The sequence below is a fragment of the Microtus pennsylvanicus genome, chromosome 15, assembly GCF_037038515.1.
Source record: "Microtus pennsylvanicus isolate mMicPen1 chromosome 15, mMicPen1.hap1, whole genome shotgun sequence".
Lineage (NCBI taxonomy): Eukaryota > Metazoa > Chordata > Mammalia > Rodentia > Cricetidae > Microtus > Microtus pennsylvanicus.
Window position 1 is genome coordinate 23,617,241 of NC_134593.1, and position 117,793 is coordinate 23,735,033.

The following is a 117,793-nucleotide window of genomic DNA, read 5'->3' on the forward strand; positions in this document are numbered from 1 at the left end:
GAAGACCATGGAAGGGTTACCATTACTCCATCGTTGAGCACAAAAAAAAAAAAAAAAAACACCATGGTGTTTCATTTGCCTTTGCCAGCTAGATGTCTGTTTCTGCCTTCGCTCCCTCCCTCCTCTCTTGGCATTCCCAATGGGCAGGGGTAGAGTGTGAGGAACATAGGCCACCCTCCACAGTGCCAATACCTTCCTCTTCAGCCGCTTCTCCAGCTCTTTAAAGGTCCCCATGGTAGAAACTGCGAACAGCTCTAAGGCTGCTTGCACACCCACTTTCAGAGTTAAACTGTGACGTGCCTGAGTCCCACGAGGTCTGGCCAAGCGCTGGAACGAATCCGCTTCTCTCAATCCTGCAAGGCGGCCCCGCCCCTCAGCTTCACGTGGTTGGTAGTGAGTCGCTCACAGCTGACGTCAGTAGTACGCGCCCCAGTGCAGCCTTCTACCCGGCGTGCGCGCCCAGGAGGCTTCTATCTCATCCTCTCTTCAGACTCCTCATAACCTCTGGGCTTCCGACCAGAGGCAGCTCTCGGCCAACTTGCAACAATGTCGATGCTGGCGGAGCGTGAGTGTCGGCCGAGCTGGGCAACCGAGTGATGGGTTGACGGGCACGGGCCACCAGGGTGACCGGGGCCCCGGGGTGTCTAAGTTCCGGGTGGGGACCGCAGTGACTGCCGGGCCCGCGCGGGACAGATGTCCCCGAGACTCTGTTCCTGGTACTAAAGGCTCGGGTCGCACGTTCACGTGTGCGTTCGGAGACTCAGGACACTAAGTTTCGGACTGTCCCGTGCGCTGGCCCTCGTGGTCACCTGGGAGGATTCTTTCACTTCTCTGGGCTCAAGTGACCTGGGGTTCCGAAAAGACGGGTCCCGTAGCATCGCTTTAGGCTCTGAAATTAAACTGTCCAAGATGTGTTGGTCCCAGAGAAGAAAAGTAGGATTACAAGTGTCAGGCACTGTTTAGCCCTTGGCGGGAGTGCAGGCTTGTGAACGGTTCTGAGCGAGACCGAGAGGGTATCCGCGGTTAGAGGCGACTTGGCCTCTTTGTCTTTGACACTTAGCAGCACTCTGAAGTCCACTAATTCTCCTCCTCAGAGGCGACTTTCACTTTGAAATGATACGTGTAGCTACAGATTCTTGCCACCAGAAGGCAGTCGAGTGATGGTCGCTAAGAACTGGCTTTTGACTTTCCCTGGAAGTTGTGTAGCTATCAAGGAATGTAAAGAGATACTTTCATGGCACTTTAGAACAAAGCGTGTTTTAGTGAATCTTCTTCCCTATCTCTCACTACCCTACTGCCACTCCTGGCCCCCTCTCTAGTTTACCCCCACTCTCTTCATGTAGCATACTGCACATCCTGCAGGCAGCCCAGTAGTTGGATTGGAGAGTGTCCTTTCTAGGTAGGTCAATCGATGCCACCCTCTTCCAGGCAGTTCATCTGGTCTCTACTTCCATGAAATTGGGCTAGTTTCTGCCTCAGCCAAGGCTTACAAATCTTAAGTGAGGTGACTACGTCAATACAGTTTGGAGTGTTGGCAGTGGGACACAGGGAAGGACAACTGACCTGGCAGCCAGTTCCTTAGGTAGCATGGCAATGCATCTTGTGTAAGTATGTAGCAGGGATGTATTTCTGATGGGAAGGGAAGGAACCTTACAAGCCTTGGTCAGTGACCCCTGGCAGGCGTTCTCCAGACATGGATCGGGCACAGACATGCAGAACACCAGCTAATACGGCTGGTTTTACTGTGTTCATTCACGAGATAGTGTTGTGCTGAGTATATACTAGTTTTTTTTTTTTTAACTAAGTGGGACAAGTTTTTGGATCACCCTTTTTCCCCAAGGCATAACACTGCAAATTGGCTTGTGGTGTTTGTTTGTTTGTTTGTTTTCCTGCCTGCATGCTTGGGAACGGTTTCTTGTTTGCTGGGGATGTATAGGTAAGGATCCCTATTGGTTTTACCTGCAACACGGTGAGCCCTTTGACTAGAGGTCATGTCATTTTCAGTTGGGTTATGAGGCCGTTGATGATGATGTGCTTGCATGCATGCAGTGGGCGAGCAGGAATGACATTCAACCTCCAGATTCCTTACCTGGCCACAGGTGACTTTGGGGGTTCAGATTCTTGTTCTGTTTGCCTGGTGGGTTCTTTTTCTGTTGTAGTTTTTCCTCAAAATTGTCACAGTGAAGCCAAATGTGGTGGCTCCTGCTTGTGATTCCCCAGCATTTATGGAGCTAAGACTAGAGGATTGCCGCCAGAGCTAGGCTGTCTCAGACAAACAAACAATACAACTCGAGTTCTTTTTTTTTTAAAGATTTATTAAGATTTTTTTAAAGATTTATTTATTATGTATACCGTGTTCTGCCTGCATGTATGCCAGCAGGCCAGAAGAGGGCACCAGATCTCATTGTAGACTGTTGTGAGCCACCATGTGGTGCCTAGGAATTTAACTTGGGACTCTGGAAGAGCAGCCAGGGCTCTTAACCTCTGAGCCATCTCTCCAGCCTGAAATTGAGTTCTTATGGTCAGTTATTGATTTATATTCATTTCAGAGAAAAGTTTCCATGACACCCAAAGCAGTTCCCTTATTTCAGCTGTTCTTTCTTTCCTTTCTTGTTTTTTTCCTTTTTCTTCTTTTACTTTTTCTCCTTCTTTCTCATTCATTTGTATATTCACACATTTCTAATCAGCTATAGGCAAAGTGCTTTATTTTCCTCTGCAGTGAAACATAAGGATGAATAACTGAATGTGACATGGAAGGGATAGAGAGTAAAAGGGCACATGAAAGATGGAAATAAATACCACAGTGCAACAGAATGTGAAGTCACGGATTATTCTGGAGGCTCAGTGGTATTTAATAAGAAGGGAGGTATCATATTATCTGTTAATCATGATACACTATTAACTCTCCCTAAGGTCATAATGACTTGTGTATTGTGTATTAAGAATATAAATTGATCTGGGCATGGGAGGTAGAGGCAGGAGGGTCAGGAGTTCAAAGTCATCCTTAGTTACATAGCAAATTTAAGGTTAGCCTGGGCACTACATGAATCTCCATCTCACTCCAGCCCCAAATAAATTTTGAAATCTATAGGACCTTGGTTTGTATAAAAGGTTTGGGTTTTACTTGGGGACATTAGGCAGATATTGTTCTCCTAGACTCGGGCTTTCTCATCTGAAGGGTAGAAAGGTAGGAAGATCTCCCTTCATTGAGGTAATGTGGAAAGAGTGTCTGCTGTATGTGTGGCATTTAGCCTATAACCTGAAGCTGTGAGCGTTGGGGTGACTGCACCTGCTGCTGTGGCCGCTGCAGCTGCCAGTGAGTATGAAGGCGGTGACGAGAGGGCCTTTGGTTGCTGCCAGTGACTGGAAGTGGAAGGCTAAAATAGTAGTCTGTCAGGTATTTAGTTTGCATTCTCTTGGAGGGAATGTTTTACTTTGAATTTTACAAGGTCAGTTTATATGCCAGGAATGTATAGTTACAGGGAAAGCCAGGGGGAAGATTCTCTTAGCCCTTTGGACCCTGAACATATCCTGTTAACACGCAAGCATGTGCTGATTTGCGTGTGCTCTTCCAGGTAAAGACGGAGTGCTGATGAAATGCCTTTTCAATTGCAGGTCGGCGGAAGCAGAAATGGACTGTGGATCCCAGAAACACTGCGTGGAGTAACGATGATTCCAAGTTTGGCCAGAGGATGCTTGAGAAGATGGGGTGGTCTAAAGGAAAGGTATTGCATCGGAAGTCTAAAGTATCCATGCCATGCCAGAAGGCAGCGAATCAGAAAACAGCCTTCTTAGAGTCTGGGAGAACTTTGTGCTTTAGACCAGTAATTGATTTTGGAGAACTAAATGTGACCAGGTGGTAAAATTAGACTGGAACTGAATGCCAGGTCTTCTGATTACTGCTGTATTCGTGGCCTTCTTAGATATCTTTTAATTCATTACACATGGAATCTTGCTTAGGTTTCAGTTTTGTGTTTCCAGGAATGGTACTTAATTTTCCTTCATAGTAGATATTTGCTTTCTCAAATATCTCACTTACTCCTGACTGCAATGGAGCTTCGAATGTGAAACTGTGCATTCTGCTTCTGTCAGAGTTGGCAGATCCAGTGGGCGTGCGGTACCCTTAAACTGCCTCACCCTTAGCAGTGCTCCTCATGTTGGCTGCTCTGTTGAACTTTGCCGTGGTAGCATCACTTCCCTTTCTCTCACCTCGTGCATCACCTCAGCAACCTCTGCATCATGGCCAACTTCTTCCTCTAGTCTTGTGAGCTGAGGAGCCACTTTGCATACTCCACGCAGGCAATCTCAGTAATTACCGTGTATTGGATTATGCCTCCTGGCTGAGATGCTTGAGGGACCATCTCAAGATTATTTTTTATTATAAACCTCTTGTCCCCTCAAGTGTTGTCCTTCCCAGGTTTTCCTGATTTTTAAAAATGGTGCTGACTACCCAAGCATCCAAACAATCCCACCTCCCATTTCCCTTCTTTCCTCCTCTGTCCATTTCTCCATATAACAACTAGAAGGGTCTTGAAACTGAACTTTAGATCATGTTGCTCCCTTGCTGAAGATGTTTCCAAGGATTAAAATCTGCATCTCTGCTCCAACTTTCAAGGTCCTGTGATGTTCAGTCTCTGTTTTCTATTCCTTTCCCATTCATCTAGCTGAAGCCTCCTTGGAGGACTTTCTCATCTACAGTCCCTGCACTTGGCATACAACCTTCGGAGTGAGAGCTAAGTGAGACCAGGAACCTGGAATGCTCCTCCACCTTCTTAATTGATGTCATGTTGTAGTGTTAAGTCACAGAATGCCATGTGCTCCACGTGCTTCCTAATGCTATGACTGTTTTATACAGTTCTCCCTGTTGTGATGACCCCAATCATAAGATTCTTTCATTGCTACTTCATAATTATAATTTTGCTACTGTTATAAATAGCTGACCCCTGTGAAGGGCCGTTTGACTCATAGGTTGAGAACCGTCGTTCTGGGTTGTCTCTTGAATAGATAGTAAAGAAAGAAAGAGGCAATTTCTCTTTGTAGCTGATAGGGTTATATTTGATTTCTTTCTTTTTAATCTCCACAGGGTTTGGGAGCTCAGGAGCAAGGAGCCACAGAACATATTAAAGTTAAAGTTAAGAACAATAACCTGGGACTCGGAGCTACAAACAATAACGAAGTGAGCAGCTTCTGTGTGTTTTCTCTGCAGAGTTGACTTGTGTCAACATAAACATTGAAATTCGTGCAAGTAGATGGAATGGCTTTTATCAAGAGTATGGTACATGCTTTGGGTGAAGAAAGATGTAAGAGCACTTGACTTAGCTTGTCCTCATCCTGTGGCATGCATCCACCGCCTTGCCTGTCCTCCTGAAGCCTTTACTTAATGGCCTAGAAAGGCTCTCCTGTTTTATGGCTGAATTTTGTAAAAAGTCTTTTCAAAAAAATACTCATTTCAGAACAGAACCAAATTTTATCTTTACTTCTACCCTAATATTAGTATAATAAAACCCTAGTATTGTCTTCTTAATGTAGGTGGCTTTGAGAGCGGGAAGTGACGTAGGAAAGCTGTCTTGTCTGTTTGTGTTCCCCTTAGTCTCATAGCCTCTTGAACACAGACTCTGTGCTTGAAAGTCAGCAGCTGACAGACTCATCATGTTTAGTACCGACGGCTCCTTTGCATTCAGAGTCAGGCTGGGAGCTTTGTCCTAAACTCCTGTAGCTAACAGAATCCAGTAAAAAAGAAAAGAAAAGAAAAGAAACTGAGAGAATGACTTTATGTAAACTGAATTGCTTAGAATAGTTTAGTATTTCTGACTAGAACAGCTAAGATTTTTCTGAAGTAACAGCTAAAATTTTAGCCACTAAAGAAAGGGTTTCTATAAGGTATAAGTGCTGATTTGAGAAACACAAAACATGCTATACTTATGTTCTTAGGAGAAACATTGTGTTCTGTAAACCTATTTGTACACCTTAACTTTTAAGCTTTCTTAATAAGAAATGCTTATGTAAAGTTATATGGGCAAATTCTGCTCAAAAACCCTGTTGCCCCCTGGTTCATATTGTTTAGAGATCATTATTAGTGAACCCTTTACAAGTGGGAACTTGTTGATTCAGAGACTTAGGGCGTCCTTCCACAGAATTCTGCCAAGTTGCTGCTGACACAAGTAGTTAGAATTCAGCAGAATAGTCCAGGTTGTGTTGCACATAGAGGAGGCCATGCTCTCGCTGCCCTTGTCTTTATCATGTCCATGGTGTGTGCCACGCCCCCACCCCGAATTTATTTATTTTCTTTTATGTATATGGGTATTTTTTTCTGTGCATATGTGTTTGTACCACATGCTTACAGTACCCATGGATGTCAGAAGAAGGCGTGGGTTCATCTGGAACTGGAGTTAAAGACAGACGTGAGCCACCATGTGGGTGCTAGAAATTGAATCTGTGTCCTCTGCAAGAGCAGTCAGTGCTCTTAACTGCCGGGTCATATCTCCAGTCCCCAATAGTCTCTCTGTGTGAGAAAATACTAATTTTATATTGCTTAAGTGTAATTTTTAGCAAACAAACTGCCTGTTGATTTGTTTTGCTCCAACTTAACTATGGATGAGCCATATGCCTTTGGAATACAGGTTTGAGCTTCCAAGCAGGTTCCTCTAAATATATATTGTCTACTTTGTGTTGCTGGAGACCAAACCTGGAACTTTATACACGCTAGGCAAGGACTCCACTACTGAGCTTTGACCTAGATTCTCCAGCTTTATTTGGCTCTGCTTACACCTTATTCCAAGTTTATAGCTTTCATATGGATCTGCTTAAATTTATTTCAAGTTTATACTATTTCTTGAATCCAGTTAAATTTATTAAATAATATTGCTTGATGTTGGTTGTAGGTGCCACAGTAGAGAAGCTCACCAAGATGCTAAGCCTTAATTTTCCAAAAGAGCAGAGTTACAGCCTTCTTGAAAAAAATTGATACCCAACTAGCTCACTCCACTTACTTTATTCAAACATAGATATACAGGTTAATTGGAGCTGGGAAAGGTTCTAACTACCAAAGTTATCTTGCTGTTGCTGCTCATGAGGGCAGATGACTCACACAAATTGTGGTTAGCCATAATCAAAAGTAAGAACTCTACATTTGCCAGGAGTGTCTTCGGACCAAGGTTGATGCAGGTGTATGTAGCACCAAGGGTCAATTCTCCAGAGAGACAACAATTCTTCAAGGTTTCAACAGTCTCAAAACAATTTCTCAGCCTCTGCTGACTAACCCAAACATAGCAATAACTTTGCTGAAAAGCCAGACACAAAGGCTTTACTATAGACTTAGCTGCAAAATAATACAATTTCATATTAATGGCCAGATTTCTGTTATATCTCTGTGTCAGCAGCATAGTAAGCTTTAGGCTTGCTGCTCATACTTTTTGGTGCTTCCAGGACAACTGGATTGCTCACCAGGATGACTTCAACCAGCTTTTGGCAGCACTCAACACTTGCCACAGTCAGGAAACAGCAGGTAAGGACACTAGCGCTGCTGCTCCCCCCATCAGAATCACTTTCGCTGTAGACCTTTCTGATCCGAGAGCTGGGTGATGGAAGCGTTACCAGGACTCAGTTCTGTTTATATCCTAACGGTACTGTCACTGAATGAGCTGTCCTCATTCCAGCTATGGGCATGTTACTGGCATCTGGTGATGCAGAACTGTGGCTGCACGTCCTGCAGCATGGACATCTGTGCCCCACAGCAAAGAATGCCTAGTTTTCTGGGAGGAAACGGCAGGGTCCGAACAGCCAAGGAAGGGCACATGAATGCTTCTAGATACTGGTAGTGCTGGTAGTCTAACCCTGGGAGTAGTGATGAAGGGGTTCACTTTATAATTCTTCAACTGTATAGGGGTTTTTTGTTTTGTTTTTTTGAGACAGGATTTCTCTATATAACAGCCCTGGCTATTCTTGAACTAGCTCTTGTAGACCAGGCTGGCTTTGAACTCACAGAGATCAGCCTGCTTATGCCTCCTGAGTGCTGGGATTAAATGTGTGCACCACCACCCTGGCTAACTGTATAGGTTTTTAATTATATCTGTATGCTATGCACATATTATGATAAAAGAATTGTGAACATTACTTGTCTTTCTGGCAGACTTAAAATACAGCATATATAATTAATGCTACATAAAGACTAAAATGAAAGTTAGCTATGAAGTGGCAGATTGGTCACCAGAGAGTTCACCTTAGTGAGTATCTGGTGATCTAAGGGTCATGACTATGGCATCACTCAAGTGTGAGGTGCCTTTACCACCAGTGCCCGCATGGACCTTTGAACCTGGGATCCTTTTCTCAGAGATGCCCACACCCTTGTTCTTAACCAGAGAAAACTATTTTGCATTAGGTTTGGCATTGTTACTCTTAGTGCTTGGTGCCTCAGAGAGTGCTTGTGATTTTCAGGCCACAGAATTCCAGAATTGATCTGCTCCAAGACCTCACAGAGATCTTGGATGGGCTGCATGGATAGAGGTTCTGTCTCCTGCAGTCTGATGGTATCATGATCACCATTTCCTAGGTGAGAGGTACTGTTTTAGTAGTACCGGGACCCTGTCTCACTCAGGACAGGCCTCCTTTGTCCCTCACTGATGGCCAAAGCTGAGCAGAGTCACTGCAACAACACCCCCATCCCCTGGACCGTTTAAGTGTTTAAGGCAGTGGGCTTTCCGAAGGTCCCAGAGGACTGAGAGTTTTTTTCAGGAAGGCTGTGACTGACTTCACAAATGACACTTGCCTTCTTCATCTTCCTCCAGGATTAATCTCCCTGGGCTTCCTTTTCCTTGGTGCCCACAGCTGGGAGTATTTTAAGTGATGTCAAAACTGCAGCTGCTCACCTGTAGATAACTCCAGTCCAGACCACTAGAGGGGGCCAGTAGCTTCTTGTCTGTGGCTCCACTGCCATCCAGAACTGAAAGGCGCTTTCAGAAGATTCCTTTTGGGGAAGGCCTCTTCCCAGGACAGACTTGGAAAGCTAGCAGGTTATTTTCCTACTGTGCCATCTTTTTTGAATGTGATGTCTTCATCCACATGAATTTTCACCACAGCCACACATTGCTTGCATCCAGTGGTAGATGGCATAAGAACCTAGTATTCTTTTCTGTTGTTAAGATTCCTTGGTAACTTCAAACTGTTTGTCTTCGAGCTAAGCAGACTGTGTTGTCCTGTTGTAGAACATAAAAATCAAAATGTTGTTTTAAATTTCATTTTTAAAAGTTCCCTTGTTTTACACATACGGGTGTAGTGGGTGTTTATAATCCCAGCGCTTGGGAGGAAGAGGAGAAGGATCAGAAGTTCAGTGTTAACCTCGTGTAAATTGCCAGCCCACATCACACCAACAGAAAAGAGAGCAGGCGCTGGGAAGATTGCTGTCCATAAAGCACCTGTTGCACGAGAGTGGAGTCCTGAGTTCAGATCCCCAGCAACCTCACCAAAAAGACCAGTGTGTAACTGTATCCCCAGTACTGGGAGAACGGAGACTAGAGAACCTCTGGTGCTCACTGGCCAGCCACCCTTGCCAGTCACTGAGTTCTAGGTTCAGTGATAGACCCTGTCTCAAAAAATGAAGTATATCAAGATGCAGAAAGACACCTAGCACTGTCCTCTGGCCTCCACATGCGTGTGCACAGTTACACATGCAGACATTCACGTGAATAAGTACCCATATACATACACGGGTGCATGTACACACAGGAAACTGTGTACACTTAGGCATGTCCTGACAGGTCTACATTAGCATTGTGATGGCACTTTCTCATAGAAACTGCATATTGCCCTTCTGATATTTTGCCACTCATTATTTTAAATATTTTGGGAGGGAAACTGGCATGCTGAGCACAGTGGTGTAGGGTGTGCACTCCCAGTAACCCATGCTGAACACTGAAAGCTGAAGCACCTGTCTTCACAGTTCACAGCCGGCTCTGCTTTACGTTCTGTTGAAATTCCTAGGAGCTCCTGGGGAGAGCATGGCTACCTGTTATGTGGTTCAGTGGTCATGTTGGGATTAACCCACCACTCTTTACTGCAGATGATCACATGATATTCCAGTATCAGGCTGTGTCAGTGTGAGCTCAGCCATATTGAAAGGCTTTGGGGTGACCTTGGTGGTGTACTGCTATGGATAAGTGCCGTGAATAGTCATATGTAAATTTTGGTTATGAAGACATATTTTCATTTCTCTTCTTTAAGAGTTTTATAGACTAGAGAGAGCCTTGCCTGATTTACACTTTAAAAGCCAATCCCAATCCTTTGATAACGGTTTGGTAATAAATAATGGCACGCCCATAAAATTGTATGTAAGAACTCGTCAGCCTTTCATGCAGAGAGTGAGTTACATGGTGGTTAATGTTTTTCTTCTTTTACAGATTCCTCAGACAATAAGGAAAAGAAATCTTTTAGCCTTGAAGAAAAATCTAAAACCTCCAAAAACCGGGTTCATTATATGAAATTCACGAAAGGTAAGAGCAGGCATCCACCTGGTGAAGTGTGTGTGTTGGCACTGGGTCTCCTGGGGCATTGTGACTCCTGCCCAGTGCTGCAGCACGGGCTGCTTGTTCGAAGTCCTGAATGGGGCAGTCTGGTCTGCCTGGTGGGTTGATCTGCGGCAGCCCTGGGTGGCAGGGGCTCAGTGCCCATGCTGACTTGTTAGACATCTTACTAAAGTGCAAATTGGGGTGCAGTGGTACCAAGAGGAGCCCAGGGGAGGCTTCAGACTGGGCAGGTCCTGTGTGGGCTGTGATGAAAGTCTGTCTGTTTAGAGAAAATGGGAATTCTGTGTAGCTAAATCAAAGATAATTTAAATTTTCTATTCTTTAATTTTACAGCTTGTGTACTTTCTTTCAGTTCTTAGTGGTTGTGGTGGATAGTCCCTGTTTTGACAGTTTGGCTCATTAATTATATCAAAATCTTCACTGTAGTGAGTCATAGTCCTAAGGTGATCCTTGGAATCATCTATGCAAGTTCTCCATCTCATGGAGTATCTCTATAGGCATCCCATGGCTGTGGCCAGGGTGGTGTTGAGGAATGGGGCAGTTGGAAGTTGGGCAGTAAGCCCTGCCTTGCTCATCACACCTTCCCCATGGAGCTCATTGTGAGTACAACTATTCTCTGTAGCCATTAGGTGGCAGTCGTGTACAGATGAGAAGCCTTTACCTTACTATAAACAAATCCCAGATTTTCTGCATATGGTCACACGCTATCTATTATATGCAGTACGTTATGGATGTTAGGTGTGATGGTTACTGTTCTGTGACATCCCGTCACTATTTGATTGTTCTTTGGCATATTGGATGTCTCTTTCTGTCTCTGTGCCAGGAAAGGCATATCTCTTCATCTTGGTCTTGGCATTTGGGGGTTTGCTTAACTCCCATAACCTGCCTGAGTAGCAGTGGGAGACAGAGTATGACTGGACATTGTTGACAGTAGCTGTCCTTTAGGGCCAGGACCCCAACAAGTAGAACTGTGCTTGGAAGACATGAAAGGTACGGCAGAGCCTGGGGTTCAGGAGCAGAGTGCTAAGCTCTGTGGGAGAACTGGAGTCTCCTTTCTTCTCAACTTGTGGTTTTAATTAAACTCCTTTGTGCTATCCCTTTCTTTTTGACAGGCAAATGCTCTTGTTGGAAGCCTCTGAGGCATCTAACCAGGGCTTATCTCTACCATACCATAACCTGCTGTAGGACAGAAAACTGCTTTACTGTCCCTGTAGTCCTTTGGAGGTGAGGAATGGTAGCCCCTTAAACAGCTTTTCTTTTTTCATTTGATGCTACAGGAAGACTAGAGACATTGCAGAAGGCTGTTGCAGATTTGGACGGCATACAGCCTTTTCTTTTCCCTCCAAATTAATGTAGTCTTCTGATTGTCCTTTAGTCCCTGACTGCATGCCTGCCTTCATCCGAAGCATTTGCTGAAGTTAGGAGAAACCTCTCTAAGGTGCTTTACTCTTCTGGATACTGGCTGTGTCTACTTGTTTTCTATTTCTAGTTCAGCCACTCCCTTGCTGGTGACCCTGTCACCTCTTGATGCATTATGCCTTCATTTCTCTCTCACAGGAAGTTTTGTACATTTAACAGCCTTGCTTGTGAAGAAAGGAGGTTTTGGTGTGCAGAGAAGACAGCTGGAGGTGTATTGTGCTAGAAGGAGAGGAGGTGTCAGGAAACAGAGGACCTAAAGGCTGGGAATAAGAAAGAAAGAGGAAAAGGAGTGAAAATCCAGGCAGGACAGGAAATAGCAGATCCCACCATCTGCACTGTCCAGTGGAAGGTGGTGTTCTTTCATTTCTTAAAAGCTGTTTCTTTTCACTTGGTCTTGTCTCTGGGTGTGAATGATAACCATGAACTGTCTTAAAAGAGCCTGTCTGGGTCAGAGGAAGCTGGCTTCTGGCTGCTGCTCTCCCAGACACATCCCCAACTATTTCCCTTCCTTCAAATTCTGTTTCCTTTTCTGTAACATGAGGAGATATTTGCAAGCTGCCATGAAGTCCAGCTAGACTCTGGTCTGTGGTTTGTGAGACATGACCCTCCGTATTGAACTCACACTTTTCCAGCCTTGTGAAAAGAGGACCTTAATGTTAACAATGAAAGTTTCTAGTTCCCTTTGTTAGTAAGAGTGAGTCACGTGGTAAGCCCCTGTGTGTTCCAGAAAACTAAAATGTAGCAAGGTGGCACTCTGTATAGCCTGCACATGACCTTCATAGAGCAAGGGCTGGCCATTGTAGTGTACGCCCTTAGTCCCAGCACTGGGGAGGCAGAGGCATCCAAGGCCAGCCTAGTGGTCTATACAGCGAGTTTCAGGATAGCCAGGGCAACATAGTGAGACCCTGTCTCAAAGAAACTGCAAAATACCTGGCCCGAGCAAGTGGTACTGTAGTATCTGCTACTGCCTAAATTCTGCCTATATCATTTTAGTCCTGATGCATAGTTACTTCTTTGTGTAGCTTCTACTTGATGGCTTTTGTTTGAAATAATTAATTATGTAATTTTAAGTTACTATCAACCATATTTGTTTAAAATCTAGCTCCTCCCACAGTAAGACTATGGTTGTAAGCGGCATTGCTTTTTTATTTAATTTAGTCTTACTGACTGAGTTATGTAAATAAAATTTGAAATAATTGAAGCTACCCAGATAAACCTGTTTTGTTTTGTTTTTATTTATTTTACATTCCAACCACAGTTCCCCTGCCACCCCTCTTCCTGCCCCCCGCCCCCCGCCTTATCCTTAGCCCACCCCCCATCCACCCCTCCCAAAGGGTAAGGCCTCCCATGAAGAGTCAACAAAACCTGTCACAGTAAGTTGAGGCAGGACCAAGCCCTTCCAGCATCAAGACTAAGGGAGGCATCCCACCATAGGGAATGGGCTCCAAAAAGCTAGCTTGTGCACCAGGGATAGATCTTGTTCCCACTGCCAGGGGCACCTCAAATGGACCAAGCTACACGACTGTTTCCCACATGCAGAGGGCCTAGTTTGGTCCCATGCAGGCTCGGATTCCCAGAGCTTGGCCTGGGGCTTGGCTGTGGATCTCTGAATCTGGTTCCATCAGTTTCTAGATGAAGGCTCTATGATGGCAGTTAGGGTGGTCACCTATCTGATTACAGGGGAAAGCCATTCAAGCACCTTCTCCACTATTGCTAGGGGTCTTAGCTGGGGTCATCCTTGGGGAGTGCTGGTAATTTCCCCAGCACCAGGTTTCTTCCTAACCCATATGACTCCCTCTATCAAGATACCTCTTTCATTGCTCTCCCACTCTGTCCCTCCTCCAACTCGACCATCCTGTTCCCTCATGTTCTCATCCCCCATCCCCTCCCCTCTGCCACCTCCCTTCACCCCCAGTTTACCCAGGAGATCTCATTTTTTTAAATTTGCAAATATACTTACAAAGACAGCATTTCTTTGGGCTTGGGCTGCAGCTATAGTTCATTAATTTTATATCTGTGTGTTATAGTCTATTTGCTTCCCAGATACCAGACTGGAGGATGGAGTTGGCCTTTGTCAACTCTGGGAGTTACACTTCTTTTGGAAAACCTGATGGGAAACCTGTGACTCCTCTGTGAAACCCCTACACCCTGCCCTGCATGGACTTCCTTATGTCTGTTTGACTCCTGGAAACCTTTTTTCCTGGTTCTCGAGATGCAGTTATGGCTGAGCTAACAGTCACAGCTAGACAGATAACATGTTTTCTGCCTTGTTCAATTTTTCTGCTTGTCATCTTGTCAAAGATCTATTTGTCCACAGTTTTCGTTCTGATTTTACCATAGTTCTGAAGTTACTATCCTTTTAAAGTTAATTTTTACTATGTGTATTTTATTCATAATTTCATAATGTATGTAAGTGATTCAACCAGGACCATTGTTGACTCTTAATTTCAGGATCCCACTGTCTTCCCATTTAGCCCAGTTACAGGTTTCTTCTTTAGTGGACTCCGACTCTCATTTCTCCTCTGTTTTCCAGATTAAATCCAGAGCAAGTCCTGCACAGCTCTGGTTTCTCCATTTACTTCAGTGAACTTTGCTAGAGGATAGAAATTTCTGGTCCAAGAGCCCACATCAGAACTCTAGAAACCCTAGCACCTCCATTGAACACTTCTACTGGCTTGGCAGCTTCCCTTTGAATCTGAGATTTGATTTGAATCTCGGTGTGTTTGGTTTTTCACATACTAGTTGTGAACTGTGGCCCTGCGTTCTCTCCTTTGACCTTTTACATTTAATGAAATTGTTATAAAAAATAGGCATGAATTTATGTTTCTTTTAGGATGCCACCTTTTTTTAGGGGCTGGGTTGAGGGGAATCGGTCAGTGGTTTGGAGGTTCTTGCTTGCTTTGGAATTGGGGTTTCTTTCATTGTATGGCACACTGACTTAGAATGTTTGACCCTCTTGCCTCTGCTTCCCGCGTCCTTGGATGACAGTGTGCACCATCATGCTTGGTTTTTTGGTTTCTAAATCAAGTTAAATTGACTCACTTTTCTGGGCTACACTTTCACCGTGAATGTGCTTTGCAAGTAGGAAATGGATTGCGCTGGTGACAGCTGAGGAGAGGTGTCTGCCTCCCAAGAAGCCGCCCACTTCTCACTGCTGCAGCTGCAAGTTGGCTGTGCTCCCTCTCTGGTTTTATTGCCTGTGCCACAGTTTGTGATAAGCATCACTCTGTTCTTAGGTGGATTCTCCTTGGCCTTTTTGAATGGGGTTCTGATGGGAGGAGAGCAACATTGGGAACCTTCCCATGCCTCAGGAACAGGTCGTGCCAACTGCACCATCTATTCCGGTACCACTGCCTCTGAAACTGGTTCTGGCACCTGGTTTTGCATCAAATTGAAGGGTGTTTTGTTTTTTCAATTTCATGGAGTCACTGAGCAGTGTCATATTTGAATGCCCCAGTGCTAATCGGTGAACCAGAACCTTCTAGGTCGTGACATTACTTTATCAAGTCAGTTTGCTGCAAAAAACCAAGAGCAAGGAACTGGTGACTGGAACTTGGCTTCCAGCTAGAAGCCCGGATTCCTGTATGTGACCTGACCTCTCTTTCCAAGCTTAGCAGGCTTCACACGGAGGGTTGAGTTTTCAGATGCACTTTCCTTGAAGTTGATGGATGGGAATGGATTTGGCTGACTGCTCATAGGCTCCTGTTTAAAATTCCAAAGGGAATTTTAAATTAGTGGTTTGTGGGTTTGGAGTTGAGCTAGTTTCGTTTTTAAAACAGGAATCAAAGATTCGTTGGATCCTGCTCTTACCAGAGCCATTTATTTCCTGTTGTCATCATGTAGCTTTCTGTTTAACTGGTAGAGCTATTACAAGTAAGAACATTTTAAAAGAAAAATTGAGCTTTGATTTGCTTTATTCTTTTAAATTTTTCTTAGTTATTATTGAACTCCTGTGACAAAAAGCAGTAAATGCGAGTGTTTAAAGGGTTTGAGGTATGAGCCTGTCAGAATGTTCAGTTCCGTGTTTTGTAACCATCAGTAAATTGCCGTTTCTCTTTGAAGGAAATGGGATTGTTTTGCATAGAACGAACCCAGCACCCATAAGGCCCAACTTAATGGCACAGCAAGCAGGAGGGTCACTTCTGAGTGGAGCTTTCTGGGCTGTCCATGTGCCAGGTTGTTTGCAGTCAGGAGGGGACTGGGCAGTTGTGGTCTTACGACGGTTACTGAAGTTTTGATCGTAGTCTGTATTGTGCTCAGCGTTGGAATGTGAGGGGGCCAGAGTCGGCAGCTGACCCTCTGCTACCAGAAGTGACATATTTCTACTTGGGCTTCTCATTTCGAAATGAATGGTCTTACAAGAAAGCTCTGTTGTTTCTAGGGAAGGATCTGTCCTCTCGGAGCGAAACAGACCTGGACTGCATTTTTGGGAAAAGGAAGAACAAGAAAACTGCTCAGGTACCCAGCCCTGGGTTGTAGTGCTCTTTGCATGTTCTCAGTCTGTCTCTCCCCAGTATAGACAACTACATGCCCCCACTCCCACCCTTAGCCCAGATCCTGGGGTAGGATGAGCAGCGGGTACACCTTCCTTTGTACATTATGGCTTGTTTCAAAACTGGGGAGTACAAATGAACCTATAATTCATAACCCTAATCATTCCATTGACCTATGTATTGCACAAAACATTTGCACTATTTCCAAATGTAAGTGACAGCCCTGTATGCCATTCTGATGTGTAAACACTAGAGATTTTAGCTGAATTTCTGGAGATAATGAAAATTTGTTTTATCTAACAAAATCTGGGCTATATAGTTAACTCAGTGAGTCTGGCGCGCCATGCTTATGTTCCTTTATTGGTTCCTGGGCAAGGTCCGCGGTGACCGTAGAACAGAAAGACAGCCTTTATTTATCTCTAGCATTTTTCCAGACCGGCGGGTGTCTTTTTTCCCTGGGTAGCAGTTATTTGTTACTCGGTATTATGTTTAGAAACTTGAGAATTACCTATGATGAGAGAGACTTTGTTAGGCAATTCCTAGGTTTCCCAGTCCCTCTCTGCCTAGCTCTTAGAGCAGGGTGAGCATGGAGGAAGCTGTTTTCTAGGACTCCCCGTGGCTGCTGAGTTATGTGGAAGGTGGCTGTCCTTGGTAGTGATGTGTTCTGACAGTGGAAGAAAAGAAGAGTTAATTTTTTTTTTTTAGATCAGAGGAAATGACACAATAGATGAAGTAGCATCAGGATCCCCAGAGCCCATACAAAAAGCCAGGTGGGTATGGTAGCCCACCTGTAATTACAGCTAGTAGGTAACATCGGGGTGGGGAAGGTGAACATGCCACAGGGAATCTCTGGGCTGTGCTGGATGGTCAGGCTGCCTGAGATAGCAAACTGAATGAGAGACTCCGCCTCAGAATATAAGGTGGAGAGCAATAGAGGAAGACACCCAAAGTCAGCCTCAGACTTCCATCCCTCTATGCATATGGGTGCACAGACAGGCAGACAGGCATGCACACACCACACACACACTGTTCATATGAGAAAGAATTTCTTTTAGTCTCTAGCTGACCCAGGTAAGGACTGCAGTGTGATAAGGAATGTGGCTTAAGAACACCAGGGCAGCCCTGAAAACACAGCTGCACCAAGAGAGCAGCTCCACTGTCACCATGTGGCGAGATGTCACAGACCTCCAGGTGCCACACAGCCACTAGTGGAGCTTACTGGTCTGTAGATTCTGAAATCTGCCGTCTCGTCCATGTCCACGCCAAGGAGATAGACCCATGTGTGCAGCCGCATGCGTGCAGAAAACAGTCTATCTAACTGTGCTTAGGACAGCAAGCCAAAGTTTCCCTATGCAGAGTCCTTTTGTCTTGGATATTGTTGGGTTTGCCTTTGAGTTCTGGGTGGTACAGCTGCACCGTCCTCAAAAAGTGTTGCTAAGAAACCTTACCATGTTACTTACAACAGTCTACACAGCCAAGGGCAAAAGGCCTTTGATCAGATTGGTTTGAAAATACTTCTTTTGGCTCCTCTTCTCACTTGGATTATTGTGTTTTCCTCCCTTGACCCTCATAGCAACACTGGCTTGAATTTATGTTTTGCCAAACATTGTGCCTAATGATTTCATTGTATCTACTGAAGAAATCTATCTACTGTATTGTACATGTGGACTTTTTCATCTGTCAAATACTTGTAGGCAGGACAGTGAACAACTTAAAAAACAAAAGACTTGTTTTGTATCCAGTTCTGGGTTCCCAGCAGGTGCTCCAATCAGTATGGCATATGGTAGGGGATAGAAATTTTATTGTACTTCCTCTTAAAAATCGGGCTTTAGTTGTTAAATCAATTTTAAATGACGCCTTGCATAAATTTGGGGCTGGTATTAGAAATATCTTTTCCTTTAGGAGGTATTCATCAGCCTGCCTTCTACCATCTACTCGTGTCCATAGCAGATTCCTGAAAGGGGATTAGTGAATGAACATTTGCTTGTGCTACTTTATGTTTTAAAAGATCAGTACAATTTGTCAAAGATCAGCTTTAAGGCAATTGTGTCCAGGCTGTCCCTGTTTCTCGTTGCCGTGGAAGTTAAAGCATCTGTTACTATCAGGCCTCTCCTAACTTTTCTGCTGGCTTTGCCGGTGCTCAGCATTTCTTCCAGCTGCAGAGGCTGTTGGGAGGAGCACAGTTCTGGCTGTGTCTGGCTATTCAGAGGAACTTGCTTGATGGGTGAAGGACCATCACACACTGCCAGTTACTCAAGAGAAATGGTAGTAAAATACATTATGCTGGGATGCACTGGCTGCATGGCTACACCGGTCTGGTTTTCAGGTTCTTCCTTTCCCCAGCTTGGTGCTGTATTAGTTGGAAAACAGTGAAGGTGAAACAGAGTGCTCCCTAAATTGGATCTACCTGCTTCCTCCATGGAAACAAAGAAATGGCCCGATACACTGAATTGAAATTACTTGGGCTTTAGGAGAAGCTTGTTACCAATAGGAATTATGTGTATATTCTCAATATGGGTGGGGGGTGTTGGAGGGTATTTTTCTCCGCGCGCGTGTGTGTGTGTGTGTGTGTGTGTGTGTGTGTGTGTGTGTGTCCATCCCACAGTTTGCAGATTGAAGTGGAGACACTAAAAAACAAATTCCATTAGTTCCTATCTGGTTGAACTTCCTGATACTCCCTAGTTTGTTCCCCCTCTCATTTTTTTCCCTCCCCCACCTTCCCAGTTTCCTTCCTCCATCCAGCTTACTTCCTGATTCAGCCTTATCACTAGAGAAAATACTCCAAACCCGTATCAAGGGTTGGAAATGTGTTGCTAACAGTCTCACTTTGTTTCTTTAAACAACAGGCCTCTGGCATGGGTTCTTGGCAAGTAATTATCCATGTCTTCACCATATGACCTGACTGAATTAGAACCCCACCTTTCTTGTGTACAACACTCACAATACCTAGTTAATGATGACTTTCTTTGCACAACTTCTATCAGGTCTGTTCACTTATTTCATGTTGCACATGCACTTTGCTGAGTCTTGCTGATCATTAGATCTGAAAACTGCTTCCAAGCAGACCCCTGTTCTGTTGTTTGATTGGATTCATGAGGCATTTTAGACCATTCTTTTTCTTTTTGGGTTGGATGCAGTACCTTAAATCTCTTATGTGAAAAATGATTACAAAAATAAAAATTCTTCAGAATGTTAAAATAGTTCTTACTTGAAATGTCTTTGGATTGGAGGCTTGTTTGTCTATTCGTTCTGGATTCCATGCTAATAATCTGTAGAAGTGAGCTAAGTTGATTTTGGTAAGTAATTTAAAGGATGTGTCTGTCCCTGCCCACCATGTCCTCACTGCAGAGATGGGTACCAGAGAGGCATATACTCCTGATCTGCTAAGAACCTTTCAGTTAGAACAAATCTGGCCTAAGTCCATAAACATGCAATATAATACACGAGTTCTACAATTGATTCATCTCCTCGGTAATGATTTCCATAATGTTTGTAACCATTTGGCCTCTGATAACAGTATCCAGATTCAGATAGTCTAAGTCTCATTAGAGGGTAGGCCATACAACCTGACCCCACATTAACCGCAGCTGAAATGTGTAGCGTGGCATCTGCCCGAATGTGGCCAGGTGCTTCTGTGGGAGGGTTGTGCCTTCTGCTTGTTTGTTGCCTACAGACTGGTTTGTTACCTTCAGGCCTGGGTGCCATGATTTAGAGGAGTGGTCAGAGACATAGTCGTGAAAAAGGTTTCTGGGATGTGTGTTGTGCACTGGAACAAGTAGCAGAAGTGGTTGTGGTTCACAAGTGAGCACAGAAGGGAGTTTGTGCGGATGATTAGGAGTCTGGAGATGATGGGGAATCTGTGGGGACAGTTGCTCAGGGATTGAAGCAACCCAGAGTGACCACTGACTAGCAGCTAAGAATATAGCGTGGTCTGTTTCCAGCAGGAGTATTGTACAGGTGAGAGTAACCAAAAGGCCTGTGAGCCCTCAGCCCCTAAGCTTTGATTTTGAAGGACAAGCACGTGGAATCACCTGTGTGACTTAGTGCTGATATCCAAGGTGTTTCGTGTATTCCTGAGCTGCCAGCAACCATTGCTTGATTTTTCTTGTTTCTTATAGTGGACACCTGGGCTTTGTCCACTTCTTTCTCTAAAGGGTGAATGTTAAAGATCTTGAAATGAATGTTCAAGACAGTGAGGTCGAGGATAAGGTAGTTATCTCGGATATTCCTATTTTATCTATTAGCTCAGTTTTCTTACCTCTGAACTAAGAGTGCTTGCTGCCAAAAGAGTGACTGTGTGGATGGGATGAGGCTTTGGAGGCTGTGTGAGCTTGTCTGGAGCCGTGAGGTCAGTAGTCATCCCCCGTGAACTGCTGCACCGAGAAACCCAACACCCACATGGAGACCCTGATCTCACTAACGGCAGGAAAGGCTACAAAGAACTAGGCAGGGTTTGAGGGCTTCGGTGCTTCTGGCATAGAAAAGACCTCTAACTCCAGTGCCAGAGGGGTCCTTGCTTGCCAGTGTGACTGAGTAATCTTTGAATCAAGGGAATGAAGGAAACGGTGAAGATTCATAAAACTGCATCTCCCATGCTGAGATGACAGCAGTAATATTCTCTGTACAGGCAGAGCACTTTTGTGTCTACTCTGATAGACAGCTAGTTGGGCCTTTGGCTGGTAGTGTTCTTCCAGTTTGTGTGTGGACTCACACAGCCTGCTGCTTCCTCCATCTCTCAGTGTGCTAAGTATGTCTTCTTCTGGCTGTGAACAGCTAAGTCCCCTCCTTTGCATTTGAACTTCTGCTTCCTTGTGCGTTAGTGCCTGTCAGAAGCCTCAGGATGGAGAAGCCCCTTAGATCCTGTGGTGTGGCTCGGGGTGGTATGGCAGGAGTAGGATGGGGGAGGGGGGACTGGCCAAGGGGGTCTTGCTAGCTCTGGATTCAGAGCGCAGTAGAAATCATTGCAGTGAGCAAGAAACATTGCAGAGCCGCTTTTTCCTATCGAGCCCAGACTTTGGTTAAAGGAAGAAGAGTAAGCTATTGACTTTTAGGTGTCCATTCTATCTGTTAATCGCAGAGGATAAATTACCGCTCCTCAGAAACAGGAAGGTCTACCTTGGCTTGAAGGCAGTTGTGCCTTTCTCTTATTTTCCCCTTTATTGGTAAAGGCTCACTTCTAGCCATTTGCTCCTTGGGGGTTTTGTTAAGGACTGAAGGGAAACTGAAGGGCACTCTTTTGATTTATCTCCTATCCTTTCCTTTTGGTCACTCCACGGGGCTAAAATAGCCGAGTTGGCTTTAATATGTCGCCATTAGAGACCAAACATTAGCTGCAATAAACCATCATGCCTCACAATGAAAAATGTCCCCTGATTGGCTAATTAATCAGTCAAAGGGGAATGACATGGCTCTCGGCTTGAGGGACTCTGCTAGAGAGAAACAGGCTGTTGATAAATGGTTTTCCAACAAATTCATATATCAAGGAAACTTAGTCATTTTTTAACTACAGTTTGTGTGACTGCAATTTTTTTTCTCAACTTTTTCTTTTCTGCTGCTCTTGCTGTTTAGGTAGCGTTTTTGTGTTGTTGATAGAAAAGTATAGGGTTTTAGAGATGAGAAAATAAATGCTCACTCTTTACTCATGTCTGTTAGACTGATTGGTTTTGACTATCTGGGTTTATTCATAGATGAATTCCCACAACTTTCCACATAATAATTTATGAGATTATTCTTTCCTGGCTTCTTTCAAAGGTAAACTCTAGACTGTGTGCTTCACACTGCCTGAGGCTAAGTCCTGCCCAAGTGGTGTTGGCAGTCACTTCTCCTCCCCTCATCTTGAAATGTGGGCCAGTAAGGGGCTCCCTGCTTGGATATGAAGGTGAAGGTCACCTGTAGAATATCTGCAGCAGTGACCAGCCCATGAGGTGGACTCTCAATGTCTGCTGCTATTTTTTTTTTTAAATCAATTAGTGTTATCCATAGGTGTGGAAACGGTAGGCTGCATGGATTAGCTCACAGTGCAGACCAGCATCCCTCTCATGCCCTGTGCTGCCCCAGCTTTCTGGCTGCTCCTACGGCATCTTCAGTTCTTTGACCTTTGTATTTTAATATAAAATCTTATATTGACATTTCTTCCCCCATTTTCAAATTATCTTATAAATCTTATTCTTGATGTGGAATAATTTCTTCCATTGCTGAAGTGCATCTCTTGGTACCCTGGAAAGTGACAGGAAATTCCCAGAACCTCCAGGGAGTGAGGGTGAGAGGATATGCTGGAGACTGTGGTGGCCTGCATTCCCAGCCTTCCTGTTCTTGTCTCTCAACAAGAGCATTGCTGCTCCTTGCTGTTACTCCTCTCACCCACTCAGTTCTATGATTTTATATATATATTCCTATTTAGAAGACCAAACTAGCCAGGATATGAGATTCTGGCCACGGTAGAGAAGGGAGGTAAGGGAGCAGGAGCCATCACTGCGTCCTCAGGGACTTCTTCCTTGCGGTACCCTACGGCCCCTGAGTATCTATCTCCTCCATCTGCTGGTGCCTACACAAAGCTGATCACCGAGCCTTGAGCACAGTGCCTCTTCACTGACAATATGTTTCTCAGGACCATACTGATTCACAAGATGGATGCTGGGGTCTTTCTGGGTTCTACACCCATATTATTGCCCACAAGGAAAAAGAGGTAGAGGTGCCTAGTGTGGTACTGGGTGGGGAGGGAAAGGTTGGGTGTTGTGCCGAGTGCAAGTCTACATATCTCCATGTTTTGACATCTGGATTTCTTTCTGTAGATTAGGAGTTGGGCCTTTTCATATCTCTAGTTACTGTTGTTGTTATTTGATGCTTACATTTTTACAGCTATGTACACTGTGCCCCCTGCTAAGTCAAATATCATTCTAGAATAATTCTGCAATTTTTGTTGTTTTCTGGTGGGAACGAGGCTTCTGTAGGTGTTGTAGCCCCTTGTTATTCTTTGTGGATTACTCTGTCAGAACATCTGTCTGCTAGATGTGATTGCTCAGAGGGTCTCCCCACTGCTTCCCACTGGGACTCCCTGCTGGCTGCTCACACCCAGCTTACCTGTACCTTGCTCCTTGTCATAGGTTCATTTTTTGTTGCCATGATATAATATCCTGACAGACAGCAACTTGGGGGAGAAAGGGCTTATTCAGTTTCAGTTCCAAAGTTATAAGCCTGGAGTCAGTGTAAGTCAAGGCAGAACTTGAAGACATTAGTAACACCCACAGTCAAGAACAGAGAGGAAATGTACTTGTTATAGTGCAGGACCCATTCCCCAAGGTTGAGTCTGGGCACCTCAGTGTATACAGACTCAGGCCAGCCTGACACCAACACTCTTCCCAGGTGACTCTAGATTGTCAAGCTGGCAAAACTAACCAGCTGTCCTCTTAGCCTGCCCACCCTAAACTTTTTGTCCAGCAGCTTCCTGAGGGCTGAAAGTAACTTAGCACAGGTGAGGATTAGAGTTGGGATTGGAAATGTCCGTCTCTGAGGTTTGAAGGTTTGACTCTTGTGCTGTGGTTCCAATTGGTGCTCACTTCTGTCCTTTACAAGGACCTATTGTCTTTGTCTCCCGCGCAGGAAGCTTTAGATGTTTCTTAACCTTGGAATCTTCAGTGTTTATATTCCTTAGACATTTCATCGCCTCCTGGCTATTCTGGAATTCACCTTCACCCATCCTTTTTCTCTGTAGTTACATGACCAGCTCCCGCACCCTCTTCGTAGTTACACAGGAATTCCTGCCCCCCCCCCCCATAGTTGCATGGGTGTCTTCCCCTCTTCTCTGTAGTTACATAAGCATCTCTCCCCTACTTCTTCGTAGTTTCATGGACACTCCTCCCCCTTCTCCAGGTCATGGACACTCCTCCCCCTTCTCTAGGTCATGGACACTCCTCCCCCTTCCCTAGGTCATGGACACTCCTCCTTCTTCTCTAGGTCATGGACACTCCTCCCCCTTCCCTAGGTCATGGACACTCCTCCCCCTTCCCTAGGACATGGACACTCTTCCCCCTTCTCTAGGTCATGGCATCATTGGTTAGGCTTTAGATTATTCTTTTGTCTCTGATTTTCCTGTGTCCTTACTTTGGAGAGGACTTGGATTTATGATCTACCTTTTCTGTTAAAAATCTTCAATTTAGGTCTTAAATTTTTATTCTTCTTCCTTATTTTCAAATACCATTTTGTTTTTGTTTCATGGATTCAGTACATTGCCTTGTCACCAAAGGCATCAGGTGCTGAGATTCAGAGTCTCTGTCTTTCCTCTGAATGCCTCTGTTCTTTTGGTTTCGTTGTTTTCTCACATTGGAGGATTCCCACATAGTCCAGGCATCCTTTCCCATCTGCTTTTATCTAAATCAGTTAATAAATTCCCTTAGGAGCCCCTTTGCAGGGTCGGGCAGTTCTTGCCTGGCTGCTCAGGGACCCTGGGTAACTGGCCTGTTCTCTAGGGAACCTTTAGGTGGCAGGGCCCTGTTTCTCTAGAACAACACTCTTAACAATGCACAGTTCTGGGATCCAAAGTTAGGAAGGTCCTGGCCCTCCAGCCACAGCTCAGTTCCTGTTAGCAGTATGGTCCAGGTTCCTTGTCCCCAGAGAGTATGCCTTCTGTCACCTCTGTTTTTATTTAAAGAGAAAAATGGATGACTGGTGGTCTCCATTCAGTAAATTAAATAGGGTGTAATTCTAGGGAAAGACACTGAACAAAGTTACTTCAGGAAAAAAAGTCAGATGCACTCTGAAAAAGCCTCTTCAAATCAAAAGAAGTAATTTTTAAAAGATCTGTTGCTTTTTCTTTTTCATCATTTCCAAAATGTAGAACTGTTTTATCATAATATTTAGGCAAGTGTCTTGTCACTGTTTGGTTTCCGTGAAGAGACACCCTGTTAACTCTTATAAAAGAAAACATTTCATTGAGGGCTTGCTTAGTTCCAGGTTTGGTACATGATGGCAAGAAGCGTGGCATGGCAGGGATGGTACGAGAGAAGTAGTTGAGAGCTACATCCTGAGCTTCAGGCAGAGGGACCTTGTGGGCTTTTGAAAACTCAAAGCCCACCTCAGTGACAAACATTCTCCAAAAAGGCCACACCTCCTAATTCCTTCAAATAGTGCCACTCCCTAGTGACTAAGCATTCAAATATAAGAGCTTATGGGAACTGTTCTTATTCAAACCACCATAGGGAGCTAGAGTTTCAAGTCCAAATGTACAAAATTGTTCTGCTGTGCCTCACTCCATTAGGCTAATTTTGCTTCTTCCTAGGAGACCCATTTGGACAGACATAATTGCCTGAACACCTTTGTGAGTGTAAAAATATAGTTTCAGGGCTGGAGAGATGGCTTAGTGGTTAAGAGCACTGGCTGCTCTTCCAGAGGACCTGGGTTTAATTCCCATCACCTACATGGCAGCTCACAACTGTCTGTAACTTTAGTTGCAGGAAATCTGACACTTATACATCAATACACATAAAATAAATTTAAATAGAAACATATATTTCCTAGCTTACTTCACAGAAGTATGGATACACTGAAGAACATGCTCTGAGCTTGTTTTGTATGGCTCCTGTCACCAACATACTGCCCCGCTTGTGTGTTTCCTCTAAGTCCACACTGGGGCAGTTCACAGGTCAGGTATGCTCTCCTTGGTCTTCCTCATCCACAGAAGAATATACAGTACTCCACCAGAGAGGCAGGTCCCTGTGCTGCACGCTTGCCCTCTTTGGGTAGGTACCATGTGAAGCGGGAGGAAGATTTTGCGTGGAAGCTCCAGCAAAATCTCCAGTTCAATCTCAAATCCAGTGGTGACTTCCTCCATGACCCCGAGGTACATCTTAACTTCTCTGGTACAGTCTTACACTAGAGGTCTGAAGTGGTCCCTGCACATAAAGATGGGAGTGGAGGACTAAGCCCTTAGAGTTCAGGGAAGGGTGAAAGCACTGACGTGTAGTGAATGCGAGTGTGGTCTTCAGCTTTCCCTTCTGACTCTATCCTCTTGATGGTTTCCAGCCTGCTGGTTTTTAGATTTTAATGCCCCAGGCAGTCAGCTTTTTTATTCCTACTGATAGAGCCATTCTTCTTCCTTGTTGCTCCTGAACTATGGTCCCTAGTGGGTTTTCTAAAGTCTTACTTGTTTTAAAAGCATCTGCCATCACATGTTTCCTCAGTGCTTCTTGTCCACGTGCTGTCCAGTATCGGTAGTCCCTGTGTGAAACCAGCCCAAAACACCGGGCCTCACCCACCTCCATGTTTCCCAAGCTTTTGCTTCACTTTGGGGCCTTGTACAGTCTGTCTCAGCAAGTGAACCCTCACTCTACAGGTCAAGTCCTGCTTCCACAGCCTCTGAGAAAGGAGTGTGTGTTTCTCCAGACACACAGACGTTGGTCACAAAGTCCTGACTCACCCATGTGTTAGGCAGATACTAGTTAACTGCTTTTGGGCTTGGCTCAGTTTTGGTCTTCAGAGAAAGATAATGGCAGGGAAAGAATAGATCAGAATCTCTACCCCTTGGGAACTTATACTATAACATCCTTCATCCTGACCCTTCTTTTCAGTCACTTGGGCATCTGTCTAATTTATTGATCATGGTGTTGCCTCTGCTGTCATCTGTTCAGTAGCTTTACTGTTCTTCCAATTTGGTGGAGGTCATTGGAGGTCCTGGCTCAGTGTCTGTAGTAGTGGCTCATTGAATAGCTAGGTAACTTTTAACTAGTTGAATAATAAAATAGATCGAAAGATTGAACTTTAATGCTAAGCTTTTTATATGGGTTTCTTTTCCCATTGCTGGCAAAAGTAACTTAAGGAAGGAAAGAAAGGTTTACTTTGGCTTGTAGCTCCAGGCTTCACAACAGCAAGAGTGTGGGGTAGCTAATCACATTGTATCCATAGTCAGCAAGAGATGAGGATAAGAAAATGGCTTGTGCGTCTTGGGGATTGAACCCCAGTCTTCAGGCCATCACGCTGGCCCTCCTTTCCCTCTTTTATTCAATTTGAACTACTGCCCATTGGATGGTGCTATCCACATTCAAGTCTTCCCTCCTCAGTTAAAGCTTTCTGGAGGCACCTACAGAGAGATAGAGAAATATGTCTCCATAGTGATTCTAATCCAGCCAAGTTGACAATGAAGATTAACATCATAGTTATGCATTATACTCAGAGCTACTCAAAGTTAGCTTAGATAGTAGATCTGGTTCCAACAGAAAGAAAGGTCCGTTCAGATGCTAACCAAGAGCTTTCTATCTCACAGGTCAGTGTTTGTTGGTGTGTTCCTGGAGTGACACAGCCTCAGTCCCTGCAGTATCCTCACTAGAAAACTGAACCTAAAGCCAATCCAGTCTGGAAGCAGTATATATTCCTAGAAAATATGGAGTATAGAGGAGTTACAGGCTCAATACCCCCATAAAGAAAAAAAGAAAAGTCCAAAATGTGGGGCATAGCTCAAGACAACTGGCACAGTTTCTACAATAAGCCTGTGTTGCTGGGGGGAATCAGGTAGTAGAGAAGACAGACAGGGTGCTATGTACAGAGAGACCCTACACAACATACTAGCCAGATGTCTGTGGGAGTCTTGTTCCAAATGTCATCTGGACTCACATGAGATGGCTGAAGTCCACTTCTTTTTTTTTTTTTTTTTTTTTTTTTTTGGATTTTCGAGACAGGGTTTCTCTGTAGCTTTTGGTTCCTGTCCTGGAACTAGCTCTTGTAGACCAGGCTGGCCTCGAACTCACAGGGATCCGCCTGCCTCTGCCTCCCAAGTGCTGGGATTAAAGGCGTGCGCCACCACAGCCCGGCGAAGTCCACTTCTTGATGTGTCTTAAGTATTAATATTTGGTTTTTGTTTTTTTATATGCTGATGGTGATGTAACTGTGTGAGGAGGTTTCTCTGCTTCTTACTGATGTTTATTTGCTTACTTTTGTGGTGCTGGGCATCAAACCTGGGGCCTCATGCATACTAATGAAGTGATCCACCCCTGAGCTATATATTCCACCCAGAATGCTGAAGGAACAGTGTTTTAAAACTTTGAGAATTACTGGAAGGAGTATGGGAATGTCTTAGGGTTCTATAGCTGTGAAGAGACACCATGACAACGGCAACTCTTACAAAGGCAAACATTTAGCTAAGACTGATTTATAGTTCAAAGGTTTAGTCCATTATTGCCATGACAGGAAGCACGGAGGTGTACAGGGAGACATGGTGCTGGAGAGGTAGCTGAGAGTTCTACACCCCAATTGGCAGGCAGTAGGAAGAGAGAGACACTGGGACTGGCTTGAGCATTTAAAACCTCAAAGCCTCCCCCCAGTGATATACTTCCTCCAGCACAGCCATACCTTCTAGTAACGCCACTCCCTATGAGTCTATGGGGCCATTTTCATTTAAGCCATCACAGGTTGCTTGTTCTTTTTTTTTTTTTTTTGCGTATTTTAACATTTTGCAGATTGTTTTTTTTTTTTTGCAGTTTTTTGTTTGTTTTTGTTGTTTTCAAACAAGGTTTCTCTAGCTGTCTTTTAATAACTAACTCTGTAGACCAGGTTGGCCACAATACCTGGCCTTTTTTTTTTTTTTTTACATATTTTAATGATGCATTCTTTAACATTTTTTTCACTCTACCAAAGACAGCTTAATTGTTTTGTGTGACAAATTTAAAATGTTGTGATCATCCTTAAGACAATTTTGGCCTTTCTCTTATATTTATTAATTATAATAGAAGCCGGAAAGTAATCAGAAGGTAAACGTTTGGATCTCACCTGTAATAAATGCCTAGTCCTCTTGAGTCCCTAGAGATCTAAGAATCCCTCCTTTAGTCATTATGTGACCACACAGGACAGAGTGAGGTGTGGAAGTGGGGTTTCTGGTTCCTCTAGGGCCTGTTATTGCTGGGAGGACAAGGCTAAGAAGAGCAGACAGACTTAAGACTATAGGGTAACTGAGAGGGTTTTGCTGTCATATGGGGTCTGGCAGGGGCAGAAGTTCCAAAATTGGAGCTAGGAGTACTTTCCTTATGTTGTGAAGGGTTGGTATACAAAATTTCTGTTGCCTGGGGTGACACACTGAGTATCTCTGGTGTCTGCATAGCACACTCTGTGCTGTGTGTGTGTGACAGATGGCGTCTCCTCTACCAGGGAACCATTGTATTTAGCCTGGGAAGCTTCACCTTGACTCATCCTTATGTGCCCCAAGAGAGCATTCCTTGAGATGTACAACCAGCTTGTGACTTGTCCCAGAAGTTATGGATTCAGCGCCTTCTTTTGCCTGCCTCTCGCCTTTTTATTTGCTCCTTTCTTTGGAATTATGGATCCTCTCCCATGAGCACTCGTTTAGCAGTATGGTGCAGTAGTACTAGGTATGTCTTCCCTTACCTCTCATGTTAGAGCAATACTGCCTGTTTGTCACACTAGTTCTAATGTATGTAGCCTTTTCTTTGTTGCTCTTTGGCCAGCAGAGTAATGGCTAATGCTGAGGTACCATGTCTTCTGGCAGATGTGTTCCTCTTGCTACCCTTCAAAGGTACAGTTCCCAGCAGGCAGAATTAAGGTATCAGGATCTCTTTCTCACCGTAGGGCCTCTCAGAGGCAGAGCTGTCCAGCTGACCTTTGACAGCATCCTTTGAGTAAAGAGTGTATAAAGTCAGGAACTCAGGCGCAGTCTCCTATACCACTTAGCACTCAGAGTGACTGGCAGTTTTATAACTGATCATGTCATTCAGAAAAGGAAGCGGAGGTCCAGAGAGACTAAGCTTGTTTAGCCACCCTAAAGCAGGACTGAGGGTTCCAGGCTGTGCTTCTGAATGAAGACCACACCGCTCACCTGCTCTGAGCTCTGTGTCTTACTTGGGGAGTCTAGGACCTAGAGCAGATGTGAAGAGTTGTCATAGCTTTTAGCTAGTCATCTGCTGCCTGGGTCATGACCAGTCTCCTCTAGTAGACCTAGGTGTGTTGCTGTTTGGGATTAGCAAGCCCTTGGTGAATCATCTGATTTCTTTGCTTCCTCTCTCCCCTCTTTTCCTCTGCAGGGTAAGCCGTGACTGCTCCAGGATGCCAGGAAGAAGTCACTGACTTTTGGTTGTTGCTGCTTTGGTCGTTTTTTGTTGTTGTTGTTGTTGTTGTTGTTGTTGTTGTTTTTTCTTTAGTTATTTGGTTTTTAGTGTTGTTCCGTTTTTGTTTTCTTTTCCCTGCCCATGGGAACTACATCCCAGCATAGTAGCTTTATTTGTTCAGTTTTGAGACTGAGTCTCCCTGTGTGGCTCATGATGGCTTTGAACTCACTGTGTAGCCTAGACTTGCTTCAAATTTGAACTCTCCTTGTTCCTGCCTCCTGAGTGCTAGATTATAAGTGTGTACCTCTGCCTATCCATGCTAAGGTTTTTAAATCCTAGGATTTTGTTTTTCAGGAGCAGTGTTTTCATAAATATCTTATCTCAGTCCTGCCAAGCATAGACAATAAATCTAGAGAGAAGAAACCTGTCCAGGGATTCTCTAAGGCACAAATGCCTTATTAAACTTAGGGTTGGCCAGGTTTCTGGTCCCTGTACTGAATGGTACAGTTCCTACTAAGCCAAGCACCTGGATCCATTTCCTTGACTGTGGAAAGGCTGGGAGGAGAGTGGTGCCCTTTGCTTTTGAGGCTAGCATAGCATTGAGAATTCCTACTTGTTCCCGGCCACATCATGTAGGCTAACTCCATCCTGTTTCAGTTAGCTATGTTCAAAAAAGCCCAACTTACTAAACTACACTCAGTAAGAGAGCCACGAAGTAGTGCTCCCTGGGATTGGGTGGCGCCCTGTGGTGACTTCTGGTCACACTGGAGTCTTCAGCTGCACAGGTTCGTTTCTGTGTTATGCAGTCTACAGTCACCAGACCGTAAGAATAGCACCAAATCCTGTATTTCAGGCTGTTAGGTTACGATCCTGCTTGAGATCTCACTTTGTGGAAGTGACAGCAGAGGTAGAAGAAAGTAAATCAAATCAAAGCTAGCTGGGGGTGGGGTGGGGGTGGATGAGTCTTACAGGCCAGAAATAACCAACAAATGAGATCACATAGCAAGAGCAGGGTGTTGTCATTTCACAGACCTGCACTGAGGCCCTCTGCTCTTCTAGTCATATGATCTTCAGCAGGAACTCAACCCTTCTAGACTTCATTGGTCAGCTGGAATCACTAGCCCAGCACTGGCTACCAGGGTCTTCATTCGAGTATCATTAGAAGTCACCCTAACCAGAAAAGCCCCTTTGGCCAATAATGTTTCTGTGGCCCATGTTCCCATCCATAGTCTTTGAAGATAATGTCTTCCCTTGATCTCCTGCTAAGAGTGACTCTTGGCTCTGTGCTGTGCCTGTCGATGCCAGGCCTCTGTGTGTGGTCACATTCAGGGTTACACTTTTGACTGGTACACCACAGTTGAGAGAGACTGATAGGATGGCAGAGCTGCAAAGCTGTCTACCTTGGATTTAGCCTCCCTGGCTTTGCCTTCTCTGTAGGCTTTCTCCTGACCTAGTCAAAGCCAAGTGGGTGCTGTAGGAACTGCACGGGTATCTCTTGTGGTACACATTGAAGGCAGAATAATCTGCATTGTAGAGCCAGGCTGGGGAAGGAGGAAATGGAGTGACTCTCTTCACTTAGCTGACAGCTCTTATGCCTCTGGGAAACCCTTTGCTTGTACCTGAAAGCCATAGCGCACACACACCCTTCCACAGTGCTGACACACCTGTGCACACACACCCTTCACAGCTCTGACACACCTGTGCACACACCCTTCCACAGCACTGACACACTTGTGCGCACACCCTTCCACAGCACTGACACACTCGCGCGCACACCCTTCCACAGCACTGACACACCTGTGCACACACCCTTCCACAGCACTGACACACTTGTGCACACACCCTTCCACAGCACTGACACACCTGTGCGCACACACCCTTTGGTCTCGTCAGTTTTACTAGTCATCATTACTAGAGACAGTTTTGCAGCTCTGCCATCCTATCAATCTCTCTCAAACTGTAGTGTATCAGTCAAAAGGATTTCAAGTTACTAGCATAAAAGTGTAGGCGTGTAATAAAGCATTTAACTTCATGAGTCACCCTGCCATTTTTGTGACTATTTCTTCTGTCTAAATATAATAGAATAGTATTTTTTTAATGACACTAGGAAACATTTCTCCAACTACTGTGTTTATTGAAATGGTTAAAAATGCTGTAGCTTATAAGTTTTCAAGAAAGGTCATCATTTCTTATTCCTTTCTATAAAAGTATATTTAGGTAAAAACTCAATTTTTAAAAAATTCATGTGATGGAAGGGCCATTTCTTACAAATAGCAGAACATGGTATGTGAACGGAACACGTGTCTGAGCATCACTGATCATAATTACTAGGTGGGAGTAAAACACTCTTCTCCTGGAGGTCCTGCTAGGAAGAGAGATGGCTGTGTTTCCTACAGAGCAGTCTGCCTTGTGCACAAATTTAGAAACTGAGGGTGTCTTCTGGAAAGCCAGCACCAGGTGGAGTTACTGAGTAGTGACATCCAGTGCTGATAGTTTATGGCAAAGAATTGTCTGGTGGGCTGATAGCCACTTAAATATTCAGTCTCTGCCTTAAGTGAACAGGTTGGCATTTTTAATCGACTTCTAGGAAATTACTGTGTGATTGTAGAAACACAAATTCAAAATAATTCCTTTTCCTCTGTTTAAAAATAAAAGATGTTTTTGCCTTTCGAGAGTTGCAGAAGCAACAGATGAGTTGAAAGGATAGCAGCTTTGTCCCGTTTCTCACCAGCATGCTGTTCCACACATCCATCGTGACGCAGCTTCTCGGTGCCTGCCTTACTGTTTGCACCCAGGACTCCTGGCTACTAGCTAAAAGAACTTAGGTATTTTTTTCCCTTCATTAATAATTTCCATTGCAGAGCTAGAGATGTAGCTCAGTTATTAGAGTACTTGCCTAGCGTGCATGACCCCTTGGGTGTAATCCCCACCACTCAAGGGGTAGAGGCAAGAGAACCCCACTGTAGATGAGCCTGTCTTTGGGGGTACAGGAAGACTAGGACTAGATCAGCTTCAGTTGTTACTTCTTCCTGTCAGCATTGCTATAGAACAAGGTCTCATCCCACCCCACCCCATGTGTCCCATGAGTGATAGATGATAGTAAGCATGCAGTCAATTAACAGAACTCTATTGCAGCCTTCTTAGTGCTTTTTATCTGTTAATGAGTACAGCCCTTCGCCACAACTTTATTTCTTCATTTAGTTATTTAACTGTAGAACCTCTTTTTTGTTTTCTTTCTTTTTTTTTTTTCTGTTTTCTTTCTTTTTTGGGGTAGGGGGGTGCTCCCTTTAGGATGGAATTGTGGAAGGATGTTCTGGGTGACAAAAGGAAGAAACCACTGTGTAAGCAGAGACTGCTTGTTTGTCCCATCTGTCCAGACCCGAATAATCACACAGAAATTATATTAATTACAACACTGTTTGGCCAGTAGCTTAGGCATATTTCTAGCTAGTTCTTACATCTTAAATTAACCCATTTCTATCAATCTGTGTATCGCCATGTGGTTGTGGCCTACTGGCAAGGTTCCAGTGTGTCCCCTGACTCTGCCTATTCTTTCTCTATATCCTTTCCAGCCTGGCTATATTTTGTCCTGCTATAGGCCAATTCATTAACCAATAAAAGCAACACATATACAGAAGGACTTCCCGCATCACCACTGATCAAGAATAAGGAATGTAGGCAGAACGACAGATGGTTAGTGACTGTCTGGAGTAAGCTGGTTTGTTTTGTTGCACTTCCCATGTCCTTGCATGGTCCAGCAAGGTCCATATATATTCTGAGACACCCGTGGACATGGGAAACCATAAATAGCACTGAGTTCTGTGAAATGTGTACTATGTCCTTCCTATATGTAGCATTGCCACATGGTTCTGGAGCTAGCCTGTCTGTCGCAGGTTCCATGCCCTGGAGTAACTTGCAACACCCTGCATGTACTTAGAAGCTATTATTAAGTAAAATAAGAGTTCTTTAAACACAAGAGCTGTTAAACTAGGAGTTGATCTGATAACAGAAACTATTACCTCTGACTAACAGGTGAGCAGCATATATACCACGAACACACTGCACAAAAAGACAATTCATGTCCCAGACAAGATTTTAAGAGATGTTATCACATTTATTAGAACTATGAAAGTTAAACTAGAGCTTTCTGCAATTTCTCATTTAATATTTAGGCAAAGGGGTTATTGTAGGTGGTTTGGGAAAATTTAGAACTAAACACATAGAACAGCAAACTGGAAAGCATGCCTAGTTAGCTGGGGTGTCCATAAAATCGTTTTTGTGAGTCTGTCCTCCAGAAGACAGACTGATGCCAAGAGAAGATTAGATAAAGGCTGAGATACAAGGTTAGCGGTCGGTGCAGTGCCCTGTCAGAGTTTCACACATGAATCTCCTCTCTGGTTAAAATTTCTCTGTGTTCTACACGGTCTGGGGGCCCTGTGTCTGCAGTCCTTGGCTCTTTGACTTTGTGGTGAAGCTCTTCTCCCCAAGCTGCCCACTGTTCAGGCTTCCCCAGGAGTGCTCAGAAGCCTCTCGCCCCAGCGATGAGTCATCTCCCTGCATCACTGTGTGCTTCTGTTCCATCCCATCTCCCAGTGCATGCCTGTGTGAACCTGCTGGTATTCCACACTCCGCCTTTGCCACCTCAGGGCTCCCAGCATCCCCAGCTACTTCCCTTTATAAAACAGCAGTGACTCTTCTGTGGCTGTAAGTGTTTGTCTTAAGCCTCCTTTAAGCACTTAGAGCAGTTGTTCTGCTTTTACTTTACTGTATAAATTCTCTGATGAATGGGGTGGAAGTTTGGATTCCACGAGGGGCACATGATGCTCATAAGTAAGAGCCATTGTGTGGTTGTTGGTTCATAGTAACTTTCATATTTGGAACTCTGTAGCATAGACTTTGTGTTAAAAATGAAGTCACTTTGATTTTAACGTTGACCAACTTCAGTGTCAGTGTGCTTTGAAAGTCTCAGGGATTCGCCGTGTTTTCCCATAAGCAGTGAGTATAAAGTAACTCGTGAAATTCCAAGGTAAAAGCATAGTTTTTCCATAAAATGACATTAATTGCTGGAGGTTTTGGCCAATATCTTCTGAAAGGCACCTTTTGCTCCTTTGAGTATAGGAGTGTTGGGATGGGAGCCGAGCCAAGCCTTTGTAGCTAAGCTAGAGAAATTTCTGTGCAGTTACTTGGCTGAGATGGAGGTTCAGTAACCTTTAGCCCTCGAGATTTAAAACAACAACCAAGTATCTCTGCACAGCCCTGGCTGTCCTGGAACTCCAGGGAGCTACCTGCCTCTGATGCCTGAGTGCAACCATGCTTGGCTAGAGGATTTTTTGTTTTGTTTTAAACCTGTAGATCCAACAGACTTTCATTTTGATATGGGCATTTCACCCAGCCCAAGTGACTTCTTGTAGCAAATTAATCTTAGAATTTTACATTTAGAAAATCAAGAAGACCTTGAATTTTATTTTGCTGATTCAGTGGGCATCGGTTTTCTCAGTGAGTTATCTGGACATATGTACATGTTTATTTCCCTCCTTTGTTACTGTCTCTCTTCAGTGGTGTCGAAGTCTGACTTGGACAGGAAGCTTCTCAGTAAATACATCAGACAACAGTCTCCCTGTTGCTGGGAAGAATTCGGAGCACCTTTCATGTGGTGTTATTAAAAACCTAATCTTTACAAAAGATTGGAGCTTATATTTAAAGGAACTGTGCCACTAATTAAAGTCATACCAACCTGAGTTCTTTGTATGTTCTGATTCTGCTTTAGCCTTAAGTCCACACAGAATCATGCTAACTTTATGAATAACTTAGCTTTTCTTTGTAGGCTAAAGGAGCTGTTTGTATGGATATTTATAGGAGCTGTATTTTATTTCATTTATCTGTATTTATTTATTTATTTGTGGGGAGGCCATGGTGTAATGTGGAGCTCAGGGATAACTGTAGGAGTTGGTTCTCTTCTTCCAGTCTGTGGGTCCTAGGGATTATACTCAGGTCCTCGGGTGCAACAGTTCCTTTATCCACACAACATCTTGCCAGCCCAGAATCTATGTATTTTGATATATTTGCAATTAAAATTCAAATTATTAGAAAAGGAACTAACAACGAGTTGTTATAAGTTCCCAAGAATTGAACATTAGCAGTTCTTAGGAGCCCACTGCTAAGAATAATCCTCCATTTGCCACTCGTGTGTGTGTGTGTGTGTGTGTGTGTGTGTGTGTGTATGTGTGTGTGTGTGTGAATTGGATTTTGTGTGTTTGTGCATGTTTGTGCCTGTGTGTAGAGAGGCCAGAGGCTGACACTGGAAAGTCTTCCTTGGTGACTTTGCACCATTGGAGTTCCAAACTCAGGTCTTCCTGCTTATGTGACAGGCAGGCATTTCACTGATCTCCCCAGCCCAGCTTTCTCATTTTGAAAGAGAAAAACCAATGAAGAACTATTTCGCTAATAAAAGTAATTGCTAAGCAACTATCAAGTCCATTTTTGCTTATATCTATTTGCTCAAATTTAAATTCATTCCTAAATCTTTGACTATAGTTATCATCTCACGTCAGACTTTACACACCCCAGGTGAATTATTTGCCTCTTGTTTGAATCTGTTACAGGTACTTACTGCAATAGTGTTTGTTTAAAGATTATCTGAAACTAAATCTGTCCAAGTAATAAGGAATATAGGGAAAGTGCCCATATGTGACTCATGTCATCATGATTTGTAGCAGCGTTAACTGTGCCCATGGCACTGCTTTGAGGGTGATGCCCTAGGCTAAGTAACTTGTCATACTCTTCCTTTCCCCTTTAAAAGTCAGCTCTTCTGGTATATCTGCTAAGCTAATGGTCTTTTATAATTCAAATGAAGATAAACACCTTTATTCCGAAGGACATATGTGTTCTTTCTCTTGCATCAGCTCGTTTGAAACAGTAATGATGTGGACAAAACTTTTGAGCAGACTGAGCTTAGAGCCCCAGCTTTTGCCTCTTGAACAATAATAATTTATCTGAAAATCTCTTGTAGACCAGCTGACAGAGGATCGTATAGATAATGTGCTTGTTAAAATGGTGCAGGCAGATGCTCTGACATACAGATTTGAGGCTAGAAACTGCTAAAGCTTGTACCTCTAAGAGGCTCCTGAAGGGCAAAGGCCTTGTTTCATTATTCTCAGGTTGTTTATTTATTTATTTATGGTTTTTTGAGACAGAGTTTCTCTGTAGCTTTGGAGCCTGTCCTGAAACTCTCTTATAGATCAGGCTGGCCTCAAACACACAAGAAATCCACCTCCCTCTGCCTCCTGATTTAATCTGCTGGGATTAAAGGAGTGTGCCACCACCGCCTGGCATTCATTATTCTCAGTTTTATCTTAACCCCAGCATAATGGCAGCATGCAGTGGGCACTCAGCCGATGCGGATGAGGGTGGAGCACGTGTGGAAAATGTATGGGGATGAAACTGCATGGATGGTCCAAGCTGGAATGTGCCATGGATTGTCAGCTTTCTGCAGTAATGTGAGATGCCTAGCAGGGAAAGGTGGACATGATGGTGTTTCCAGATGAGGGAGATGGTACCCCATTCTCATGTTGCCATACCACAGTGCTCGAGTGTGTGCATAGACAGTGGATGGGCACCTTCCTCACAGGAACCAGGGAGGGCTTTCTAGCAGAAGCAGACTGTGTGCATCAGGGAGTTGGGAGGTCCTTGTGGAGGCTACATTGGCCAGGTCTACCCAACTGAGGTGCAGAGCACTAGGAAAGGGCATGGAGGGCTGGTACGCCTCTACCAAATCTGATTTTCTAGATTTCCAAGTTAGTAGAGTGGTATCTTAGGGTTTGTGTTGCTGTGAAAAGTCACCATGACCACAACACTCTTATAAAAGAAAACATTTAATAGAGGCTGGCTTAGTTTCAGAAGTTTAGTCCATTATCATCATGGCAAGAAGCATGGTGGTGTGCAAACAGACATGGTATTGGGGAGATAACTGAGAGTTCTACATCTTGATCCTCAGGCAGCAGAAGGAGACTGTGTTCACACTGGGTGTAACTTGAGTATATGAGACCTCAAAGCTTGCCCCCACAGTGACACTTCTCCAACAAGGCTGCGGTTCAGACACTCCCTATTGGCCAAACATTCAAACACATGAGTGGGGGGGGGCGCTATTCCTAGTCACGTTACCAAAGGGGTTCAAGCATCTACAGGAATGGGAAGAGAAAATGCTAAAGGAAGTCAGTCTACTGTAGAGGCAGGAGATTCCGGAGAGGTATTGGAAGCTTGAGTCAGGTTGTAGCACTGAGTTAGAGAAAGAACAAACTAGGGAACCCTGGGGAGATGTGAGTGATAGCAGGCTGGTAACTTTGGCTGTATACAGGTAGGGGTTTCTCTCAGAGGTGACTTCCAGCCAGGACCCAAACCTCAGCTAGCTAACATGCTGCCAGGCACTTGCGACACCTTGGCTCATCTGTCATTTTATTGCATTTGCTGTTGACTTTGAGTTTTTATATTTAACTTGACCGAGAGGCCTTTCTTAATGTTTTCCATGTACAAGGCCATGTCTTCCAGAGCTCTTTCCTGTGGTGTTGTGTCTTCCGTAAGCTACCTCTGTCTCACTTGAGGACTTTTTCTGTCCTGAGCTAGAGTTCACTCTACCCTGTCTTGATCCCTGTAGAAACAGGCTTGGGCTGAATGGGGGAAGAACCCTGAGAGAGGCATCAGTATTGAAACTTGAAAGTGCAATACCAGCAGTATTGGTGTGGGGTGCAAAGGGAGTGGCTGTCTTTAACCCAGACTCAAGGGCCTGCCCCTGCCATTGCCCATGCCTAAAGGCAGTTGTCCAGTGGAGAGTGTTCTGTACTAGACTTTTAAGGTTTATGTTCTATCTACCTCTCTCTCTGTTTGTCTGTCTGTCTGTGTGTATGCACATGCATGTGTGCTAATTATTTTTATTTTATGTATGTGTGTCTGTGTGCATGAATGTCATATGCATGCAGGTATCCACAGAGTCCAGAAGGGGGCGTCAGATCCCCTGGAGCTGGAGTTAATTCCTGGCAGTTAAAAGCCACCCAACTGATTGCTAGTAACTTCAGGTGCTCTGAAAAAGTAACAAGTACTCTTAACTGCTAAGCCAACTCTCCAACCCTACTTAGCATTATTTTTGTTTATTTTGCATGGGGGTGTGAGCATATGTATGGGGGTGCTTGACACCATACACAGCATGGAAGTCAGACGACAACATGCAGGAGTTAATTCTTTCCTACTGTGTGGGTCCAGCAGTTGAGCTAGGTTGTCAGAGTTGGTGTCAGGTTCCTAAATACTTGCTGAGCCTTCTCTGTGCCTTAATATTCAATACTCTGGTATCACTAAAGCAGTAAATGGCCTCTCTAGGAAGGTTGTAAGCTGTACCAATTTGTGAGGAAGAAGAAGAAGAAAAATCCCATGATGCAGATGGCCAGAGACATGCTAAGAAGCCTGGTATCTAGCCAGGCGTGTGTAGTAGCACCTGTCTATCTAGAGTCAGCACTGACAAGCTGTTCAACTTCTGTCTCCAGGCACTTGAAGTGTTTGTCTGTCACAGCATGGGCAGAGTTATGAGATGAATAGGTTCTAGAAGCCTCTGTTCATCCAGTGCCTGTCTTCACTATAGAGTGTTGCAATGGTAATTTGTTGAGTAGATCTCCCATGCCCTCGCCACATACACTGCTGTGTAAGGCAATAGCTGTGCTAACCAGCTGAGTAATGGTGTCATTTCAGCATAAACGTAGTGCAGAATGCCCCATTCACCTAAAATGTGTAGCTTTGACAACCACAACTTGACAGATCTGGAGGGAAGAGCACACCTACCCCAGTGTCAGTCCTTTCTTCTCTGTGTCTGGTCCTTGCAGTCCCTCTCTAAGCTGTGGAGATGATGCCCCTTTCTTCCCCTCATGCTGACTGCCGGAGGGCACCTGGTCATCCCTGGAAAGAATCTCCAATGAGCTGGACAGGGCTGGGGGAGTACTGGGCCTGCCCCCACTCCTAAGGCTGCTCTGAATGGCTCTGCTTTTCCACCCCACCTCCACCTTCATCCTGTGATACTTCTCCCCCAACTCTTCTTTTCCCAATCTCCTGGTTCCCTGGAATTACATAATATTCCTGTTAGGATCAGTTCCTGTTTTGCTGGGGAGAGGAATTGTGACTCTTTCAGGGAAAACCCCAAGGCTGGCTTCAGTAGAGGCTGCTGTGGCCAGCGCATGATCTCATAAGGGAAATGCAGCCCTCCACCAGCCTCGCTGTTCCTGTCTGAGTCAGCGCGCAGATGGAGCTACCTTTGTGTGTGGTGGCTCCCAGACCTTCTTTCTTCTGAGTCTACTGGTCTGTGCCCCTCAGGGAGTTGTGGGCCCACCACGCTGTGACAGGACCAACAGCCAGGGATGACTTTCACTTGGGCTCCATGGATCTCTCTCCCCCGTCACATCCCACCAGACTCTGGTCACTGCTACAGAGGGGAGAGTGAGTCTCCATGCACACACCCCCCAACTTAACCAGGCACCTTCCAGCTAGTCTTGTACTCATCTCATTATGTGACGCTCCTGCTGCACACTATAGCACCTTGTTGATGTCTGTAAGATACAGACTCTTGGGAGGGGAGGTTGCTCAGTGGTTAAGGCGTTGCACAGGCAAGCACGAAGACTGGACTTTGAATTTCCAGAATCTGTGTAATACAGATGGGCATGGTCTGCCTGTAATTACAGCTTCAGAAGGGGACCCCAGAGTAAGCGGGTTGGTGAGGATGAGTTCATGTTCTACTCTCTTCGTTGGAATTTACTGTTGAAGGCCATTAAGGTTCTTTGTCTTCAAGAATTCCCCACGTTCTGGATTTTGTTGAGTTCATCTTCGTAATGTCCTTTAATATCATCACTTTTTTTTTTTTTTTACGTTTTTCGAGACAGGGTTTCTCTGTGATTTTGGAGCCTGTCCTGGAACTAGCTCTTGTAGACCAGGCTGGTCTCAAACTCACAGAGATCCACCTGCCTCTGCCTCCCGAGTGCTGGGATTAAAGGTGTGCGCCACCACCACCCGGCAATATCATCACTTTTTGAAAAAGCCCTGTAGCATAAGTTAGCATCCCTCCTGTATCCTGTTCATTTATTTCATGTGGCTCTTTGTAATTTTTAACTAAAAAAGTAATCAGAGATGGTGATAGTTAATAACTGGTATGATTTATCCCTGGGTGATAATGCCAGGTAGAAAGTGTAAATATGCTCAAAGGGTAAAAGGCACTTGTTGCTAAGCCTGATGACCTGAGTTTGGTTTCTAGAATCCATGTGGCGGGAGGAGAAAACCAGTTCCCTTCTTTTGACCTCTACATGCACACACGCACACACAATAATGTTTTTAGATTTTTTTTAAAAAAACAGTACTTAGGGAATGGTTAGTTAAGTATTGAGTTGAAATCTGTACACTTTTGTCACCAATATGCATGTGTGTTGCTTCCTTGATCTCCACAAATACATGCAAAATAATTGTTGCCTTGAGAGATAACTCACTCCCGCCAAAGTCTTAAAAATGATCAGACAGCAGAAAGGACTTACTGGCTCCTGGGTGCCAAATTCCTGGAGGTAGAATTGGGACACTGAACCAGAGAGGCCGGCATTATTAGGGAATTGGGATGAAGGTTCCATGTCTAGCTTCAAGCCTTGTGAACAGGTTGTTACAGCTGGCTCTTGCTCATAGGTGGTACAGTTCAAAGTGTAATGGGATGGAGGGCAGAGGCATAATTGGGCAGGGAGGGGAGGTGGCTCCATAGGAAGCTCTTAGAACTTGTCAGATACCTAGATGAGGCTGACCTTTGTGTCCCTGCAGTGGTTAGCCACTTCATCTGTCCCCAGGAATAGAAGTGGCCTGTGTCTATTCCCAGGAAGATCTACCAGCTGAGCAGTGTGAGCCCTGATGAGTAAACCACCACCAGAACAGGCTGGCGAGGCCTGCCCATGCTGCAGGCAAGCCCTCCTAAGGTTTAAGGTTTTCTCTCCCTAGCTCATACTAAATGACTCCTTCCTTACCGGGAGAGTACGTGTTATACGCATGCGTACACACTGCACAGGCATACCGCCCACAGTGGACAGCACATGCTCACACCAGGTACTCCAGATGGTCTTTCAACACTGTGTGGAAAGCTTTTGTATTCAAGCTTTTCTTTTAACCGAGTTTGGGGTTAAAGAACCTTTGCTCTAGAGGAAAAAACAGCTTCAACCCCAGCGTATTGTTTAAACTGTCCCAATGGGATTGCTATTCTAAGACCAGATTGTAATTAGTACAGCAAATGTTTGTACACAACCAGGCGTCAGTAATTTGCTCACAGCTACCTGGAAGGCTTTCTTTTAAGTGATTTAAATAAACATTTCCCTCTGTCTTAGGAATTCTGTGTGATTCAAACTCTAAGTCATTTAGCTGATTTATCACCTAGACACTGTTAGGTGGCGTCTAAGTGTCATCTTTATGTTTGGGGTCTAAAGTAAGGAATTTCAATAAAAGAGACTTGCTTGTTAATGTCCTACTACAGAATATTTTATGAGCCGTTTACATTAGTACAAACTCCCTGAGTGTGGCTTTGTGCTTCTTGGTTCATATCAATCTTTACATTGTAATCTTACACAATTTATGACAATGAAAAACTTTGTTTACACTTGGTCTTTAACCTAAAACATCTTGTTGTTAAGTTTTAGGTTGGAGGAAGCTCATAACTTGCTTCCTCAGAAAGATTTAAGTCCTGTTTTATTAGGAGCCAAAGGGCTGGTGGGTTTTCCGTTTGGTGCTTCTGCTCTTTCCTGTCTTGACAGACTGGGCGTCTGGGGAGTTCACTCCGAGTCAGGGTCTCCTGGAGCAACAGTCACCCACCCCTGCCAATACAGGGCTAAAGTGGTTTGGGCTGCTTTGAGCTGTCACCCGCTGCTCTTTGGCAGTTTTTCTTCACTGCATCAGAACATTTTTCTGTACAAATTAGCAGCAGTGGCGTCCAGCTGTGGTTATCTGTCCTGATTTGTCCAGGCCTTCTGTTGTGATTCTGGTCCTGACAGCATCATGAGGTTGAGCCTGGGTTTCTCATGCCTGGCTTTGAAGTAGTATGTGAACCTGAACTCGAAATCACTGTCACTTTGATGACAGGATCTTATTGTGTAGCCTGGAATTACTCCTGCCTCAGCCCTCCAAGTTTCAGTGCTAGGATTATGGACTTGAGCTCTGTCTCCTTCCCCCGGTAGCTTTCTAACAAGTGCACAAGCTTAGCTCACACCAAGTTCACTGCATTAGATGCTGTGGGATTCCTGTCCACAGCAGAAAAGCTGAACTCCCACTAACATGAGCCTGGGTACTAATGTCAGCAAGCTTTCCACAGGAAGGCTTGACAGGAAGTAACTGAGTGACGCTGGGAAGTAGTGGGTTAGTTTTCTCTCATGTCCATGGGTTGCTGAAACTTATAAACAGAGTATATACACTTTAGACCTGTGTACATTAATTTTGTTAAATTGTTAAAATGTTTTAGGATAAAAACTATGCCTGATTGTCTTAGGATACTTCCTTGTGATCTTTTCAACAATGAAACTTGCTACAGTTCAAGAGGTAATAGTCATTGAGTTACAACAGCGCTGTACGTTACATGAGCGCCGTCACTCCCAGATGTCAGCATGGGACAGAAGCATAGCCTCCTGACCGTTTGGTTCTGTGTAGACTTCACTTACTTGGAATAGGATTAATCATGGTGCAGGACACCTTAGCATCATCAGTCACCAATTATTTCAGACTTCATTTTAGCAGTCCTTATATGGGTTTAGAACTACTAGGGTGATATTTAGGGTACTTTCTTTAAATTAATGAATAAAATCAGCTTTATGAGTTGACGTTACAAGAGAGCTCAAACTGGGCTTACTGCCTAGTCTTTTACATTTCAAACCACAGTGTAAGGCTTTGGCTGTGGGCAGTTTTTGTGGTCTTAGCATTATCTCTTATTATTTCTTCATTCTCCTACTATTGCCTTAATTGTTTTGTTCTGAGCTTAGTTTTCTCTCTCCATCTAGTTCTTTCTCTGACCTGACTTCAGTGTTTTCCTTGTCTCACAGTAGCGCTGTTGATGATGGATTGTTAAATGAGTGAGACACAGTCCCCACTCACAAGCTGAACAGGAAGTCCAAGGCACACACTGTCAGCTGGAACAAAAGCCTGGAGTGTGATGTTGGAGGGCTTTGGGAGGTTTGTCACAGTGATGGACTTGGCTCACAAAAGCCAAGGAAGGCAGCAGCAGTATGGGGTCTTCATGGTACTGGCCAGCTGGAGAACCCTGTAGAGGAAAAGAATACCATACCAGCTCTGACACAGAACCTGAGAAAACAAGGGCAGAGAGGGGCAAGTACTGTGACACTTCTCACAAGTGAAAGCCAGCATTTTACCCATAAATCCTGTTGTGCTAAACTATCTTAAGAGATAGCAACTCACTGGAGTGGTGGCTACATTGATAAAGTACTTGTTTCATAAGTATGAGGACCCGAAACCATGTAAAAACTAGATGAATGCATAAGTACATAACTATAATCTCAGTGCCATGGGCAGTGGACAGAGGCAGGAGGCTCCTTGGGTTTACTGGCCAGCTAGCCTGGCTTTCTTGGCAAGTTCCAAGACCAGTGAGAGACCCTGTCTCAACAAAAAGAAAGATGGACTGTTTTCCTCTGGCCTACACGCATGCTCACAGACACATGAAAAGATTAAGGGACTTAAATCTGTAAGTTCCTTAGCATTATTACACTGGACAGAGTTGATAATAGTTGTATACGGACATCAGTCTCCAATCTGATGCCATCTCTTTCTGTGGCTCCTCCAAGCTTATAATCAACGCTTCTCATATTTCTACTGCTAGAGTGCCTGAGGCCTGGTTTCTATAGGAAAATAGGGGAAATCTTTTGTTCAGCCTTCTGATCTAGCGACTTTCAGAATGATAAGGAGGTTCTTCTGTGTTCCTCACAGAACAGATCCACAGATTTTCCATTTCTGGATCACTCGCACATTGGAATACATTTGATCTATAGCAGAACATTTAATTATTGTCTTTGCTGATGAGCAAACTTTCTGTCTTCACCTAATGGGAGCCTTCCAGGCTGGTTCCCAAGTGCTTCCTTGTATTATAAACAAGGTTTTATTAGAGGTATTGAAGAGTCCAGCTGTGATGTTATATAATACATATATGGAACAAATTGATTGTAATGGTGAAGAAATGACCGTATCATCATTGCCCATAGTTATGTACCTCCTTCATGGCAAGAGCAGCTATGAGTCATTTAGCAGAAATCCTAACTGCATAATTCTTAACCTCCTGGTCCTCACAGTTATCTTTAACATCTCACAGTCTATGCTTTGTATCTTTGGACCTTCATTTCCTCCACTATATCCCAAACCCATAATTTTATTCTCTGTTTCTGTGTATTTGTTATTTTAAGATGTTTTTATTTATATGTATAAATGTTTGCTTGTATATATGTATGTGCACCAGATGCATGTCTGATGCCCATAGAGGCCAGAAAATGACATCAGATCTCCCAGAACTGAAGTTACAGATGGTGTGAGCTGCCCTGTGGGTCCTGGGAACTGAACTTGGGTCTCCTGCAAGAACAGCTATCTTTTCAGCTCTGTATTAACTTTTTTTTTAGTCTACAAAATAAGTGAGGACATGTCTCTCTTACAGTATAATGTCCTTTGTGTCATGTTCTGTGAAAGACTGAGTACTACTTCCCTGTGTGTGCCATGTGCATGTATCCATCTTTCTCCACTGTGCATGAAGCAGTGGGCTGTTTTTGTGTCCCAGGCACTGTGAATAATGTCGCAGTGAGCATTGGCATGCAGGTGTCCTGAGAAGAGGACTTCATTTCCTTCATGGGTAGATTGCTGGTTCACGTGGTTGTGATTTTTTACTATTTCTTATCTCCTCTCTGATGTTATTGCCTACATTTTAAATAATCGCTGTCCTGATAGATACATGGTTTTGTAGCAGATTTGGGTTTACATTTCCCTGCTGATGAGTGATGCTAAATACCTTTTGTATGAGTGTTGCTCGTTGGTCTTCAGAGAAGCAACTGTTTCTATTTGCCCGTTTTAGTCAGGTGGTATTTTCTTTCCATCGAATCATATGAACTTTACATTACTACTGCATTGTTGGCAGTGGTTTTCCCTCTTTGGAAGTTGCCTTTTTCTGTTAAAGAGCCTTGTAGTTTGTTATAGTCCCATTTGCTTATGCTTTTATAACTTGAGTTTGGAATACAGTGTCCAATAAATCATTGACAAAGCCAAAGTCAAGGTACTTTTCTTATGTGCTTTTTCCTATATTTAATGGTTTCTAGTATGCCACTGAGATATTTTATTCATTTTGAATTGGTGCTTATGCATTGTAGAAGATAAGGGTCTTGTTTCATTTATTTGCATAGAGAAATCTAGCTTTCTGGATCCACTATTAAATATAGACTAAGTAATCAGTATGATATATCCCATTAACAGATGAGAAGGCAGAAATTGCATGATCATCTTGGTTGATTCAAACAAAAAAAGCATTTGAGAAAGTCTCACAAACTTTCTTGATGGAAAGTTTCAATCGTTTAGGAATAGGAGAAAAATTCCTTGATTATTATGAAAGACCATTTAGGAGCCTAGGCGATGGTGGTACAAACCTTTAATCCAAGCACTCAAGAGGGAAAGGCAGATGGATCTCTGTGAGTTCTAGGCCAGCCTGGTCTACAGAGCAAGTTCTAGCCAAAGCTGTTACGTAGAGAAACCCTGTCTCAAAACAAAGGACCACTTACAAAAAACAAAACAAAAAAAAACACAAAACAAAAAAACCTATGGCTAACAGGACAGTCAATAGGAGGCACAGGAAGCCTTGTCCCTAAACAGTGGCTCTCTGCCTTCCTAACCTGTGACCCTTTAATACAACTCCTCATGTTGTCGTGACCCCAACCATACCATTATTTCACTGCTACTTCATAATTGTAATTTTACTCTATTTCTATGAATTGTAATGTAAACATCTGTTTTCTGATGGCCTTAGTCAACCCCTATGAAAGGGTCGTTTGACTCCCAAAGGGGTCGCAAGCCACAGTCTGAGAGGCACTGCTCTGAGACCTGGTACAGGCACTGGTGCCCATTCTCCCTCTCCATACCTGTTCAGTATAGTACTGGAAATACTGTCAAGTGTAATCAGACAAGAAGAAAATGAAATTGAAATGAAATCTCCAGGCTGAAAGAGACTTAAAATGAACTCTTTGTAGATAATGTAGTCCTATATATAGAAAACACAAATTATTTCACACAAAAAAAATTACTAAAATAAAAGACTTAGTGAAGTTGCAAAATCAATGTGGAAATCTATGGTGTTTCCTTATGAAACGAGCAGCTTGATACTTTTGATAGTAAGTGGTATTTGTTAACTTCCTTCCACTCTGATCTAAGACTTTACAGGTTGGTCCTATGCATATGCCATCCCAGACTGAGCCATCTGTTTCTCCCAGGTTCCTTAAATGATGTTTGGAGACCACAGTTTAGGGATCAGAGTTGTTCATTTGTTCCTAGATCATTGTCTCTACTTCTTGTGATATGATTACAACTTTGTTTTATAATGAAATAAGAGTTTATCATCAGACTGCCTTTCAGATTTAGCATCAAGGACTTGTGCTTAGTCATCTTTTCTCTTTACTCACACACTGCAGCGCCATATAAGGAATGCTGTCCCAATCCCATGCACAGTGTCAGAGAATAGCACAGAAGTGAAAAGGCAGGTGATGGGTGCAGGGTTAGAGGGACAATCCTTGATCTTAGAGAATACCGTGTTAAGTGTGTACAAACCACTATGTTTTAAAGTCATTTAGAATCTTTCTGTGTAGCACTCAGTCAGCTGATTGCAGAAACAAGTTTGCTTCATTTTATTTTTAAGAATTATTTAGTCAGATTTGTTGTATATCTGTTGATTCCTGTTTCTATGCCCTACTACTTGGTTGTTCAGCCTCTTCCCTGATGTTCTGTAGTTTGGAGGTGCTGTAGACTGTGGGGGGAAGGCAATCCCTAGACCTCTCGTCTTTGCCGTAGCTGTTTGTCTGGTGGCATGGACAGCACCTGCTGCCTGCTCGTGGTTGGACTCTCGGCAGCCTGCTTGACATGCTGTCTCCTGCTGCATTCCATTCCAGGAAGAGTGCTGTTCCAGCTAGGCCAGGGGACAGATCTTCCCATCTTAGTGCTGGGGTGACTGGGGAAGGCATTCACCTTCCCCACAGCTTTCCAGCAGCTAGCTGTGTATTATTCTTGAGTAAGAACCTGCCCCCGTGAACAGAACAGGAAAATTTAAGATTTAGCAACAATTCACGGTCAGGAGAACCATTCAGTTTATGCTTATTTCCTGCTCAGTCCAGATTCTTCTCCGTCAGCTATGGTTGCCCCTTGGTCTCATCAAGGTCAGACAGGCCTAGATCCCAAGAGTGTAATCCTTGTTGTCACGGGCATGGCATATTATACATCAACTGCAACAGCCTCTGTGTTCGGTGTCCCATGACCTCACTTGTTCCTTTTCAACATGGAGCTGGAAGTGTCAGTCCTGTGTAAGTATGTGCTGGCCTAAGAAAGCAAGGCTGGGGGTGGGGAGACTGAGATGCATGTGGAAGGCATTGGCTCCACAGCCAGCACTTTACAGAGGACCCCAGTGGACTTGGCGCTGTGCTACGTGCCCAGGAGCTGGTAGCACAGGGCCGTGGCAGGGCTGTCAGCAGGGAAAGCAGTACTTCATTCCACCCGGAAAGGAAGTTATGAAAACCCATGTCTGTTGCTGTACTTTAACAAGCAGATGCAATATCTGTGTGTCTAAACAGAGAAAAGGGCAATTTTGTTTGAGCCAAACTATTTTAAGATAAAGGAAAAACTTTCTCTTAGCTCATTGCACACCACTCCCTACCTTGATCCTCATCACAAGCACTGGGAGCCCAGGCCTCCCCGCTAACTCTGCTCGGTGCCTGTCATGTTGCTGTCTGCTCTGGAAAGTCGCAGGAAGGGCTGATAAGGAGCTGAGGACAGAAATCTCAGCTCTTATCTCTCCCTCGCACACGGCTCAGTCCTTTTCCTGTCCTCAGACGGGACATAAACGGCCATCTCCTGGCAGCCAGGACTTCAAACAGGATTGGGCTGGCCTCACTCTAGAGGAGCCAAGGAGGAGAAAGTGGGCTGCAACTGTCTGCAGAGTTGTTGAGCACCACTGAAAAGTGAGCTGCCTTCCTGGGGGGCACAGGCAGCTTTTTCACAAGACCCACCCTCTAAAGAGGCAAGCAGAACCAGGGAGAGTGAGGAGGGCCTGCCAGGCCCCCTGGGCTGTAGGTCAAGGGCTGCTTTGTTTGGTTAGAGCTTTGCCAGGACATAGGTTGGGCCTGAAAGGATTAGATTGAGTTGGGGTTTGTTGACAAGCCAAGCAGCTGTTTTTAAGAGCTTTCGTGATAATAAGAAATTGACACCCAGATGGCCTGCTTGGGGGAACAGAAGAGTGATAGACCAGCTTGTGTGCCTTCTGTTCACCTCCTGCTGGGAAGTGGCAGTGACAGTCTCTCCTAGGTTTCAGCCCATGGCATCATAAAAATAGGGTAACAAGGAACCTTCCTTTGACTTAGAGCGTAGGAAAGGCTAGCAGAGAGGACATGCTCCTTGCATGGCCATCTGACGGGAGCAGGGGGGACTCGGCCATCACTGCCCTCCCTGCAGGCTACCCTTGAGTTTCTCCTCCCTTACTAGTCTCAGAGGGTGTCTTAAAGGATGGATTTACAACTTGAGACTTGGGTGTTGAGGGGTTAAGGATTGATATGTGCCAGCTACCTTTGGAAGAAGTGATTGTTTGCACAGTGTTGATGGACAACTGCATAAAGTTGAAAAGTTCAGACTGTATACACCTCAAAGCTGTATACATTATTTCATATTAAAGATCCAGATTTATCCTTGAATGCCTGTTAGATACTTGTTGTTGAAGACTGTATAATAGTCTAGGCTGTCAAGCTTAGCTGTTGTTTTCCAGTTGTGTTCCCCAGGGGATTGCAGGAAGGGAAGGGAGCTAGTCTTGGTTTGGTGTGAACCTACCTAAGAAACCAACTCTGAGACACAGCAGTCAGAATTTCAATTCATTTTCAGAAACTTCTAAATGATTTTTTTCTGACACATTTACTCCTAAGAATATATCTTTAAATGATTCTCTAGACTGGCTTCTATAGAGTTTAAAAGAGTCTATGAAGGTTATAACCTTAAATAATATACAAGAAGTGAGAACAAGCTTATGTCTTTTCAATTTTATTATCTTAAATTAACTTCCTTCTCCTGAATATAACCCTAATTGTTCTAATAAATAAAAATGTTACACTCTACAAAGATCTTCCCTTTCAAGATCCTGCCCTCTAAAGACTCTGACATCTTAGTGAGTGCTAATACTGCATGTCCTAATTTTAAAATATTTTAAAAACAACCTAACGTCTTTTTAAACTGCTTTGCTTTTCAGAAAAAGGTACCCAAATTGGAGTTGTCAAAATTCCTGAATGATTCCCCGCCCCGAATCTCCTGTAGAGGAGAAATCAGGAAGCTGGAAGCCTTAGCTGCTACACGGCTGTTAGGGGAAGCTGTGTGTCCTGCTTCTGGAGAGCAGGGGGAGAACCAGTTGACCCAGAATTTAAAAAGACAGTCAATTTGGATTATTTTTAGATTTCATTCAAAGAATTGGTGCCTATGTCGCATTGATCATTTCTGATCTGAGGAGCCTCGTTTATCTTATGGTGGCCAGTATGCAGTGGGATGATGCCATGTGAGCCACTGCAGCTTCCAAGCCTGAGGACCTTCCAGGGAAGCCGGAAGCTGCTCTGTTCCTTCCTCTCTTTTCCCCAGAGGTGGCATGACTTGTCAGTGTCTGACTGATGTCATCACTTGAAAAGTTGTTGCCATGGATAGGGGTCCTTCTAAAACATGTTTATGTTGGCTTTTCCTAATGAGAGGCAGCTGAAGCAGCTGCCAGGCAAATGGAAAAAGAAGGAAAGAAAGGAATGCACAGCTTTGTTAACATTGGCATCCATGTGAGGACTTGACCTGCAGAAAGTGAGTTGCTGTGTGCTTCCAGTCCTGCTACCTCACGGAAGGTCTTTTGTCTGCGTATGAAGTCCAAGCAAAAACCCAGTGCCTAATCAGAAGAAACCTCTGTGTGTTCCAGGATCATCTAGCATTCTCTTCCATGGAGGATCATGTCATTTTCCTGAAATACTATTGTCTGCTCTTTGAAAGCCAACAATGACTTCTCTCTCATTTTCAGGCCCAGTTTTACAAGGTTGGCCTTTGTCCTTAGCAAAAGACTGAGCCTAAGCTAAAGCCCTAGGTATACCGCAGTCCCCTGTTGCTCAAGGTGGATGTGTGCTGAGACCTTGGATGTCCCTGCATCCTTGGGTGGAAGGAGTCATTCCTATTGCCTGAAGTGCAGCAGAAAACTACCCAGAATTTTTTCTTCATAATCACAATTTTGGTAGAAGATCTGTTTTGACTAAAGACCTTAGCATGATTCACCTTTTTCCCCTGAGAACTTCTGCCTTTCACCTAAAGGGTGTCCTTCACAATTTGGGCCTATTCAAGTTGCCAGCATTGCTATTCTTACGCTTTAGAGTTTAAAGTTCAAAAATTATTAGAGAAGCAAGGAGGCTGGGGATGTAGCTCAGCTCAGTTGCTAGAGCGCTTCTCTAGCATGCAGCGCCCTGGGTTCCATCCCCACCACCACATAAGCCAGACATTGTGGTGCACACTTGTGATCCCAGCACTCAGAATGAGGAAGCGCGAGTGTCAGAAATTCACGGTTATCCTCTATTGCACAGGGAGTGAGGCCAACCTAGACTACATGAAATCTTATCCAAAAAGAAGAAAGTAAAGGAGGAAAGGGAAACAGGGATGCTTGAACATAGTACTGCAGTATCACAAAGTCCGATCCCATAGGCCACTGTTAAAATGTCTGAAGTGCAGGTAGCATATACAGTGTAGATTCACTGGACAAAGGATGATTCATGTGTTAGTCACATGGACAGCATTTCATTGCACTGACTCAGAATGGCAAGCAATTTACTAGAATTTTCCACTTAGTTTATATTCTGCCATTTTAGCAGAATGCCTAGATTAGGCATTATATTAAAAACAAAGATTTATTCTCCTACAACTACCTCCTGAAGACTCTGCCGGCAAATACTCTTAACCTATGAGTTTCAGGGTTTAGCTTCCAACATGTGAATTTTTGGAGAATACATTCAAACCTCAACACCAAGGAGAACCCAAGGATAAAGGGTTGTGTTTGTGCACATGTGCGTACGTGTATGTGTGCGTGCATGTCTGTGTTATTGAAAAGCATCTAGTATTCTCAAAAGCTGTTGGCACTATGGCCACAAAAACAGCACTTTAAAATATATCCATTAGGCAGGTATTTACTTAGTACCTCTGACAAGTACTTATGGAACTAAAGAAAACACATTTCCACATACATTTTACTGAGGCAATTCAAGCTCTATGGACACTTGAAATTCATGTAGTTTCACATGCTATGAAATATTTTTTATTTGATTCTCTCACCATACTTCTAAGAAATGTGAAAATAAACCTACTCAGGAGGTAAACATGTAGGCCCACAGTAATGATTCCTCAGTCCTGTTTTAGGGGGCCCCTTCTTGGAATCTCTGCACAGCAGGCATCTTACAGGTGGCTGGGTTCTGTATATCTTTGCACACATGCACACACATCATTCCTGTTGAGTTGCAACCCGAGTTCTCACTGCTTCACATCAACACTTGTCCTCCACCAGTGAGGCTTTCAGTTGTGTGATTTCCCTGTGTACTCACTAATGTTGAAAGTGACTGTGTGTCCTAGATCAATTCCTAAAGCTAGTCACAACTCAGACTTCGCATGTTTAGTCTAATCCCAAATGTAAGTGCTAGATGTCACCCCAAAAGTATAGGATTTTATGCTTGAACAAGCTCTGTGAGAACAAAAGTAACTCTTTGCTTGTGAGTCATTGCACGCACATTTTCCATTACATGGAAGCCACAAAGGGAATGGGGAAACCACAGAGGTGCCCCAGAAACTTGGTGCCTTCTTCTAGCTGAGGCTTCAAACTGCTGCCTCTCTGACCCTTTGATCGCAGGCCAGGGGCTGTGAAGAAACTTCATTTACTGTCCAACCAATCTCCAAAGAGCTGTCCTCCTTGTGGATTTCCTGGACTCTAGAAGCTCTTGCTGTCCACTCCATCAAGAACAGTTAAGTCCAGATAGGCCATTGTAGTGTCCAGCTAGCTAATCCTGTAGAAAGTGTGACAGTTCCCGTACCACTTTGCTTTTTCCCAGTTGACATTTCCCCTTAGAAAGTGACAGTGGTAATGTGGGATAATGGACCACTGGAGAAACTCAGGTTCCTTATCTTAGGTCTGTATATTGCTAAGGGTCATACTAGTGGGTAGACTGCATCAGACAGAATTTTTGTTCCTTGCAAGCAGTGCGTATCAGAAGGCTGGGTTTTGATTGAAAGAACGGCTATGTCTGGACGGGAAGACATGGCTCTGTGCTGCAAATGCTAGTCCCTTTTGCTTCCTGCTCTCCTACGCCCCTTGCTGACACCAACCTGTCCAACAGGCTTGTGGGTGGTGGCAGAAGCTCTTCCCCACCTCCGCATTCAGTTTACCTGATGCTTTATTGAACATTCTCTGTGTCTTTCTCATTAGAAAGTGCAGAATACAAGTAGAATAAAAATGATCCCTGCCCTCAGGAAGCTTAGAATTTCCTTAAGATGATGTTTGCAAAGCAAACAAAAAATACAAGCAACTAGTTGCTGATGTGGGTAGTTAACTAGGGGATAGTTCTGCAGGGTCAGGCTTGGGCGGGATTTTCAGAGAAGTCGTCATTACTTTTGTCTCATTGCTTGAACAAAATTGCAGAAGAGGGGGGCAGCTTAAGGGAAGGTTTGATTCACACGGGATACAATCCATGTAGCAGGGAAGATGCGTGATAGAACAGGAAGTGGCTGGTCACACTGCCTCCAGGGTCAGGAAGCAGAGTGATAAATGTTTGTGCTTGGCCATTTTCTCCTTTTTTATTAAATCTGGAATCACCACCCAAAGATTAGCACCACCCACTTATAAAGTGGCTCTTCCCACCTCTGTCATCCCTACTCTAGTCGACCCTTCAGATATCCTGTGGACATTTGTTTCTGTGGTGATTCTGGGTTCTCTCACTGAGGTGATACCTGTGGCTGTGATTGGGATCTAGAAGGAGGCCCTAAGTTCCTTGAGGGCTGAGATCATTTCTCAGGCCTTGAGTGTGTAATTGAGTTCGTTCTGTTCCTCCGATGGAAGGTGTGAAGCCTGTATGCCACGCACCAGGTCTCAGCATTGCCTTTATGCTGCCACGTCACAGTCATGTCAGACCTGGTTTATCTGTCTGTAAGGAACAGGTGCAGTTTCTGCCTCCCGGTGCTCCGCTACAACCTCATTTGGGTTCGTCAGAACTATTGTGCTGGCTTGTCTGGAAAACATACAAAGTGTTCTGAGTCTCCAGACTGCTCTCTTGCTGAGCTTCTTTAGCTTTCCACAGACTAATCCAGCAACGCTGGTGACAGACAGGCTGTGGTGGACAGTAGCAATGAAGCTGATAGCCTGCTTGCTAAGTCTGTTACCCTTGAGCTCTGGTGTCTCCATTTTCTTATAGTGAGAAATCTCATTGGAGGATTACTATTGTACATAACTTCTGTGTCTTAACGTGCAAGTCAGAAAGCTTCCATCTTCCTGTTGCTAAGATGAGCAGTGATGTGTGAAAAGTTTTTCCTCTGACACCCACCCATCCCTGCACAGCCGTGACTGGAGTACTCAGGCGATGTTTCTCTCTTACATCACCTCTAAACACCTCCCTAAGTCCTCTCTCAATCTGCTTGCTTTCCCTGCCCCCAAAGAAGCTGATGATTCTTCTGAGGGTGTGAATGAGAAACCTCTCTGGGGCATTTTCCTGGCACTCCATCTCAGTGCGCATGATTGAGTGGTATAAGAGCAGAGCTCTCTATAGTCCAGTAGAGATTTTTCAGAGGCTCCTGAGCCACCGAGGCTCTAGACAGGGTACCTGTTCTAGCAATGACAGCAGACTGGTGCGCATACTTTTCAGTCCAGGCTGCAGACGATGGTGGCATGCACTTCCCGCCGTAGGGGATGATGTCAGAGTCATCACTGTCCTTTCTTTGATGATTGTAAATGGGGTCTTCCCGCTGCATTTGTCACACTCTCCACGCACTTGAATTTACTGGTTGCTGATGAGGAAACCAAGTCGGAGAGCTGAAGCCTGCTAACATGGAGGGGGCAACACTGCAGAGGCTAAGGTCAGACTTCCACCCAACATGGTATTGCAGACCTGTCATTTCAGCACTCAAGAGGCTGAGGCAGGAGGATTGTGAGTTGAAGGCCAGCCTGGGCTATGAAGCAAGGTTGAGGCCAGCCTGAGCAAGATCCAGTCTAAAGGGGAAAAATAAAAACAGCTTTTGTAAAGGAAATTCACATGCTAATTTGACAAAAACTCTTAAGCCCCACTTCAGGGCATTAAAATATATATAATTTATGTGAACTATAAACTAGATAATACAGGTTTTCCTGGTTTCTTTAAAATTGAGTGGGTTCTTTTGTTTTGTGTTTGTTTTTCTACATTGATCTGCCACTTTGACTAACTTCTGCCCTCAGAACTGAACTTGACCTTTGTTGTAGACCCTTCAGCAGCAGACCTGCTTTAGTGTTGGGATCCTCTGGGGAGAAAAGGTGACACAGCAAGGGAGTCTATAATGCTGGTTAGAAGTCTGGGTGCTCTGTACCCACAGTGTGGCATCAGATCCCACCCCCAGCATACCAGTAGTCTCACCTTGGGCCCCTGTGATGGAGAGTTTCTGTCCTCGTCGTGCCGTGGAGCCACACTGATGGTGGCTGCCCTCTTCAGTACAGCTGAGTATGGGCCCTTTGGCTACAGTTTTCTCGTGTGGCTCAGTATAAGAATCCCACAGAGCTCTTCTGCCCTTAAATTCTCAACACAGTAAAGTGGGGAGCCTGTCCGCATGAGTTGTCTACTAATCTACAGCACATTATAGATTGGGTGGAAATGAGACCCTTGTTGGCCTTGGGGAAAGCCAGTCATTAGGGTTTTTTAAACACACACTGTGTACTCAGCACCTCTAAACAAAGTGAGAAAACCGGAGGCTTTCTAACAAGAAACCTGCTTCATGTAATATCCCTAAAACTTCAAAAATACAGAGAAAGTATCAGGCTTTTGCAGTGGCCTCTGTGCAAATGTTTCTTCTTAATAGCAAATGGAGTGGAAGGTGGGACAGTGTGGGGAGAGTGCTAATTCTGTTGTCATCCCCTCCCCTCTCCCCTGAGGACTTCCTTCACAAAGTCCTCATGTTATAGGAGCTGCAACTGGCATGGCCGTGCAGAAAGCTGGAGATAGACACAGACACACACACACACACACACACACACACACCTTTTTCCTCCCTGGGTCCAGGAGAAAGTCTGTATATCTCCCTGCATTTATCTTTACTGCTGGTGAAGCTCAGGGCGTTGGAGTGGGACCTTAGAAATCTGCATTGCAACTCAAGTGCCAATCACTAGTTCCAGAAAACCCACTTTCCCACCACAGCCTGCCCTTCGAGAACAAACCTTCAGGGATACAAAGAATTAGTATAATTTTCCAAGCTGTGGGTCCTCAAAAGGAACCTCAGAAGTAACCATGGGAATCTAGGCCCCCAGCTTCTTGCCTCTTTGTAGAAAGCAAAGCTTGGGGATTATTTTCACCGAATTTAAAATAGATTTGTAAGTGTCTACATAGTGCCATGTCTTCCAGGGCATTCTTACCTTCGCAGTAGTAGATAGCGTCTGGCTCTTCAGCCCTCCGAGGGCCCCTCAGGAGGAGAGCGGCTCTGAGGTGCACTAAGCTGCCGTTCCCTCTGCCTTGACCGGATCTGGTGGTTAACGTGAGTTTGCTGGTTCTGAACTCCCTGGTTTGGGGAAGACCGTCACCAGACCCCAGCTGCTCTGCAGAGCAGCTGCCAGCTCAGAGGGACCCTAGCACTCACCTTCTTCACCTCCCCACTGCATTAAAGTGGCTGAGATCTCCTTAAGAAAGATTTCCTGAACTCTTGAGCTTAAATCAAATGTTTGACAAAATTATTTGTTAGTCATTCCTCTGACTGTAGTATCTTATACAGAACCCGAAATTGTTGATTTATTTTCTTAGTTTTTAAAACACCACTATAAAACTAAGACATTCTCAAAGTTTACAATGTAATGAAAGTCACATTTGAGTATGGTGGATTTTCTCTGAGGTGGTATCATGTATTTAATGGAAATGTAAGAAGTTACAAATTGTTTCTTAATGCCTTTTTGAAAAGGTAACTGTTTGCCTTGAAATTAGACCAGATTTGAAAATGTTTATTTTCTTATAAAGGTATATACATACATACATACATACATACATACATACATATGTATAATATGTGTGTGTGTGTGTGTGTTTGATAGAACCAAGGGTATAGTCGGTAGTGAAACTGGTTTCTAGTTGCCAGTGTAGAATGGGAGTCCGCCAGCCTATTAAATTAAAAGATAAGTCTCCCGTAGTGAGGGTGGCTCTCCCCACAGCTCTCCTCACAGGGACTTTGTCACTCAGCACTTCCTTCTGCCCTGCTGGCTGAGTGGTGTGCCTGGCTTCTCAGCCTCCCCACCATAGGAATTGCTTAGGACCATGCTTCCTGGGGATTAGAGACCCAGGAGATTGAGTACGTGACTCAGAAATGGTCTGTGTTTCCTAGTAACTAAGGATGATTGATGCCGGCAGCCCCCTCCTGCTGTTAAAGTACTGAGAATAGGGATTCTGAAGTAGTAAGTAAAGGAGTGAGGAGCCATAGGCTGGCGACAGGGCCTGAACATTAGTCCCAGACCCACACAGGCGCAAAGGAGAGCAGCTCACGCCCGGCAGGCAGCCATCAATGAGACCTCTGTTACATTAGTGGGCCACCTTCCCAGTGCCCATGTCTATGCATGGCTATGGGTGTGTGCACTTACATGGGAGGCAAGATCTTTCTTGTCCATCAGCCTGGCACTGGCAAATACCAAGAGCCTTAAGAAGGTCTTTCATTCTGTCATGCAGAATTCCAGTCCTCACTCAGCATTTGAGGAACAAAAAGACTTAAGTGGCCTGGTTTTGGAGTCCTAAGACAGCCAATTTTTATTTCTTTCAATATGAGCTGTTAAGATTCCAACAAAATTTGCTGACTGGCAGGTGTGTGTGTGTGTGTGTGTGTGTGTGTGTGTGTGTGTGTGTGTGTGTGTGTGTATGTATGTACGCATATGCAGTCACAGATGTGTTTGCTCTGGTTTCCTTCAATAAGAGTCTGTGACAGTGGTTCTCAACCTGTGGGTCACGCCCCTTTTAGGGTCAAGTAACCCGTTTGTGGGTTGCCTAAGACACAGATATTTACATTACCACTCACAACAGTAGATAATTACAGTTATGAGGTAGCAACAAAAATAATTTTATGTTTTATCACTACATCATGAGGAACTATATTAAAGGGTCGCAGGAAGGTTGAGAACCGCTGTCTAAGAGAACAGAAGGTCAGTTCTTTTGTGTGTTTATCTTCCTCAATAACTCTCCACAATAGTTTTTTGAAGCAGGATCTCTCATTTGAACACAGGGCTCACTGACTCCATGATCTGCCTGTCTCGGCTGCCCAATTTGGAATACGGGTGCATTCGGTTGTGCCTGGATCTTTAAACTGGCTCTAGGGTCTGAACTAAGGTTCTCATGCTTGTGCAGCAAGCACTTAGCAACTGAGTTGTTTCCCAGCCACCTTGAGAGTATTTAAACTTCCCACTTATCTCACTCGTGGTACATTTTATTGTTTATATTTCAAGATTGACCGCATGATTTTGTTTTTGATCCAAGGGCTGGAGAACATGCAGCCACTGTTGATTTGATAAGTACTGATTTGATAAAGAAGTTGATGTCCTTTGAGGGCTACTGAGTCAAGGAAATTCAGAGATCACTATGTGCTACTAGGAATCAAGAGAGCTCACTAGCGGAGCTGACCAGCCACGTTTACCCTGTGCACACAATGTCAGTTTCTAGATCAGCACAGAAGAACCTGCAGAATCACGAAGCACTGGAACATGTATGTCCCTGGTGTCTGCAGGAAACTGTGGGCTTAATCTTCATTTGTAGTGGTGTTTCCTCAAAAGTCAGGCCACTTGCCAGATGAGGTCTGTCTGGCCTTCTCCCCACATGGTTCTCAATCAGTATCGCCCCCTTTTCTGGGCTCAACAACACAGGGCCAGCATGAGCGGCTCCACGTGGCTCTCAAATGAGCCATGCTAATCCCTTTTCACTCTTCTCCCCCAGGATGGCTGCAGCACCTCCACTGCAGACGAGCTGGACACCTCCATGACTACTACCACAACCAGTGCCTTCACCATCCAGGAATATTTTGCCAAGAGGATGGAGCAGTTAAAGAGCAAGCCACAGACCTTGACTCCAGAGCCTGACATTTCAGAGACTTCTGTTGAATGGAAAAAGGGGAAGAAAAAAACCAAAGAGGCAGCAGGCACAGATGTGGAGAACTCTCCCCAACACAAAACGAAGCAACATAAAAAGAAAAAGCGTGTGGAAGCAGAGATGGCGCCTGTGGCCAAGAAGAGAGACCGAGCTGAGCTGCAGCCTGGATGCCCCAGTGGGGACGAGTGTTCCGATGCCTCTGTCGAAATTGCAGAAGATTGTCTGCAACCCCCCGACAGCCAGGGTGATGCCCCAAAGTCCAAGAAGAGGAAAGCAAAGAAAAAGGTGCAAAAGCTAGAAGGGGTAGAAATAGACACCACACTAGACAAAGCACTCCTGAAAAAAAAGAAGAAGAAGAAGAAGGCTTCCAGATGACCTCTCGCTAGCCAGGGCCTCTGACCACTTGACTGTCAGCACCCTTCAGGGCAAACGCTCTAGCCTGACGTCAGAGCACAGTGAACCCCAGGCCGCTCAGCATCTTTTAACATGCCCACGGGTTGCCAGCTCTCACCCTCTCACCATGCTTCCCCCAAGCCACCTTCCTGAGAGACCTGACTTGAACGTTCTAGATCATGACTTTTCAATAAATAAAATAAATTTCAATAAACAAATAGATTCTTTCTTATACACTGAACCTTTCACATGAGTGTTAATTCACATCCGTACAAATACAGGGGTGTGTGTGTGTGTGTGTGTGTGTGTGTGTGTGTGTGTGTGTGTTCGCTCGCGTTCGCTCTGGTTTCCTTTAGTCACTGGTGCTTCCTTCTGAAGGACTTAGTCTAATTAAGGGATTAAGAGGCAGTGACTTGGATGCAGATGGCTCCTTTTGTTCTGCAGCCAGCCATACATTTCTGCCAAGTGGGAATTACATGACTGCATTCCCCACTGAGGGTTTGCTGTGCTGTGCTTCGGTGTTGGTGGGTGGGTGGTTCTCTCTTCTGCTGAGTGCCAGCCACCGGGGATCCCAGGCCCCTCTCAGTGACAGCACCAACTGGAAACAGTGAGTTCTAGCTTTCATAGGTCACCAGGGGTTCCTGCCCTGGGTGTAGAGTCAGACTTGTTTCTGTCTCGTGTTCCTTGAATGAGTCCCATGTGGTGGGCTTGTTTGTGTATAATGACCAAGAGGTCCCCAGAAAGTTCAAAGAATAGAGAATAAGGCATGAAAGTGATTCTCCTCTTGAGGGCAGGCTCCTCATTAGAGCTGCCTGTGGAAGCTCTTACAAGTGTAAATATTTATGAGTAGACCATGACACCTTCTGAAATTGAAAATGAAGTTTATACCCTGACAATGCTGAGGCATGCATGGGCAGCCCGTATATAGAGAGCCCACATATGGCGGTTCTCTTGACCTTGTCAATATATTGGGTTTCATGGTTTAAGTTGATGAGGACGACTGACCTCTTCCTCAAGAGGGCACCAGATCTCATTACAGATGACTGTGAACCACCATGTGGTTGCTGGGAATTGAACTCAGGACCTTTGGAAGAGCAGTCAGTGCTCTTAACTGCTGAGCCATCTCTCCAGTCTTCTAGGCATGCTCAAACCAGGTACCCACAATCCCTCCCCTTGCCACACATCCACATGCCTTCTAGTGCCTCTGTGAGCCAGCCAACTGCTAAATATGGTGGGAGAGCCCTCAGCCTGTGTCCTCTCTACCACTTCCCTTCTTTCTCCTCTGTCTTCTTTCTACCTCTCCTTGTATTTCCAGTTCTCGGTTTTCCTGCTTGCTTCTCAGACCCGCCTCCTGTCCTTCTGGGGCAGTCTTGTGCCACTGGCCCTAGTTCCATAGAACTATGGGGGTCGTTAGTGATCAGGACCAGCCTGGTAGGCAGTGCCCACACTGTGGTGTTTTTGCCCTTGATTTTGATTTCTGGGGTTATATGTGGAGAACTTGACCCCAGAGAGTCTTGAATTAGAAAAATCCATGGAGTCCATCTACTGTCTAAGAACACTGAATAGTCAATGGCTTCAAAAGACAGCCAGCCTACCACCCTAAAGAGGATCCAGGTGGACTTGGAGCCTGAAGTAATCTCCAGTTTCATCAGGTCTCCTGGTGTTTAGAGTCTCGAGCCAATAAAGCCCCAAAGGTTTTTAAAGTCACTTTTCCTCACAACTTCTTTGCCTGCCCCATCTTGTTTGTGAAACTGGAGACCCAGGAGGGAGCGCAGCTGCATGAAAGCTGAAGGTTTACCAATGCATGTCTACGGACTTCTTTTGCCTTGTGTTGTATTGAATTTAAAGATTCGTTTACTAATTTACTTCTGTGAGTATGAGCGGTTTGCCTGCCATGTATACGTACACTGTGTACACACCTGGTGCCCTAGGAAGTAGAAAGAGGGTATCATATCCTCTAGAACTGGAGTTCCGGATGGTCGTGAGCTGCCATGCAGATGCTGGGGACCCAAAGGGGTTCTTTGCGAGAGCAGTAAGTGCTCTTAACCGCTGAGCCCATCTCTCCAGCCGCAGTTATAGTGTTATGTTGGATTTAATTTCCTAGATTAGGAGAAAGGTGAGATTCAAGGGCTGGAGCTCCGTGACAGGGAGCTTGCCTGGCTCCATCCATGGAAGAGAAGAAAGAGGAGTGGGGAGGGAGGTGGGAAAGAAGAGAGCGGAGTTGTTTGCAGGACTGGGTACCTGCGAGATCCATTTTGGCTACCTGGAGAGATGAGTCCCCAGCAGCCACATGTCACCTTTTATAGAGGACTATAGAAAGTGACTGTAGTTTTAATGGGCTCCTGGGTGCCTCTTATGTAGTTTGCGGTGGTGGGAATCAAGCATGGGCCTATGTTTCGTAACTGCCAATCAACTATCTTAAGTAGAAAAAAAGAATGTGCTAACCTAGGAGTTCTGTGTGACCATTGGCTTTGAAGGAGACACAAGGCTTTCTCCAGAAGCCTCACCTTTCGCATTTTCCCCTAGTCCCTCAGACTGTTTCTCAGGTCGGAGGGGAAATCGGAATAACAAGTCCACAGGGAACTGCGTTTGATAGACTGGATACTTGGAAAATCACCAGCACCCGCCTTTCCCCGGAGTTACTACACTAGGTAAAAATACGTTAATTCTACATCCTTCGTTGCTTTCCTCAACAGCCTCGAGTCATTAGAGGAAACCCGAGTTCCCAGAAGAAGAGCAGCCCTCTGAAGAGCTGCTCCCATGTTGTCTTGCAGGAACCTTTTCTATGGATCTTCCTAGACGATTATTGTTAAGCGGAGTCTTATGTGCTGGGCCCTATTCCAAGCACTTTAAATAAATCAACTTGTTAAATTGTCATTCAGCCTTGTGAGGTAACCTCATTCCTGTCCCCTTTACAGAAGAGCCTTTTGTGATGGCTGGAGATTTATGCTGCCCTGAAGCCCCATGATGCCCCAGCGCCCTCGCCACACCACCATGGGGGCCCTTGGCTCTCAATCCTAGCTTCACCTGCCTTGTAGGCCCTTGTGCTGTATCGTTCCCATAATTTGGTTATTTACTGGCGTGTGGGAAGCAGCTGGCAGACACCAGAGATTTCCACAGCTAACCCACATTAGCTATTCACGAGAATATGTTCTTGGGTGCATTTGAAACCCCCAGAGGGGCCTCCTTTCCTTCCACCTTGGCCCTGAATTTGTTGGGAACCTGACGATGTGAACTTCTTTACAACCTGTGTTGAAGACTGTGGTTAAAAGGATCTTCTGCTTCGTAGGAAATAGTGATGCTTTCGGAAGATAAAACCCAAACTGGCTTTTGTTTTCCTGCACAGGCCATGCCTCTGTTTCTCTCCTCACCTGTCCCCTGAGTGGCAGGAGCAGGCCGAGACCTGTTTGCTCGAAAGACTCGGCACCAGAAGAGTTTGCCTGCAATCTCTCCCGGTGATCTCAGCTCTTGGATCAGCCAGCAGCGGCTGTATTTAGATTTGAGTAAGAACTTCCTCCCCACCCGCCACCCTGTTTATCTCTCTCAGCTTCTGCAGCCGCTGCAGTTTAGAGCCTGTTGTGCTGGCATGGAGCAGGAGAGGTCAGATCGGGTGCCCGGTGTGGTGTGTGCTTTTATGGTGTACCATTATTCATGAGCAAATTAGTACCATGTCCTAATAGAGGAGGTGACTAACCTTGCATCCAAGCACAGTCTGTTTAGGAAATACTGAATACATTAGCATGACACTCACAAGCCCTCCTGGATCCGGCAGGAGGAGAAAAAGGCAGGCAGGGACTTTGTGTATAGAAGGGGAACGGAGAAAGCCGGCCGAATCAGAGGTCACAAAGTGGCAATGGTTGCAGGTAGGGACCAGCTAAGGCTAAGTCACCATGTAAAGAAGCCTACAATAAGTTCTTCTGAGGGAAGACCTTTGTAACTAATTACATCTGGAACTTTCCACCCTGGATTTCCTTGGGAAAGTGAACACAGACACCAAAAGGCAGCTATTGTAAAAAATATTTCTTGGTCACCACCTTCAGGCTCCAGGCTGCTCACGGTGGAAGAGCTGACCCACAAAAATCTACCCACATCCCTGTCTGCCCGGCTTGTCCTTGAAAGTAGACCGGTAGATCCTGAGCTAATCCCACTGCACACGCCCAGGCTCTAGCCTCCTCTCCTCTAGCCAAGCAGTGTATCATCCTGAGAACATCCATGTCAGTGCTCCAGTTGGGCCAGAAGCTTCAAGAAAGTCTTTGCCAGCCCATTATTTCACCTGAACCAATGTGTTCTGAAATCTCCATGTCAACAGCATTTCTAGCCGATTAAATGATGGTCATTCTCCGTGTGTCCCTTCCCACATGGTAACAGGCATGGATTCTTTTGCCACCCGCCCTCTGGCGTTCATGTGAATGCCAGACCCCAGCCAGCTCCAGTGGCCATGCCATAGCAACTCTGCTGAGGGGACAAGGAAGGAAGGAGCAAAGGAGACAGCCTACTCTACTCACGGCCAGAGATACCCCTTCAGCCCAAAGGGACCAAGCCAATCACTGAGGTGTCTGTTAAAATGTCCTACTCAACTTTACAATGTGAAATATTTAGGGAATGGGTAACCTGGGAGATCATGGCCCAAGAATGGCAAATGTGTCCGGTTTCCTTCACCTCCCCTCCTTCGGCCATTCTGTAATGTCCACCCCAGACTCCTCTCCACTCCTTGACTCTTCCTGCCCTCCACTTGGAGGAGGAGAACTCCACACACCCTGAGTGTTGTAGCGGTTCTGTGCCATTCTTCCCTTTCACTCTGTGGAGATGCTTCTGGCCTCTGTTTCTTCTGCATCCTGGACAATTAATTCCTAGCTCTGTCTGCACCTCAGTGATGTCAAGCCTTTAACATACCTCTCCAGATGGCCTTTTCCAGCACCTTCAAATCCTAGGGATCATCCAGGAGCTCCTGCTCATCTTTTATGGCTGCCCTCTGGACCTGCCGTTGTCATAGGAACCACTTGCACTCACAGATGTCAACTCCAGTATTAAGAGTTTTCAGCTGCTCTCCCCCGTCCTCCACCAATGTGCCTGAAGCAGGTTGTCTTGAAACTCATAGCTTAGCACTCCCACTGAACCCCTCTCCTACGGGCCCGGCGTGCATCTGGCCTGCCTTTCCACTCTCAAATCTCTGGGACATTTCCCCCTATGCTGGGTTCCCTAGCTCTGGCTCCCTGCCTTGTTCTGTCTGTCCCTCCAGCCCCATAGGAGTTCATTTCTCTACCTACAAGCCTCCACCGCTTCTGCAGCCGTTCCTGCCCCAGACTCCACAGGAGGTCTTGTGATATTTTGTTTGTGTTCAGATAAATAAAGCTTGCCTGGAGATCAGAGGGTGGAGCTAGCCACTAGTTAACCATAGAGGTCTGGAGGTCTCTACAGAAGACAGGAAGTCCTAAGGTGGACGGGGACCGGAGCTTGACCCTTTTCAGTCTGAGGAGTCAGAGAGGTAAGAGGTGACTGTGACTGGTCCTTTGCCCCAGTATCTAACTTGGGATTTTTATTATTAAGACTAACTCCATCCATCGCCAGATGTAAGTTCTAGGATGGTATGCAATATATTCGTCAGTATTGCTCTAGGGTAGGGTCATTTCAGGTTCCCTATCCTCAGCTGCCCAGGGAACTAACTGGGGACCTCAGCTTGGGCACCTGGGAGCCCCTCTAGGGTCAAGTCTCCTGCCCACCCTAAAGTGGGTCCCTTAACTAAGAATTGTGGTTCCGTGCTCCCCTATCCAACCTTCCTTTATCCCGATCCTCCTGTTTCCCCAAGTCCACCCTCCTTCCCTTCTACCTTCTCTCTCCCCATCTCCCCTAACCCCCATCCCACCCCACCCCCAAGATCCCATTTTCCCCCCGGCAATTTTGTCTACTTCCCTTATCCAAGAGGATAACTATATGTTTTTCCTTGGGTTCACCTTCTTACTTAGCTTCTTTAGATTCGCCTATTGTAGACTCCATGAACCCTATTTATGGCTAGAAACCAATTATGAGTGAGTACATCCCATGTTCGTCTTTTTGGGCCTGGGATACCTCACTCAGGATAGTGTTTTCTATTTCCATCCATTTGCATGCAAAATTCGAGAAGTCATTGTTTTTTACCGCAGCGTAGTACTCTAGTGTATATATATTCCATACTTTCTTCATCCATTCTTCCATTGAAGGGCATCTAGGTTGTTTCCAGGTTCTGGCTATTACAAATAATACTGCTATGAACATCTGGCGATGGATGGAGATAGAGACAGAGACCCACACTGGAGCACTGGACTGAGCTCCCAAGGTCCCAATGAGGAGCAGAAGGAGTGAGAACATGAGCAAAGATGTCGGGACCACGAGGAGTGCACCCACCCACTGAGACAGTGGAGATGATCTACTGCGAGCTCACCAAGGCCAGCTGGACTGTTACCAGAAAAAGCATGGGATAAAACTGGACTCTCGGAACATGGCGAACAATGAGGGCTGATGAGACGCCAAGGACAATGGCACGCGGTTTTGATCCTATGCCATGTGCTGGCTTGGTGGGAGCCTAGCCAGTCTGGATATTCACCTTCCTAGATATGGATGGAGGGGGGAGGACCTAGGACGTACCACAGGGCAGGGAACCCTGACAGCTCTCTGGACTGGAAAGGGAGGGGGAGAGGAGTGGGGGGAAGGGGAGAGGGGTGGGAGGAGGGGGAGAAGAGTGGGAGGAGGGGGAGAAGAGTGGGAGGAGGGGGAGGGAAATGGGAGGCTGGTGGGAGGAGGTGGAAATTTGTTTTTTTTTCTCTTTTCTTTATCCTCCTTTTATCAATAAAAAAATTAAAAAAAAAAAAAAAAAAAAAGACTAATTAGGATCACGCTTCACAGTCTCCTAGCCCCAGTGTTAGACTTCCACCCCCATAAAAATCCACTTGTATTAAAGTTTGTGGTTGCTTTCCCCGTTGTGTTCTGAAGGTGATCATCTGTGTCCCTGTGACACCCAGGGTGATGCCTTGCACAGAGTAAGTATAGGACTCTTTAAGATTTACACGTTTTTTTAAACATTCATTTTTGTGTATGCATGTGTAAAGGTCGCAAGACAATTTTAGAGCCTCGTTTCTCTCCCTCTACCATAGGATCCCGAAGATGAGACTCAGGTCATCAGACTTGATGGAAACACCCTTACCTGCTAAGACATCCCAACAGCCCAACTGTTATAATATTTTGACTTGTCTTTTGCAATGTTTGGGATTAAACCCAAGGCTTCATGCATGCTGGGTGAGGACTTCACCGCCGAAATCTCTCTCTAGACCAGGATTCTGCATAGAAAGCGAGCAGGTCACAACAGAACAAGAACTAGGTGCTGAAGACCAGAGGTCCACCACAGGAGCAAAGTGCCAGACGTAGCTACACCCTCCTCCAGGGCCCTTGAACGCGGCACATTCCCAGCACGGCACATGTCCCCCAGAGGAATGACATGTGACCGCTGGCTGAGGTCACACAATGTGTGGATGAAGCGGGCCTGTCCTGGAGCGCACAGCTTGGCACTCCAGCTGGACCCCTCAGTGTATGGGCACTGCTTGCCGCCATCTGGCCTGTCTTTCCGCTCTCAAATCTCTGGGCCATTCTCCCCTGCCCCAGGGCTCCCTACCTCTGCTGGAGTCACTGCATGGAGGCCCTGAGCGACCACTGTGTGAATGTGAGAGTGAAGTCTGAGTCTGAGGAGACCCCAAGATGCTGGAGAGCTATGACTGAGCTGTAAGACATCTGCCGAAGAGAGATGTGTACAGGAAGTGGAACCAGCCCCAAGGAGACGTAAGCTGCATACAGCAAAGCTGGGGGGGGGGGCGGGGGGAATGCCATTTAAGCCCTTTGAAACTGAAGTCCCACCCAGTGAGCATGGAGCTCCAGTATTTGGTGTCTGCCCTGATGGATTCCTGGCTTGCTTTGGTCCAGTGCTTCCTCCCTATGCTCTCCTTCCTCCCCTTTGGGAAGGGAATGTATGTTGGAACTATGTAATTTGTTTTTATTTTATATAGCTCACAGTTAAGATATTGCCTGGAAAGGTGGATATCTATGAGTTTGAGGCCAGCCTGGTCTACAGAGCTAGTTCCAGGACAGCTAGGGCTGTTATGCGTGTGCGCATGCTCACACACTCACACACACACACACACACACACACACACACAGAGAGAGAGAGAGAGAGAGAGAGAGAGAGAGAGAGAGAGAGAGAGAGAGAGAGAGAGAGGTGTATTGAGTCTCAAAGACTCTGGATTTTTTTTGAAACAAGGTTTCTCTGTAGCTTTGGAGCCTGTCTTGGAACTAGCTCTTGTAGACCAGGCTGGCCTCAAACTCACAAAGATCCGCCTGCCTCTGCCTCCCCAGTGCTGGGATTAAAGGCATGCACCACCACCTCCTGACTTGAGACTCTGGACTTTTAAACACTGTTGAGTCTGTGAAAGACTATGTTTTGAAGTTGGACTAAATACATTTTGCATTACAATGAGGTCATGAACCTACGGGGTCCAGGGAGTTGGCGGTGGTGGTTTGACGAGGAAACGTTCCCCTTAGATTCACGTTTTTTTTTTAATTTATTTATTTATTAAAGATTTCTGTCTCTTCCCCGCCACCGCCTCCCACTTCCCTCCCCCTCCCCCAATTAAGTCTCCCCCCAGCCCGAAAAGCAATCAGGATTCCCTGTCCTGTGGGATGAAGGTCGAGATTCACGTTTTTGAACAGAGTTGGTGGTACCCTTAGATTCACGTTTTTGAACAGAGTTGGTGGTACTGCTTGGGGGGGGGGGATGATGGATCCTTTAGGACCCAGAGCCTTACTGGAAGAGGTGTGTTACTGGGGGTGGACACTGAGAGTCTATAGCTTACCCCACCTCCAGTTTGCTCCCTCTGCTTCCTGTTGGCAATTCAGATGTGATCTCTCAGCTTTCTGTTCCTGCTGCCATGTCTTCCCCACCACGATGAGACTTTTTGTTGCTGTTGTTTTTTTTTTGTTCTGTTTTTCTGAGACAGGATTTCTCTGTGTAGTCCAGGCTGTCCTGGAACTCACGCTGTAGACCAGGCTCACCTTGAACTCAAAGATCGGCCCACCTCTGCCTCCCGAGTGCTGGGGTTAAAGGCATGTGCCACCACTGCTCGGCTTCCAGGATGAAACTTTTATTGTCTTAGAACCATAAGTCAAAATAAATGCTTTCATATATAAGTTGCTTTTTGTCATGTTATTTTTTACAGCAACAGAAAAGTAACTGATGTACACCCAGTATATGCAAGACCCACTTTTCCAATAAGGCCGGCCTTGTGACTCACCTGACCGCTAGAACCTCATATGACTCCCTGCAAGCCTCTTTTCCACCAAGTCTCTTTTCTTCAGGGGCTGGCAGAGGGATTAAATGAAAGCGGGACCTAGCAAAATCCCTAATAGCTGGTACCTGAAGCATTCTCTCCACCTCCAAAGGAGGCCAAAGGAGAAAATGGAAAATAAGCAAGCATTTACTGTGTCAAGGGCACAGGACACTGTCCAAAGCAAGAGTGAGTAATTTCCTGCGTGAATCCCACATCCACTCTGGACTCCGGGAGATATCAATATAGGTTCGCTTACTGTAACCAACACCCCACCCTAGTGTGGGAAGTGGGTACTGGGGCAGCAGAGTGAGTGGGGGGGCAGGGGCGCCTGGGAAATCTTTACCTCACTCTTAAATGTTCTGTGAACTTAAGCCTACTCTAAGAAAGCCATCTTCAAAAGTAGAAGCTCCTTTTATGAAGATGGGAGCCCCATCGCGAGTAAGGGCAGCGGCTCTTCTTGGCACGCATGGGTGGCCAAGGCCTGGAATGGGAGTTCTGTGCTAGGGGTCATTAGCAGGGCTCTGGAGCTCTCAGACTCTGACGTTGATCGTGCAGGCCTGACAAGCTTAGGATGAGACACTGCAAGGCGCGGTCGGGTCATCCTGAAGCCAGCTGAGTCCCATGAAGGCTTAGGGCTGGCCACTGGAGGTGGTAACCTGTGAGCAGGCCCTGGGGCAGGGCTGGGAAGGGCTTACATTGACTCAGACTTCTCAGGTGACAGGCTTCGAGATCCTTCCCTTGCCAGGGACTCCGACTCGACTCGGAGGCAGCCCCAAGTCAAGCAAGTTGTTGCAATTTACCTGGGAGTGATTGCAAAACCCTGCCCTGCTGAGGCAAGGCACTGCCCATCTGAAGGGAACAGGATGGTGCTAAGTGAGCTGGAAGAGGGAGAGACACATCTGGGGAGCTTCCAAACAGGATCCATCCACAGTTCCATCCCTGACTCACACCTAACCCATGTGTGCAGGGACCGCCAGTATCTGAGGTGGCAGGGGAGAACCTACCACCCCGGCGTTTCCCTAGGTGCTCACCCCATTCTGATCATGAGAAAGCTTAGGATACGATGCTTCGTGTTTATGTTTTATTTTTATGTGTGGTCACGTGGTTGTGCGTGTATATGTGATTCTTTCCAATCACTGTCCAGCTTATTATTTAAGACTTATTTATTTGTGTGTCTGTGTGCACGTGTGTGCGTGTATACCTGTGTGTGCATGTGCGTGCACACACTTCATGTTCAGAGGCCAAAATAAAGCGTCAGATATCCTTTACCACTCTCCGCCCCTTCCTTTGAGGCAGGGTCTCTCCTAGCTTCTTAGCAAGACTGAAAACCACAAGCGTCAGTGAGCCTCCTGTCTCCACTCCTCCTAGAGGCCCAGGTTACCAGTGTTTTCAGGGCTCCAACCTCTGGTCTCTGTGTTTTCAGGGTTAGAGCTCTTAACTGCTGAGCCATCTCTCCAGCTCTCCATCTGATAGTTGGAGACAGGGTCTCTTACTGAACCCGGAACCCATCAGTTCAGCTGACCTGGCTGGCCCGTGGCCTCCCGTGCACTGGGGTTACAGATATGCTACCATTTGTTATGTGAGTGATGGGAATCCAAACTCAGGGCCTCTTGATCGTGACTGAACCACTGCCCACCCCCACACACACCCCAGCCCCTCGCTTTTATCTTCCATCCCTGAATCCAGTCCTGTATCGACACAGTTGAGTTCCTTTGGGGATGGTAAAGTGTTGTCATACCGACACAGCTCAGTTCACAAGGAAGGGGCGAGGCACAGAACTCTGTGGGAAGATGCCAGCATAGGTGCTCACTTAACCATTCCACTAGGCTCCAGGCTATGACATTGGTAGGGACTGTGCACACAGCTGACAGACCTGGCCCCAACCCTCAGATGCTCACGGTTCAGTTAACTGGGTCACACAAGTTGAGAGTTCTTCATTTCATGCATCCAAATTCAAGAGGAAGCTGTCAACCTTCAAAGATTTTGCAAGCCGGGGAGTGTTCGTGTGCAGGGCAGCAAAACCTGTGTGGGTGCATAGGTAGGAGTCGTCCTTGGTGCCAACCAGCCTTATGTTCTTCCGAGGGAAGGTCAGAAATGGAGGGCTTGCACTCCTCCAACGAGGCCACGCTTTGGTGTGAACTTCCCTCATGGGTCCTGGATTTCAGAACTGCAGGAAACCTTGGAAATTCACCAGAGTAGTGCAAGTTGGGCCAGCTATTTATTGTAAGACCACTGAAGACAGGAGAGGGACCAAATGGCTACCTGTGAGTGGCTTCCTGTGACTTCTCTGTACCCTTCTAGCTGGCTCCTCTCCCTCCCTCCCTCCCTCCCTCCCTCCCTCCCTCCCTCCCTCCCTCCCTCCCTCCCTCCTTCTGTCTCTCTGTCTCTCTCTCTGTCTCTGTCTCTCTCTCTGTATGTTGTGCACACTGAAGCACATTTGTGTAGGCCAGAGAAGGAGGTCAGGTACCACTATTGCTTTCTGATTTATTCCCTTGAGACAGAATCTTTTGCTGAACAGAACTTTTCATTTCTTCTAGGCTGACTGACCAGAGAACTCCCAGAATCCACCTGTCTCCACCCCATCCTCCCAGTGCCGTGGTTACAAGCATGTGCCACCATGTTCAGATTTTTAGTCAGTGCAGGAGATTCGAACCCGGAGTCTCACACTTGCTCAATTATATCCACTAAGTCAGCTACCCAGCTCCTCTGTATCACCCGTGTTGGTCACAATACTGTGAAGGGGGCCTTAAGTTTCTCAATGACTTCAGTTCCTGCCTTCTGCACCCCAGTGTTTGCCCAGGTCATGGTAGCCAGGAAGGACAGCCGACATGTCTCAGCCCCACCTTTATTGACTTGATGCTTTGTAAGTATTTTCTAATGTGTCTTCATGGCACCCAGAGATAGTTGCACCACTCTGATTCTGGATGTGGAAGGCAGGACACTGCTTGATTGACAGTTTCTCAAAATCATTCAGCTTGCAAGTACTTAGGGGAGGCAAGGAGCCCGCATGTACACAGATCCAAAGTTGTCGTCATGTGGTCTGTGTTCTAGAGCCTCCCAGCTCTTCGCTGGATCATGCAATGTCGGCAAAGGGGGCTGGAGAGAAAGGTCAGTAGAGAAGAGAATTCGCTTCTCTTGCAGAGGACACAGGTTCTTTCTGCACCCCGGCACCCACATGATAGCTAACAACCAATTGTAACTCCAGTTCTAGGGGGTCCAATGCTCTCTTCTCCCCTCTATGGGCACTGCACACATGTGGTGCACCTGCATACATGCAAGCGATCACTCGTACACATTATTTAAGTTTTTTGAAAGCATTACTATAATTTTCTTTGCAGCCCAACTTCTTAATTTTATATGGGATTTGAGAGAACTTCATTAAGGTAAATATACATCTACATAAATGAATAAGAATATATACAGATGTACATTAATTCAAATAGATGCATCTGCTTTAATGAGTAGGCAATATATGCAAATATAATAAATGCATGCATTGATGAATGTACAATGTATACAGATGTATGTTAATTAAAACAGCTATGTCTCCATTAATGAATATAAAATATATAGAGATATGAGTTATGGCACACATGGATGGAGGCCGTAAAGGAGTAGAGTCTTGTGTGTGTGGTTAATGTCAGAACAGTCTATGGTAGGTTACTTTAACTTTACAGTGATATATTTAATCCCCACATAATCATAAGGAAAGCAGAAAATCCATAGAGAGAAATGAGAAGGATGTCAGCACAGGCCCCTATACAGAGTCGCGAAGGCCACCGAGCTGTGTCCTCGGCTCTCTTCCACACATTAATGTGAGTCAGGGTCTCACTAAATGGCACAGCTGGGATTATAGGTATGTATCACCAGGCTTGGCTCAGATTTCTTTTGAAAATACCAGCACGCTATCCTTTTCTCTATCCCTTTGCTTTTTCTTTTTTTTTAAAATGAATGCTTCTGTCATATATTAATTGCTGTAAAAGACAGAGTGAGGGAGCAAAACACTGAAACTACATGCTTCTGTGGAAAAGTCAAGCAGAACTTAGGACGCAGGCTCTCCTGGTCCCTGCTGGCCTTCCTTCCAGTCAAGGGCCGGCTCTTAAAGTTTCTGTTGAAAAATCAGCTGTTGCTGGGGTGGGTGCAGGGAGCACCTTTCCACATGACTTGGCATTTCTCTCTCGCAGTTTCTGTTTCTCAACACACCTTCTTTGTTCTGTGTGTTCGGTGTTTTAGCAATGATGCGCAGTGGGAAGTTTCTTTCCTTACTTGGTGTCCTGTGTGCCTCTTGTACACAGGTGGGCCTCTTCTCCCTGGATTTGTGAAGTTTTCTATGACTATATTGAAAGTGTCTGCTGTGCCTTTTAGCTTCTTAGCCAGTGTTGACGGCCTCTAGTTGAGTGTGCACTTAAGTCACTGGCCTTGGACACGGTCATCGTAGAGCTAATTATGCGCGCTGTGTCTGCTGTCATTTTCCTTTCTTCTTCGTTTCCTCTCTTTCCCGCCGTATCGTTTCCTCCAATGTTCTTTTTAAGTCCATTTCCTCCTTTCCTTATTAGGATATTAAAATCCATATCCTTATTAGGATATTAATCCTTTACTTGATTAGCAGTTGCCCTAGGGTTGACAATATACATTTGACAACTAATTCAAGTCTGCTTTCAAATGGCACTGCCCAGCATCGTAGATGGCACAAGTGTGTGGTAACAGAGGGCCAGAACGTCTCACTCATGTCTTTTAGCTCTCTTCTATTTATGTTGCTTACCTATTCTTTATAATGACTGAATACATTGCTGTTTGTATTAAAGAATCATAAAAACAATTGGGGTGGGTTTTTTTTTGTTTTTTGCTAGAGCTGTAATTCAGTGGCACAATACTTCAAACATTTGCCTAACGCACATTAGTCCCTGGGTTCAGTCTCTCCAGGCTATACACAAAAATTATTTTGTCTTTCTTACCCCTTTCTTTGAAGACCTTTTTAAAATATAGATTCAAATTGCTGACCTATGGAATTTTACTTCTCTGAAAAACATCTTTTAATAAAGATGTCATTGTGTGTGTGTGTGTGTGTGTGTGTGTGTGTGTGTGTGTGCGCGCGTGCGTGCGCGCGCGCTCAGGCACAAGAACACATGCATGTGCTGGTGCCCCAGGAGGCCAGAAGAAGGCCTAGGAGTCCCTGGGCTGGAGGCACAGTAAGTGGTTGTGAGCCACAGGGTGTAGACCTGGGAAATCTTCAAGAGCAGCAATCACGCTTGACACTGAGCCTGGGCATCTCCAGACCCTGAAGAACTTGAAAAACAAAACAAAATATTTCTTTTAGGTTAGGCCACAACCAATTTTTGTTTATCCAAAAAACTTTTTCTTCTTTCTTTCTTTCTTTCTTTCTTTCTTTCTTTCTTTCTTTCTTTCTTTCTTTCTTTCTTTCTTTCTCTCTCTCTCTCTCTCTCTCTCTCTCTCTCTCTTTCTCTCTTCCTTCTTCCCTACCCTCCTCCCTCCTTCCCTCCTTCCCTCCTTCCCCCTACCCTCCCTTCCTTTCCTTCTTTTGTGCTTGAAACAGAATTGTGAGTTGGTGGGTTTGTTGTTGTTTGGTTGGATTTTGGACGGGGCAGGTGGGTATTTGGTTTTGGTTTTGTGTTTTTTAATTTCAACACTGAAATATTTCCTTCTGTTGTCTCCTTGCTCATGTAGACTCTGGAGAGACCCAGGGGACCTGCCCTCCTCCTGTGATGAGATGATCGTTCCTCAGCTGCTTTCATGATTTTAAACCCGTGTTTGGTTTTCTGCAGTTTATTGCCCTTTTCCTCTGTTTATCTGATCTTTTCTGGGTTCCTGGATATTTGACTTGGGAAGTTATCACACGTCATTGCCTCCAGTCTCCCCGCCTCCCGTTTCTCTCTGCTGTCCCCATTGTGTGTGTCTCAGTGTTGTTGTCCCCCAGTCCTGGGCATCCTCACCCGTTTCCCCTTTTCCTACAGCTTAGAAGCTTCTATGACACACTTTCAAGACCACTGATTCTCAGCCTGACTGTGTCCGTCTAGCCTGCCAACTGCTGACACGCTCATCTATGTTTTTCCTTTCTAACTTGTTATTAGAAATACTATTTTTCTCTAATGTTGCTATCTAATATTGAATGCTGTCTATGTTTCCTTAGCATTATAATGACAGACATTTTACTTCCCTGCTCTTATAATTCCAGTACCTTTGCCCTACCTGAGATTGACTCTCATGCCCGCTCTACCACTTTAAGTGTTTCTTTATCATATTGCACGGCAGCATGAGTCAAAATTTCCATTCTCTCTATTTAATCTAAGCCTTTATTTCTAAGGCATTTTTCTATGTACTGTTTAGTTGGATTTTGCTGCTTTTTTTCTTTGAGACAGAGTTTCTCTGTGTAGCCCTGGCTGTCCTGTAACTTGCTCTGTGGACCAGGCTAGCTTCGAACTCAGAGATCCATCTGCCTCTGCCTCCAAAGTGCTGGGATTAAAGGCATGCACCACCACCGCCTGGCTTGGGTTTTGTTTTTCCCCCATAAATATCTTGCATCATCATGAGTGTGACTGACTGTATTTTAGTCTAACATCTTATTGTTTTGACATATCTAATCTGTTTTGGTTTTTAAATTAAATTAAGTGTGTGTGTGTGTGTGTGTGTATGTGTGTGATATATGTGTATGAAAGTTCAGGCACACACACACCACAGAGTGCATGTGGTATTGGAAGAGTCAGTGGTTCTCTTCTCCCCTCCCCCGCAGGTTCTAGGGAATTCAGTCCATCAGGCTTTCATAGCAAATGCTTTTTATCAAATGCTTTTTATTTGCTGAGTCCTCTCACCAGTCCTTGGGGTTTTTGTTGTTGTCATTGTTGTTGTTTGTTTGCATGCTTGTTTCTCATTTTTGTTTCCTATGCTCGATCAATTAGGATCACCACTTTTTATTATTCAGCGTTTTATACATTAACTGCCTATCAATTTTTAAAAGCAGTTGCTATAGAGTTTACAATCTATGTCTCTGATCACAGTCTCCCCTGAAACAAAATCATATATTACATACACATAACATTCAAGAGTCCCACAGTCATGTGCACCCCTTGCCCTCTTCTTGGTCTTTGTGATGTTGTTATTATGCCATTTTACTTATATAGTGTTTGAAATTTCATAGGTGATGTGGGACAATGGTCTGTATTCTGTCAATTATATTTTAAATAAACGCTGGCTGAGCAGTAACCAGGCAGGAAGGATAGATAGGACAACCAAACAGGAAGTAGAGGTGGGTCAAAGAGAACAGGAGAATTCTGGAAAGAAGGAAGTCCTAGTCTGCAGTCCTGACCCAGCCATAGAAGAAGCAAGATGTGACTGACTCGCCAAATAAGGTACTGAGCCACGTGGCTAGAATAATGGGCTAATATAAGTTACAAGAGTTAATAAGAAGCCTGAGCTAATGGGCCAATCAGTTTACAACTAATGTAGACCTCTGTGTGATTTCTTTGGGACTTAAAGACTGTGGGAAACAGGCAGGAAAGAAAACTCAGTCAACAGATAGGAAGTTGGGGGGTTTTGAAAACAATGGTCTTCCAATGATATTTTATCTTTGCCAATATATTAATTACCATTCTTTTCTGTTGATTCAGAAGTCTGTGTGGCACTGCAATCCTTTGCCTGAAAGACTAATGTTCTTCAATATTTAATGCAGTGTTTGCCTGCTGATTGTTCAATGAATTTCATATCTTGAAAAGTCTTCATTTTAAAAGATAGTTTTACTGGGTGTTCTGGATTGGATATGTCAGGTCCCCCAAAGATTTATGTTCTGGAAGCTTGGTCTTTAGCGTAAAGCATGGGGAGGTGGTAGAAAACAATTAGATCATAGGAACATTTGTCTCGTGGGAGTGGGTTAGGATTCAGGAGCCCAGGTTAGTTAGTATAAGAAGGATTGGGTATGAGAAGAGGCCACCCACATGTCTTGTCTCTTCTGAATCTGCCACTCACCACTGTACATGTACTGTTGCCATGAAATGAATGCCCTCTGCCATGGGATATCATCTGCCATCGAATGTCCTCTGCCACAGGGTATCATGTGCCTTGGGATGTCCTCTGCCATGGAATAGCATGAACTTGGGCTCCTGTCACAGGTGGCTGTCCAAGCTTAGATTCTTCTACTTTCAAAACCATAAGTCAAAGCAAATTCCTTCATAAAGTACCCAATAGTTGTTGACTGAGGTTTTCTGTTCTGCCCGGTCCTGCAGCTGTTAAGTCCCAAAGAATCACACAGAGGTCTACATTAGTTATAAACTGATTAGCCTAGTAGGTCAGACTTCTTATTAACTATTTTTTTTTTGGATTTTTGAGACAGGGTTTCTCCGTAGCTTTTGGTTCCTGTCCTGGAACTAGCTCTTGTAGACCAGGCTGGCCTTGAACTCACAGAGATCCGCCTGCCTCTGCCTCCCAAGTGCTGGGATTAAAGGCGTGCGCCATCACCGCCCGGCTTATTAACTAATTCTTACAACTTATATTAGCCCATAATTCTTGTTTGAGGTAGCCACGTGGCTTGGTACCTTTTTTTTTTTTTGCCAAAGCAGTCACATCTTGCTTCTTCTGTGGCTGGGTAGCACCTGCAGACCAAGCTTTCCTCTTCCCAGAATTCTCCTGTTCTTTTCACCCTGCCTCTACTTCCTGCCTGGTTGTACCACCTATACTTCCTGCCTGGCTACTGGCCAATCAGTGTTTTATTAAAATACAATTGACAGGGTATAAACCATTGTCCCACAGCAAATAGTTGGTATATAATTTGAGAAGTCTGAGTTTAGGTTTTTGTAAAAACTCTTACTCCTTTGCATTCTGAATTACATCATTCTATCACAGGCTTTACTTTGTACACATGGTTTCCCTTTTCTTCTCAGTACTTTTTAAGATTTTTCAGATACTAGCAGCCCAAGGAGATGGCTCAGTGGGTAAGAAAGAGCCTCTGCTTGCTGTACAAGCATGAGGACCCAAGTTCAAATTCTCAGCTCCCACTGAAAAAGTGGTGAATAACCACACATCTTAGCCTGTAACCCCGGCACCCAGCCTCACTCCACACTCAGTGAGAGGCCTTGTCTCAAGGGAATACAGTGGAGAGCGAGAGCGCAAGGCACCCATCGTCCTCCTCAACCTCCACACAGGCACAGGCAATGAGCACCGCCCACCCCACACACGTACGCACAGAAAACGAATTAATTATTATCTAAAACGATCAGTACCGGAGACTTGGTTAGGTGTGCCCAGTGCTGTATCTTTGCATCTCCTCTGGTTTGGGATCTTGGGCTATTTGGAATTGTGTGTTTATGGCTTCTGTTAAATTTGGAAACTCTCCGGCCCTTATTCCCCTAGACCTGTTTTCTAGCCCCTCCCCTTCCTGAGATGGGGCCTTGTTTATGTTCCACACTGGGTGTTGCCTCACCGCTTGCTGCTCTTGTTTGCAACCAGTTTTTTTCCCTGCTTTTCCCTTAGAAGAGTCGGCGTTGACACACCCCAAGTTTGCTATCATCCCTTCCTGTCGCATCCAACCGACTGCTGTTCCTGTACCACGCAGTTTGTGTTTCACACCTTGTCTTTGGCCGCTTTCTGGCTTTGATTTGGGTCTGTTTTAGACGGTGTCTTCTCTCTTCACAGTCTTGCTTTCCTCCTGGAGTGTGTTTTTAAAAGCTCTTCTACTGTTATCTGTCTCATCGGGCCTGTCATTTCTGGTTGTTTCTATTGATTGATGTTTTTCCTGACTATAGGTTGTGTGTCCTTGTTTTCACCCCTCAGGCTACTTGGATGTCTCAGGAGGCCTTTCTAGTCTGGCTGGTGAGAACAAAATCTTTCTGTCCCTGTGAGAGTTCAGAAGACCAACATCTGTCCTTCGCCAGTGCTCTCCCCATAGACTCAGCATTTACTTACACACACACACACACACACACACACACACACACACACACACACATGCAGCAGTTCTCTGTGGGCACTCCCTAAGAACTTCAGGTCCCCCTCACCCCCCACCCCTACCCCCAGCCTTGGTCAGCCTCCTTCCTTGGCTTTGTCCTTCCTGAGCTGGGAACTGTCTCTTCAGCTCACTGAGTCCCCTGACCTCTGTGGGTTTCCAGGTCTCTCTGGCTGCAGCTAGAAACCTTGGTAGCACACACGGTTGCTCTCCCCCTGCCCCCCAGGAGTGTTCCTTCCAGCATCCTGTGCCCTGCTGTTTCTTCTCCAGCTTTGTAGGCATGCGAGGCAGGGGTATATAGCTCTGATCCTCAAATCTCCATCATGGGCAGAAGGGGGTTTCTATTCCTACAGAGGATGATGTTTGATTGGATCCAGCCTCGTTGCATTCAGCCCTGCATCCTGTGGAGAACCTGACAGTGGCCAGGCATCTGGAAGAGGACCTTAGACTGAACCTCTTCCCCCATTCAGCCATTGGCTGTCACTTCTCTCCAGCAGCCTCATGGTCCGTTACAGAATCTGCCGTCATAGCGGACCTCCCCAGCTGACAGCCAACGGTGTTTGCAGGTGGGATGGGATGGATGTGCCTTAAACGTGTATTCGCATGCAGAAATAAGACCGTGGCCTGGGCCTCTTAAACATTATACTTAGTGGACCCAGGTCAGGTGAGCAGGGTGACTCCAGTCTGAAGGCAACCAACGCGGGGCCAAGGGGCCATGTTTAACTCCTGCCTTTAAGGTTTTTCTCAAAAGCCCCCTCAAAAAGAAACGTTGTAAATTTCAGTTCCAAATATACGCCTGTGCCTCCCTCAGCTCTTTCCAAACCCAACTTTAATGACCACCCGGCTCCTTGCAATTGCTCTCTGGCTCCAAACACAAATTACACCTCATATCATTTACATTAAAATGGAATTGCTGTTCTCTTTTGAACCTCCTTTAAAGGCACAGCCCTGGGTAGCATTGCTGTTAAATGTGTGGAAGGTGGATGCGAAGAGGAGGAAGGGACACTCCTCTGCCTCCATGTTGCCCTTGGGATTGGGAAGCAGCTCGGGTGTCACAGTACTACTCTTTGGGCTGTCAGTCTTTGGAGTTCTTACTTCTGTCCTCATATGACATTGAAGAGTCATAGCGTCCATCTGTAATTCTTCGATATGCCCTTTGGAGACTTAGAGTCCATGTTCCCTTCCCTAAATCTGGCCAGACTTATAACAGCTTCAGCTGATAGAGGGTTGGCCAGGAAGGTGATGTCAGGTGCCTTCTGAGCCTGTCAGCAAAGGCCGTGAAGCTTGTGCTTTGTGTGGGGGGTACGCTCATTCCTGGATCCTGAACTGGTATGCAAGCAGTCCCATCTGCTCTGAAGCTATGCTGGAAGGAGAGCAACACCATGAGGAGAATCTACACACAGACACTCTGGTCAGCAGTTCAAGCCTAGCTTGCTCAGAAACAAGCTCTAGTGCTAAACATGTAAGCAAAGACGCTGCCATGGGCACCATGACTTTTTACTGCGCTGTGTTCAGAGGCAGACAGCGGGAGCATGCGCCTTCCAGAGGCCCTGCTGGCCCCAGCAGAATTGTGGAGCAAATGGTTCCAGGGCCAATTTAGACAAGTGATCTAAGCAGACATGTTGAATGAGGGACACATTTCCTATGGAGTCTATCTGTAAAAGACTCTAAGACTGCCACGAAGCCAGCTTTCTGAATATGGTCCCGGAAGCTGCAGAATAACCCTGCACACAGCAAATATGGTATAAATAGGGTTCAGGCAGCTCCTTAGTTTGCTCTGAGTAAATACAGCAATGGGAGGCAAGACCACTGGGGGAAACCTCTTATTATCCAAATGACCCATCCATTGTTCGCTGTTTCCTCCCACCTTCCTCTTCTGCTGGTCCAGTGCGCACTATCTACAAATTATTCTTTTAGGTCCTAGAGCTTCAAAGATGGATACATATTAATTCTGCTTTCCGCTTACTCCAGACAGATGCTTTGAGTCCTAGAGCTTTGCCAACCCTGGAGCGCTGACCCTCCACAGTTAGCAAATTCCTAGCGCAGCTGCCCTGTGACATCCCTTCCCTATGCAAACCATGCCCACCTTAGTCACCTCCTTTGTGAGCTTCCACACTCCAGGTCACTCTCCACCAGTCCTTATTACCTCAGGACCGGGTGCCGCACAGCTAGGGACAGTTCGCATGCCCAGAGCCTGCTGGCCCCATTCCTACTAGCCAACCCTAGAGCCTGCACTTCCCCTACCTGTCCTGCTGGTGGTGAAGTCTCTTGCCCACAGCTCGCCCATTCTCCCTTTACCTCTTGTATAACCAAAGGCCTCCCCTGGGCTCCTTCTGATAAAATGTCCCCCTCACCCTGACAACTAAGGATGGAAAGCTGTGTTCTCCACTGCAGTGAGCTCCAGATCTGTTGCCTTTCCTACAGCTTGAATGTCTTAGTAACTGTTTTATTTAAGTGTGTGTGTGTGTGTGTGTGTGTGTGTGTGTGTGTGTGTGTACACGCAAACCACCACAGTCAGTTCTCTTCTTCCACCTTGTGGGCTCCAGGAATCAAACTCAGGTTATCAGGCTTGGTAGCCACGGAATAAGAGACCTTATTTTATGAGAATGTGCCATTTCATGAGTGGCTGGGGCAGGCAACTAAAAGCAGCAGGATCGGGAACGTTACACTTCCTACTCTGAACACCAAGGTGTGGTCACGGTGGGAAACAGCCAGGATGCCCCCCCCCCCCCTTCTGCAGATATGGTGTACCTCAATAAAAAAAAACAGAGCACAAAGTAATAGCAATTTTGAGTCCACCCATTAAGGCAACCGTGTCAGCTAAACAAACAAGAGGCAGCCTCAGCTCTCGCACATCGGAGTTGCTGGCGGCTGAGGGCTGACGGAGCTCTGAGATGAGATCTCTATCAGACTGTCTCGCCACCACTGTCATCATCATCCTGACACTCCCCACAAAGGACTCGGATGTGTACCTAAGCAAACACTGATCTCCCATGCTGCTCACTTTCACTCTCTCTTGGCATTTTGAAAAAGACGGGATGAAGAATGGATGTCCTTGACCCAACTTTAGCCTTTAGTTTTTCTTTCAGTCCTTTAGCTTTTAAGTTTTTCTTACAGTATATTGATCTCTCTCTCTCTCTCTCTCTCTCTCTCTCTCTCTCTCTCTCTCTCTCTCCTTCCCTCCCTCCCTCCCTCCCTCTCTCTCTCTGCAGAGTTTCAATCCAGGCTAATCTTGAACTCACTGAAGCTGACCTTGAATTCTTCATCCTTCTGCCTCTGCCTTCAGAATTCTAGAATTAAAGGCCTGAGCCACCACACCCGGCTTATTTGCCAATTCACTTATCAGAATCCAAGGGTTTAGTTGTAACCAACTAAGTCCAGCATGTCAGAGCAGCAGTGTGGCAGCATGCTGCCTTCAGGGAGAACTAACCGTTCAGAGTGGAAGGAAGCAAGGTAAGATTGAAAACATGTTGCCTGTCGGGGCCTTTGCTGATGCTCTTAGCGCTGCCTGCAGAGTGCGCAGAATAAGGGTCTTCATTTCAGGGGTCCTGGAGATCGATCCTTCCTCTTACAGATGAGGCCTCGGTACCTGGCTGCAACCAATAGGTTGGCAAGCTTATTAAGATTTCCATCACCAGCAGTGGCCAGTTGGATGTAACTTCTAAAGCCCAGGCAGTACTGCTCCTGCTGGGCCATCTCCTAGAATCTACTGGGAGGCAAGACTAGTCAGACAAGTAACAGGAGGTTTCTTTGGAGTGGGGGGGAGTGCCATAGAAACCAGAGGTATGTGATCTTGAGAACTTTAAGAAAACATGGCTTTAAGCCGGGCGGTGGTGGCGCACGCACTCGGGAGGCAGAGGCAGGCGGATCTCTGTGAGTTCGAGGCCAGCCTGGTCTACAAGGGCTAATTCCAGGACAGGAACCAAAAAAAGCTATGGAGAAACCCTGTCTCAAAAAATCCAAAAAAAAAAAACACAAAAAAACAAAAAAACACATGGCTTTGATATTCTTTTACTGTGATTTAATCCACTATTACAGAAGAGTCTGCATTTATCAAGGGTCCACTTAATTCACACCCAGGAATGATATAGGTGGAGAACAATTCCTTCCATGTAGAGGACCTTTGATGCTGTGACTTGTGAGACTCTGTAAAGGTGTCCTTGTGTTCTGCCTGCTCCAGTCTGCTCAGTTAAGCCCACAGGGACAACTCAGGTTCTAGCTGTTAGTGTCATCTCAAAAATTATTCTAAATTAGGAACCTCAATGGCTTTATATTCAGTAGCTTTGAAACAATAGAGTAACTCGTGGGCAAACACAGGGAGATGGGGGCTGCTAACTGAATCAGTTACAGGTGAGGAGTCCATTGAGGGGAATGGGGAAAAGTGAGAGGGTGGGGGGGGAGGAAGGAGGGAACAGGAAAAGGAAGATGGAAGACAGGAAAATGGAGGGAAAAGAACAAGTAGAAGTCACCCGAGATGATCTGCAAGCTCAGTGAGTAGGTAGGCTTGGGCTAGCTCCAGCTGCTCTAAGCCCATTTGATTTCAGTGTCCAGGACAAGTCTTGATCTCTAGGTGTGACAGTTGAGAAAAGTTCTCTGGGAACTTCCTGAAGTTAGAAAGCTTAGGGGAAGGGGTAAGAAGGGTGAGTCACAGAGGCTGGTTCCCCTGAACCAGGGAACAAGTGACACCCGGCAGTGAGCAGGTACTGGGCTGGGGGGAGGGGTTCTACTTTATTACTGACCGCCCTCACCTGGGAAGCAGCCCTGTGCTAAGCTCACAGTGGACTTCACAGAGGTGGTATGGAAGCTGAATGGAGCAAGCCAATAGCAGGCAGCTTGCAGATTGTCGACCAGATCCAGAAAGGATCTGGGTAAGCAAAGATGGTGAGGAACAAGTTCCATTTCCAGCTTAGGTCAAGTGGCAAACAGCAAGAAACATTCGCTGAGAAGGCTGCTATGCTTGGTGGCCCTCAGGATCTGCAGTTCATAGCTGCTGCTCCTGCTGCTGCCACTGCCTTGGTGAAGTGGGAACCTGCAAGCGGCTCCAATCCTTCCCCTTGCCCCTGTCCCTCTCCCCAGGCCCATAAAGAGGCTATGTATGGGTAAATCTCCTTGAAGAGAGAATTTTGAAGGCCTGTCCCTTTAAAACTTTTAGATTTTCACCTAATTGTTATTTTTCTATTGTTTCACAGTTCGTTAATGTGTATTTGAGGGTTTCTGTTTCAGGTTATGTCTTCCTGCAAAACGGGGGTTAGTGAACTACAGGACGGAAAAGGAAGAGGGATGGAGGAAAAAGGAAGAGGAGGAAAGGGGAGAAGAAGGGAGAGACAGAAGGAAGAAGGGGGAAACTGGAAACTGTAAGTTACTCAAGAGATGAGCAGAGGAAGGGGTCATCCCGGGTAGCCTGTGTGAATTGGCTCTGATTTTGTGGAGATAAATTTGCTGCATGGTCCACACGTGGTTCCAGTGTCCTGGTCGCCTCTCAGATACCCGCATATGCGACTCTGCTATCCTGAATCGGTGGAGCCAGGGAGGTCTTGCAGGGGTCAGGAGTGACCAGTCCCGGAACTAACACATGGACACAGTCCTGGGTCAGCACTGGCGACAGCAGGCATCAGGATGCCTGGGCGGGCTCCTGTGGGTCGGTCGTTGTAGCTGCTGTAGCTCAGAGGGCTTTAGACTCTCGGGGCCTGAGCCAAACTGCAAGGCTACAGGGTCACTCCTTTGGCGTTTCCCCTGCCCCACCCCGCCCCCGGACCAAAATACATAGAACGTGCTCGGGGCGAAGAAGAAGCGCCATTGCAAGGATGAAGTAACGGTAGTGAGCGAATAAGTCCGGGTTCCAGCCTGCAGATGGCTCCCAAGCTACCGGTCCGGTACAGGCTAGCAACGGAGGGAGCGCCATCCCTTGGTTCCAGAGTCACAACTACCACCAGATGAAATGTATGAAACCCAACTCTTGGAAGCTACGATCCCTACCTGTGTTCTCTGAGCCCAGACCCACTTTTGGCCCCAGGTTTGTAACCCTCCCTAGCGATTCTGCACTCTTGCGAGCCCAGCATCTTCACAACCTTGGCACCTCTTGCGGCTCCTGGGTGCGCTCCTGGGTGCGCTCACACAAGGGTTCCCAATGCGGTGAAGAGCACACGGCACTGGCCTCTCTGGAGCTGCAAAAGAACACTCCGGCCCTAGAGCTGAGATATGGTCAGAAACAGCAGGCTCGGTCCCCTTTCCTAGAGGAGGAAGAACCTTCCCTCTCAAGCAGAATCACTTTGACATAAAGATTCTTCTGGAAGCATTTCTGGTAGTGAAGCCCAACACTGCAAATGGCCTAGTGTCCACGCCCCCCCCCCCCCCCTTATAGGAACTTCCACCTCCATGGCGGATACACTCTCCGTAAACCTCCTTCAAGTTTGGTGCAGGTGCCCGGTGGCCCAACTGCCTGCACCTCAGGACGCCCACTTCCAGGCCAGCGCCCCTCTGAACCACCCTTGGCTGGCAGTCCTGGCTTTGCACAGTAGCGGGGGTCTGGAAAGTGCGAAGGCGATCCCCGGTTTTAAGGGACACCAGCCTTAGAGTACTGCTGCGGGATCCTGGCCCTGGCGCGGGAGAGATGGGAAATGCCGGTCTGTTTTATGCCGAAAGCACATGCCCTGATGAATTTTATCTGGGGCCCTGAAAGGTAAAATTGGGTCTTAAACTCGGAGAAGTTGCAGTTCTCTGGACACTTGCAGAGTCTCAGCCCTGGCCGGCTTGCACGTTGCAAGCGAGGCCATCGGTGAATTCAGTCACCGCGCGCTGGAATTTAGGTCTAGAGCGGTATCTCCATCAAAGATTCCACAGCCGGAGCTCACTGCATTTACCTCATCACCGCCTATGAGGTCAGCCTTATCGGCTGGTTTTAGGATTAGAAAAGGTCTTGGGAGATATCGAACTTGCTGTCACGCCTTCAGAAATTCAAGGCAGGCTCTAGCACCCAACCCCACGGTCTTCAGGTCTTCCGTTGGGATCTTCCCTCTTTCGAAGGTCGCCTCTGCGGAGCCTCCACATGGGGTGGCATACCAGAAATATTTGTGGATCTAACTCCGGGATCTAGTCCCGCCTGCTGTGGTTTCTACAGTGGGGTGTGTCTAAACCATATTGGCTCATTTATTCATTTATTTGGCAGTTCTTGAGTGCCTACTGTGTGCGGTCGCTGGTGTAACAGCAGAAGCACTTGCAGTAGCATCAGGGGGAGACGGTCTCTAGTTCCCAGGCCACAGCCCTTTTAGCCTGAAGTATCAGGATGCGGGAAACGAAGGAGGTCAGTGGATTGCAAGGAAGTCGTTTGGGGACCTAGGATCGTAAAAGCGACTTCTCTCTTGAGTAGAGGAGAACTCCAGAAAAGAATTCTGCGACAGAGTTACTAGCAAGGGAGCTGCAGACTGGGACTGCGGGGAAGCGGTGGCCAGGCAGAGTGGGATGAGGCAAAGAAAGGAAGAGGAAAATCGGATGGTAGAAACCAAGACTGACCTCCTCCAGAGACCCAGAGTGTCAGTTTGGAAAGGGCACTGAGCAGAACCCGACGTCCGGGTAGATCCCACATCGGCCTAAGACAATCTCTGGTAGCCACCCACGTTGGCTGGGACGAGATGACCAAAGTCATAGGTATGTCCCGTCCACAATAGCTTATTGGCCGATCTAGGGACATTGATGGTCCGTGTATCCCTGCGACAGCTGTTACAGTTCAGTTTTCCCTTGTGGGAGTTTGGTGGAGTCTGGTCCCTGGGCGGAGGGCAGCTAGACCATCGGAACAGGGGGCTGGACTTGACTCCCGCGCCACGTGGGGGAGACTGAGGGCCATGCGCACGCTCCCCCGTGGCTCTGCAGCACCTGCACCCGAGCGCTGATCCGCTGATCCGGGACGGGCTCGGGAGGCGGAGAGGAGGATAGGGGCGGGCACCGGGACAGGCCCGGCCCCTCCCTCTCCCTGCCGGCAGGTCGCAGAGGGGACGCCGCGGCGGGGCAGCCGGGAGGGGCCGCGCCGCCCCTGAGAGTCATTGGAGGACCCGGTGGCCCGAAGCTGATAAATAAGGGCCCGGCCCGAGGCTTCGGGCCAAGTTGGACGTCGCGACCTGAGTGAGGGCCAGGTCATCGCCGGCCCCACGAGGCGAAGCCAAGTGTCCCGCGTTCGGCCATGGCCTCGCTACTGGGAACCTATCCGTGGACCGAAGGACTGGAGTGTCCCGCCCTGGAAACCGAGCTGTCGGATGGACTGTCGCCGCCCGCCGTCCCCCGACCTCCAGGGGAAAAGGTTTCGGAGAGCCGGATCCGGCGGCCCATGAATGCCTTCATGGTGTGGGCCAAGGACGAGAGGAAACGCCTGGCGGTGCAGAATCCAGACCTGCACAACGCGGAGCTCAGCAAGATGCTGGGTAAGTGCGCGGGACGCGAAAGTGGTTTGGGGACTGCGCGGATGACAGCGCCGTTCTCAGATGGCGGGGGAGGGGGGCGTCGGAGCAAGGACACCATCGAGTTGCTCACTAGGACCAGGGCGGGTTTCTGGACTGGCTCCTTTTCCGGGACTTGGAGCAGAAACCCGGACCCCAGCGGCGGGCGCGACCAGGCATCGGGTATAGAGGACGGGAACTCGGGTTCAGGGACTCAGCTTAGCCTAGGTGGAACTGGCATTTGCTGGGAGACTGAAGCTGGAGACTCCATCATTTCCCCCACGTTGTATGACTGGGACAAACAGAGACAGTGAGGCATGAATAAGATGATAACGAATATACGTCAATCGAGGCCTTACCGTGAAGAATCCCTCTTTTTAATTATTTAACGGGGCGGGGGGAGGCAGCAACAAAAGACGTCCACCAGAATAGACTCGATTCACTTATCTATCGTAGCGGTATAGATAACTTGAGAAGATCCTTGGAGCAGCTAGGGAGGGAGGGTCTGTAGACCCCATGCCTGCTTCATGTTTGCAGGTATGGCACTGTCCGCAGATAATCCGGACTGGGACCAGACAGGCCAGGGGTGAAATGCTAAAATGGTTCTTAGAAATCCGAGTTTCTGTAGGAGTTTCTTTTCTCTCTAGTACCCGGAGCGGTGTGTGTGTGTGTGTCTATATGTGTCACACGCATGTTATATACGTGTTTGTGTTCGTGTGTATATATGCGCGTGAGCGTGCCACAGTGAGTGTGGGGGGGGGGGTGTCAGAAGACACTTTCAGGTAAGGAGTAGGTGCCTTCTTTCCACCATGTGGGTTTTAGGAATCAAACATTCAAATCTTCAGGCGTGATGGCAAATAAATGCCCTTTTACCTACTGGGCCGCCTCATGGATCTTGAAGTCAACCTCTTTTCAGCTTCACCTTACTTCAAACCTCTTTACCCTTCAACGTGGTTTTTATTTATTTTAACCAATGAAATCCCTTCAAAACATTTTGTGTTTACAGAGGGCACCAGGCTGGCCAGGAGAGACATGCAGGCCCCTGGACCCCACCCGCTGCTGGGTTGAAGCCCTTCCCTTTTCCGTAGGAGCCTGGGCTCTTTCCTCTCTCAGAGTCACACAGAGACGGCTGACTTTCTGCTGGCAAAAGGCCTGGGCCTAGAAAGAGGGCCCAGCTTGCTGGCTGTCTGGAGCCCCTGAAAGCAGTTGGTGAGAATTTTGAGGTTCTAAGCACCACTTGTGGCCAGCTGTGCCTAGTGTGTATTGGTGAACATTGCCTTGGAGGCGCCTTTTTATTGGTGTAACAAGAAATAGACTAATATCTGAAACACTATTTTTCTTTGTCCTGAAAGCTTATATTGTTTTCTTGAGACCCTAAGAGATGTTTTATTTTTTAAAAAAAGAAATGCCAGCGCTTTTCTTATGAATTCCTAATTTCCCCCCTCATCATCCTGTTGATCAATCCTAACCAAGGAAGGAATGGTTCCATTTTTGACCAGGTTTCTGTGGCAGGCCCTGGTGGGAGGAGAGAAGAAGGGTGGGGTGCCTGCAGAAGAATTTAAAATGCCTGTTTTGGGGGGCGAGGGCAGGTACAGATGTGGGCTAATTCTCTCTGGAATAGGGCCCTAGGCTGCAGGAGGGTACAGTTCATCTTGCAGAGGAGACTCTTCCCCCTCTTGGCAGCTCAGCCCGACTAAGGGGAGGGGAAAACAGCAGGCATCCACTGCTGGTGAAATAGAGACACACTGCCTGCTAACATTGGTAGCAGCAGCCATCCCCTATGGTCTTTCTTCCTAAATGATTTCTCCCCTCTCTGGCCTATGAGAGGGGAGGAAGGCCTGGACTGGATAAGAGACTCCCAACTTTTGCTACTATAAACTCTCCCAACTTTAACCTTAGGACCCACCTAGGTAGAGGATGTTTAACAGGTGAAAGGGAAATATTTGGGTATATCATAAATACATTAAGTGAAGTATGTCTAGTGTATTATGAATGAGAAGCTGTATCACAAATTAGACATCTGTTAGGATTTAATAATGGGAATTGTGTTTTATTAATACTATATCACATCTGGGTGCATTTGGAAACGAGAGACATATTTTATATCCAGACGATGGATAGAGTGTGGGGTGTGTCTTCATCCTGGACTTCTTGCAAGAGCTTTGTGGCATTAGCCAAGGGCTGACACCCAGCGTCATCTCCACATCTGGTGCTGGGAACACTCTTCAAGCCGTACTCTAAGTGACAGCTAATTACAACAACTGGCAAATAGTAATAACTCCTGCCTTTGAGCCCTCAGTGCCCTTCCTGATCCATGAAGCCAGCCAGTGGGGAACGAGGGCAGCAACAGGACTGTTGGGGACAAAGGCAGAACATGCATGACCCTGTGCTTAGCCACATCTGGACTGTGACTGATGGCAAGATATGGGCTCTTTCTTTACAGGGCTTCCACAGCCTGATGCCTTGTCGTCTTGACTAGAGGATCTGAACTTCGGGGTGCTTTAGAGTCAAGGGGAAGCATGTGAAATTTGTAGATGCCCACCATGGGAAGGAGCAGTTTAAACAGTCTAGACGTGATTCTTGCAAATCCCCGGAGCAGGGCTGCACAATGCCCACTGAAAGGCGGAAGAGAGATGCCAATGTGGCTTGCAAGGCAGCAGATAGGTAGGGAATGATGAATAGAAAATCAAGCACAAGCAGCATTTTAGCACCAACGGGGTTACACGGAGAGGATGCTCTTAAGAGAGAAAGTCTTGAATTGGAAGCAGCATGTGCTGTAGTAAGGAAGATGGGGACCCAATAGTAAGGAAGATGGGGACCCTATAGTAAGGAAGATGGGGACCCTATAGTAAGGAAGATGGGGACCCTATAGTAAGGAAGATGGGGACCCGATAGTAAGGAAGATGGGGACCCTATAGTAAGGAAGATGGGGACCCGATAGTAAGGAAGATGGGGACCCGATAGTAAGGAAGATGGGGACCCTATAGTAAGGAAGATGGGGACCCTATAGTAAGGAAGATGGGGACCCTATAGTAAGGAAGATGGGGACCCTACAGTAAGGACGATGGGGACCCGATAGTAAGGAAGATGGGGACCCAAGAAAGTTAAGGAGTTTGCTTCTGTGAGGAGCTGTGGCTAAGCAAGTGCTCTGCTATGTCCAAAAGGTCCTAATTCCATGAGAGAAAGTGGTATCATGCGTGTGTGTGTGTGTGTGTGTGTGTGCCTCTGTGTGTGTGTCTCTGTGTGTGTGTGTAAATGTTAGCTTTCAAGCCATACCTATATCTTTACATAGTAGAGTCTATTTGATCTTCAGAGGTGAGGAACAGTTATTTGTGAGCCTTACTGAGATTCTTAAATCAACTTGATGATATAGTTGCCGAGGCTGGGCTACCTCAGTAAAGGCTCTGAGAGTCATAAGTAATCAGCACGGAGTCACTTCCTTAGCAGCAGGGAACTTCCATTAAAATGCACAAATGAAAGGGTCTGACCCTTAAAAAAAGGAAGAACCCCAGCCAGTATTAGGACCCTTAGATTTTTCTTTTTTTCTGTTGCTAATGATTGGGTGAGGTGAGACTCTCGCAGTTTGGAATGGCTGGGCCATCTGGCAGTTTCAGGCAAGCTGGTGGTTTTTAAGCACTTTCTCTGTGAGAAAAGCTAACTTTGTGCAATGCAAACAGGCCGGGATGGTTCCGCCCCTTCTCTCTGTGTGGGATCTAGAAGCAGCTGGTGTCCCTGGAGGCTGTGAGAAGGTTCCTTCGGGTAGAGTAGGGGGACAGAGGTGTTGGCACATGGGACGCTAAGGGCAATGAGGCTGACGCGGGTGTAAAGGCCGAGCCAACCGTTTGGAGTCTGAGTATGCCTTTCTCTGGTTTGTGTGATCAGGAAAGTCGTGGAAGGCGCTGACGCTGTCGCAAAAGAGGCCCTACGTGGATGAGGCAGAGCGTTTGCGCCTACAGCACATGCAGGATTATCCCAACTACAAGTACCGACCCCGCAGAAAGAAACAAGGCAAGCGCCTCTGCAAGCGTGTGGACCCTGGCTTCCTCCTGAGCTCCCTCTCTCGTGACCAGAATGCACTGCCTGAGAAAAACGGCGTTGGCAGGGGTACACTGGGGGAGAAGGAGGACAGGGGTGAGTACTCCCCAGGCACTGCCTTGCCCGGACTACACAGCTGTTACCACGAAGGTGCAGCTGGTGCCCCTGGCAGTGTGGACACATATCCTTATGGGCTACCCACACCCCCAGAGATGTCGCCCCTGGACGCGCTGGAGCCTGAGCAGACCTTCTTCTCATCCTCATGTCAGGAGGAACATGGCCACCCCCATCGTCTCCCCCACCTACCAGGGCCCCCTTACTCGCCAGAGTTCACTCCTAATCCCCTCCACTGCAGCCACCCACTAGGTTCTTTGGCTCTTGGCCAGTCCCCAGGGGTTTCTATGATGTCCTCTGTTCCTGGCTGCCCCCCATCTCCAGCCTACTACTCCCCTGCCACCTACCACCCTCTTCATCCCAACCTCCAGGCCCACCTGGGCCAGCTCTCCCCACCTCCTGAGCACCCTGGCTTCGACACCCTGGATCAACTAAGCCAGGTGGAACTTCTGGGGGACATGGATCGCAATGAGTTTGATCAGTATTTGAACACTCCTGGCCACCCCGATTCTGCTGCAGGGGCTGGGACCCTGACTGGGCACGGCCCACTCTCCCAGGGGACCACAACAGGCCCCACGGAGACCAGTCTCATATCCGTTCTGGCTGATGCCACAGCCACATACTACAACAGCTACAGCGTGTCATAGAGCCAGGGGCATGGAGCCTGGCCCAGCCCTGCCGTCCTCTCCTCGGTCTGAAGCACTGAACAGAGCAGAAACTGTAATGTCACCATCCCATGGTGGCAGGAGGTCAGAAAGCCAGGATCCAGCGCCCCCTCTGTCCCTTCAAATGTGTTTTGTTGGCTTCACCCCGGAAGCACAGCCTCGAGGAGCTAACGCAGTGGGACTTCCTGGCCACTGGGGCCATCAGTGTAGCTGACGGTGGGAAGTCCAGTGCATTGGAGTTCCTGCCTCTAATCTGTGGTGCTCCCAGTGAGAAGGACTCTGGGTCTGGGGTCCATCTCAGTTCAGGCTCTATCTGGCAAAACCCCATTCTGGCTTGACTAGCCTTAACTGTTCTCTCCTGTAAAGTGAGGAGGGTTGGCCTCTGCTCTATGGATTCCTGAGTTATGGTCCTCTCAAGGACAAGGAGAGTGTGAGCCCAGGAATGGGCAGACTCATGGGGACTTCATGTGTACTGCCCAAGGGTCCAGGTTTTCTGCTTTCCTGTTCCCTGATCCCCAGTCATCCTAGAATTCCAAAGGAACTCCTCCAGTTGAGAAAAACACTTACCCTGGGGTGGACAAGAAGGCTCGGGATGGCTCCGTGGGTGAAAGTGCCGGCTGCCAAGCGTGATGATCAACAGTCTGTCCCCAGAACATACATGGTGGAAGGGGAGAACCGACTCCTAAAGTGTACTTGGACCTCTGTGTGCATGCCCCAACATATGTGTTCTTGAGCATGCTCACATACATTCTCACAAATACTAAACATAATTTTTTAAAAAAAAGAAAACATACACCCCAGTTCAGGAAATTAATGAGTATTCTCAGCTGTATCACTGAAAGAAAAATCAGATTCAAAGTGGTTGTTGTTTTGTTTTTCTCATGAGACAAGGTTTCTCTGTGTAGCCTTGGCTGTCTTGGAATTCACTTTGTAGACCAGGCTGGCCTCAAACTCAAAGCTTGCCTCTGCCTCCTGAGTGCTGGAATTAAAGGCGAGTGCCACCATACCCAGACTTGAAGTTTTGTTTTGTTATTGTTGTTTGTTTGCTTGCTTTTTTTTTGTTTCGTTTTTAATATATACTTTAGATGCTTTAGATGCATTTTTTTATTTTTGTTACATACACCCCGGGAGACTACAGTGTGAGAGAGATGCCCTTATGCAGGCACGTCCCCCGGGTGTGTAGCCTGATTTAGAGTCTTCTCAACTGTAGCAGTGTCTCACCACCTCCCTGCTGAGTGACCCAAAGAGCTAGGAAGCTAAAAACACTGTTAACAAAGCAGCAGCAGCAGGCTGTGCTGATTTCTCTAGCAAACCCGCTACACGGCCCTATCTATAGATGCAAAGGAGACTCCCTTCCGCCTGTCTGCTGCTCCTCACACTTTCCTGGAGGTTTTTCTTTTCCTCTCTGTTACTCCCCCTCTACTCCAAACTGGCCTCCAATCCGAAGGGCCCCTGATTTGAAATCCCAGGCATGATTCCCCTGGCCATGAGGGAAACTCAGTTCTTGCTCTTCAAATGGATGTATCTGAACAGTTCCCCTGCCCCACCATCCTTTGGCAGTCCCAAACAAACACACTGTGACATCCAAAGATGTTCCCCAGCTCTGATCCCACCCCGGACATTTCCATCCCCTAAGCCTCCTTTGAAGGAACACACCTAACACTGAGCTAATGGACTCTTGTCTGTCCTTGAACACGTGTGTATTATTACCTTTATGGAATGTGTTTTATATTCTGCTGTTTATCTCCGTCTTATACTTTGTATTGTTGACGGATTCCCCCCTCCCAGAAGTCTTATTATAAAATCGCTTATAAGATATACTTAATCTTTATGTTATTACTGTATATACCATGTGGTGATACATAGTGAATGGCTGATGATATGATCGACTGGTGCCCAGTCTCAGTGTGTATTAATAATCTTGTAAAGCAGTATCACAGACATTAAGCTACTCTGTTCTATTTTTCAAGAAAACTACATATGCATGGAACAGTTATGAATATTGATTTGTCAAAAATGTTTAATTTAAATAAATGTTTTTGTACCTTGACTATTCAATCCCTTGAAATAGTTTTGAAAAAAAAAGTTTTTATGTTAAATATAGATACTGCGTCCAGTGCTATCTGCAATATTGTTCAAGTTGTTGTCTGCATCAAGTGTTTTAGTTTAGGGAGTTTTTGTGTATAGGGTTTTTTAATTTTTATGGATCATGCCAAAAAGATAAACTCCAGTTCCACACGTTGGGAATGGCGATGCCGTTCTCTTTGGCAGTGGAAAAGGAAAGACACCGCAGCCCACGTGAACAGTTTTCCCATGCCTGTGCAGAGGACTAGGAGAAACCACAGGCTGCCTGAGCACAGGCAGATTTCCACCTTACCCGCCCGCCACCTGAGCGTATGGTGGTAGGCAGTGGTCCTCTGGACGGGACAGCAGGCTGTGGGGGAGGCAGATGAACAGTCTGGGAATCGGGGCACTCCAGGGTACACCCCAGTCAAAAAATAGCACTGCTCAGTCCCCATGTAGGGTCTCCCACTGACCTCTCTCTGTGGAGAGAAGTGATTTGTTCAAGTCAAAGGCAGCCATGCACCTTCCCATGCCTGCAGGGGCCAAGGATTGGGGCCTTGGGAGGTCCCACTTGGGCCTCTCCCCATTCTTCCGTGTTGATTATAACCTACAGTCGTTATTTTAATAGCACTTCATAGATGTAGAGAGCACTGCGGGAGGTTTCGGAGCTGTTTCTCATCCACAGTTTCAGGTGTGGCTCATCATTCCCACCCCCATTACACAGTGAGGAACACTAAGGTCCAGAGTGGGAGATGGCGTGGGGCTCTCCACCCTCCTTGGGTGTTGGCTTCAACACCCACGAGACACATTTGTTGGCAGCATTTGTGGCTAGGGTCTTAGTGCTACTCTCCGGTTTTGATTTTGGTTTTTGAGATTCAGTCTCAGACTGACCCGGAACTCTCTATGTAGCCCAAATTATCCTTGAACCTGTGGAAATTCTTCTTCTTTAGCCTCCTTGGTTTTGCTTTCTGTGCTACACTGGGACATATCAATGGCTCCTCAATCCATGGGCATCTCAGTCCAGAGAAGAAGAAAGAAGTGCTGGGGCCTGGCTATGACGACACCCAAAGCCATGTTGTTCTCTGCTTTGTCATTGCACCTGGCCCATGGGAGTAGACGGGGCTATGCTGAGGGAGTATCACTGGCTACACTGAGCTCTGGACTCTGGCAGTATTTGGTCAACACATGCCCCTTGGCACTGCCAACTGGGGATGTATCACTGTAGAGCACAGTATGGGTCTTGAGATGCAAGAAGCAGTCAGGACAGTACTCAACTCCCAGTGGGACAGCCTGGAAAACGGGGTCTCTGTGAGTGCCAGTTACCTGTATACCACCTGCCTGTGGTACCCAGGGCATGTGATTGATGTCATATCTCATGGAAAGACAATACATGGTGACAGGTTGTTTTTCTAAAATGCTATTGTCCCTAGGTCACTTTTGCCTTAAAAATCTTTGTTCCTGTTCCTTAAGCAGTGAGCACCAAAGGAGAGTCACCTTGTGGCTGAGGAGCCCGTATTCCAGTTCTCACTTGTGTATGTTCAGGGAAGTCTCCATTTTTACAAATAGTTTTCATTTTCTTTCCTTTAAGAGATACTCTCCCCCGACTACATCTCCTGCCAACTATACAAGCTTCAGGCCTGTGATACCTGCTCAGCCCCAGTGTGAGCTCCCCCATGACTGATGCTCGTCTTCCCAGAAGTTTCTCTCTTAGCTTCTCCCTTCCTCCAGTGCATCCTGCTGTTCTTCTCTAAGAACATTCTTCTTTCCCATTTACCCATGTTTAACCATGCCAGTACCTGCCCTGGGGACCCTCACGTCATCCCGTCTAGTGATACCTCACACAGTGTCCAAGTAGCAGGTCCTTATTCTCCCATGAACCCTGGAAGCTACAGTGACTGGGCAGCAGTGGATTCAACCGAACTGTGCATCCTCCAGTGCCAGACACAGAGTAGGTTTGAGAATCCTACTTGGGTTGAGTAGTGATGGAAGACCCCATCTTTCCAGGTCCATTCTACTCGGAACCATAATCCTAGAGCCTGTGGATATGTGCCCGTCAGGTACATGTGGCTGAGGAGGTTGGCTTGCATCCGCTGCAGTGGAGGCTGGAGAAACAGGCTGGAGATGGGGCATAAGCCTCCTTCTTTGAATAAATAATGTTTCTGCGCTCTTCCCAGAGAAAAGGGAGGAATAAGGGGAAAAGGAGACACACACCCTGTTTGATTTGCTTCTGTGTTGCTATGATGGAACATTGACCAAAACCAACCGGGGTACAGGGGGAGGGTTTATTTGGATTATACTTCCATATTGCAGTCCATCAGAGCAGGAACCTGGAGGCAGGAACTGAAGCAGAAGCCATGGAGGAGGGCCGTTTCTTGGATAGCTCCCCAGGACTTGCTTAGTTTGCTTTCTTCATATCCCCCAGGACCACCCACAATAGGCTTGGCTTTCCCAAATCAATTACTAACCAAGAAAACACCTACAGGCAATTCCTTACTGAAGTTACCTCAACCCAGGTAATTCTAGTTTGTGTCTAGTTGACAAAAAGTAGCTAATACAGCATCTATCTATCTATCTATCTATCTATCTATCTATCTATCTATCTATCTATCTATCTATCTGTCTATCATCTATATACTATCTTCTATCTTTCGATCTATCTATCTATCTATCTATCTATCTATCTATCATCTATCTATCATCTGTCAATCGTCTATCTACCTATCATCTATCTACCTACCTACCTACCTATCTATCACCTATCATGTATCTATCTATCTATCTATCTATCTATCTATCTATCTATCTATCTATCTTTTCTGTCTTTCTTTTCCCATTTCTCTCTTCCTTCATGTCTTCCTTCTTTCTTTATTTCCTGCATTCTCTCATCTGTGCACACACACCTATTCATCCAACCTCCTGTCTGCCTATCATCTATCTTTGAATTCTAAATATAGACAGTCTTTGCAGCAAACCTATGAAAATGATATCATAAGGAAAAGAAAAGGTTACCTCCTACCCAAAACTTAGAACCATGACTAGTTGTTTTATATAAATATTAATCTTGATTTTTAAAAAACTTTGGTTTCTATATATTTAATATGTCTTTTATGAGAAATATTTTATTCTTTAATGTTATACGTCTCCCATGTAATTAGACTTAGTTTTGTTTTTTCTGCAAGAACCGTTTTCTTCCTGATGGCTATGAACATCGATGGTCCCAGACGGGGCTCATCATCCACCCATTGTGTAGCTAGGGATACTGACACTGAGGCAGGAGGGCAGAGAATTACAAGTTTGTCACCATTCTGGACTACATAGGGAGACTTTATGTGAAGGAAGAAAGAAGGAGAGAAGGAGAGGGAAATAAAGAAGCAGAAGAAAAATAGAAAAAGAAGAGGGGAAAGCCATAGAAAAATTGATAAAGAAAATTACCCGTTTGCTGTAATTACTTCCCTTATGGCCATTTTTGGGTGTGGCATCTCCTGTTCATTCCGCAGTTCACATAGTAGTGTGTGCTACGATTGTGACTGCGTGTGGACACACAGCCCTCTAGGTAACTAAGTTACTCCCTCAAATACCCCGTGGTATGAGTTAGCCGACGGCATTGTCTTTATATTGACCTTCTCTGTGGCTACACAGAACTTCAGTGAAATGACATCATAGCTTACACATCTTACTTGGCCACCCCATCACTCTCCCATAATTGGATTGCTCAACCTGTTGATACTGTAGCCAGATAGCATTTACAAAGGTAATCTCCAGAGCCTTAAACACTCACAAAAAGAATTTATAATACTGGGCTGCATTTGTAGCTACACTCACTAGCATGTGATGTAAGCTGGACATCATCTTCAGTTCTGGATTATGTCTCTAGGTACAAAGAAGCTGAGACCCTCCTGTGGACCCCACAAGGAAGAGCAGATCCTATGGGAAGAATGAAAACTCCTAATGGCCTTTCATCACTTACTTTGTGTGACCAAGCTCTTGGGACCTCCCTTTTCAGGTGCCGCGGGCATTCCACAGATTCCCTGTGTGCTCGCCGGGCTGTCCACCTCCTGGCAGCACCTGTATTCCTTTCTCAAACCCCACCGTGGAGGACACACTCTGTCCTGACTCATGGTGCAGCCGGCAGTCTGAGATGAGTGCAAACAGCTTTGAGCTTGACCCTTAGCCTCAGCTTGCCACTGGCAGGTACAGCTGGCACTGGAGACCCAAGGCTGCATGGCTACATCTGTACCACCTGCTTTCCCAGGAGAGTCTGTCTGGAGGAAGTAGGTGGAGACAGGGGTAGGGCTGAGCACTCTAAAAATGCCTGCCCCTGCTCGCAGCTGGGGGTATGAATTCAGACACTGGGAGGCTTCAGCAAGCCAGTGTGTTTGGAACTTCGGAGATTAGTCAGTGATTGCTATGTCTTTCCAGGCCCGGACACTGTACGAGCTTGAGAACTTCGGGTCATGTGTTTGGTGACTGTCAATATGGGACTTGTTGGAGGAAAAGTATTCCTATAGTATCATCAAGGGACTCCTAGGGGTTCTCTACTAGGCTCCCTGTTTGGGCCAGTGAGTCCTTTCTTAGCCCATCCTCCTTGTTCATGGAGGGCTACCTCTTTGCCTTTCTTGGCAGCTGGGTTTTTTATTCCATTTCAGAATCCGTCAGAAAGGGGACTTTATTTCCCCTCTGTAAACTAGTTGAGCAATTCCACAGTAAGGAATTGTCCTGTCTGCTTCCCTAAACCTCCCCTGACTCAGCCTGACTGTGTTTGCCCAGCATCCCTGAAGGACATTTATGTATCCCCGTCTAGGCCAGGCAATCTCCTCCGAAAGCCATCTTTTTGGGAATCACATTCTGAAACTGGGATAGGGAACTGTGGCATTCCTTTAGACCATCCATATTCTATGGATCTGGGGGTGGAAGGGAAGAAACAACCTTATACGAGAAAGAAAAGGAAAGGAAAGGAAAGGAAAGGAAAGGAAAGGAAAGGAAAGGAAAGGAAAGGAAAGGAAAGGAAAGGAAAGGAAAGGAAAGGAAAGGAAAGGAAAAAAGGAGAGTAGGCTCTCCCTAGTGGTCGAGAGACTCTACTCTGTGGATGTTACTGGAATGTGCCAGAAGGGTGTTGGTGTAATCATTCCTCAGAGGTTCATGCTATTGGATCAAATGGTGGGTCCCTCATTCCTACTCACTGTCCTTTCATAGAAACAGTGTCCCCTATCCGTCCAAGAGGTAAAGAAATGGACAACCTAAAAGCATAGCACACATGTGTCCCAGAAAGTTCTGGCTTCCAATATGTGCAAGGTCTTTGCAGCCTTCAGAGTCCCCAAGAAGGCTGGCTATCGTATTTTAGAGGTGATGAGATCTGCATGGTAAGACTGTGACTTCTACGTCACAAGGTCATCTGAAGGGCAGGAGTCCAATGAAGTCCAGTTTCCATTGTCTCTTCACCTGTTGGCTCTTATCACAGGAACTGGGAGACTCCTACAGTTCCTCCATCAGAACTCAGAAAGCCAAAGGACTTTCTGTCTGTTTATTCATTTCTTGGAAAGACAGGGATACCACCCCCATCACCCCACTCTCTCTGGGTGCTGGCAAGGCCAGAGAAGATATGTAATATACTTAATTGTGCTGGAGAGAACAGAGCAGAGGTGACCCATCCCTACTGTCACCTCTTCAGGCATTCTAACTCAGAGCACAGATGTCCCTTGGTATGTATGGGGGACTCCTGTGGCTTCTTAAGTCCCCTGTGTTCAGGCCCCATACATAAAATGGTAGGCAGTTAGCCTGAGTACACCCGCCAGCAGACTTTACATCAGATGACTTATGACACCTGACAAAAAGCTCTACTGTGCAACCTCTCTCTATTCCAGTCCTTGGAGAAGAATGAATAATGACGGGGAACAACGCCTGCCCGGGCTCAGTGCGGACAGACTGTTCTGGGGAGAGATGCACGCTCCATACCAGCATTGCTTCTGGGAGTTCTTTCAGTGCAAGCAACTGAGTCAGCAATATGGCCCACTTGATTACCAAAGCCTGACTGATTGCACTTTCAAAGGAAGGAATACAGGGCTTGCAACTAGGAAACTCTCATCCCAGCGCTGAACGCTTGGTGGGGAAACAGCCCCTGGTTGAACAGGAGGCATCATTGTTATCTTTCATGCCCAGGCTTGATGACGGGGTCCAGTGAGATAAAGATTCAGCTGAGGGTAGGCAGCTGAGGGGTAGATGTGGAGAAGAGGGCAAGGGGGTGGGGAAAGATCTCTAGGTTCCCTCAACCCAGTGTCTCCAGCACAGGGCTCTAGGACACCATCTTTGCAAGAATCCCTGCCTCAGCAGGTAGCAGTGGCAGTATCTCAGGTGGACTACTGGCAAGAAGGGGCCCAAGGCAGGTGAGAGGAGGTGGGGCTGTGGCTCGCATGTCTTCAGGAGATTCTGGTAAGGTTTCTTTCTGTGCCACTCGAACCCTGCTTGGGACTGGGATGAAGCTCAGAGGAGCTACACAGGACACTCAGCACTCAAAGAAATCCAAGCACACAGACAACAGGCAGCACACAGAATACACACAGCACCAGCACAGAATGCACACACACATTGCATGCAGCATACACACAGCATACATTACCACATAGCAAATGTATGTGTGTATACACACAGCCTGCAAAACACACACACACACACAACACATAGAAAGAAGTGCATAGTCTGTGCACATAGCAAACATACACAGTGCACAGACAGCATGCAGCACGCACACAAAACCTATGCATATGTACATGCACATAGCATGCATGCACGTGCACACATGCACACACACAGAGAGCACACACACACAGCACTTAGGCAAGCCTCTGCTATGCTGGAGAGCAGCTTGAAGGGTTACGCCGGCAGGAGAAGCCAATGAACAGTGGCTGCTGAGCTTTTCCTGCCCTGAGAGCTGCTGTGACCAGGGGTGGGAGGAAGTGACCAGAGCCCAGTGTTTCCTGTCTGATAAGGCAGTCTCTCCCTGTAGAGCCTGGCCACCACCTTCAGGCCAGCTGCCACGGCTGCCACCAAGAGAGCCCTGCCCAAGGAAGGGCCTCTGAGGAGGAAAATCTCTTCTCCAGATTAGCAGAGGTCTATGCCTTCCTCCCTGTCCGCCTGAGTGTCCCCAGCAGTCACAGGAAATGCAGGGCTCTATACACCCAGGGGTCCCGCCTAGGGGCTCCGCCTGTCTCAGGGCCCCACCCAGAGAGCAGAAAGTTTGCCCTGAGCCAACTGTTTTCAGGATGGCAGAGCTTCCATTAGCAGAAGTTGATCAGACCCACTTCTGGAATTTGGTTTTCGGAAACTCCTCAGATTACTCAGTTAACCAGGAATCTGCCTCCTCCCAACTTCCTAGTTGGTCATCTCCAAGGAACATTCCAGGAGGAAGGGGCTGTGGGCTCTGGATGTAGGTTTATACCCCAACTCTCACTGACAGCTCCATGGGGCTAGTCTTGTCTTCCTTTAAGCTGCCTTTTATTCTTGGAAAGCAAAGCCACTGGGATCTAGGGGCTAATCCCTCTCTAGGCTTGGGAACTGGGCACCTTCAGGAGCAGCAATCATGCTCGTTCACTGTCCAGCATACCCTGGGGAAGAGCTGGCAGGTGAGTGGCTGGAGGAGGTGTCTTTGGTTTCCAGTGCCCTCTCTGGCTGACCCCAGCTCCTCTTCCTATAGGAAAACTATCTCTGGTTCCTCCTCCTGCTAACCTGCCCTGGTGCCAGATTCTGCTATGTGGAGGTACAGTGGCCGAGCATAGGCTGTAAAGAAAGGGCTCGCTGCTCAGAGCTCTGCTGAGAGTGAATGAGGGATGACCTGGTCCTGTGAGGGCTGTGGTCCTCATGCTGACAGACCCCAGCTCCCAGATGGATCTTCCTGTCACACCTCCCTTCCTCAGCCCCATCCCTGGCTAGGGCATCTCCCCCTTAAAGTGGGTGGTTCTCCCCAACCCCTTATATTCTGGCCAGTCCTCTTCTGGCTCAGGGTTGACTCCTCCTAACAAAGGTTTGCAAAAGAATTGGGGAGATGGCTGAGTGGGAAAAACATGAAGACCAGCGTTCGTGTACCGGAACCCATGTGCCAAGCTGCGGGTGGTGGTACAGCCTTGGAATCTTAGTTCTTGGGAAGCAGAGGTAGGAGGATTTCTGGGACTCACTAAGTCGCCACCCTAAACTACTCATTGAGTTCTGGGATGGTAAATGATCCGATCTAAAACCAAACAGTGGCTGGATGTAACGACACACACACACCCTTAGTCCCAGAACTCTGAAGGCAGAGACAGGCAGATCTCTGTGAGTTCCAGGCCTGGTCTGCAAAGGGAGATCCTGTCTAAAAAAATGAAAACAAAACCAGAAAAAAAGGAGATGATACCTGAAGAATTACGCCTGAGGTCGTCCTCTGTCCTCCTTTTGCATGCTTTCCTCCACACATGTACACCTCCACATATGAACACACAAGTGTGTGTGCACGCATGCGCATGCACACACCACACACAAGACTTTCTTACTGCCCTGAGCAGGTGTATGATGCATGATGAATAAAAACTCAGAGAGAGAGAAATTGGGGTTCAACCTGAAGATACGAGAAACAAAACAGCCAGCCACTGGTTTGTACCTCGACCTCAGTCCGAAATGGCAATCTGCCTCCAGGAATCTCAGAATGAGACTGTGTGTTGAGAACTGTTTCCTCCCATCTTATACTCCTCTTTAGAGCTGGGATTTAAAAGCATGCTTCACTGTGATTAAAGGCATGTACTGCCTGGTTTCTATGGCAACTAGTGTGGCTACTGGGATTAAAGGTGCCTGTCATTGTGGCTACCGGGATTAAAGGTGTGTGTTACCATTACCTGGTCTGTAAGGCTAGCCAGTGGGGCTGGTTTACTCTCAGATCTTCAGGCAGGCTTTATTTATTAAAATACAATTGCAATGCCACTACAGGTGTGTTCAGGCTTGTACACACATGTACACCTCCACATATGAACACAAATGCAAGTGTGCATGCATGCACACCATTTGTAAGGCTTTCTTACCACCCTGAACAGGTGTGCTCAGGCTAGTACACACATGTGCACTCCACATATGAACACACATGCGTGAGTGTGTGCGTGCCCATGCGCACACACCCACACACCATTCACAAGGCTTTCTTATTGCTCTGATCAGGTGTACTCAGGCTTGCTGGGGACACATTTACATCCACTGGGCAGATGGTCTTAGGCCCATGTGAGGGGTTGAGCATGAGCTGACGCTGCCTATTCTAAGTACTGGACCTTGTCACACTTGCTGGTTCCCTTAATCAACCCAGTCACCCTGACCCAGGCATAAGTGTACCCTGCCCAGATGGGGAAGCTGACATTGAGGTTTGTGAAAGCCACCTGGCTGGATAGCAGGGGACCACATCCACATAGCTGACCACAGACTGGTCTCTGGTAGTAGAGGCCAGACCCTCACTCCCAGCCCCACCCCCATTCCCAAGTCTCTGTTCCATTGGCTCTGGGTCTACTCTGGTCACAGAGTGAACCTTCTTCCAAGCATACAGAGCCTCATGTCCCCAAGCAGCTGGTGGGCTACAGGAGGAAGGAGGGAAATTCCCTGGGAAGCAAGGCCTGAGCTGATGGCCCAGGGCCAAGACACAGGCCAAGTTCTCTAGCGTGGGAGGCAGATCAGGGTCAGGGTCTTTTTCTGCTCTGCCAGTCCAGCTCAGCCATTCGTTTGGGCCAGTTACATATCCTCTCTGTGCCTCCCTAAATTAGGAGGCAGAACTCACAGTGTCATTGGGTTAAAATACCTGAGTTTTCTGAACCACAGAAAGGTAAGAAGGAAATTCTCATTCCCTCCTTTGCCCTTGGTTCTGTACTGGGGTGGTGTCTAGAGTAGTGGTGGGGTCTTTAGGTAAGAGTCGGGCTGGATGAGGCTTAGGAGCTGTACACCGCTGGACTGGAACCTTAGCTGCTGAATCCAGGTCTTGAGAGCAGCACATTCAACATCTTGACTTCCTCCACTGCCCTGGCTGCCACCCAGCCTTCTGTCACCAGGCAATGGCACAAGGCCCCTAGACACCTGACCTGGCCCTATTCCCATGTGGCCCCCACTTTGCCCACAGCTGATTCTCTATCTCTCTTCCCAGGTTGGCTCAGCTGGACAGGATAGGACAAGAGTCCTCTATCCGCTGAGTCCTGCCCTCAGTAGTCTGGGGTTCTGCTACTGGGAATGGGGTCTCTGAGCCCCTGCCTTCTGAACTCCGTCCTGCTTATTTCTATTGCCCTGTGCTGTTCCCACTCTCAGTTAGCTAGAAAGATGGTTCCAGACAACCTCAGGAGGCAATCTGCTAGCTCAGTACTGCTAACGAAGTGAACTTGACCATCTCAGAGGGACCCCCAGGACTTGTTTCCATGCAGGCCCACTTATTTCCTTAGTCTGAGCTGGTGTCCAGAAAATTTTCATATTTGATATCTGTTATTTCACATCCCCGGACTCTGGTGTATACGATTCCGTCCAGCTGAGATGCTCTCCTCTGCATGGTCACATCGTAGATTGCCTGTATGTGTCAGGACACTGCCTTACATGTCTCCAGCACTGAAAGCCTTGTCAACACTCCTCAACTCCTACCCAGGGCCTCCCCTCCCCACCAGAGTCGACTGGCCCTATTTCTGTACGTTTTGGCACAAGGCAGTGCACTGAATTGATTCGAGCTCTGTTTGTGTCTCTTCCCACCAGTCTGGGAGTGTGTTGATCTGGGAAGGGCATCGCGCTGATCTTTGTGGCAAGTACAGAGAGAGTGTCCTGTGGTGGTTGCAGAATGGATGTTCAGGTCTGAGAATCACACTGCTCTGCCTTGGCTCAGGGCCCCACCCCAGTCCAAGGCTCCACACCAGCCCAGGACTCCACCCCAATCCAATGACTCCACCCCAGCCCAAGGCTCCACCCCAGCACAGGTGACCACCCCAGCCCAGGTGTCCACTTCAGCCCAGCACTCCACCCCAGTCCAAGGTACCACCCCAGCCCAGGTGTCCATCCCAACCCAGGACTCCACCCCAGCCCAGGTGTCCACCCCAGTCCAGTGGCTCCACCCCAGTCTGGGACTCCACCCCAGTCTGGGGCTCCACCCTAGTCGGAAGGCTTTGCTTCTGTCCATCTGTATTTCTGTCTGTAAGGTGGTACGTCTGGAGAGCAGAGGTTCTATAGGATCAGCTGGAACAGCTAGACATCGTGGTGGGAAATAGCTTCCCAGTAGTGTCACCTGACGATCCTGTAATAATCTAACTTTGTTCTGAATCCTTCCTCTTCCTAGACTGTAGCCATACCCTACCCTGGCATCAGTCATGAGTAAAAATGCTTTGGAATGCTTTTCTCACCAGGGTATGGCCAGGCAGGAAATCTGTGCTACATGGGACGCACACACATGTACACATGCATACACATGCATACAAACACACATGTATACATACACACATATACATGTGCGTGTATTATAATACATGCATATGCACTTTGTACATAGGTATATACATATAGATAGATACACACATACACACATGTATACATTACACATATGTGTGTATCAACATACATATACATACAAACACATACATAAACACATATATAGATACACACCTATATACATACCTATATATACACATGGATACAGATAAACAAACACATTTAAACATGCATGCACACATACATGCATATATACATACACATGTACACACAATTGCGTGTATAAACACATGCATACATTCATACACACATGCTCAGGTCACCAAATCTTGTTCTCCCATTAATCTGTTTGGGACAGGGGAGATCCCTATTAGCTCCATATGTAGTGATACCATCTGTTAACATTTCATTGTATTCTGAAGCTTTTACGGATCCGCAGACATGCTCACCCAAAGGCTTTAAAAGTCTTTTTAGAATGTTGGATTATTATATTGGTTTGGAAACATGATATTTTATTTCCATATGGTTCTAAGGATTGAACTTTGAGTCTTGTGCAGGTTGGGGAGGGGGTCCTTAATCACTAAGCTACATCCCCAGTTTAGTGGTAACTGGCGTTTTTGAAAGTGTAGTACAGGCTGGCCTAGAATTTGTGATCCTCCTGCCTCACCCTCTTCAGTTCATTGATTTTCCAGTGTCTCCAGAGCAGGCTGGAAACTTGCTTTTTAAATGAATAAATGTGAGTCTCAGTGTCTTTCCTCACTGCTCCCTGTCCTTCTGTGTTGGCTGGACACCATGTGATGGCCCTTCTACAAGGCTCTTCTCCATTCCCTTGTCACTGCATCCAGTGCATGTCCTGGTTTGCTGAGGAACTGGAAAGAGGCCTTGCTTCCTCTACTGGGCCCTAACCACCATTCCCTGCCTCTAGCTGAGCCTTCACACTGGCACAGACACCTCAAGGATACTTCCTGAATGGTTCCCACCACCAAGATGTTCTGGAGTTTTCCTGCCAGGACACAACACAATTGCCAGGAGCAAGTCAACCTTGCTCAGAGAGACTAGAAAGGCCTGTCTGGGATGCAGGCCCAGGCCCTAGTAGCCAGAGGTACAAGGATACCCACTTTCAAGCCTGGACCACTGCTCTGAAGGGAAGTGACTATGTGGAGGATTGCAGGCTGAGTCAGTAACTTGGCCCTAATGACCCACAGTGCTGGGAATCAGCCTGGGCCAGGAGGGTCAGGCTCAGCCTCTGACTTGTACTATCTTGCTCAACATGGAAACCTCTCTTCCTGGGAGGAAGGGCAAAGGCCCTGGGGTTTCTGAGCCTGGAGGTGCCTCTGTTTTCTGTAAACCACGTGGGTACTTGACCTATGTGTGTCTCTCTGCCAGCTGAACTATGACTTTGTAGGATGTGATTTTCCCGTCTTCTAGGCAACCAAGGTGACTGGGCACCTCAGGAAATGTGTGAATTAGAAAACAGCAGGTCTTCCAGACAGGTTCCCCGGGCCACCTTTTTGAACTTGGAGTCTAGAGTTCCCCAGCTGCAAATCCTGCCCCCACTAGAATCCACCAGCAGCTTTAATGGACCACGGTACCATTTATGATCCATCCAACACAGCAGCGAACCTGTGTTGTAGCCGCTGCCCTGCTGGCTCTGTCTTCCCGCTGTGAAATCTTCCTTTGCACTGTGTGAATCCATGTCACTGTGATTGGTTTAATAAAAAAGCTAAATGCCCAATAGCTAGGCAGGATTTTTTGAGTCAGAGAGAATGCTGGGAAGAAGAAAGGCAGAGATGCCAAGAGATACCAGGAGACACAGAGCTAGCAGCACGGGCCCTACAAAGTAAAGGTAACCAAGCCATGTGAAAGAACATAGGTTAAGTTATAAAAGCTAGTTAGGAATAAGCTATTATGAGTTTTCATAATTAATAGTAAGTCTCTGTGTTGCTTTTTGTGAACTGGTGACTCAAGAGAAACGCCATCTACCCCTTCCAAATGTTGTGACTCTTCAGTACAGTTCCTCATGGTGTGGTGATCCCCAACCATGAAATGACTTCATTGCTACTTCATACCTGTAACTTTGCTTCTGCTATGCATCATAATATAAATATCTAATATGTGACCCCAGCGGGGTCACAACTCACAGGTTGAGAACCATTGCCTTGGATTCAGACATTCCCTCTTGGAGGACAAAAGGCCCAAAAGGCTTCAAAAAACTCACAAGAAATATCCAAGGGTTAGAAAGTCCCCAGGAGCTTATAGCACACAGTGCTGAGGCATGGGAGACTCTTCAAGAGTGAAGCTGCCCACAAGCTGTGCAGGAGGCCCCAGCGACACAGCTTTCTAGAGTCGTCACTGGCGTGAGGGTGGGCTTTCCAGTGGTGAAAGCTCCCTTTGAGTCACCCTTGCTCCTATAAGCAATGCTCTGCCCACAAGCCTGCAAATAACTTGGATAACTCCAGGAAGCTCACTGCTTCACCTAACCTGGAGAGAATCATCTGTTTGCTCATTCACTGCTGCTCTATCTGGATTGGCTAGAAAGTCTCCCCAGAAATCCATGCTCCAGCATGGGACTTGCTCAGCTTGAGACAGCCTATACCTCAGGCGCCTTGCCCTACCGGCTTTCTCCCAGGCCTCTCAGCTCCCAGACATCTCCTCCCCACCCACTAAGTCTCTCTTGTGCTGAGTCCTGCTTCTGTGACCAGCGTTCTCTCAGCTCTGCTTCTTCTTGGATTGCATGAAAGGCATCAGAGCTCTCTGAGGTCTCCTGGTAGACTGGGCTGTGATATCTATGTTGGCTGACTGAGGGAAAGAAGTAGGTGGCTTGGTTTGGTCCTAGCAGGTGAAAAATTAACCAAGGAGAGAGAGAGAGCCAGGATTACCCAATATGTCTGAACCTGGTTTTCTCATCCATAAATTGAGGAGTCTGAAATCAGAGCCTTGCTCAGTAGGCACTCAAAGTAAACCAGAGCTTATTTTTATTATATGATTTTCCCATGATGCTCATGGGCCACAAACGTGCAAGCTTCCCCATACTATGGAATGTAGAACAACACAGTACCTGGGTCCTTACATAGGAGTCACTGTCTAGGGCGTGTAGCTACATGATTGGCAACTGAGTGGGCCACTATTGGAACAAATGTGGAGCATTGCAAGCAGAGGGGCTCTGTGAGTTCCTGGTCTGAGATCCTTCCCACCGTGACATCCTTGGCTCCTCCTGTGTCTGGGTTCAAACGATGTTTCAATAACTGCTCCCAATAGGGCACTGAGGGGGATTTCTGGAGCTGAAGCTTCACAAGGGACTGGTAAAGCTGACTCCTATGCTCCTATAGATAGCACAGCTCTGGTGGAGAAGCCTTTGCAGCATCCTAGCCACAGGCCAATGGCCACAATGAATGCAATAGGCAAGCCCCTTCTTTGTCCTCTTCCTTTCACTCAAGTCTGGGATGCCTGAAGTAAATTTCTGCACCCCAAGGATCCCTTCAGCTTTGCTATTTCATAACTCTGAGGTTAAAAAAGGAAACCACCTAGTCTTAAACAAATTAGTATCACTATCTTATTCTAAGAGTCCAAGCTGAGTGCTGGAGCCAAGCAAGGAGGTCATGCGTGGAGTCCGCTGGTGGCTCCCATTCACAGATTTGCTTGCTCAATTGATTGCTAATTTGCTTCCTCGCTTATCCAGTGTCTGTGCCAGCTTGGCAGATTACAGATGGCTCGAGACGAGTGCCACACCCTGCACTGATGGCTTTGCCTATCTGCCTGTCCCCTCGAGTCTCGGCTGGGCTGAACTACTTCAGGAATGGAGACAGTTAATCTAGATTGTCAACTTGGCGACTTAGACTCACTGTGGAAATGAACCTCTGGGCATGTCTGGGAAGGAGTTTCTGGATGGTAGTAATTGAGATGGGAAGATCCACCCTAACTGCAGATGGTACCATTCCATGGGCTGGGGCCCCAGAGTGGATAAAAAAGATGAAGCAAGCTGAGTACCAGCATCCACCACTCTCAGCTTCCTAAGTGTGGATACGTTGTGACCAGTTGCCAACACCCTTGCTGCTGTGGCTTCTGTGCCGTGATGAGCTGTGCCCTCAAACTGTGTGCCAAAATAGACCCTTCCTTAAGTCACCTTCGTCAGCATGTTTTTTCACAGCAATGGAAAAAGTAGTTAGCATAAGAGTCTACTGACTTCTTCCTCCCACTGGAGCCCATCTGCATGTTGTGAGGAAGCCCTGGGGTGAGCATACAAGCTGCCAGCCAACAGTCTCACCTAGCAAGACCCCACCTTGCCAGCTATTGAGACTAGCCACACAGAAGTGAGTGCCTTGGCCCCCATTGGCCTGACCCAGCTGTGGGGACAGAGAAGCTATGCACATTAGCTCCCACTACATCGTGTAGCTGTGACACTTATGGAAACCGCTGAGATCTGGGATGCTATGTCAGGCAGCAATGACAGGGCTGCATTGACTTATGGGAACACAAAGAGAGAACCGTGTGATTGAGGCCAGATTCCCTTGTGAAAGTAGAAACCATGCAAAGGCGGTATAACATTTCCCTGGAGAGCAATCTCAGAGAGCAGAGGTGAGGCCCAGAGAGAGAAAGACAAGTCAAGATAAAATTCGTCCTTGTGATAGTTAGTTTTCATTATATCCTGATATAGCTTAAAATCAACTGGGAAGAGACTCTCCACATGAGGTTGTCTAGATCAGGTTAGACAGTGGACACGTTTGGGAGGGGTCGTCTTCACTAGTTAGCTGAGGTGAGAAGACCCAGTTCACTGGGAGCAGCACCGCTCCCTGTGCCAGGTATTCTGAACTGTGTAAGAGTAGAGGAAATGGCCAGAGTAGTGTGTGTTTATTTTCTTTCCGCTCTTGGATGTGAGGCGACTAGCTGCCTTGAGTTCTTGCCTTGATTTCCCCACAATGATGGATGGTAGCTAGAATTACAAGACAAATGCACCCTTTCTCTCCCAAGGAGTTTTTTATTTTTATTTATTTATTTGTGTGTATATGTTTTTTTTTTTCATCAGGGTTAGTAACAGAAACAACACTAGGACAACTGGCCACTATTGTGGGTGACTGGTGCTTGATTCCCTGGGGACTTTTGAGGATTCATGAGGTTTGTCTTAGATTGTCCACTGTAGGGACACAGGGAGAAGCAGTTGATCAGAGCTGAGATGTCCCATGAGATGCTGAGTGCTGCAACTCAAAGCCCTACACATCAATGTCATGCTGGCTCCTTACGTTAACCATACCATGACATCAGAGAAGGCCCAGGACAGGAAGCAGCAGATACCTGGTAGAGCCTGAGTTGGTGCGTTGACCACCAATGCTGAATGGGTTGGACGCTCACAGAGCAGCTTTCTGTGGCCTTGTCTGGAGTCAGAGAAGAGCATGTAAGCATGCGTGGTGGATCTGGGTGGAACAAACACAGTCTGTCCCTTCATGGTGCCTCTTCCACAGAACCACGCAACTCTAATGGGCTACGAGTCTCCACTCTCAGCAAGCTCTCCACACATACCTATGATATCCGCTAGGACTGTCCTTGGGGACTGTCACAAGACTGTGGCTGCTGGCCTGTAAGATTCTCATAGAGTCTCAGGTGATGTTGCCCCATTTTTACCCACAGTCCAAAGCTTTTTCTAGAAAAGCTCCAAAGCGCACATGAGCACACACACACACACACACACACACACCCACACACACACACGCAAGAGACTGTGGGCAATCTCAGCTGTGCCACTTCCTATTCTTTGAGGGCCAGCGGAAACAGTATTTCCAGGTTCTGCTTGAAATCTGAAACCCACAGGAAGGACAACACCCCAGGAGCTCCCTCTGAAAGGGCGGGGTCTGGATAGCTTAGTCTCATCATATCCAATGCCTGTGTCCTGGATCTCATGGAGACATGGCTGGGAACCATGCTCTTAAAATGTCAGAGCAGAAGGTGTCTCAGGAGACACATGGGTTCCTCCAACTCCTTGGTTCAAGACTGGGCACTGTCTGTAGATGCTGCACCTCTGCACGACATAAAAAACAACTTTCACGAGACCAGCCTGGTCTACAGAGCTAGTTCCAGGACAGGCTCCAAAGCCACAGAGAAACCCTGTCTCGAAAAAGCAAAAAAAAAAAAAAAACAACTTTCAGACAGGATCAGGGACCTCTTAGCCATTTCACAGGGGTCCTGTGAGGAACCTTTGGGCAGAACATCAGTTGTCCATGTACACTTGATAGTGAACGGGCTCTGCTGCTGAGGTAGACGACCCCAAGACAGACAGGCTCTGTTCCATTTGTTCTGACTTTCCGTTTCTGGAAGGCTTCGTGTGCACAAGGTCCAGAGGGGAGGAGCTGCCTCTGAGTCTGAGTAGTTTTCTGCTTCCATGGAGGCTGTGTATGGTCTCTGCCAGGGGGCCCATGGCTCAGGTGAAGAGGGTGGTGGTCCTGCTTACACGACTCATCCAGAAAGGCTGTCAGGGGCCCCAGAGCTGTCATCCAGGCAAGTGGGAGTTCTGGCTGCTCCTTCCAGAGCTTCACCCTCGATTAGCCAATGGGCTTTGAGTAATCATTCCACCTGCGAGCCTCAGTTTCCTTATCTGTCAGGATGGCATCCTTCTCTGCCCTTCCCACTGACCTCAGTCGGATAATGGGTGTGTGTGTGTGTGCCTTGGCTCACACAACCAAACCACTGAACGACAGGGTGGAGCTTCCCCCAGCGTGGGGGATTAAAGATGTAATCTCTCAGCCAGAGCTCTCCCCTCTCTTGCTCATCGTGGCCTCTCATCTTCCCCCATACCAGCTTGGGTCCCAGTCACAACCTGCCTCAGACCCTAGAATTCTCCTACAAGAGGAAATGAACCCTGTCAATTTTAAGTGACAAAATCTCCGTGTCAACATTAGGACTAGGGGTGTGGTAGATGGGTAAGGATGAGGTATACTAATTGGCCCAGTTTGGGTCACGTTCCCCTGCCTGGTCCAATCACTGTGGTCCATGATAATGGACTATTTTGACCAGTACACTTGGGGATGGCTCTTACCCTGAAGGAGGGGGAACCTTGGTGAGATGTCCTGGTTGAGCGCTACAGTGAGTATGCCCTCTAGGGCACTCGTCTTTTTTTCTGTCTGTGTGTAAGACCCACCCTGGTGACTGGAATAGAGTAAGCATTGAACAGCCTTGGCAGTGAACACACTGACACCCAAGATTACATTGATGCCTGTATCTGTTTATGGCCTCTGGGAGGCAGGATCTGGCTAGGTGGAGTTAGTTGGTTGTTAGTGGCTGGACTTCGAAATTGATATCTGTTCCCTGGGACTAGCCCTGGTGCTGCCTCTTCTCTTTCCTGATCTGCTACAGTCTGACCACCCTCAGGCACCTCCAGGCATCTTATTTAATAATTGGTTATTTTCTGGTTTAAAATTCAAGGCCCTCACTGGGCGGTGGTGGCACATACCTCTAATCCCAGCACTTGGGAAGCAGAGGCAGACAGATCTCTGTGAGTTCAAGGCCAGCTTGGTCTACAAAGCAAGCTCCAGGACAGCTAGAACTGTTACACAGAGAAACCCTGCCTCAAAACAACAACAACAACTACAACAACAACAAAAACAAACTAAACAAAACCTAAAAACCATAAACCAAAAACCAAACAAATAAAAAAATTCAAGCCTCTCAAAAGTGAGATACATTCTGTTTGTTTACTGTTGAGTCCCCAATGCCTAAGTGTCTGAAACTAATAACTAGTCAATTAGTACAGGTGGAAAGAAAGTGACCACTACCAACTGTCTGGCACAGTGTCACCAGTAGAGACCCGTCTATTTCTGGTTTCCTGTTATCTGTCTCCCTTCTTTCTTGTTCCTGTGGATGGATACAAGCAAGTATTTTTATCATTAACGCATGCTGAACTTTACATGTGGGCTTCATGTGTGTGGGGGGGGGGGAAGGAGGATGCATGTACCTGTGGGGGTCAGAGGTCAGCTGTTGCTTCTCAGCTGCTTTCTGTTTTGGGGAATTGCTTTTGGGGGTTTTTGTTTTGTTTGTTTGGTTTGTTCGAGATAGGATGTTTACTGTCCTGAAAATCGACAAGTAGACTAGGCTGGCTGAGCAGGGAACCCCAGGGATCCTCCTGTGTCTGCCTCTGGGTGCCTGATTACAAGCTATAGTCAGCTTTGCAAAAGGCATATTCAGCAAGCACTGTAATGAGACATCTCCCCAGCTCTGGGGACTTTGAATTTCTGCTACTAGTTACAATATTTAAGGCATTCCACGTGTGTGACTCTGCCCTGCCCCTGTTGTACGGAAGTACATAGCAGTCTTGGAGCTAGCTCTTTTTTCTATTGAAACTGCTATGGGCACAGAAAACTGGGTTCCTGAGCCGGGCGGTGGTGGCGCACGCCTGTAATCCCAGCACTTGGGAGGTAGAGGCAGGCGGATCTCTGTGATTTGGAGGCCAGCCTGGTCTACCAAGGGAGTTCCAGGATGGGCTCCAAAGCTACAGAGAAACCCTGTCTCGAAAAACCAAAAAAAAAAAAAAGAAAAGAAAAGAAAAGAAAACTGGGTTCCTTTACCAGGAGCGAAGGTCTTTTGTGTCAGTGTTATTCATGGGGCAGTTTGTATAGGAAATCTTAAGAGTTCACAGAAGGCCAGTCATCTTAAAAATGCCTCACGGTATTTCATCTTCCAGGTTCCAGATGGTCTTAGAGTCCTGCTGACCTCATGGGATAACACAGTGTTCTTTAGCAGCTTGGCACCCCTGTGTACTGTGCCCCTGGATATTGCTGCGACTTTCCTGGTGGACCCAATACTCAGCTTGTTCACATTGTGGTGTTGCCGTTAGCTTTCTAGAAAGAGGCAAAGCCAAGATAACCAAGATTTGGGCTAGGTGTGATGGAGGATACCTCTAATTACAGAACTCAAGAGAGTGAGGCAGGAGGATTGCCACGGGTTTGAGAACCAGTCTAGCCTTCATAGGAAGTCCCAGAATAGCTAGGGCTACATAGACAGAGATTCTACATCAAAACCAGACAATCACATTTTTACCAGTCAGGCTCTTCTCTGTCAAATTTGTTGCTTCCAAAGGTCCTAGTGAAAAGTTAAAGTGTCATAGCGAACAGTGGGATAAGTAGATGGCTGTGGGATTCTTACACCACCCCCACCCTGGGGCCACAGCCAAGTCCTTTTTTCTATAGCTTTATCTTCTACACAGCGCCTGGCTCATCTCTCCACCCTTCCCACAGGCTCTGGAGCCTGCTGGCTGGTGGCTTCCCACACCTACAAGTGCAGTGGCTTGGGGACTGAGCAGCTGGCAGGTGCAGCCCTTCCCTGGGTGCCACCCTCAGGGGAGGAGCTGGCTCTCCTTGGTTTCTTGTGCTGGCCTGCACTTAATAGCTCAGGGAGGCCTCAGGTACTATGCGCAGAGTATTCCACTAAGTTGTGGAAGGCTTGGGGAGGTGAGGCATGTCACCCATGTCTACTCATGTCCCCTGAGTCCTGGAGAAAACTCACTCAGGAGTGCTTTTGCATCTGTTAATTGCTTCTGCATGACTGTGGCCAAAACACCCATGAAATGACTTGAGGGTTGAAAGTTTTATTGAGCGTTTGGATTCCTTGTGGCAGGGAAAGCATGGCTGGGATGGTAGGGGCATGCAGACAGGCTGACCAGGAAGCAGAGGAAGTGGAGCCAAATCAGGAGCCCGGAACCAGGGATCACATTTAAAAGCCCACCTCTAGGGATATATTTCTCTCACCTGGGCACTGCTACCCAAAGGTTCCACAGCCGCTCCAAACAGTGCCACTGCCTGGTCAACAAGGAAGCTGAACAGGAGCCTGTGGGGGAACGTGTTAGATTCAGACCATAGCAATGTCCCCACTAGGGGTGTGGTGTCTGAACCTGGGACAGGAGGACCCATCTTGTCTTCTTTTAAAGCAAATCTGCTGGCCTCCATTAAATTGGGGATAAAGAAAAAAGCCGGCCCAGTAGGTGTCAACCAAGACTGTCCCCAACAAAAAAGAACCTGTAACCACTCCACCCACGGACCCTGACTCTGTCCCAGGCTCATCCTGGTAAGAAACAGCTCTTTCCTCAGGCTCTTCACAGCTTGGCATGTGTCTGGGGCTCAGAGGAGACACTCTCAGTCCATGGTCAGCTTAAAGTCCACCCACCTGTGCTGGAAAATCCCATTTGGTATCGCTTCCCAGGCAGCTCAGGGCTGCTGCTGTTATCTAACACCCCAGCCCTCTATTTGCTCTGATCATAGGTCCAGAAAGGCCTAAGAGGCAGTAGGAGTTTCCCCTCCCCTGGAACCCCACTCACAAATACTGGCACTAACTCTGCTGTAGAAGTCAGCCAGGGGTGGGCATGCCAGTTTCCCCCCTGAGCCTGAAACTCCTACAGGCAGAGGTTTCCAGTGCAGAACAAGGCAGAGCAATGCAGAGCGATGCAAAGAGATGCAGACGATGCAGAGAGATGCAGAGTGATGCAGAGAGATGCAGAGTGATGCAGAGCGCTGCAGAGTGATGCAGAGCGCTGCAGAGTGATGCAGAGAGATGCAGAGTGATGCAGAGAGATGCAGAGTGATGCAGAGAGATGCAGAGTGATGCAGAGCACTGCAGAGCGCTGCAACTCTCGCCCATGTTTCTGTGCTCATGTTGTTGTGATGAGGGCATTGGCTCACTGGAGACCATAGTGAGGAGTGCTTGCCCTTGAGATGACTCTTGTACCTCCCAGTCTCTAGGGACAGAAGGAGGAGATTTTTATCCATCCATTCATCCATTCATCCCATTTTTTTTTCGGACAGGATCTCACATATCCAAAATTGACCTCTATGTAGCCAAGGATGACCTTGAACTTCTGATCCTTCTGACTCTACCTCTCAAATGATGGGGTTGCAGTTTATATAGTGTTAGGGACCAACCCCCAGGCCTCGTACAAGCTAGGTAAGCATTCTCTCAACGGGGTGACAGCCCCGGTTCTGTGGTTCTGCACGCCATTCTCTAACATTCCACTTCCACTGTGGTTGAAACTTTAGTGGGATCCAGCTTCTTCCAAGAAGGGACTCCCAGAAGGTAGAAGGATTCTGCCACTGCTTTGTCAGCTCAGGACCACAAGAACTACCTTTTCCTGCCCAGGTTTGCAGAATCAGTCCCCTCCAGGTTGGCTTGACGGGTGCTTGGTTGGACGAACCTGGCTGGTGGTCTACTCTTGGAGGTGTGCCATTGCCCCCTGTCAAACCAGTAGCAGAAAGCTTGGGTAGATGTCTGCATGAAGGCACAGTGCTCCAGGGAAAGAGCCCAGACCCAGAGCCCTGAG

General features: G+C 46.6%; 2 protein-coding genes across 2 annotated transcripts; both read left to right on the forward strand.

The window, feature by feature from the left end:
• The first annotated feature begins 430 nt into the window (after positions 1 to 430).
• Pinx1 (PIN2 (TERF1) interacting telomerase inhibitor 1) lies at positions 431 to 60,687 on the forward strand. Its single transcript, XM_075949829.1, has 7 exons — positions 431 to 565; positions 3,616 to 3,725; positions 5,084 to 5,176; positions 7,426 to 7,504; positions 10,392 to 10,484; positions 16,318 to 16,394; positions 59,910 to 60,687. The coding sequence occupies exons 1-7, from the start codon at positions 547 to 549 to the stop codon at positions 60,435 to 60,437; spliced, it is 999 nt and encodes a 332-aa protein (XP_075805944.1). The 5' UTR covers positions 431 to 546; the 3' UTR covers positions 60,438 to 60,687.
• Positions 60,688 to 87,735: 27,048 nt separating this feature from the next.
• Positions 87,736 to 95,041, forward strand: Sox7 (SRY-box transcription factor 7). Its single transcript, XM_075949560.1, has 2 exons — positions 87,736 to 88,162; positions 92,060 to 95,041. The coding sequence occupies exons 1-2, from the start codon at positions 87,925 to 87,927 to the stop codon at positions 92,971 to 92,973; spliced, it is 1,152 nt and encodes a 383-aa protein (XP_075805675.1). The 5' UTR covers positions 87,736 to 87,924; the 3' UTR covers positions 92,974 to 95,041.
• Positions 95,042 to 117,793: the final 22,752 nt, after the last annotated feature.

Bases quoted from the DNA above. Each gene is read 5' to 3' on its own strand.
- Pinx1 (XM_075949829.1), top strand. The intron at 7,505-10,391 runs GTAAGGACACTA...CTTCTTTTACAG, and splicing joins CCACAGTCAGGAAACAGCAG to ATTCCTCAGACAATAAGGAA. The intron at 16,395-59,909 runs GTACCCAGCCCT...CTTCTCCCCCAG, and splicing joins AGAACAAGAAAACTGCTCAG to GATGGCTGCAGCACCTCCAC.
- Sox7 (XM_075949560.1), top strand. From the start codon at position 87,925: ATGGCCTCGCTACTGGGAACCTATCCGTGGACCGAAGGACTGGAGTGT. The intron at 88,163-92,059 runs GTAAGTGCGCGG...TTGTGTGATCAG, and splicing joins GGAGCTCAGCAAGATGCTGG to GAAAGTCGTGGAAGGCGCTG.